The sequence below is a fragment of the Sus scrofa genome, chromosome 3 (genome assembly GCF_000003025.6).
Source record: "Sus scrofa isolate TJ Tabasco breed Duroc chromosome 3, Sscrofa11.1, whole genome shotgun sequence".
Classification (NCBI taxonomy): domain Eukaryota; kingdom Metazoa; phylum Chordata; class Mammalia; order Artiodactyla; family Suidae; genus Sus; species Sus scrofa.
In genome coordinates, this window is record NC_010445.4 from 96,199,090 (window position 1) to 96,343,268 (window position 144,179).

The following is a 144,179-nucleotide window of genomic DNA, read 5'->3' on the forward strand; positions in this document are numbered from 1 at the left end:
GACAAAAATTTATAGATAACAAGGCTTATTAACTACAGTGTTATTTATAATTAAAAATATCAGAGGGAGTTCTCTCGTGGCTCACTCAGCAGGTAAAGGACCTGGTGTTGTCACTGCTTGTGTCTCTGGTTATTGCTATGGCATGGGTACGATCCCTGGCCAGGGGAACTTCCACATGCCCGGGTGCAGGAAAAAAAAAAAAAATGGAAAACAACCAAAATGTTCAATGACACAAGACTAGCTAAATAAATTATCATACATCCATGTTAGAGAATATTAGTCATTGAGCATATTTTTAAAGATTTTTGATGACATGAAAGAAGTCCCACATTATTGTGTTGAGTGGGAAAAATGCAGGATAAAATAAATTTCATTATTTATGAGGTCCTAATAGAAAATATATTTAGAGTTTAATCTCTGAGTTCTAAGATATGGGTGATACTCATTATGTTCTTTAAACTTTTTAGGATTTTTCTATAATAAATATGTAGTAATCTTCCATTGGAAAAAAATAAAGAACCTCGCATTTGGAGCCTACCAGTCAGGTGGTAGAGATCAGTTAAGGTGCCTCCTCCCAGCATCAGCCACGCAAAATTCATAAATATCCCATACTCAGATCTGAACTAAAGAGAAACAAAGCAAACTTCAATAAGCAGAAAGAAAACAAGGATTCAATGAACAAGTATAGAAACACTGGAAGAGGAAGTTGGTAATCTGGAGAAGAGAGTCAAAAAGTTAAGAATTCTAAGCAAGTAACGGTGTCAGTATTACTTACTTTCCAGGAGACTTAGAAGGAAATATTGACCGTAGGAAGCAGACACATTGCCTGGTAACACTTCTAACCGTGAATAAGGAAAAAGAACACGAAGGAAGCTGTAAGAACTAACTCAGATAATCAGAACAAAGAATCAGAGATAGTGAAGATAAACTCCCTCAGTAAATTCAAATCCCAAGTGAGTTACATAATCAGTCATTAAGCAAAGAAGAAGAAAATACCTAGAAAACAGATAACAGAACAATGGAGGATATCACAGGACCCAGAAACATCCTGCAACTTAACAAAGAAACAAAAATACTGAAAGCAGTAAGCAATGAAAAAAGTATTTTTTTATTATTTTTATCTATCTTTTAAATCTCTATACATTAAAATTCATTAAGTGAATTTTATTCTTTTCATTTTTTTTTTTCCAGCTGCACCTGCCACGGCTGAGTCAACACTGGATCCTTAACCCACTATGGATCAAATCGACACCACCCTAGAGAGAAGATGAGTCATTAACCCACTAATGGTCCTGGGCCCACAGCAGAAACTTCCATTAAATGAATTTTAAAGCTATCTACTCATAAAGACTTCCACTCAGCAGCAAACCCACCAAGGTAACTTGAAGCATATAACATGTCAGTTTAGTAAACATTTTAAATAGAAGGATTTCCCATATTTGCATTTACCTGTTTAAAGCCTCTGTGAACTAAGGGTAGGATCTGCTTCACAGTCATCTTTAAGTTCCTAGCATCTAGTTCGTACCTGGTACATTATTAAATGAATAAAAGAATATTTACTTAAAGATGTATAGATGTAATCCCATGATGAAGAAAAAGGGTGAGGAGAAGAGGGAGGAGGAGGGAAAAGAGGAAGAGGGGAAGGGGAGGACAAAGAAAAAAGAAAGTACATTCTGCACAAAAATGTAGATTTTTATCACTGAGCCAAACATTATCTTCTTTTTTTTTCCTGACCGCACCTGTGGCATTTGAAAGTTCCCCAGCCAGGTATTCAACTGTGCCACGGCAATGACAATGCCAGATCCTTAACCTGCTGAGCCACCAGGAACTCCCAAACGTCCTTACCTTGATACAATTTCATGGGTGAAATTTTAAGTCAAAGGAAGTGAGATGCAAGCCTGCCTCCACCACTTGCTCTCTGCTTGATCTTAGACAAAATATTCTCTAAGCCTCTGTTACCTCAGCTGTAAAGTTTAATTTGGTGCTGGGGTCAACATTATAAATGTAGTCCAGAGTGCAATGTTTTTACAAACAGGCTTTTTGTTGGTTGGTTGGTTGGTTGTTTTTGGTCACACCCAGTGTGGCATGTTGAAATTCCTGGGCCAGGAATCAAACCTGCACCATGGCAGCAACCCAAGCCACTGCAGTGACAAACACTGGGTCCTTAACCTACTGTGCCACAGGGGAACTCTTTTCAAAACAATTTTAATTGGAAGGAAATACCAACATAGATTTATCCCAGCTAGAGAGTAAAATTCAACTTATATCACCATTGAAATCAAAGGAAAAGAACTAAACATGTTTCTGCTGAAAGTTAAACTATTTTAAAATGTATTTATAGCTAACTATAACAAATAGCAAAAGAAATCTTAATGGAACATGAAAATGTGACAGACATCACAATAAAACCTTATTATATCTATATCTAAAGAATTAATGCAAACATATGAAATAACTATCTAAATTACATTCAATAAGAAATTAAAAGGGGAGTTCCGGTTGTGGGTCAGTGGTAACATACCCAACTAGTAACCATGAAGATGCGGTTTCCATCCCCGGCCTTGTTCAGTGGGTTAAGGATCCATTGCTGCCATGAGCTGTGGCGTGGGTCACAGACACAGCTTGGATCTGGCCTTGCTATAGATATGGCAAAGGCCAGCAGATGCACTTCGGATTCGACCCCTAGCCTGGGAACTTCCATATGCTGTGGGTGTTGCCATAAAAAGAAAAAAAAAAAAAAAAAAAAAACCAGGAGCGAGAGATTAAAAGGGATTGCAAATTATACGTAAGAAATTAAGATCACATGAAATAACCTTCATTGAATAAAGTAACCTTCCTGATAGAATTAAGAAATATAAATTAAAACATTGTTAAGATGGGGCATCCTTGTATTCCTGTATCCCATCATGATAATGGCCCATCATTCCTTAGTCCCCTAACACACTGTGTCTGGACTTGGACATATGGTTTGCTATGGCCAAATGGGCAGTAAGAAATTTGACACAAAAAGAAACTTAGGAGTTCTCGTCCTGGTGCAGTGGTTAACGAATCCGACTAGGAACCATGAGGAGGTTGTGGGTTCAGTCCCTGCCCTTGCTCAGTGGGTTAATGATCAGGCATTGCCGTGAGCTGTGGTGTAGGTTGCAGATGCGGCTCGGACCCCGAGTTGCTGTGGCTCTGGCGTAGGCCAGGGGCTACAGTTCCGATTCGACCCCTAGCCTGGGAACCTCCATATGCCGTGGGAGCAGCCCAAAGAAATAGCAAAAAGACAAAAAAAAAAAAAAAAAACTGAAAAACTCCTACTCTTCTAGAAAAGGGAACCTCCTACACTGTTGATGGGAATATACATTGGTACATCCACTATAGAGAACAGTATGGAGGTTCCTCAAAAAACTAAAAATAGAATTGCTGAATGATCCAGCAATCCTACTCCTGGGCATATATCTGGACAAAACTGTAATTTGAGAAAATGCACCCCTGTGTTCATAGCAGCACTATTTACAATAGTTGGAAATAGTTCCAAAACTTGCAAACAACCTGAATGTATATCGACAGATGGATAAAGATGGGATACGTATATGCAGTGGAATATTATTCACCCATAAACAGAATGAAATAATGTCATTTGCAGCACCATGGATGGACCTAGAGATTATCATACTTATTATCATATGTGAAGTAATCAGAAAGACAAAGGAGTTCCCTTTGTGGCTCAGCGGTAATGAACCCAACTAGTATCCATAAGGACGTGGGTTTGATTCCTGGCCTCACTCAGTGGGTTAAGGATCTGGCGTTGCAGTAAGCTGTGGTGCAGGCGCTGCAGCTACAGCTCTGATTCTACCCCTAGCCTGGGAACTTTCATATGCCATGGGTGCGGTCATAAAAAGACAAAAAAAAAAAAAAAAAAAAAGAGAGAGAGAAAGGCAAATACCATATGATATCATTTACATGTGGAATCTAAAATATGACCCAAATGAATCTATCTATGAAGTAGAAACCAACTCACATAGAGAACAGATGTGACTGCCAAGGATAAGGAGAGGTGGGAGACGGATGGAGATGGACTGGGAGTTTGGGATTAGCAAATACAAACTACTATATTTAGGATGAATAAACAAGGTCATATTGAATAGCACAGGAAGTACACTCACTATCCCATAACAAACCATAATAATTTTTGGAAAAGGAAAAAATAATCATAATAATTTTTGGAAAAGGAAAAAATACTCATAATAAATTAAAAAAAAAAAGTTCCTCCTCTAGGCCACTGCCATCACCATGATCTTATACCCAGGCTGGTCTGCTGCAGGATGTGGGTGATGAGAGAGGGTGTATGGACTTGTCCCATCCTGCGTTCTCTACCTGGTCCCAGGGAGCCAGCCAACTGACTACAAGTGCTTGAGCAAGCCCAGCCAGGACCGGTGGAGTCTAGCCCAGGTCAGCCAAACTGTCATTGGCTTTGATCTTTAAAGAACAAAGTTACTGAGCAATAACTGATATACAATAGACTGCACTCTGATTTATACAATTTGCAGAGTTCCCTGGTGGCTCAGCAGGTTAAGGACCCAGCGTTGTCACTACTGTGGCTCTGTTTACGACAGGCCCTGGCACGTCGTTGTTGTGGCCTAAATAAATAAACAGGAGTTCCCGTTGTGGCTCAGTGATAATGAATCCGACTATTATCCATGAGGATATGGGTTCGATCCCTGGCCCTGTTCAGTGGGTTAAGGATCTGGCACTGGCCAGAGCTGTGGCGTAGGTCACAGACGCAGCTCGGATCTGGCATTGCTGGGCTGTGGCTGTGGCACAGGCTGGCAGCTGCAGCTCTGATTCAACCCCTAGCCTGAGAACTTCCATTGCTGCCAGTGCGGCCCTAAAAGCAAAACAAACAAACAAAACCAAACTAAATAAAGTATACAATTTGATAACTTTTAACATGTGTATACACCCTTGAAATCATCACAATTCAAAATAATGCACAAGTCCATCACCTACAAGTGTCCTCCTGCCCCTCCACACTCTCTTTCCCACCCCTCCCCACACCTCCTCAACCCCCACTGCCTACCCGCATCCCCAGGCAACCAGTGATCTACTTTCTATCACTATAGATTAGTTTGCGGAGTTCCCATCGTGGCGCAGTGGTTAATGAATCCAACTAGGAACCATGAGGTTGCTGGTTCGATCCCTGGCCTTGCTCAGTGTGTTAAGGATCTGGAGTTGTCGTGAGCTGTGGTGCAGTTTGCAAACGTAGCTTGGATCCCACGTTGCTATGGCTGTGGTATAGGCCGGTGGCTATAGCTCCGATTAGACCCCTAGCCTGGGAACCTCCACATGCTGCGGGAGTGGCCCTAGAAAAGGCAAAAAGACAAAAAAAACAAAACAAACAAAAAAAAACTATAGATAAATTTGCATTTTCTGGAACTTTATATAAATGGAATCACACCTACAGTATGTACTTTTTGTCTGGTTCCTTTTACTCAGCATAATTATTTTGACATTTATCCATCTTGTGTGTATCAATACTTCCTTCTTTTTTATTAGCTAATATTTTTTTATAGAAAGCTGTATTTTACAGGGAAAAAAAATGAGCAGAAACTGCAGAGTTCCCACATACCCCCTCTTCTACTCCTGCACTTTCCCTTATTATGAACATCTTGCATTTGTGCGATACTTTGACGTGCAATTGATGAACCAATATGCTACATCAACAATTTAAGTCCACAGTTTACATTAAAGTTCCCTCTTTGCACAGTTCTAAGGGTTTTGACAAATGCATAAGGTCACGTATTGGACCATCAGAGTATTTTATAGAATAGTTTCACTCTCTCGAAAATACTCTGTGCTGCACAAATTCATCCCTCCCTCTCCCCGAACCCTCGGCAACCACGATCTTTCTACTTTCTCTACAATATTGCCTTTTCCAGAATGTCATATACTTGGAATAATGCAGAATAAGTCTTTTCAGACTGAATTCTTTAATTCAGTAATATGTTTTAAGTTTCCTTTATGTCTTTTGGTGGCTTGTTTCTTTTTAGTGCTGAATAATTGTCGAGGTGTACCACAGTTTATTTATCCATTTACCTATGGAAGGATATCTTAGTTGCTCCCAAGTTTTGGCAATTATGAGTAAGGCTACTATAAACTATTATGCACAGGTTTTTGTGTGGACAGAAGTAGTCAACACTTTTTGGTAAAACACCAAGGAATGTGATCGCTGGATTTTGTGGTGAGACTCTATTTTGCTTTGCGACAAATCACCAGACTGTACCATTTTGCATTCCTACCAGCAAGGACTTAAAAACTTCCCGTTGTTCCATGTCCTTGCTAATATTTGAAGTTGTCAGTGTTTTGGATAGAAGACACTCTTATAGGAGTATAGTAGCATCTTGTTTAGTTTATTTCTATCATGTAGCTGTATTCCATTGTATGAACATACCGCTGTTGATAACTGAACATTTGGATATTTTTTTCTAGTTTGTTGCTGTTATAATAAATAAAGCTGCTATGAACAATCATGTAATAGTCTTTGTAAAGATATAGTTTTCTCTTGGATAAACACCAAGGCTGGATCATATGGAAGGTGTACATTGTGTAGGTTTAACCTGTAAGAAACTGCCAAACCCTTTGAGGAGATGGCTGTACATGTGCATTATGTTCAGCAGTATCTGAGGTTCTAGTTCTTTCACATCCTTGCCAGCACTTGCTAAATTTTCATGATTCTGACACATAGGTAATGGTATTTCACTGTGATTTTAATTTGCACATCTCTCTTCACTAATGATGCTGAGTATCTTTTCAGGCCTCTTGCCACCCATGAATCTTTCTGATGAAACTGACGCCGATGACGGTGAAGGAGTCAGCTGGGGGTCTCTCCCCACTGGCTACTTTGGGCTTCTTCATAGCATTCTGGTTTGGTCCCAAATGTGACAGTCCCAAATGAAAAGAGAACATAAGGTAAGAAACTGTATCCTTTTTGTGACCTAGACTTGGAAATCACATACCATCTTTTTGACGATACTTTATATACCTAGGCCAGAGTCCATATGAGAAGTGACGGGACAAAGGACATGCAAGGAAGCCATTAGTTGGGCTTTTAGTGAAATTAATCTTTCATGTGCCTTCACAATGCTTTTCTATTTTTTTATTTTTTGTTTTTTGTCTTTTGTCTTTTTAGGGCCACACGTACTGCATGTGGAAGCTCCCAGGCTAGTGGTCCAATTGGAGCTACAGCTGCCAGCCTACACCACAGCCACAGCAACATGAGATGTGAGCCGTGTCTGCAACCTACACCACAGCTCACAGCATCCAGGTCCTTAACCCACTGAGTGAGGCCAGGGATCAAACCCACAACCTCATGATTACTAGTGGGATCTGTATCCACCACGCCACGATAGGAATTCTCACAATGTTTTTTTAAAATTGTGGTTAAAAAAAAAAAAAACAGAAGGTATTCCTATTGTGTTTCATTGGGTTAAGAACCCGATATAGTGTCTGTGAGGATGCAGGTTCGATCTCTGGCCTCCCCCAGTAGGTTAAGGATCCAGCGTTGCCGCAAGCCATTGGCATAGGTTGCAGATGTAGCTCGGATGTGTTGTTACGGAGGCTGTGGTGTAGGCCTCAGGCACAGCTCTGACTAGACCCCTAGCCCAGGAACTTCCATATGCCCCAGGTATGGCCGTAAAAAAAAAGAAAGAAAGAAAGAAGAAAACACATAAGAGGAGCTCCCTGGTGTTGCAGCAGGTTAAGGATCCAGTCACTGCTATGACTCAGGTCTCTGCTGTGGCATGGTTCGATCCCTGGCCTGGGAACTTCCACACACTGCATAGCCAAAAACAAATAAATAAATAAGACACAACATCGTAAGCATTTTCAAATGTATAATTCTCTAGTGTTAAGTATATTCACATTGTTGTAAAACCAATCTCTAGAACTTTTCATTTTACAAGTGTGAAAATCTATACCTCTTAAACAACAGATTTTCTTTTTACTACCAGTCCTTGATAACCACCATTCTGCTTTGAGTTTCCATGAATTTGACTACTTTAGATACCTCCATACAGTCTTTGCCTTTTTGTGACCTCATTTAGTATAATGTCCTCAGGGTTGATCCATGCTGCACCATGTCAAAGGATTTCCTTCCTTCTTAAGACTAAATATATCCCACTATATTTATATATCACATTTGTTCATCCGTTTATCTGTCAGACATTTGGGTTGCTTCCATTTTTTGCCTATTATGACTATGATGCTATGAACATAGTTGTGCAAATACATCCTCAAGACTCCCTTCTAATTCTTGTGGATATATACCCAGAAGCTGGCTTGTCAGATTATAGGGCAGTCCTATTTTTAATTTTTTGAGGACACACCTTACTGTTTGCCATTGTGATTGCACCAGTTTACAGTCCCACCAACAGTGCACAAGGGTTCCAATGTTTCCACATACTCACCAACACTCATTAATTTCTGGTTTTTTGGTTTTTTGTTTGTTTGTTTTAAAGCAGCCATCTTAATGGGTGTGAGGTCACATCTTGTTTCAATTTTCACTTCCCTGATGTTGAGCATCTTTTATGTGCTTATTGACCGTTTGTATGTCATCTTTGGAGAAATAATCTATTCAAGTCTTTTACCCATTTTAAAAACCAGGTTATTTAATTTTTTTTTTTTTTTTTTTTTTTTTTTGTCTTTTTGTCATTTCTTGGGCCGCTCCTGCGGCATATGGAGGTTCCCAGGCTACACCAGAGCCACAGCAATGCGGGATCCAAGCCACGTCTGCGACCTACACCACAGCTCACGGCAATGCCAGATCCTTAACCCACTGAGCAAGGCCAGGGATCGAACCTACAACCTCATGGTTCCCAGTCGGATCTGTTAATCACTGCTCCAAGACGGGAACTCCAGGTTATTTAATTTTTGTTGTCGAGTTGTAACAATGTTTTGATTTGTTCTTCCAATAGGCACTTAAAGCCCAAGTGCAGCCCTGAGCTAGGTGCCTCAGCCAGATGAGGGGCAAGCGTTCCTGTGTATCTCAGATTCAAGTTTGTGATAGTCACGGCTTGGAGGTTTCTGTGGCCATTGTCAACCCAGAACCACTGTTATTAAGAGTAACACTGGATCACTGTGCCTTCCTGGTGGCCAGTCCTCCATACGTTACAAAATAGAACAACACACACACAAACAAAAATGCATAATTGGGTCCTTATGTGACATCACTGGCCAACAATGTAATTGAATCCACAGTGTAATGGGCTGATTTACAAAGGGTTTCAACCTTGGAACGTCTCAGTTCTTTACTGCTTAAAGACTTCGTTTTCCAAAACAGTTCAGAATCACAAAAGAAATGGTGACACATAATATCTGGTCTTTAACAAAGTTTAATCGAAAAAGATCACGCAACAGCTAAGGGCCAAGTTACCTACCCTGTGACAAACATGTCAAATTCAGATATATTGAACTTTTCTGGAAACCTTGTAATTATTAGCATTGATAGACATTATGTTGTCATGAATAGCCTTCAAAGAGCATGACTCACATGCTACTTTTAAAACACTACAGACACCTGAGGACACCGCGTGTTAGAACTTCATTGGGACACAAACATCATTCTCTGTAATCTACAGCTGCGGAAGTGGGGTTCCTGGATGTTGAGTGATTTCTTCAATTCCCAGGTCAGACCCAGTACTCCTGGGGGAGGCGTCATGACCCCTGACATTTAATGGACACCCTCTCAGCAATGCCTGGCTCAAAACCAGGAAGTGTTCAGCAAGGTTTGAGCACTAGGTCAGGGTCTCTGAAATATATGTATATACATATCTCAGAGGAACAAATGCCAATATAGGTAGAAAAAAAACCACAACACATGTCATACTTTTGGGAGACTGCTTTACCCACATCGAGACATGTACATAAAACCACTGTGAATTTACCTCTTTAAAATGAAGCCCACTTACACTGCACACTCTGTCAGACCATGAATCTTCTCAAAACACTCATATTGCAGAGTTCCCTGGTGGCTCACTGGGTTAAGGATCCAGTGTTGTCACTGCCGTGGCTCAGGTTTCAATCCCTGGCCCTGGAATTTCTGCATGCTGTGGGCACAGCCGAAAAAAAAAAAAAAAAAGCAAAACAAAACAAAACACCATTCGTATTACAACTTGAAAGATGTCAATGTTTTCTCGTTACAAAGAGAACAAACTCCAAATATCTTAGCCTAGAAGTCTAAGCTGCAATCTGTGTGCATACTATATTTCTAATCTTATTTCTCTCTTCATATCTCCAAATCTGGCCCTCTGCTCCAGTCAATCGGCAATGCTCACCATCCCCTCATCCGATACTAGGAAGACCTCATTTGGAACATTTGTTCCGGCCTCTCTTACAGGCCCCGCTCCCTGTGCCTTCCCCCCATCACCCATATCCCTCGAATGGACACTGATCTAGCCCTCCCTGATACCTGTGTCATTTATTTGTACATCTGTCCTTAGAATGGCAGTTATTTGAATATATTACTCTATTTGGTTTCCCCACCCTCAATGACTGAGTTGTACCTGTTACCAAAGTGAATAGCCCAGGGTTTAGCCCACGGTCAACATTCAGAATCTTGTTGGGGAAGGACCTTGGAGATCATCTCCAGCATTTCTGACCACTTCCCAGGTGATGCCAGTGCTGTGAGGCCTGGGCCACACTTGCGTGAGGTTGCGGAGCTATACAAGAGGGAGTCAAGCAGGCAGGGTGAGACACAACCCAAAGTGGTGGGACGGCGGGTGGTGGCAAACTAGGAGGACTGTGCCCTGCCTCGAAGGGCAGCAGCCACTCAGCTCCCGCAATAGTGAAGAACCAAGACCGACAGATCTACTTTTTTCAGAGAAGCCAGAAATCTGTATCAATGTTAAAATTTCCCAAATGTTATATGGGAGAAATTAATTCAAATCCATGTGTGATTGCGAGGATCTGTATCACACATCCCTAATCTCTTTAAAGGGCCCCTGTGTAACTAAATAATACTCTGTCTTTTGCTCTTTCTCAAGTTTTAGCTTTCTCTCTAAACCAGGCTTTACCTATAGACCAGAATTGTTTTCACTGAAATTTTTTAAATAAAATAATCTGTGGAATTCCTTGGTGGCCTAGCAGTTAAAAACCTGGAGTTGTCACTTCTGTGGCTTAGGCCACTGCTGTGGTGCAGGTTCAAAAAAAAAAAAAAAAAAAAAACCGTCCCCCAAAATCTGTGGCCTAAACAGTAAATGTTACACACCTGCCTGTTTGTGAGTAATTAGAACAATGATCCTCAAACTTTGGAAACCAAAATACGGTACCAACATTTTATTTTGCTCAATATGGATATTTAAAAAAAAAAAATCTAGGATTCAAGCCAAGCTGGTGGAGTAGGAAGACGGCAAGCTCACCTCTCCCACATAAATTTGGCACACCCAAATCACAGTTATTTAAAGAGCAACTATGGATGAGAACCACCTGAAGTACAGCAGAAAAGATCTACAACTAAAGATACAGAGAAAGAACCACAATGAGACAGGTAGGAGAGGCGGAGGCACGGTATAGTCAAAACCCCAGGAGAGGCAGCTCACAAACAAGAGGATAATTACAACAGCAGAGGCTGTCCCTAAGGTGCAAAGGGTCCGAGCTCCACATTGGGCTTCCCCGCCTGGGGTTCCTGCACCAGGTGGATGAGCCCTCAGAATGTTTGGTTTTGAAGGCCAGCAGGGATTACTTTGGGGAGAGCCAGAGAGTTATGGGAAATAGAGACTCTACTCTTAAAGGGCACACACGAAATCTCACATGTGCAAGGACTCAGGGCAGAAGCAGTCCTTTGAAAGGAGTGTGGGTCAGACCCACTTGTGGATCTTGGGGAGCCTCCTAGAGAGGCAGGAGAAAACTGGGGACAAGGATGCTGGTGGCAGCCATTTCTGGGATCTTATTCCACATGAGGACACTGGTACTGACAAGCAGCAGTTTAGAACACTCTCTCTGATTAGTGCTGGGACCTGATCTCACCCACAAGCCACTTAGCACCAGTACTGGGACACCTCAATAGCTTGGGGGGACATGGCTACTCCCACCAGCAGGTTGGCCGCTGAAAGCCCCTTGAACCCACAGTTTCCCTGAGACTTGGCCTTGCCCATCAGAGGCCCAGGACCTGGCCCTACTCACCAGTAGGCCAACACCAGTTCTGGGACAAGTCTTAGCCACCAGTGAGCCAAAACCAGCCCATCACAGCTTCCCCACAGTCAGTCATGTCAAGACCTGGCCCAACCACAAGCAGGCCAGCATCGCCCTAGGATTCCCTGGTCCCCAGTCTTGTCTAACAGCAGGCCAACACCAGCTCTAGGACCCCCAGTCCTGAAGTTAGCCAACCTAGGACCTGGTTTGCCCACCAGTGGGCCATCACGAGCTATATTGTACACCCATCCATTAATGACCAAAAAAAAAAAAAAACCTCTTAACAAAGTGCGTATAGAGGGATTACGCTTCAACATAATAAAGACTATATATAACAAGCCCCATTTAACATAATCAACAGTGAAAAGCTGAAATATTTCCTCTGTCAGGAATAAGATAAGGATGCCCACTCTCGCCACTTTTACTAATGTACTTATTGGAAGTCCTCGTTATAGAAATCAGATAAGAAAAAGAAAGAAAAGGAATCCAAATTGAAAAGGAAGAAATAAAACTGTTACTGTTTGCACATGACAGAGAAAATCCTAATGATGCCACCAAAAAACTACTAGAACTCATTAATGAATTCAGTAAGGTTGAGGATATAAAATTAACATACAGAAATCTGTTGCATTTCTATATACTAACAACTAACTACTAGAAGGAGAAATTAAGGATATAATCCCATTTATTAAAGCATCAAATAGAATACTACATATAAAATATATGTAAGTGCCTATTGTTAGATGAATGGATAAAGAAGATGCATTATGTGTATATACACACACACAGGAGAATATTAGCCATAAAAAATGAAATCTTGTTATTTGTGACAACATGGATGTAACTACAGGATATTATGCTAAGTGAAATACGTCAGACAAAGACAGATAACTGTATGACTTCACTTACACATAGAATCTAAAAAACAGAACAAATGAGCAAATATAACTAAACAGAGTTATAGCTACAGAGAATAAACAGGTGGCTTCCAGAGGGGAGGGGATGGGGAGAAATTAAGAGATATAAACTTTCATAAATGATGGGAGTTCCCTTAACAAACCTGACTAGGATCCATGAGGATGCGGGTTTGATCCCTGGCCTCGCTCAGTGGGTGAAGGGTCCAGCATTGCCGTGAGCTGTGGTGTAGGATGCAGATGCAGCTCAGATCCCGAGTTGCTGTGGCTGTGGCACAGGCCAGCAGCTACAGTTCGGATTTGTCCCCTAGCCTGGGAACCTCCATAGGCCAAAGACCTGGCCCTAAAAAGCAAAAAATAAATACTTTCATAAATGAGTCACAGATATAAAATGTATGGTGTGGGGAATGTAGTCAACAATTATATATAATATTTTTGTATGGTGACAGATTACAACTAGACTTATCATGACACTCATTTTGTGATGTATAGAATATTGAATCACTGTGTTGAGTACCAGGAACTAACGTGGTGTCGTAGGTGATTATACTTGAAAAACAAACAAATTCATAGAAAAAGAGATCAGATTTGCAGCTACCAGAGGCAAGAGATCAGAAGAGGGGAACGGGAGGAAGCTAAGTCCAAAGATCCCAACTTCCAGTTATAGATATACATAAGTCCTAGGGATGTAATGCACAACATGAAAAGCATCATTACTACTGCCATATGTTACATATAAAAGAAATTAAGAGAATACAGCCTAAGGGTTCTCAACATAAGAGTTTTTTGGAACAGTTTGAGCAGGACAGGTGTTGTCGTCTCTAAATGTTTGGTAGAATATTCCTCTGTTGCCTCATTTTGCCTCCCAAAAATTTAAAAAAAAAAAAGTTTCTATTTCTTTAATGTTGTGTCTATAAGAGACATCAGTAAATGTATTGTGGTAATCATTTCATGATGTACATAAGTCAAAGCATTATGCTATACACCTAAAACTTATACAGTTTTGTATGTCAGTTATATCTCAATAAAACTGAAAGAAAAAATCTGTTCCCACTGTCTTATGATGAAGGATGTTGCCACACCAAAGCATGTAGGAAGGACATAATCTTAGATCAAAGGATAATTCTTTTTTTTTTTTTTCTCCTGAGGGCCATACCTGTGCCACATGGAACCTCCTGGACTAGGGGTCGAATCAGCTGCAGCTGCCAGCCTATGCCACAGCCACAGCAATACGGGATCCTTAACCCACTGAGTGAGACCAGGGATTGGATCTGTATCCTCACAGATACTAGTCGGGTTCATTTCTGCTGAGCCACAACAGGAACTCCTTTGTTGTTTTTTTGTTTGTTGTTGTTTGGTTGGTTGGTTGTTTTGGTCGCCCCTTGGCACATGGAGCTCCCGGGCCAGGGATCAGATTGGAGCTGCAGCCTCAAACGAAGCCGCAGCCGCAGCAATGCCAGATCCTTAACCCACTGTGCCAGGCCAGGGATCGAAACTGGTTCCCAGTGCTCTCAAGACACTGCTGATCTCATTGAGCCCTGGCAGGAGCTCCCAAAGGATAATTCTTTAAGTAGAATATATTGCAGTTTTATGGGAAACTAAATGGACCTTATTTTTATAATTTTGTGATGGACAAGTGTAGACTTTGATTCAAGTTCTGGTTTGGGGGAATCATTGATGATCTAATCCCCTCCTACTTAGGGGATTAGAGGAAACTAAGATGCAGATAAACTGTGCAACTTGCTCTTTGCCTCCTGCTTTAGCGGCATAGCCCAGCATTCTCCACTCTTCTTTCAGGTGGAGTTACAATTTCATGGTCGCTTATGGTGAAATGAGATTGTCTGGGGCCAAAGAGACCTGGGTTGGAATCCCAGATGAGCAGGTTCTAAGCTTTGCGGTCTTGGGTAACTCATTCAACCTCTTTGGTTGAATCTCAGCTTTTTCATCTATTACACTTACATCATATGGTGATTATGAAGATGAAATAAAATACATTAAAATTTTAAAATTTATTTTAAAGTGACATGCCATTAAATGAAAAATCTGAAATGTAATTATATAGCATATACAAACTACCTACCAGCAGTAACAGGTTCCTCTTCTAAAGGTTGGTCAGGCGTTCCTGCTAGGGCACAATGGTTTCAGTGGCGTTTCTGGAATGCTGGGACACAGGTTGATCCCGGCCCAGTGAAGTGGGTTAAGGATCCAGCTCAGATCTGATCCCTGGCTGGAGAATTCCATATGCCTCAGGGTGGCCAAAAAAAAAAAGAAAAAGAAAAAGAAAAAAAAGGGGCTTTGAAGAGGAAGGACCAAGTTGTTGGCAAAAGTTGCTGTTGTTAACATTATCATTATAATAATAACAATTTCTGTAAAGTGTTAAGCATAAGGAAAAGGGAGTCTACTCACTACCTTTATAGAACTAAAGGAAACTTCTCAAATTATTCTTCATGAAACAAGAATGATCCAAATATAGGGAAAACTACAAATTGTATAAGTTCTAGTCATCGATATTAGTTATGTCCTTGTCCACTCCTTACAACCACGAATGAAAAATTGTGGAATTTATCTTCAACAGGAATGTGCCTTTCTGGCTGTGCCTGTGGCATCAGAAGATCCTGGGTCAGGGATCAAACCTGAGCCACAGCAGTGACAACACCAGGTCCTTAACCACTAGGCCACCAGAGAACGCCCAACAAGAGTGAATTTGATTTGTTGAAATGTTGTAACAAGAGGAATGGTCATCTTTGGTCACTTGCTAAATGTAAAAAAGTACAATTTATAGAAGGGGAAACAAAAGTAAAGCCTACTCTCTGAATTTTACATTTGTAACGAAACCACACTTTACCAAGCAACGTCAAAATCAAATTATATAAGATATTTTGTGAGCTATCTTGAACAAATATCTTCCTATTTTCTAGAAATTAGAAATGCTGGTACACAGTTAAATCAGAGTCATAGACGATGCATACTCTGATTTTCTGACATGGAGACTTTCTAATGAACTCTGTTTATAGAAGAAAAAAAATTATCTTTTTTTTTTCATGGTCCGTAATAAAAGATTCAGAGGAAAAGAGCATACAGATTCATTCCATGCTTTCTGTGTGTCGTGGGAGCCTTCGAAAGGAAATGAAAACCCGAGGAAACGGATAAGCCTGAGCATGTGGGGGGTAAATGCGAAGAGTGGAAAGACATGATAGGACTTACCTCACATACGAGGTTCGTGGAGGAAACTGGGAACACGTAGCAACGCGGCCATTCCCTCCGAGTCCCTGCTGTCGTCAGAGGTTAAGACGCGGCTGGTTTCCTCCTCTCGCGAGAGGTTTACGACCCGCTTCAGGGTCACGTCAGAAAGCCCTTCCTGCACCTGCTAGTTCTCAAATACCTTCAGCTCATGCCAAGCTTCCATAGTTGAGGGTATCATGTCCTGAGCCCTGCCGTGATCACGATCTTCTCGTCCTAGAAGTACGTATGGTTTTCGAGCATATGAACACTTTGTCACAAGAAGCAGGGAATTTGCTTTGGGGGAATGTTTCTAATCTCCAGCCATGATCAGCAAACTTTATCTCAGGTCAAATCCAGCCCGATACCTGTTTTTGTAAATTAAGCTTTAGTGGAATACATCCACTTTCATGTGTTTATATCTGTGGCTGCTTGCCACAATAGAAGAGTTGAGAGACAGAGACTCAAAGCCTAAAATATTTATTCTCTGGCCCTCTACAAAGTTTGTCAACCCCCGACCTATAGAATAAAGAGCAATAACTACGTATGTTAAGGGATTATTATAAAAATAAGTTATCAATACAGAAGCCTCAAAGGATGTCACCCTAAGCCTATGTACCTTTGTACCAGAAAGGCAATAGTCTTTGCTTAAAAAGGTAGGATCCACTTTCCTCAGTTTGCAGAGACATCAAAATGAAAGTCAGGATTCAAACGGAGGCACTCTAACCCTTATTAGAAGTAAGTGAAATTGTTTCCGCTTTGGGGAATGCTGCATTAGTGAGGATGCCGTGCAAAAGAGATGGTTCTAAAAGGTTACCAGGAGTTCCCATGGTGGCTCAGTGGTAACAAATCTGACTGCTGTCCATGAGGACACAGGTTCAATCCCTGGCCTCGCTCAGCAGGTTAAAGGATCCAGCAATGCCATGAGCTATGGTATAGGTCGCAGACATGGCTCAGAAGCTGTGTTGCTGTGGCTGAGGTGTAAGCCAGCAGCTGTAGCTTCAATTTGACCCCTAGCCTGGGAACCTCCATGTGCCCCAGAAGCGGCCCTAAAATAAATAAGTAAATAAGTTACCAAACTGTGGCTCTTGAGAAAATCAACTAGGAGCATCATCTATAGCTGGATTTCAACAAGATTTTATTTACTCTTACATAATTTTAAAGCTATGTTTTATTAGTAAATCTTCCTGATTGTTGAGAGAGGGTAGCAGATGGGAATATATAATAAAGTAGCCTCGATGAATTTATATCTATCAACATCATATATAATTCAGTCTATCTAAATAGATTACTTAGCAAAGCTTCCTCCTCATCCAACCCATCATACCAGCAGTTGCTCAAGAAAACCATTACTAATAACTACATTCATATATCTATCTAACTACTAAATACATACATAAATAGTAAATTCCTAGTGCTACTTACCCTAAGCAGGTCACGTAGAGGCGCCCATGTGAAAAGCAACATGGAGCCTAAAATTTGGAGAATTCTTCCCTTGCGAATTTGACCTCAAGATCATATCTTTTGAAATATATTAAAATGAAAATTAAATATAAAACAGATTTGAAAGAATGTTACAGCAAATACCAATATGCCCAAATTTATATTAACATTTTTTCTTTAAAAAATTTTTTTCTTTTAGTCGGATTAATGGGACAATAAAAAATACATACTTACCACTTTGAGGTGTATGATGGATGAGCTACAACAAGTGTAAACAGCTATCTAACCACCAGCACAACCACGATACAGGACTGCTCCATCACTTCCCAAAGTTCCCTCCCGTCCCTGAGTTGTCCAACCCCTCGCCCAGCCCCTGGGGCCACAACCAAGCTACTGTCACTAAATTTTGCCTTTTCTTGAATTTCAGATAAATGAAATCATAGAGTATGTAGTTTTTGTGTCTTTCTTCTTTCATTTAGCAGAACGCTTTTGACATTCACCCGTGTTGTTGTATGACTTAATAGCTCTTTTGTTTTCCTGGGAGTTCCTGTCATGGCTCAGTTGTAATAAACCCGACCAGTATCCATGAGGATGCAGGTTCGGGCCCTGGCCTCGCTCAGTGGTTTAAAGGATCCATCCTTGCCATGAGCTGTGGTGTTTGTCATAGACACAGCTTGGATCCGGCGTTGCTGTGGCTGTGGTATAGGTTGGCAGCTGCAGCTCTGATTCGACCCTTAGCCTGGGAACTTCCGTATGCTGTGGGCGTGGCCCTAAAAAGACAAAAAATAATAAGAAAAGAATAAATATCTCCTTTTATTGCTAATTAGGATTCATTGTATGGATGTGGTTTATCCTTTCAACAGTGTTTCCAATTTTGGACTATAATAAAGCTTTTCTGAACACTCATGTAGCTGTTTGTGCAGAGATGTTTTCATTTCTATTGGGTAAATACTGAGGAGTAGAATTACTGGGTCATAAGCTTAGCATAATATTTAAGTCTATAAGAAATTGCCAAACTGTTTTCCAAAGTGGTTGGACTTTTACTGTCCCCTGAGCAATGTGCCAGGGTTCCATTTGCTCCACATTCTCCCTACTGGCAATGCCAGCCTTTGTAATTATAGTCATTCTGGTGGTATGACAATTTGTACTTTCTTCATGACTAATAACTTGGAGCACTGGTGCTTATTTGCCATTTATATGTCTTCCTTGGTAAATGCTGTTTTTCAATATTTTACCTATTTTTAAAAAATCAAACTTTAAAAAATATATCTTTGGGAGTTCCTGTTGTGGAGCAGCAGAAATGAATCCGACTAGTATCCATGAGGATGCGGGTCTGATCTCTGGCCTCGCTTGGTGGGTTAAGGATCTTGGTTTTGCCATGAGCTGTGGTGTAGGTTGCAGATGTGGCTTGGATCCAGCGTTGCTGTGGCTGTGGTGTAAGCCGGCAGCTGTATCTGATTGGACCTCTAGCCTGGGAACTTCCAAATGCCACAGGTGCAGCACACACAAAAAAAGCAAAAAAGACCCCATATACATAAAATATATACATACATATATATAAAATACCTATTTTTAAAATTTATCTACTATAAAATACTAGAACTTAATCAGAGGTTTAGCCTAGGGCCATGTTCTTAACAACGTCTCTCTCCAGTAGAATAGACATTATTCTTACCTGAGCTTTGCCTAACCCAAGTTCCTCCAGTGTTTTCATCTAGAAGTTTGAGTTTTAGTTCTGAGTTAAGTCTGTTATTCATTTTTTTTTCCTTTTCTTTTTGGATGTCCTAAGACATATGGAGTTCCCAGGCAAGGGATCAGATCTGAGCTGCAGTTGCGATCTAGGTGGAAGCCGCCGTGACACCAGATCCTTAACCCATGGTGCTAGGCCAGGGGTGGAAACTGCGTTCTAGCACTCCAGAGACACCACTGATTCCATTGTGCCACAGTGGGAACTCAAGTGAATTTTTGTGTGACATGAGATATGGGAATAGATGCAGCCCACAAATGTTGATATGGTGTGATACTCATTTTCATTCTGGTCAAGATATTTCCTAATTATAACTGCTTCTTTAGAACATGGATTACTTAAGAGTATATGTGTGTTTTCCAATTTACGGCCACAACCATGGCTCATGGAAGTTCCTGGGCCAGGGATCAAACCTACAGCTCACCAGCAACCCAACCCACCGTAGTCAGATTTTTTTTTTTTTTTTTTTTTTTTTTACTTTTTAGGGCTGTACCTGTGGCATGGAAGTTCCCAGGCTAGGGGTCCAATCAGAGCTGCAGCTGCCAGATCTGAGCTGAGTCTACAACCTAAGCCACAGCTCACAGCAACACTGGATCCTTAACACACTGAATGAAGCCTGCATCCTCATGGATACTGGTCGGATTCTTAATCAGCTGAGCCACAACAGGAATTCCATAGTCAGATTCCTAACCCACCGCACCACAGCGGGAACTCCATGTGTGCTGTTCTTATCTTTCTGTTATTGATGTTTAGGTTAATTCCACTGTGGTTAGAAAACATGCCTTGTATGACTTTGACATCCCTTAAGTTTAGTGAGAATTTTAAGAAGCAGGGGTACCTTCTTCCTGCTCAATTCCCCCTTTTGCTGGTTGGATAAAGATAACACCAAGACTCCAGATGATGATGTAGCCACAAGATGGATAAAGTCTCAGACTTGAATCATTATATAGAAGAAAGAACCACACTTACCTGGAACACTAACCATAGTCTATACATGAGCAAGAAATAAAGTTCTATTTTTCCAACCATTATATATCTTGTTCTGTGTTAGAGCAGTTTAGCTCATCCTGACTAAAATGCTGCCTATTTTTTTAAGGTTCCTTCCACTTCTCTAAAAGTGAATTTTTCACAAAACACATAATCTATATTTCAGTTCACAGTATCTAAAGTACACCCACCGTATCTATTCAACTATTTTCAAGGGTTCTGTTAACAAAAAGACCCCCCTTCCTATTAATAAAAGTAAACATAGAGGAAGTTTACTGCATCAGTCAAGGTTCTTTTTTAAAAACACATGTTTATTGAAGTACTGCATGTATACAGAAGTGTGTGCTGAGAAATATACTGTCTACACATACATTATATATAGTTCACATATCTGCAGAAATGTATAGAGCTGTCTGTATCTGGGGCATTTTTTTCCTTTCCATTCTTTCACACTTGCCATTAGGGAGCCCTGGGACCAAGAAAGGCAAGAAAACAAGCGATAAAAGGGCACCCAGAGTGAATCACGGAGAGACTCTTCCACGAAGCCTGAACTCAAGGCTAGAAAGCATCTATATGCTACTCAGTTCATCTGCCACACTCCTACAGGGCTACCTCGTCGCATTTTTTAAGGGAAAGAGGATGTGACACAGGCAGGGAAGAATGTAAAAGAGAGAAGCAACATCCTTTCCTAGAACAAATGTGAGACTCCAGGGCTGCTGTTGGCCTGAGGGGCATCTTTGGTAAATTAAAAACTCTCTGGGAGTTCCCATCATGGCTCAGCGGTTAGCGAACGCAACTAGCATCCATGAGGATGCAGGTTAGATCCTGGCCTTGCTCAGTGGGTTAAGGATCCGACATTGCTGTGAGCTGTGGTGTAGGTCACAGACGTGGCTCGGATCTGGCGTAGTTGTGGCCAGGCTGTAGGCTGGTGGCTACAGCTCCGACTGGACCCCTAGCCTGGAAACCTCCATATGCTGGGGGTGTGGCCCTAAAAAGACAAAAAGACCAAAAAAAAAAAAAAAGTAAATAAAAATAAACCTCCAAAAAGGACTCATTTCTTGAGTCACCCTCCTTTCACTGGACAGATATTTGTGCTATGTAACTATACTAATGTCACTGGCAAGAACGCCTTCCTGCCACTTGCTGGGAAGTGCCCAAAGTCTGTGACGTGGGTAACATCCTTTGGATGTACCACTATTCTGTTCTGTCCAGTCCACACGCGGCTGCACTTGGCCTCAGGCTGTAGACCAGGTTGTAGTTTTGATTTTTAAAAAACGTGTCAGGGTTATTTTTGTCGTTGTTGTTGTTTGTCTTCTTTTGCCATTTCTTGGGCCGCTCCTGCGGCATGTGGAGGTTCCCAGGCTAGGGGTCGAATTGGAGCTGTAGCCACCAGCCTATGCCAGAGCCACAGCAACGCGGGATCTGAGCCGCGTCTGCAACTTACACCACAGCTCACAGCAACGCTGGATCCTTAACCCACTGAGCAAGGGTAGGGATCGAACCCACAACCTCATGGTTCTTAGTCAGATTCGTTAACCACTGCGCCACGATGGGAACACCAGGGTTATTCTTTAAAATACTTTTAAAATTGAAGAATCACACACATCCTGAATAAAAAGGGAGATGTACCTTAAAAGAATAACACAACAACAACAAATCAAAAACAAGAAACCACCAGTCTACATTTGTCACAAGTTCAGCATTCCAAAACACACAAAAATGATGCAAGAAACACCATAAACAAAAATAAACACCTAAAGTTGCAAGAACCTATAGGAAGACGGTCAAAATGAAAACGTCAATGAAGTTGAATTATACACAAGCGATAAAGTATTTCCTACTTTATGCTAATGGAAAACAAGAAAATGATACTGAAAACTAAGAATATTTCTGGGTGGCCCACTGCAGTTATACCAAAGTGTACAGCGGGTACTGGCCACAACACCAAAAAGAGCAAACACTGTTCTAATGTTTGGAAGAGGTAAAAGATGGCGACAACTTGATATTGATCCCAGGAAAGGCCCTGGCATCAATCCTTATTATAATGGTAATGGTTTTTAAGCCTTCTGGAAAGAGAACATTGTTTACTATGTATCAGCAGGTTTGACTTCATGGACTTCTAGGGGCAGTTACCTGACTAACATTTGGGAGATGCAAGACTTCAGCAAGGAATATAAAATGCTATGATGAGCTTAGACACACTTGGAGAGAAACGGGCTGACAGATCAATCAGGAAATTGCTGAAATTCTTACCTATAGGATATTGATTAACAGAATGGCCTTTTTTTTTTTTTTTTTTGGTCTTTTTGCCTTTTCTAGGGCTGCTTCCTGCAGCATATGGAGGTTCCCAGGCTAGGGATCCAATCGGAGCTGTAGCCACTGGCCTATGCCACAGCCACAGCAACTTGGGATCCGAGCCACATCTGCGACCTACACCACAGCTCACAGCAATGCCAGATCCTTAACCCACTGAGCAAGGCCAGGGATTGAACCCACAACCTCATGGTTCCTAGTCGGATTCGTTAACCACTGAGCCATGATGGGAACTCCAGAATGGCCAATTTATATCACACGGAAGAGAAGTTTCTCAGGCCACTGTCCTCAGACTTGTTTCATTCAACATTGCTTTCGTTCAATATTTTTGGAATGACCAAAAAGAATAAACATATATATCTTAGCTCAAACCAAAAAACACTTCAAGAGGTTAATAAATCTAACACACGAAAACTAGGAGTTCCTGTTGCGGCTCAGCAGAAACGAATCTGACTAGCATCCATGACGACACAGGTTCAATTCCCGGCCTTGATCAGTGGGTTAAGGATCTGGCATTGCCGTGAGCTGTGGTGTAGATTATAGACGCGGCTCAGATCCGGCGTTGCGGTGGCTCTGGCGTAGGCCGGCAACTACAGCTCCCATTCAACCCCTAGCCTGGGTACCTCCATATACTGCAGGTGCGGCCCTAAAGATTGAAAAAAAAAAAAAAAAAAAAAAGCCAAACAAACCCAAATACAAAGAAAAAACCTTAGAATAGATGATTAAATGTAAAACATCAACTGCCCAAGTGCAGGACTGGGAAAGATTACTCGACAACAGTAAAAAGACCCTGTTTCATGTGGGTGTCAGAAAAGCGAGTTCAATATTTAGGTATTAAAAAGAAGAACAGAAGAGGATTCAACAGAACAAAGGACAACAGATCTGCCGTCTATTAATGTTCACTTGTGGGTTGTAAGGAAGATACAGAAAACTAGAGCCTTTGGAGAATAGAGATGTGGATGGTAAAGATTTGATATATGAGTGACATAATTGAGGAGAGAAAACAGAAGATACTGCGAGTCAGCTTAACAGCTTCGTTAAATGCTTGGCCCCGAGGGACAAGTGACAGGAAGAAACAAAGAACCAACCAGGACAGGCAGAGCTGCCCCCCAAATGGAAGTAGATTTTGGTCTCTGGAGAATCAGATCAGAGTTGCTAAAGGATCATCTGGTATTCATGGGTTTCCCAACTTTGACATTTCATAAATATATATTTAAAAATCTGTCCAGGAGTTCCTGTCGTGGCGCAGTGGTTAATGAATCCGACTAGGAACCATGAGGTTGTGGGTTCGATCCCTGGTCTTGCTCAGTGGGTTAAGGATCCGGCGTTGCCTTGAGCTGTGGTGTAGGTTGCAGACACAGCTCGGATTCCACGCTGCTGTGGCTCTGGTGTAGGCCAGCGGCTATGGCTCAGATTAGACCCCTAGCCTGGGAACCTCCATATGCCGCGGGAACAGCCCAAGAAATGGCAAAAAGACAAAAATAAATAAATAAATAAATAAAAATCTGTCCAGCTATAAAATTACTCTTTCAAGAACACACAAATGGCAATCCTTCAGAACTATTACGTTAAAACTTTTGCAGATGTAAAACCACAAATCATTCAGAGTTTGCTTTATTGGCCACAGTTTCTCTCTCAAACCAACAAACATTTGTGTATGTTGCTTTCTGATGTGAAATTTCCGCAAGTGTTAAAGCAGCCAGCATTGACATGTAAATTTTTGATGGTGAAAGACATCTGACTAGTGCAGCAAATACAGTTATAATAGAGAATATTGTCTTAACTGCCAGATATGTGTGGTCCACCCAGAAAAGCCACAAACCCTAAAAAACATATAAGTATATACAAACATAGATTATTAGAAAGGAATTGCTTTCTTTTCAAAGACGATTTCGTACAGCCAATCTTCCAGGTATATTTAACGTATTAAGTTAGCCATAACTACTTGGAAATGTGTGGCATGAACCTAATTCTAACCAGTTTGAATTTCTTAGAGGTATGTCTTAGTACACTACATGAAAGCTCTAGGCTTAATTACTGCAGGGCTGAGATTCCCTAAGCCCATGTCAACATTCTTAGAGATCACACGAAACATGAAGAAATCTATGTCACCCGCTGAAGAAATTTGCTATTCCCATATAACTACATCATAGAATAATCAGGCATTGAAAAAGGAAACTTTTCCATAACTTTGCCTAAAAGAAATTACTTACTGTCTGTCGACATTTTTTTCTATATTACCTCCTAGAATACTTCTATCAATTTTCTTTGGGGAAGCAAGAATTAACCTTGGTATACATTGTGCTTAAGGACCAAATGTGCTTTTTGTTATCATACGTTTTCACACCTTTCAATGTGAGTAGAAATAACATCCCTCAGAAAGGGAATGGACATAGTTACTGTACAGGCACAGTCACTTACTACTCCGATTATATAAAAGTAAATTAACAAATGGGATTGCAATAAAAGGTACAAAAGGGGAGCTTACCTAGGTGATGTATTGTTGCCCAAAAGTATGCCCTTTTGGCCCCCAGAAAAAGTACCTATGAGAAAATACTTAAGCTGATTCCTTGCCTGACAAGGGATTCACAACATTTTATATTCCTAAATATATGTCTTTGAAGTCATCAAAATTAAGCTAAAAAGTGTCCAACTGAAGGGGTTATTAAGATTTGTATTCATGTAGAACAAGGCGCTTACAGACCCATTTCCCTTTATGTGAACTATAGATACTGTACCTCATATTTCAGATGAGATCTGGTATCATAAAACCAGTCACAAGATGCTTTTATACAAACATCCAGAAATCCAGTAACTCCGGATCGAAATGGTGCTTTTAGAAGGGAAACAATAATGACATTTATTAAAGCCTTCCTTTAACCGTGAAAGTCCCTGGAATAAAAGCAAAAGTGCTGCCAAGAAGCCACAGGTGCTTATCACATGGACAGAGAAAAATATGTTTTTGAAGGGTGCCGTGACAGTTCTTCTCTGCCTCCACTAATGGGCTATAAGATTGAAGGTTAATAGCAGTATAAATACTATAATTACATAATGCTGGGTTCGTTTTTCTTTCAGGTTTACAAAAAAACCTTTTTGTTCTTGTACTTTTAGGGCCTTGTAAGGTCTGCCAGCCACTGTCTTTCTTGTCACCAGAGTTCTCAGCGGGTTTACAAGTGGACGTGCCCAAGACTGCCATCTGGTGGAAATGATAGAAATTGAAATGGTTTTTGTAAATGATTAAGTTGTCTACTTTAAAAGGTATGAATTAAAAATGTATTAGAAGAAAAAGAATTCATTCATAATACCATAAGAATTATAAAATAAGAAACTAACTTAACCATGTAGAATATATGAAGAAAATGATAAAACTTCACTGGGGCATTAAAAAAAAATGAATAGAAAGATGTATTTTTCCGGAATGGGACATATCTCTGCTACAGATATCAATGACCACCAAATTAATCTATGCATATAACAATTCAAAACTAACAGAATTTTTGGCAGGAAAATCAAATTATTTAAAAGTTTGTCTATTAGAATAAACATTCAATTTTTGTTTAGGTAGATTAATAAGGGAGCACTCTCCCTATCAGATAATAAAATGTAAAATAAAACTATGATAATTAAGAGATAATAATACAAAATATAAAGTAATGCAATAGAATGCTCATAAAAATACAAGCATATACAAGAATATATAGTAAAAGGATACTTTCAAGTAATTTAAAAAAGACCGGCTTACTCATTTGCTATTGTGAGGGAATAACAGAAAATATTACATTAGATTTTTGCCCTGTAGTTATACCCCAAATAAGTTCCACTTGTATTATATATTTATAATAAAAAAGGCCAAAATTGTAAAGGAAAATATATATACTTACTCAGAATGTGAAAAGACTGTCTAAGTATACAACTGAAGGTGCAAACTGTTAAAGAAAATGATAAAATTCTAAAACCCTGAATGTAAAAAATAACCAAGATACTTCTCAAAACTCATCAAATTGAACACCAAAGACCTTTACAGTTTACGTCATGTAAATGTTACTGCCATTAAAAAACAAAAACAAGCCCCCATTATATTTGACTTAAAAAAATATATGGAGAATGAGAATATATTTTTGACCAAGGAAATTTATCCAATACTCTTCCGATCAGAGCATCTTAGCTCTCTGTAGTACCACTCCAATTACAGTGATTAGAAAGCCTTTATTCTGCCTATAGGAAAAACTGGCATAGAAACAAAAAGCACAGAAAAAGAGTAGCATGATATAAGACGGGGGTGGGTGGTGGAATTCTATGTTATTGAGCTTGCAGCCTCTCAAGAATTAGGACATACTAGTATCAGATGTGTTTTTTCAGTCCCATCCATTCCTTGACATCCACATATAAACAAACAAGCAGGGAGTTCCTGCTGTGACACAACGGGATCAGCAGTGTCTCTGTGTGCCAGGACACAGGTTCCATCCCTGGCACAGCTGTGGCACAGGGTTACAACTACAGCTCGGATCTGATTCCTGGCCAGGGAACTCCATAAGCCACAGGGTGGCCAAAAAAAAAGAAAAAAATAAACAATCAGTATTGAAAGGCAACTGGTGAACTCAGGAAAATAACTTGTGATAGGGTAACAAAATATTGGCTAATTTCCTAAATACATAAAGAGCTATCACAAATCAATACAAAAAATGGTCACTGTGTTAACAGAAAATAAACAACATGTGAACAGGTTTTAATAAAAGACAATTAGCAAAAAAATGAGAAAAACATTCAAGCTCACTAGTAATCAAATAACCGAGAATTAAATTTTAAAAAATCACAAATTACAATATTTTATCCACCAGATTGGCAATGCGCAATACTGACAAGAAAGCAGAAAACATGAGCACTGTTGTATACTGTTGGGATTATAAATTGGTGCCCACTTCCAGAAGGCAATCCAGGACTACTGAATTCATTGTTTCTGCATTTTATTTTTTAATTCAAAATGTTATTAAACATTCAAATATATAGAAAACTACAGAAGAGAATATAAGACAGACTTACCTACTACTCATATTTAACAGACGTTAATATTTTTATAACTTTATTTTTGAGGGAGGGGAAAATAAAAATCTCACACTTCCCAAAGCTTCTGAAGTAACTAGTGTCCTAAAGTCTATTTTTCCCAGGTCAGTTTTAGTCATATTATGTGCCTATAAATTATGTATCACACGCCATCAACTTTAAGATTTCATATTTTATGTATCATTCCTTTATATATAATTAAGAAATAATGCTGTCAATTAAACAATGAAATAATGCCTTAATAACAAGATTATTTTATTATTGTAATACAACTTTTTAAGATTATGACTTTAATAAAACCCAATTATGGAATTAAAATATGAATAGCTAAGACCAAGTTGATGCAACTATGCCATGGAAGCTGCCTAGCTAATGGCAACTTTAATATTCAAAGATATTAAAATATGAAAAAAAATTTCACCTTGAAATACATTTTGGAGATTCACACTTTTACATAAGTAACATCCTTTTGGAAGTTACTGTTTTCCTTACCATGATGTTTTCAAAGTATTAAAAGATGGCTCACTGCTTAAGGAAGCAAAGCCAGTAGCAACTAGCTGCTGCTAGGGTTACAGGCTCTCTTCCTAGCCCAGCCTTTCCTCCACTTCTCTAAGTGTCCCCAGAAGAAAGCTGATTTATGCTAAAGGGAATTAGTGTGTAGAGTTATTCCTCCATGGTAATGTCTGCCTTAAATCAGGAAAAGTCTAGAGAAGAAACTTCAAAGGCCCAGGAATTAACGTATTTATCGACTGGGACTAAGGCGATGCAAATGAGGTACTTGCCTTGGAGACACAATGAATATAAGAGGTGCCAAAAAATTCAGTAAATTAAATACTTTAATGCAACTTTTTTTTTGGGGGGGGGGTCTTTTTAGGACCACACCCATGGCATATGGAGGTTTCCAGGCTAGGGGTCAAATTGGAGCTACAGCCACTGGCCTTTGCCACAGCCATAGCAATGCAGGATCTGGGCCGCATCTGCGACCTACACCACAGCTCATGGCAACAACGGATCCTTAACCCAGTGAGCGAGGCCAGGGATCAGACCCGTGTCCTCATGGATGCTAGTAGGGTTCATTAACTGCTGAGCCATGACGGGAACACCTAATGCAACATTTAGAAGAATCAAAATGAAGAGCAAAATGAATGTTGCACAAAATATCAAAAAATTAAAAAATACAATTATTACTTAATTTTCCTCTTGCCTTAAGCTCCAACATAGCATGGCAGGGCACTCTTACTGGTCTAGCCTTATAGGGGAAACAGGAAGGGGGTCAGACTGATGGCTGTAATACCATATTACAGTTTAAAATGTAAATGTGCAGGAGTTCTTGTCGTGACTCAGTGGTTAACGAATCCGACTAGGAACCAAGAGGTTGTGGATTCGATCCCTGGCCTTGCTCAGTGGGTTAAGGATCTGGTGTTGCCCTGAGCTGTGGTGCAGTTTGCAGACGCGGCTCGGATCCCATGTTGCTGTGGCTCTGGTGTAGGCCGGCAGCTGCAGCTCCATTTGGACCCCTAGCCTGGGAACCTCTGTATGCCACAGGAGCAGCCCAAGAAATGGCAAAAAGACAAAAAATAAAAAATAAAAAAAATGTAAATGTGCAATAGGAACACACAAAGTTAATTTTCATAAGCTGGGTGAACAATTTTCAATATTAGATCCCCAAATAGTGCAGGCTATTAAGAACTAAAGAACGTAATTATTCAATTGTAATTTTATTAGAAGGAACTAGACTTATACAAGATGAAGACAATGTATGCCTGCTAGCTAACAGCATTTATGAGGCTACAGTAATTAAAACAGTGTCATATTTGCATAGGGCTAGACAAAAAGATAATTGAACTTAGAAAATAGAAATGGATCATATACATATGATAAATTGGTAATAGGGCTGGCACAATTAACCTAGCTGTCTGCCAAAAAAAAAAAAGATGGTTTCTTTGTTTCATGCTATATACAGCAATAAATTCAGAATGAATTAAAAACCTAAATACATGTGCAGAAGAGGTGGAAAGATTTAAAACTCCTGAAGGAAAACAATATAGAACTTGAGATGGCAATGACTTCTTAAATAAGTCAGTTACACAAATTAAAAAGAAAAAGACGGATAAATAACGAAAGACTCCATACACAAGGTAGAAGAATGAAGACTGGGTTTTGAAAAACATGTTACAGAGGATTAGTATCCACACTACATTAAAAAAAAAAAAAAAACAACAAAAATGACTATGAATAAATGAGAAAAAGACAACCCAAAACAAAAATGGGTAAAGGGCATGTGCATTCAATTCAGAGAAAACTCAAATGGCCAGCACATACAGGAAAAGATGTTTTCCTCGCAGGCAATTAGAAATGAAAATTTGACACTATTTCACATTTACCTGACTAGCAAATTTAAAGTCTGACATTATTTAGAAGTGTTACAAAGGATGAGGAGGGACAGAGGAACAGAACTTTCCTGTATTTCTACCGGAAGCATAAATCAGTACTCCCTGAGTGTAACGCACTTGCAATATTAACTTGAAGACATGCATATCCTATAACCCGATAATTTTATTTCTAGGTGAATACTAGAGAAACATCAGGACACATGCTCAAGGGACACATGCCAGGATGTCCACTGTATTAGTTTAGTTTTTTATAATAATAAAAAGTTAAAACAGTAAAAAGTTAAATAGTAAAAAGTAAAACAATCTCTCTCAGTGGGAAAATGGATAAATACAAGGTGGCATAATTGCACAAAGGAATATCACATGAGTTTATTTAACCATTAGCTTGTTTTATGGATGGGGGGGGTGTGGAGGTTAATAATTTGAGCAGATAAATTCAAACCTGAGGTTGGGAATAACCCCCCCCATAATACCCCTCTGCAAAATCAAAACTAAACAAACATGGTGGGTGGATGTGTGGTTAAGAGTTCATGAGGTGACTCACCTCGTAGGGTAGGTGATATCTGATTCTTGTTCCAACCCAATGTCCCCTTCCCAACCTCCCAAATACTACTAAATCACAATACTTGGGTAGATCACCAAATCAAAACCTGTAAACATTGTTCACAGCTCAGCCCAACAGTTCTTATTGAGTTTCCTTTCTTGTAAAAGAGTAATGTTTGGAGTTCCTGTCTTGGTGCAGCAGAAACGAATTCTACTAGGAACCATGAGGTTGTGGGTTGCATCCCTGGCCTCACTCAGTGGGTTAAGGATCCGGTGTTGCCATGAGCTGTGGTGTAGGTCGCAGACATGGCTCGGATCTGGTGTTGCTGTGGCTCTGGTGTAGGCCGGCAGCAACAGCTCAGATTAGATCCCTAGCCTGGGAACCTCCAAATGCAGCAGGTGTGGCCCTAAAGAGACAAAAGACAAATGAACAAACAAAAAGAGTAATGTCTTGTTTCATTTGTCTAGTCACATACATACTGAGACTTTATGATTTTCAAACTTTTCAAAGTCAAGGAATCTTTATCCAATTGAAATCTAAGATGGAAGGCCAACAAATAAGAGAAAAAAAGCAGAACCCCTGTGGAGGTTTAGAACTGGTACCCTAGAACTTTCTCTGGTAATTATAACATCTTAGCGAGGGTTTAAACTACATGAAAATCCTTAAGACTGTTAATTTATTTTTTGACTATATGTAATTTAAAAAGATGAACTCTCCTTGAAAAGCCTTCTAAGTTCCTAACAACTAAAGCCACTTTCAGTTCAGGAGCCTACTTCTACAGCATCAAAGTGCTATAATAATTATAAGAGCAAACATTAAATATCAATAATAAAAATAAGCCTTATATCAATTTTCTTGTCAGAAGCTTATTCAAAGGCAAAACCTAATGAAAATAAACACGGTTGTTTAAACCATGTTACTGTGGAATTTTGTCAAAAGAAAGTGTACTTCATGTCTTTAAGACTTAGAAATGAAGCAAAATTGCCTCCTTCAGGAGTTCCTGCTGTGGCACAACAGGATTGGTGGTGTCTCTGCTGTGCCAGGACACAGGTTCCAGACCAGGTTGGCATAGTGGGTTAAAGGATCTGGCATTGCCATAGCTGCCGCAAAGGTCCCAACTGTGGTGGAGGTCCCAACTGTAGCTCAGACTACATCCCTGGCCCAGGACCTCTATATGCTGCAGGGAGGCCAAAAAATAAAACTACTTCATAGTGAGTACACAAGGGAAAATAAGCATGAAGGACCCATGAATGGGAAAGGAGCTGTCAGACCCATGTATTAATTATTGGATTGTGCTGGTGCTCTTCACCTCAAATACATGCCAGGTGCATATAATATGGGAAGAATAAGGATGAATATTGAATCACTAAAAATATTAATACTGCCAATACTATACAGTAGGGTTTTTAGTCAAGGGCAAGAAAAAAACCCCACAAACCTCTATATATTCTATCAATATATAAAAATCATGGCTCTTTTGTGCCCACTAAAGTTTCAGACACTGAGACAGAAGAAGCAATAACTAATCTCAACACCAAGATCATGCACCCCTCACTCTGGAATTAGAAGAGCATAGCTACCAACGATGTCTGAGGGGGAAATGATGGACGTGGTTCATAGAAATGTTTGCCAGGTAGAATAAAACTGAAAACAGAAAATAAGGGGGAGACGGTCCCATAGCCAGGAAAACTCAGTAATGAGTGAGACTCAGGGGTGATGCTGCATGAAAAGCAACTTATTTGGTACCAGGAGCTGCATTATCTTACTTCTGCGTCACAATGTAATATATATAAGTCACCAGAACAATAGGCAAAAATAAACACTTTTGCTTAGCATCTTCATTGAAGCTTACAAAAGAATCCCTAAAAGTTGAACAGAAATAAATCTTACAGCAATTAAGCATAAAAGATGACAATGCAAATCATTATAATGTGCACTTAAGAATTTATTTTCAAAAGCAAGTAACCCCAGAATTGTTTTCAAATAACTTAAATTCTAGTCTTAACGATTACATTAGCATTTGATTATCTTCCAGCTTTTCTGCACATTGTGCAGTTTTAATGTGAAAAACCACAATATGCTATTTTCTAATAATACTCTTTAGCTACCCCAAACAGAATGTGTTCTAAAATCTTTATCAAACGCTTTCTTACTCTTATCAAACCAGATTAATCTCAAAATACAAATAAAGGCAAATTGGAAGAGGACATTTGAGTTTGAGTTTGAGTTTGAGATGTCATTTGAAAATGCAACCTAAATTTAAGACAAGCAAGGTTAGGCCAGCAAAGGAATTTAATGGCCATCTTTAATTTCAATGACTGAAGCGGAATAAAAACTCAGTTTAACTCAAGCAAGGTAAAGCACCTGACAGCACCATGAAAAGACAAGACCCGACTGAATCTCACCATCTGAAATAACCTCGACCTGAAAAATGAGAGATGCAGTCATTTTTTGGCTATCCAAACACATTTAAACCCACAAACTCAAGGAATAAGTGAAGCATTTTTAAGTAAATATCATTAGTTATCAAGCCTCATAACTGGGTTGAGAAACAGAAATTGAGTGCTTTTTAAAAAAAACACTTGGGAGTTTCCGTTGTGGCTCAGTGGTTAACGAATCTGACTAGGAACCATGAGGTTGTGGGTTCGATCCCTGCCCTTGCTCAGTAGGTTAAGGATCTGGTGTTGTGGTGAGCTGTGGTGTAGGTCACAGACGAGGCTCGGATTCCACGTTGCTGTGGCTCTGGCGTAGGCCAGCGGCTACAGCTCTGATTGGACCCCTAGCCTGGGAACCTCCATATGCCGAGGGAGTGGACCAAGAAATGGCAAAAAGACAAAAAAATAAAAATAATAATAAAAAACCCACTTGGATGGTTGTAACTTTTCCCAACCTTTTCGAATGTTTTAGAAAACTGAAAAATCTAAGAAACAATCATAAAGCATGAATCCATTTAATCATAATTAAAACAAAGAAGCCCGATTTTTTTCTGGCCATCCTTAAGTGACATCTCAGTCATGGTAAAATGATTTTATTTAAAACATAATTTAAAATTCACTATAGAAGTGAGAACTTCTCAAAGAAATAACATAAATCTACAATAATTGAAAACTTAAGATTAAAATGATCCAAATAGGTGCCATACAAAAATCAAACTCTGTTAAACCTTGAATCATGAGTTTTCCAAGTTGAAACCCATCATAGGAATTTTGTGGGAGGAAAAAAAAAGCACAATATTAGATCCCACCTTGTTTATCTTGCTAAGTATCAGTGTAATGGTAACCACTTCCCTCCCAAGTAAATTTTATGTCAAATCTGTACGTCTCAAGATTCATTTACAATTTACACTATAGTATTCGGAATAAATGAACACTGTGAAGCTGACCAAAAGGATGAGGGCAGCAACTCTGAGAGTCTGGGGGTCCCAGAGAACCTTTCAAGAAAGTCCATGAAATCAAAACTATATTCTTATTAACACTGACACGTCTTCTTTTTCAAAGTACTGATATTTGCACTGACTGTGCAATGGAAATGGTGGGCAGAACCACAGGCACCTTAGCATGAATCAAACAGTAGCACCAAACTAGTCACTGCTGTATCTTTGCTGTACTCACAGAGCAAAAAGGCGGGGGCGGGGGAGCCCCAATTTCAGTTAACAAAGTCCTTAAGCATTAAGCAGTAGAAATTTCATTACGCCTCCACTCTTGAGTACACATCTTTTTAATATCCTACATGAAGAAATGAGAAGTACGGGCTCTTACAGGATGCTGCAGGGCGATAGCTGCTTCTTAGGCTATGATTGAACACCATTTTTACTTGAAAGAATGACCGGCAGACTATAGTTATTCAGCAGACATTTTATCTGAGATGAAGTAAGCTTGTCACTTAAGGAAACAACTGATATTTGTTGCCAATGATAAAATTTCACCTTTCAAATGAAAATCAGGATTTTGAAAAAATCTGTATCCATCACTGTGAGCTTGACAGCTTCCTGAAACTTAAAAGATTTTTCTGATGACATCAGTTATATTAATAAAAAATTAAACACAACATAATAAAAATGCCAATATTCCAAAGAAATGCATAATTCAATGAACCAGTATTTTCCAAATGACCAAAGCATGACGGCATAAAATCATGCAAAAGTAGAAGATCTACTGTTCAAACTGCAGGACAGAGCAAACAGATTTTAATGTAACAAAAAATTTCAGATTTCACATTGCAACGATCATTCAAGAAACTACCAGTTCTGAAGTTTTGATAATGTATCGAACAGGAATATCCACAATTATCTGAAGCTATTAAATAGTCTTTTCCGAATACATATTTGTGTAAGGCCAGATTTCTTCGTATACTTTGAACACAGAGCCACACTGTAATAGACTGAATGCAGAAACAGACAGGAGATCCAGCCCAACATTAAAGGATTTACAATAATGAAAACACCAGTGCTACGTTTCAAAATTATTTAGGCTTGGCGAGTAATTATTTTCATAAAACAATGTTATTTATGTTAACAGGTAATGGTTTTCTTTTTGCTTTTTAGGGCTGGACCTGGAAGTTCCCAGGCTAAGGGTCAAATCGGAGCTACAGCTTTGGCCTACACCACAGCTCACAGCAACACCGGATCCCTGACCTGCTGAGCGAGGCCAGGGATTGAACCGCATCCTCATGCATACTAAATGGATTCATTTCCACTGCGCCACGACGGGAACACCAATGGTTTTCTTTTTTTAATTTCTTGGTTTTAACTTCTAATACATTAAACAGCAAAAGTTCTTTGGGATCTGGAATTTTTAGGAAAAAATGGGTCCCGAGACCTAAAGAGTTTTTGAAAACAGCTGGACTATGGAATCTGGATTACTAAATATTGAATATGGATTTTTCTTTTGCTAACTCACACACTATTTGTATTTTCCAGAGCCAGCAAACCCCCTGAAAAAAAATTTTTAAGTGGTATAAAAAATGTTTTGGGCGTGGGTAAGGGGTTATTAGAATTGTCCAATAGAGTTTGGTTAATTCCACTTTGGAATTGTAATTCACCTATATGGTTTTGTATGACATTTTTCCTAATAATTATTTTAACTGTATAAAATGTTCAAAATAACATTCAACACTGGATTTTATAAATATCATACGAAATAGTAATATGTCACACTGTTTTTATCAATTCTTTATTTAGGTAACAAGTTGGTTATGTTCACTGCATTGTATGAAACATCACAATATCATACTGGAAAGGTACTACTATCAGTACAGGGTTGGATCAGAGTGGACAGTTTGAACAATAAACCATTTTGCATTCTTCATTCCCTATCTTTTAACAACCCCCCAAACCCAGTCAAGGGACAAATAGCTTTTAACATCATCATGTAAAGCACTTTTAACTTACGAGGCTAAAATCTAAAGAATAAATAAAATATGTTGTGGCAATAATTTCTTTTAGACCAAAAATCAGGTGCACAGTAAATCAAATGATCAAGAAAGCTGTATTCGAATGTGTGGCTCTCCAGAAACAGCTTCAGGAAAATGTTACAGAAAATACCATGAATTCCATTTCACACAGGACCAGATGATGACTCATTTTAACTACACACAAGGGCAATTACATCCTGCTGAAACACAATTTAAACAGATAGGAAAATGTTTACAAAGCATCCACAACATGTAAACCATGTACAAATGGATACATTCATTGCTTCTCCTACCCCAATAGCTTCTTTTAGATAAATATTTCACTCTCCATGTTCAGCATTAATTGGATACATGCAAAACTCAAAAGAATTCAAGGATTCAAGGTTATTGTAAAAATAGAATTAAACTAATAATCTTCAAGTACCTTATGTGACAGCCACTCCGTACCGTGCCCAATGTTATAAAATGAAAGGTTACTGAACCCATGAAAATATCTCTGTAATATTTCCTTAGATCTAAAATAGATAATTTTAAATGTACTTATAGTCATTTCAATGTGATATTCTGAGCTTTTAAAATAACGTAACAATTAAAAATTATACCAAATTACACAAAACTTGTTGTATCTTAAAAGCTGAAAAATTAAAACTATAGAAACCCATATGTGTAAAACAAAAATCACAATTTACATTATAAAGGCAAATCTCATCATTTAAAAAAATTTGCAGCAGTGAGATGTCAAAGCAAATCATAAATAGCCATAAATTAATCCATTTGGTTTCAAGAGATTTTCTAGTGAGTGTTGAAGGATGTAGTAGGTACATGCATAAAATTTGTAAGGGTTTATAATATTATTGCCAAATACACTTTATCTTGAAGCAGGCAACATTAACAATTTGGACATTATTGGAGAACCCAGTTTGGTAATACAGGTAAAATTGGAAAAAAAATTAAATAACAATTAATAATAAATATAAATCTTATAGTAAATTGCTCAAGTGAAATTTTAAGCCACAGAGCTGCAAAAGGCTTCCAACTTGGTGAACTGAAAAAAGGAACATCTCATACAATTCTTAACTCTTACATGCTTATATGTTGTGTGTCTTGTTTAAAAAAAAAAACAAAAACAAAAACATAATGTATCTTCAGAGTACAGCTAACTATATTCCCATGCACCCCAGGCATATTCGTTCGTTATTTGTGGTGAAATAACTCCATTGGTTTTTAGGGCCAAAAGTTCAATACAGATGTAACCAGTATGCCTGAGGTTGGCAAAAAATACTGTAGTACAGGCAATGCTACAAGTGGCAATTACCAGAAAACACAAATATGAACAAATGATGGGAAATGCTAATGATTTTCTGCTCATATCACAAAACGTTGGGAATCCACAAGAATATTTTTCCCCATGTATTGAAGAAAATTGTGATTAAAAGTTTTTTTTCCCCCAATTTTCAGAATCAAAAGCATTTAGAAGGTTTATAAGGCTACCATGGGTCTTCTAGATCTCCAGCACCCTACAGGAAGAGAAAAGGAAGAATGTTATTATTATTTACCTACACCACTTCCAGGTTGGACTGAATTTCAAGAGAAAACAAAATTAGATGAACAAATTACCTTCCTTTCTTTGTTTGAAAAGGTACTTTTACAGAGAGGTGTGGGTATGGCATATTGTGTGTATACACACATGGATCTATCTAATATAGATAGACAACTGGTTGGGCTTTTTCTCCCCTTTCCACCAAATAGCCTTCCTCTTTCTCAAACCACTTAAAAATACGCTGGCATTGGAAAGACAGATCAAAACATCAGCTACAGGAGAAGATTCCAAAGTTTCAACTTATGGTATCTTAAGCAACTTTAGATACACGGTAAATATAAAACAGGACAAAGAAAAGTTAATGTTCTACATTCACAAAATAATCGCTTTAAGAAGGACTTTCCCATGCGACTAAGTGTCATTTGTATTAAGAAAAAAATCATTTTAACAAAAACTCAACTCTTATCTGCGACTATGTGAAATCTCCCAATTTTTGCATTTGTCAATATCTGATGAATACTTATAGCAAAGCTGACAGTCTTGCAATATCAAAAGCTCATCATGACAATCTTCTGACGTGCCTTTGTGTGTCTATACTGTCCAAAGACTAACATCTTGCAGCACAAAAAGGGGATGAGAAACTGAATACATTTGAGTAAGGAAGACTTCTCACATTTTTTTCCTTTTGGTTAATAAAAAACGCACCAAAAGCCAAAAGGTTTCTAAATTTTATATAAATGCAACAAAATTCTAATGAGTATTTTTTTCCAATATACCAAACTTGGTTGTTTTTAAAAAATGAATTTAAAAATAAGTACAACATGCATAGGTTATTCCACATCACATGCTTTATTTGGACTTCAACACTTATAATTTCATTCTAAACACTTGGTTGACATACATTTTGATGTATGTAGTTAGGCTATACAGAATATACACACCAAAGCTGTATGAATAATACATAAATTTTTCAAAGGTTATGTTTCATAAAGAATACAGAGAAAGGAAAAATAACCACACATCCAGTATCTCAGATCTGCTAAAAATAAAACTACAGATGTAAAATATAAACAAGTCAAAGAACACACAAATTATCATCCTTGAAAAAAGAAATTACAGCCCAGCATCTGCCATTCTTTGAAGAACTAAAATTACTAAAGAAAACACAAATTTATTACAAAGCTAACTATGAGTGTACTAAAATGTAATATAAAGCAGCATAATTCTACATTAACAAGTCTTTTCCACAATATAAGGTCATCTTGCTAATTGGCAATCTCTAATCCTACTATCTAGGATGAATTTAACTACTCACTTTAATAACCGGTAGCCTCATTTCTGGCATACAATATGAAGTGAGATATAATTTTATCAAATTCAAAGTACTATAAATAGCCAATTTCAAACTATGTGATAAAGATGTATGCAAAGGCCTTCTTAAAAAACAAGGCTATATGAAGATAATAAAACTAGTTTACCGAGATTCAAATAACAAAATGGTTATATAAATGCATACATTATACTTCCTAAGTAAAAACCATCAAATCAAAGATCACAAAAATATTACCACAAAGTCAAGTCATATTTTTCCACCACCCATCTTTGTCCCTGCATCTTCAGTACAGCTGTCTAATTCAGCAAGATCATTTTTTGATTCAGTATGGCTTTCCTGCATTGTCACTGGGTTTCCAGCATCACTGTTCGAAGAAGTAGCTGTAGCAGCTGGGTCAGCAGGGCTTTCTTCTCCCTCTACTTTAGCTAGCCTGTAACTAGTCAGCATCTCCTCCAGAAGTTGTCGGTAGTTTCCCCTATGATTAATTCTCATTTGCCTGAGAGCTTCCACCAATTTTCCCTGTGATCCACCTTCCTCTGCTTCATCGGAGGCCTTTTTTTAAGATTCAAGACCCCAGTGTCAGTAGACAAACTAGGATATCACATGTATTTCATAACATATCACAACAAAACACTCATTTCTCTACCGTTAGGTAATATAGTCTAAGCACGAGAACATTTCATTAAAGTCTTATTTGTGTCAATTAATAAAAAAATTCCAATTGAATTATTCCAAGTTATTTTTAGCAAATTATCACGAGCTAGCTTATGTCTTGTTTCACATTGATATAGGAAGTTTAATCTGAAATTAACTCAGCTATTAAAATTCGACAGCAACACAAGCATCTCCTAAAACTGACTTACTGAAAAGAAAAAAAAAAAAAAAAAAAAAAAACCCACAATAATTGGCTATAGTTTTTTAGTATAAAAGGAAATTAGTATTTAAAGCAATAGGAAAGGACAGAAAAGCAGGCCATTAGAACATTAGTTTCTTCTTCATTTCCACTAAATGACAGGAAGGAGAGGAGATATGTATGTAAAATTATATAAACTTAAACTAGATTTGGGGGCATTTATAAAGCTTCTGTGGATAAAAACTTTATTTACTTTTTATCTTTAAATATTTTAATATAAACATCTCTAGATAAAAACAAATTATCTTAAACATTATAGTAAGATTTGTGAGTAGTAAACTGCTCAACTCTTTTATATTTTACTGAATTTTGTAAAACCTACAGGTTTCTGCAATAGCAGCTACTTAATTTTGCTAACAGAACAAACTCTAATTTCCAGGCTGATCATACTGACACACTAGAGACTAAAAGCAAGTCAACCTTACATTATATGCCTCCTGACTTTCATGATGTGTTAAGGAAGTGCAAAACTCTATCCTGTGTTCTCACCAAAAATGTTTGATATAAGCCTAATAAAGCTCATTCCCAATTTACATGAAAACAGGGAAGAGAGAATCTTGCGAAAGGACACAAAAAACCAAAAATATGATCCAGAATGTGGGAGCCTATGGAAAGCTGGCTCAGACTCTTCATATTTAGTGTCAAGGGGGAAAAAAAATGGGGGGCTTAGTTGGAGACTTGTTTAGGACGTCTGATTGGTTAAAAACTGGACTAGACTATGGCTTCTTAAAAAAACAACAGTTATAACAGTCCTTCGAAGGACAACTGGGAAAATTTGGACTTGATTATAGATAATATTAAATTTATTACCAATTTTCTTAAGTATAATAATACTATTATGGTTAGAAAAATGTCATCGTTCTTAAGAGCTGCATGCCAAAATATTTAGAGGTAAAATATTTTATCTGCAATTCGCTGTCAAAGGTCCAGTAAAAAAAAAAGTCATGTATACACACAGATATAAAAAGAGATAAAGCAAAAATTGGTAAAACATTAAAAACTACTGAACCTAAGTAAAAGGTATACATGTGCTCACTATGATCATTTCAATTTTTCAATATGTTTGGAAGTTTTCATCATAAAATGTTGGGAAAATAAAATACACAAAGGTCACTGATGTAGCTGATGTGACACAAACTCCTTTAACCATCTTTGGAGCCTTACTCTATAATTCTACAAGAAAGATAATACAACTATAAACAAATAATAAATGGCAATGTTTATTAGAAAATGAAAGCACTTGAATTTTTTTTTAAATGCCTTTATGGCAAAAAGCAAGAGATGATACTACATACAGCATATGTTTTATGCTGTCTGTGTGTCTGTTCATGTTAGAATATTATATGTAAAATATCTGGGAGGGAAGTAAATTCAGCAATATAAGACTGATAATAATGGATAGTCAAGTTTCAGATGCTTTATTTTCCTTAAATTCTCCAATTTTCTACATCAAGCATATTCACTGTCAAAATAACTCTTTTTTTTTTTTTTTGCGCCTTTTTGCCTTTTCTAGGGCCACTTCCTGCGGCATATGGAGGTTCCCAGGCTAGGGGTCTAATTGGAGCTGTAGCTGCCGCCCTACGCCACAGCCACAGCAATGCGGGATCCAAGCCGAGTCTGCAACCTACACCACAGCTCATGGCAATCCGGGATCCTCAACCCACTGAGTGAGGCCAGGGATGGAACCTGCAACCCCATGGTTCCTAGTCGGATTCGTTAACCACTGCGCCACCATGACGGGAACTCCCCAAAATAACTTGATTTTTTTCCCTCTTGCCTTTCCCTTTCTACTAAATAAATGTATTTCCCTAAATAAAGTTTCTCATTTGAATCTATTCAGGAAAGGATAAGACAGAACAATGAGATAAGTGCTTGCTAACCAAGTTTTCCAAAAGGAAATTTTCTACTTGATGGTATACCATAAAGAACTTTTAATAGAGCTCATAAGACTACTCTCTACCCTCCAAATAAAAAACCTTCAAACCATGAGCTTCCTTTTTATTTAAAACAAAAACAAAAACAAAACCTAGGACACTGAAACAAAACCTGCTTCAAGTGGGTAGTGACTTACACATAGAGAACTCAACACTGCTTTCACATCATGTAGAGTTTTTAAACATTATGTAGATGCCGAAATTCCATTCCCTGATACTTAGATTCCGTGGGTTGTGGTGATTTTTTTTAAAGCCCAGCAGGAAATTCTAATATATGGCCAAGGTGGAGATCCACTGATAAACTGTCTACTTCTACTTATTTGAACTTATTGATAAGGTTGGATCAAAGGCTGTTAAACTGGATGTATTTCAATCAGTTTTGGTGGGTTCAAAGATAAAGCACCTCTCTTTCTCCACCCGACACATGTGTTAATACAGTTATCAGCTATGGTTCTGTGAATTGCTATAGTAGTGGTAGTTGGGGATAAAGAAGTGGTTTTTTAATATTATAATTATTATTATTGCTTTTTTGGGAGGCATCTGTGACATATGGAGGTTCCCAGGCTAAGGTCAAATCAGAGCTGCAGTTGCTTGCCTAGACCACAGCCACAGCAATGTGGGATCTGAGCCTTGTCTGAGACCTACACCATAGCTCATGGGAACACCAGAACCTTAACCCACCCAGTGAGGCCAGGGAGGGATTGAACCCACTTCCTCATGGATCATAGTTGGGTTCATTTCCGCTGAGCCACACAGGAATTCTGAAGCTGTGTTTTGTTTTTTTTTAAACACATTAAAACCAAAACAATAAATTAAATAGGATGGATTTATGAAGGCCAGTAATGACCACACAAGTCATTTTATATTACAGCAAAATACACCTTCCTATTGTGCTAGACAGACAATGGATAGGTGAAACCTCTTTCCCAGCCATTTCATTTGATTCTTCAAATAGTGTTACACAACTCTCACAAATTTTCGTTAATATCAGAAAAGGAACCTACTGTTTAACTGCACCTTCTTTATCGGAACTCATCCACAAACCCCACCATGTTTACACATCTACCACAGCAATTCCACCTTGCAACTGTTCACAAGACTCTCCAGTTAGACTGTAAACTCTTAGAAATAAAGATAATATCTATTCCTTTCTATATCTTCCCTACCACCTACAGAAAGAAAGTTAATGCTTGTGCTAAGAACTTTAGATACATAATCTCACTTAATCCTTGCACGTACCTTGTGTAATAGGTACTGCAACTCTAGTTTTTGTAAGTGAGCAAACTAAGCCTCAGAGAGATTTATTTATTTGTCAGGGTGACCATGCTACTAAGTGACAGAGCTTAGATTTGTGTTCAGGTGTAATTAACATCAATGTCCCTCTGAATGTTCTTTTGAATACATTATGATAACAGATTTTGCATACTATGTACCTCTTATAAATAGGCACTTACTAAATAAATATTGGTTAAAATTGTTGTAGAATTAGACCAGAAATTTTTTATACTGAAATCCATAATGTGTTTCCTTAATAAAGAAAAATTAAACTAATTATACGGAAAAATCATTTTAGATGGGATGGTTGAAATTATTCTGTAAAAGAAACCTTAAGGCAATTACAGAGAATTTAGGACTTTTCCCTAAGATTGTATTTTTAAGGTTTTACTGTCATCTAGACTAATGCAGTTTGAGAATCAAATTTCCTAATATAAGAACACTGCCTTATACCAAATAAGACATAGGAATATAGCTAAATCAAGCAGACAGCAAAGGGGAAAAAAACCCTAAGCACATTTAAAAAATAAAATTTAGTTCCTGTTGTGGCACAGTGGAAACAAATCTGACTAGAAAGCATGAGGTTGTGGGTTCAATCCCTGGCCTTGCTCAGTGGATTAAGGATCTGGTGTTGCTGTGAGCTGTGGTATTGGTTGAACATGTGGCTCAAATGTGGGGATCTGGCATTGTTGTGGCTGTGGTATAGTCCAACAGCTACAGCTCCAATTTGACCCCTAGCCTGGGAACCTCCATATGCTGTGGGTGTGGGCCCTAAAAAAAAAAAAAAAAAAAAATACATATATATATATATATATAAAGTAAAATAAAAAATAAATAAAAATACAGTTTAACTAGCTAATATTATTTGCAGCAATATTTTAAAGACTCAGTTGCCCTAAGTGAAATTCTTCAAATGATTAGCTAAGACAGTGAAGAAACAGCAAAAGAATGCTAGTATAAATATTTACTGTGTTTCTTTTGTCCTGCTTGTCAGGTAAAAATAATTCTTAGAAGATTCTCAAATATGACATATGACTTCATAAGATACAAATAACAATGACTAATAAAGAACCTAATAAATGTGCTATCTTGCAAGGATTTGTGTAAAATTTCATCAATTTGAAAAGAATTAAGGAGTCTTTTTTTTTTTTTTTTTTTTTTTTTTGGCTTTTTAGGGCTGCACCTGCAGCATATGGAAGTTCCCGGACTAGGGGTCTGATCGGCACTGCAGCTACTGGCCTACACCACAGCCATGTGGGATACACACACAGCAATGTGGGATCCAAGCCTCGTCTGCAACCTATACCACAGCTCACAGCAATGCTGGATCCTTAACCCACTGAGCAGAGTGGGATCCAAGCCTTGTCTGCAACCTACACCACAGCTCACAGCAATGCTGGATCCTTAACCCACTGAGCAGAGCCAGGGATCGAACCCACATCCTCATGGATACTAGTCAGGTTCGTTAACCACTGAGCCACAACAGGAACTCCCCTAAAGAGTCATTTAAATGGTCAAGATCATAACAGCTAACGAGAAACGGTATGGTCAAATGACACCTTAAAAAATAATGACCAAAGTTAGTGCATTTTCAAACAGTGAGGTAGGTCTTCTCCATAAAAATGTTTTGACAAATGAAAAAGTAAACAAGAAATAATTTATTGAAAAACTGGTATTCACAAAGTTCTAAAATTGCGATATAGAATATAATCTATTTCAAATAAAATAAAAATGGAGATTGGATATGAAACTAAATAACATGAAAAAAGGATAGGGAGATTCTTTGGGACTTTTGTCGTGTCTTTTCTTAGCAAAATCCCAAATTAAAAAGTTTTTGAATTTGGATAAATAAAAAAAAATAATAGGACATGGACTGGACTGCTTAGTCTCAACAACTTTATATAAAATATTCCTCATCAAAAACAGTATCTTAAGACTATTAAAACATGAGATTCACAAAAGAAGGGGAAATGATTTTTCTGTCATGGTAGACAAAGGTGTGGTACAGACAACTATGTAATTCTATATAACTTAGCCACATACAAAGGTGTAACGGGGTAATTTTGAGGATCATTCAAATTCTGGCTACTCGATTTAGCTTTACAACCTGGGCAGCTATTTCATGTCAACAATTCTTAGTCTTCTCTGTAAGAGAAGGGTGTTGAGAAGATTACTTATGATAACATTTAGATACAGATATGGCTTGACACAAGTAGGAGTTGTGCAAATTCAAGTTCCCCCTTTATCCTTGGAAAATCATCACTTATAATACTTCATTAGCGGTATACTAATTCAAAAGCATTTTAAGGAGTTCCCATCGTGGCGCATTGGAAAAAATCCAACTAGGAACCAGGAGGTTGAGGGTTTGATTCCTGGCCTTGTTCAGTGGGTTAAGGATCCAGCGTTGCCGTGAGCTGTGGTGTAGGTCGCAGATGAGGCTTGGATCTGATGTTGCTGTGCCTGTGGTGTAGACCAGCAGCTACAGCTCCAATTCGACCCCTGGTCTGGGAACCTCCATATGCCACGGGTGCGGCCCAAAATAAGTAAGTAAATAAAAATTAAAAAATGTTAAGTCTCCTTTAAGGGAAGAACTCTTAAAATTTTAAAAAAATTATTACTTAAGGATAGCCTTAGCAAACTACTAGAAAGAAAGAAATAGGAATACTTCTTATTTAACTAGTATTTATTGAGGTCTCATCATGTGCCAGGTATTCCTGTAGGTGCTGGGATATAGGCATAAACAATCAGATGAAGTCCCAGATCTCACAGAATCTACATTCTAGATATAAAACCAAACTAGCATTTTAGAAGAATGGGGGGCCACCTCAGAGCCCTAATAATAACAAATTATAGAAAAAAGTTTTACTTTTTCTGGTCATCTAGGCATTACTTTCGGGGAGTCACTGATGAAAATGGCACATACTCTAAATCATTAAAGAATGGGTATACACACATGCAAATATATGTCCAAAACTTTTGGGGGGGATTCACAAATCCCTTTATTAAGAATCTATGCTAGACTATTTTTCATAGACTTTGATTTTTAAAGCTGCAAAAATACCAATATGGCTTATGCGAAGAAGACTGAATATTAATACAAAGACAACATATTTCACAGAAAGTTGAACTAAAAAACATTTAGTAAAACAACTTAAGATTCTCCTAAAAGAGTGAACTTTTTGAATATGTTTTGAATGATTTAATTTCTGACTTATATCAGCTTTTCAGAATACCGCAAGATTTTTTTTTTCTTTTTAAGGCCACACCCACAGCATATGGAAGTTCCCAGGCTTGGGGTACAATCTGAGCTACAGTTGCCAGCCTACACCACAGCCCATCCACAGCAACGGGGGATCCATGCTGCGTCTGCAACCTACACACAGCTCATGGCAATGCTGGACCTCCAGCTCACTGAGGGGGTCAGTGCTTGAACCCACATCCTCACGGAGACTAGTTGGATTTGTTTCTGCTGCACCACAATGGGATTTTTACAATATAAGAAAAACGAATTAATCCCTATTTCTTTCTTTATTCTTTTTCTGTTTTGTTTTGTTTTTGCTTTTTAAGGCTGCACCCGTGGCATATGGAGGTTCACAGGCTAGAGATCGAATCAGAGCTATAGCTGCCAGCCTATACCACAGCCACAGCAAGACAGGATCTGAGCCGAGTCTGAGACCTACACCACAGTTCATGGCAACATTGGATCCCCAATCCACTGAGCAAGCCAGGGATTGAACCCGCATCCTCATGGATACTAGTCATAAATCCCTATTTTTAAAAGTACTGATTATAGGCAATTATAACAGAGAGATTCTATCTGACTTAGGGTAGACATTTTAGGCATCTAAATAATCTCTGATAAACTGACTAGCTTCATTTAAAAAAACACGAATAAAAATTATTTTTGTTATTTAAGGAAATATTTTTATTTTTATTTATTTATTTATTTATTTTGTCTTTTTGTCATTTCTTGGGCCACTTCCACGGCATATGGAAGTTCCCAGGTAGGGGTCGAATTGGAGCTGTAGCCACCGGCCTACGCCAGAGCCACAGCAACTCGGGATCCAAGCTGCGTCTGTGACCTACACCACAGCTCACGGCAACTCTGGATCCTTAACCCACTGAGCAAGGCCAGGGATCGAACCTGTAACCTCATGGTTCTTAGTTGGATTCGTTAACCACTGAGCCACAACGGGAACTCCTAAACATTTTTTCATAACACCTCCCAACTGTCTCCTCCTTTGTATTTCTACCACACTTTTGTCTTTCTCATTCTGCAAGTTAACTATCTCAGCTCCTGCCACTGTGTACCTGCTGGCAGCATCTTGCACATGGCACAGTTCTAACCAAGTTGAGAACCATTTATGGAGCACTTCTGTGCCTAACTCACTGCAGGTCAAGCTAAGAATTTACTTAAATATTTATAATTTCTTTTTTTGTTTCTTTTGTATTTTTAAATATATGTCTACTACTTGTGATTGTGGGCCAACATTTTTCTAAGGTTGTGATTGTTCTGAAAGGGTAATGTTTCTCAAAACAGGATTCTAGGCTTCAAAAGTGAGTTTTTACAATAAAGAGGAAAGTTTCTCTAATCCACACATCTGCTAATGATGAATTTAGACTTATCGTATTTCAGCGTCTCTTTAATCATGTGTTTCTAACAGATTAAACTACTACAGATACTCCCTTGAATCTATCATTCCATTCGTCTTTTTTTTGGGGTGGGGGGCACCCTGGTAGTATGGGGAAGTTCCTGGGCCAGGGACTAAACCTACGCCACAGCAGTGACAATGCTGAATCCTTAACTGCTAGGCCACAGGAACTCCAAAGTCTATCATTCTAATGTTGCAAATAGATGTTGGCTTCTCACTCTAAAATACAAAGTTCAAAAGGCATCCCCAGTCTCTTGAAAAATACTTCTGGTATCCTAAATTGTAATTTTTTATCCTAGCAGTCCTCTACGCTGGCCAAAATGATGCCCTCTCTTTCAGCTTTGTTCCTGCCTCTCCCATCCACTTGAATTCTCCTCCTCTTTTCATTTCTGCCATTCAAACCATTCTTCAAATCCAATCTTTTCTCTGAAAATCTGACTTTCCAAGCAATCACTGTTCACGTGGCAATTAATCACATTCTGTATATTGTCGTTTCTTTTTGTTCTTTAGTGAATGACGTGAAACCTTTTTATTATCTAACTTGTGTGATTTTATCTACATTGCAAGCTGTATTGAGAGCAGGGGTAGGTGCCCATGCCTTATGCTTTGCGGTCTCCTCCCACACCAATTCACTACACAGTAGACTGTCAGTGTTTGGTCTTAGAAAGCTTTTGTGTGTGTGTGTGTGTGTGTGTGTGTGTGTGTGTGAGATTGATGATACATCTCTTTATACAGCCATATAATAATCATATTTAAGGCCAGCTTTATATCCTGAGCATTTCTTCTGAGTATCATAGTCCTGTTGCCTATTTATTCTCTGCTTATATAGCTACTACATGTAAGTATTTTTCTATTTAAAATTCATCCTTGGTATATGTTAAACAGAAATTTGGGGTTATAACACCCCCCTTTTTTGGGAATAAAAGGTGTCAACTCTCTGGGAAAACCAGGAAATCCAGCAAGTATATTACGAAATAAATTTTTCCTATTACACACTTTGCATTTTCAAGCATATGAGGAAACAGGAGTACTTACATGGCTAATAATGAATCAGTAATTATTTGAGGGTTTATTTCCCCTAACCTTGGTGGTGGATGCTGTAGGGAACCTATAATCTAGCTAAGGAGGTAAACTTTTCTTTATTCTACCTCCCAATCACCACCATCTTTTTAGTTCTATCACTATCCTGTCCTTGTTATCAATATCCTATCCTCATTTGTTTGGTTTAGGCTGCTTTAAATGCATCGTATATCTTAATTTTTAAATGAACTTCCACAGATTTGGATACAACTCTTAATATTCTGAAGTACTGGCCCCAAAAGAAAGACTCAGAGTCACTGCTCTAGACCAAGGTATAAATTCTGTTACAAACAATACATAGTATCACTTTTATTCAACTAACAAAAACTAATTAACTAATATTAATTGTAAAATTTCCTTCTTTGTCAGTATAATTTTGATTGCTAAGTAAAAAGAAATTATGACATTGCTATGCAATAATGAACCGCAGAAAACAATGCAGTTGAGATGATACAGAATTTCTAGCAGTGGCTGATTTCTCCCTCAAAACCTGCCAAGAGAAGCCAGAAACTTGGAGGATGAGTCTGTTTCTTTTCAACAAGTTTCATTACTTAGCTTGGCTCCCTTTAATCTTTGAAGCACGCATGTTAAAAGTCACTCATTTTTAGATGTCCCAAAACTTGAAAACTCTATGAGAAGACACTTACTTGAGTTACTGACTGTGAAATGTAGGGCAATTTTTTTTTTTTTTTTTTTTTTGAAAAGGACACTGTTTTGTCTCCTGGTACCAGTACTGAAATAAATCCAAAACCCTACAGAGTAATAGGTGACAGCTCAGTATTTCTAAGGAAAAGTAAAGGGACAAAGAGTTTGGCTCTGATGCAGCGCAGCAGGGTACAGCAAAAACAGTTATCCCAGTGCAACACATACACCCACAGCACAACAAGAATATTATACACAAATCATGCTCAAGTGTTCAACTGGCACAGAGGGGCACTGCGAGGTCTGGTCTTTAAAACCATAACTAAGTCACTATCACTAACTTCCAGAGATGGGAGCAGCCTGCTGGAGGAGAAAGTGAGGCAGTGAAAAGCACATTCTTTGCCTCAAAATTAAGATTTAAGGGAAAAGAAGAAGGAAAGGCAGACACACAGGGAGGAAATAAGTGAAGCCCACACAGAAAGGTATCTGATGTCCATGAAGTGACAATAAACCTACCTACACAACAGAACTTCACCTCTACTCTAATACACTTCCTGAAACTTTAACTTACTCCTTGAAATGAAAAGCAGTCATAATGTGTTACAGATTTCATTGTGCGAATGCATTCGTATCTAGTATTTATATTATAAAACTATTTATATTATAAAATTATCCAAAATACTTAAGAAATAAAATAAAACTTACCCCATCACTTTCTCTATGTGGATTCAGCCTACTATAAACAGCTTCAATAACATTGCGCCTAAAAAAAATTATGCTTTAGTTTTAAGTTACATACAATTGTTAAGCTTCTGTGTATTTAACATAACACTTCATATCTTGACTACACTCAGAAATTAATTACTGCACTAAATACTGGCCAAGAATAGTTTTCTGCACTTCACTCATAATCTGATCCTGCATAATCTAACTTGTTTTAATTTAAAGAAGGACCTTCATCCTCAAAGAGTGTAACAAACAATTCCTTTTACAAAATCTCTTTTAAATGAAATTTTAGAGTTATTCTCTAATATAAGAACTATCAACTCATTTCATCTTTAGATAATTGATGTACTTCTTAAATTAAAATTATTTAATTACTAATTATAAGTGAAGTCAAAATTAGTTCTCTTTGTTCTACTTACTTGCCAGCAAGACCTCCCCCAGGAGGCAAATTTGGGATATTTTCGGCAGACAAGATGCGCATGACATGGGCAAGATCAGGCATTCCTTCCTCACCAGACTTCTCCATAATTTCTGTAGGTTTTTAAAAAGAGTTCCCAAATTAATGTGGTAACTCGGTATTCACAAAGTGAAATAAGAGGTACTATTTGTTAGTACCCTATTTTAAAATATAAAAAAGTATTACCTTATGATCACACAAGGAACAGAAAAAGATAAAAAGTTAATTGCATACACTCCTTCTAGCATTATTCATGAAAGCAAAATTGGAACAAATTAAATGTCCATAAAGGGATATAGCTACATGGAAAAACAATTCTCATCTATTTTATGTGAAAACAGAAAAGATATTACTTGTTGCAATTACAGGAAAACAAAAGCAATGTATGGGTAAAGATTATAAGGAGAAAAGGGAAAATTAAAATTTGTTTTACAAGAGTTTCTGCTGTGGCACAACGGAATCAGCAGTGTCTCTGCAGCGCCAGGACACAGGTTCTATCCCTGGCCTGGCACAGAGGGTTAAAGGATCTGGCACTGCTGCAGCTGCAGCAAAGGTTACAACTGTGGGTCAGATATGATGGGTTAAAGGATCTGGCATTGCTGCAACTGCAGCATAAGTCACAGCTGTGGCTTGGATCTGATCCCTAGCTCCGGAACTTCATATGCTGAGGGGTGGCCAAAAAAGAAAAGAAAAAAAAATTTGGTTTATAGGTTTTTGGTACTTAAATAGTTATATTCCACAATTTACAGAAAACAAAAAAAGGAAATAAATCTGAGAACTTGCTAATACTTGGGAGCAAAAGAAAACACTTACATGTTCCACTTATGTTTATAATGTGTGGAAAAGATTTTTAAAACAATTATTTGGCTAGTATCAAGATACAACCTTGAAAATCAGACAATGGCAATTTACGTCTAAGACAACAACAACAAACAACTGTCCTGGTTCTAGGCAGCCCTCAAGATTCAAAATCCAAACTGTTTACCATGCCTCCCTCGACAAGGCCTTCACTGTGACCTTGACTTTCACCACTCTCATCCAGCTCCTCCCCGCTCCTCCCTGGATCTCCAAAGGTGCTATTCAAAGTCTTCTCCACCTCTAGATTTTCACATGTACTTCCTCTCTTGGTTTGGAACACTCTTTATATCAATCCAACCAACCCCTCTGTGGTTAAGCTGTATTCATCCTCTAGGTTTCAACTTTATATGTCACTTTCTCAAAGTCTTCTGGATCCAAGCCTGGAGTAGGTGTACTGCTACATACTTGCACTGGACACAATGTCTCCCAGATCACAGACTGCACGTTTCCTGAGGGAAGGACTGATTTTTCCACCTTACACTTATATCTCTACAGCATAGGGTTTCTCAACCTCAGCACTATGGACATTACAGACAAAGTTTTACTGTGAATGCCCTGTGCACTGCAGAATGTTAAGCAACATCCTGGCCTCACTCACTAGATGCCAGTGACACCCTCTCAGTTATGAGACCACTACTGTCTCCAGACATTGCCATGTGTCTCAAGGTGGACAAAATCTCCCCCATTTGAGAACCACTGCAGTCTGCTAGTGCTTTACCAAATTCACATCCCTCCACTACTGCTACTGGAGTCCAATCCTCCACCATTATCTGCCACCTGAATTACTATATGATTCCTAATTGGTCTCCCGGCTTCCTCTCTTGTCCCCTCTTTACTATCTCTTCACACAGTAACTGAGAGATTCTTTTTAAAAAAGTCAGGTTAAGTCACTCTTGCACTCAAAATCTCTGGATGACTTCCCATCACCATTTGAATAAAGTCTCAAGTCCTCATTTGTGGTCTGCAGAGCTTTACATGATCTGCTTCTTAGCAACCTTAGTCTTACTTTTCTACCAGCTCATTCGAATTCAGCCACACACTCTAAGCACATTTGCTCCTCAGTCTTTGCTGTGCCCTTTGCTGGAATGCTCCCTCCCTGGAAAGTTCTCTCATATAGATATCTGCTCAAATGTTTTTCCTCACAGATAACTTCCTAACCAATTTTACCTGCTTACTGTTCTGTTTTTCTTCTGTTAATACACACACACACACACACACACACACACACACACACACACACACACACACGGCTCAACTAAAATATACACTCCTTTGCTTTGTTTTCTGCTACATCCTCAGGGACAGCTGAAGAAATGAATACACGTGAAAGGCATTCACCAAATAGCTAATTAACCAATTTAAATTAAAGGCTATTTCCTATTTAGCATTACACCTCCCTTGTACACTCCAACTAAAAATACATACACAGATTTGCCAATACACCAGAACGCTTTCGCCTCAAAATTTTAATGATTTAAAGCCCGAACAGGAATACAGCACTCTTGAAGGACACTACCTTATAAAAAAGAAGTACCAAGCATATTGATTTGTAGTGGCTGCTTTTCCAAGGATTTTAAAGTCTTCTTTGATTGAACGATTATCATCAAGTATCTGCAACAGGCCCCTGAGATCAATATTTTGTTAAGTTAAAAACTACAATCAGCATAATGAAGGACAGTGAGAGAAAGAATGTGTATATATGTATGACTGGATCACTTTGTTGTATAGCAGAAATTGACAGAACAATGTAAATCAACTATAAAACCTCAAAAACAAAAAACAAAAAAAAACACCCTCTATAATCAAGGACATTAAAGAGGATTCAAAGAAATAGAAAGAGGAGTTCCCGTCGTGGCGCAGTGGTTAACGAATCCGACTAGGAACCATGAGGTTGCGGGTTCGGTCCCTGCCCTTGCTCAGTGGGTTAACGATCTGGAGTTGCCGTGAGCTGTGGTGTAGGTTGCAGACACGGCTCGGATCCCGCCTTGCTGTGGCTCCGGCGTAGGCTGGCAGCTACAGCTCCTATTCGACCCCTAGCCTGGGAACCTCCATATGCCGCAGGAGCGGCCCAAAGAAATAGCAAAAAGACAAAAAAAAAAAAAAAAAAAAAAAAAAGAAAAAAGAAATAGAAAGATATTCCATGCTCTTAAGCTGGAAGAACTGATATTGTTAAAAGGGCCATACTACCCAAAGCAATCTACAGATTCAATGAAATCCCTATCAAATTACCCATGACATTTTCCACAGAACTAGAACAAACAATCCAAAAATTTATATAGATCCATAAAAGACCCAGAATTGCCACAGCAATCCTGACCCGCAAAAACCAAGCAGGAGGTATAACTCTCCCAATTCAGACATTACAAAGCTACAGTAATCAAGACAGTATGGTACTGGTACAAAAACAGACATACAGAACAATGGTACAGAATAGAGAACCCAGAAATAAATCCAGACACCTACGGCCAATTAATCTTCACTAAGGAGGCAAGAATATAAAATGGGGAAGATGGTGGAATAGAAGGACTGGAGCTCAATTTCTCTCCTAAAAATAACAAAATTTACAACCAAATGCTGAGCAATCTTCAACCAAATAGACCAGAAACTTTCAAAAAGATATCTCACTCCAGAAGAAAAAGAGGAGGCCACATCAAGAGGTAGGAGGGGCAATTACACGATGTAAGCAACCCCATACCTCCTGGGTGGGAAGCCCCACAGACTGGAAAGTAACTGGTTCACAGAGACTCACCCATAGGAGTGAGAGTTCTGAGCCCCACATCAAACTCTCACGTGTGGGGATCTGGCACTGGGAGAAAGAGCCCCTAGAGCATCTGGCATTGAAGGCCAGTGGGGCTTGTGTGCAGGAGCTCCATGGGACTGGGGGAAACGGAGACTCCATTCTTAAAAGGCACACACGGACTTTCACGTGCACTGGGTTCCAGGGCAAAGCAAAGTCTCCATAGGAATCTGTGTCAGACCTGACTGCAGTTCTTGGAGGACCTCCTAGGAAAACAGGTGAACATGGCTTGTGGGGAAGGACATTGGAAGCAAAGCTCTTGGGAATAGTCATCAGCATGCCTTTCTCTGGAGATAGCCATTTGGGGAAAATCTGGCCCCACCCATCAGCGCTGAGAAGCCCCAGGCCAAACAACAATCCAGGCAGGATCACAGTCCTGCCCATCAGTAAACAGGCTGCCTAAAGACCCCCCAGGCACACAGCCTCCTCTAATCTCAACCAGAGACAAAGCCCCACCCACCAGAGAGCTAGGAATCAATTCCACCTACCAGTGGGCAGGCATCAGTCCCTCCCATCAGAAAGCCTACAGCAAGTTCCTATACCAACTTCAGCCACAAGGGGGGCAGACACCAGAAGTAAGAGAGGCTACAACTCTATTATCTCTAAAAAGGACACCACACCAAAAAAACCTATAAAAATGAAAAGACAGAGAACTATAACTCAGATGAGGGAGAAAGAAAAACCCCAGAAAAACAGCTAAGTGATCAGGAGATTCTCAGCCTCAAGGAAAAAGACTTTAGACTATTGATGCTAAAGATGATGCAACACATTGGAAATAAACTGGAGGCAAAGATGGATAACTTACAGGAAACACTGAGGAAAGAGATACAAGATATAAAACTGAAACAAGAAGAGATGCAAAATACCATAACTGAAATAAAAAATTCACTAGAAGCAGCTAACAGAAGAATACAGGAGGCAGAAGAACGAATAAGCGAGGTGGAGGACAGATTGGTCGAAATCATGGATGTGGAACAGAAAAGAGAAAAAAGATTGAAAACAAATGAAGAGCATCTCAGAGAACTCTAGGACAATGTTAAATGCACCAACATCTGCATCACAGCAGGGCCAGAAGAAGAAGAGAGAGAGAAAGGCACGGAAAAAATATTTGAAGAGATAATAGCCGAAAACTTCCCTAACATGGACTCAAATCAATAAAATTAGGAATGAAAAAGGAGAAGTAACAACAGACATCACAGAAATACAAAGGGTCATAAGAGACTACTATATGCAACTATACACCAATTAAATGGAAAACCTAGAAGAAACAGACAAATTCTTAGAAAAGTACACTCTTCCAAGCCTAAACCAAGATGAAATAGAAAAGATGCATGGACCCATCACAAGCACTGAAATTGAAACTGTGATTAAAAAATTTCCATCAAACAAAAGTCTAGAACCAGATGGCTGCACAGGCGAATTCCATCAAACATTTAGAGAAGAGCTAACCCTATCCTTCTGAAACTATCCCAGAAAACTGCAGAGGAAGGGATACTCCCAAACTCATTCTATGAGGCCACCATCACCCTGATACCAAAACCAGACAAAGATACCACAAAAAAAGAAAATTACAGGCCAATTTCACTGATGAACATAGTTGCAAAAATCCTCAACAAACTACTAGCAGACCAAATCCAACAACACATTAAAAGAATTCCACATCATGACCAAGTGGGATTTATTCCAGGGATGCAAGGATTCTTCCGTACCTGCAAATCAATCAGTGTGATATACCACATCAACACACTGAAGAATAAAAACCATATGATCCTCTCAAGAGACACAGAAAAAGCCTTGGACAAAATCCAACATTCATTTCTGATAAAAAAAAAAAAACCCTTCAGAAAGTGGGCATAGAGGAAACCTACCTCAACATAATAAAGGCCACATATGACAAACTCAGAGCTAACCTCATTCTCAACGGTGAAAAGCTGAAAGAATTCCCACTGAGATCAGGAACAAGACAAGGATGTCCACTCTCACCACTACTCTTCAACATAGTTTTGGAAGTCCTAGCCACAACAATCAGAGAAGTAAAAGAAAGAAAAGGAATCCAAATTGGAAAGGAAGAAGTCAAACTATTGCTATTTGCTGATGACATGATACTATACCTAGAGAATCCTAAAGACTCTACCAGAAAACTGTTAGAGCTCATCCATGAATTTGACAAAGTCACAGGATACAAAATTCATACACAGAAATCAATGGCATTTCTATATACTAACAATGAAAGATCAGAAAGAGGAATTAGGGAAGCAATCCCGTTTACCATCACATCCAAAAGACTAAAATACTTAGGAATAAACCTACCTAAAGAGACAAAAGACCTGTACTCTGAAAACTATAAGATGCTGATGAAAGAAAACAAAGATCTTTGAAAGAAATCAAAGATGACACAAACAGATGGAAAGACATACCATGCTCTTGGACTGGAAGAGTCACTATTATCAAAATGACTATACTACCCAAGGCAATCTACAGATTCAATGCAATCCCTATCAAATTACCAAAGACATTTTTCACAGAACTTGAGCAAAATATTTTAAAGTTTGTTTGGAAGCACAAAAGACCCAGAATAGCCAAAGACATCCTGAAAAAGAAAAATGGAGCTGGACAAATCAGGCTCCCGGACTTCAGACTATACTACAAAGCAACAGTCATCAAAACTGCATGGTACTGGTACAAAGACAGAAATATAGATCAGTGGAACAGGACAGAAATCCCAGAATTAAACCCACACACCTAGAGTCAACTAATCTGTGACAAAGGAGACAAGAATATACACTGGAGAAAAGACAGCTTGTTCAATAATTGGTGCTGGGAAAACTGGATGGCCACATGGAAAAGAATGAAATTAGAACACTCCCCAACATCATACACAAAAATAAACCCCAAATGCATTAAAGACCTAGATATAAGACCAGACACTATAAAACTCTTAGAGGAAAACATAGGCCAAACACTCTCTGACATAAACAACAGCAGCATCTTCTCAGATCCACCTCCTAGAGTGATGACAGTAAAAACAAAAATAAACAAATGGGACCTAATCAAACTTAAAAGTTTCTGCACAGCAAAGGAAACCCTAAACAACACAAAAAGACAACCCACAGAATGCGAGAAAATCTTTGCAAATGAATCAACTGACAAGAGATTCATCTCCAAAATTTATAAACACCTCCTACAGCTCAATACCATAAAAACAAACAACCCCATCAAAAAATGGGCAGAAGATCTAAACAGACAGTTCTCCAAAGAAGACATACAGATGGCCAGCAAACACATAAAAAGACATGCAACATAACTCATTATTTGAGAAATGCAAATCAAAACCACTATGAGGTACCACCTTACACCAGCCAGAATGGCCATCATCAAAATGTCTATAAACAATAAGTACTGGAGAGGGTGTGGGGAAAAAGGAACCCTAGTACACTATTGGTGGGATTGTTACTTGGTGCAACCACTGTGGAAAACAGTAAGGAGATGCCTCAGAAAACTAAAAATAGAACTACCATTTGATCCAGCAATCCCACTCCTGGGCATCTATCCAGGGAAAATGATGACGCGAAAAGACACATGTACTCCGATGTTCACTGCAGCACTATTTTCAACAGCCAAGACATGGAAACAACCTAAATGTCCATCAACAGAAGAGTGGACCAAGAAGATGTGATACATACACACAATGGAATATTACTCAGCCATTAAAAGGAATGAAATACCAGAATTTTTAGCAACATGGATGGACATAGAAATTATCGTGCTAAGTGAAGTCAGTCAGGCAATGAGACACCAACATCAAATGCTATGACTGACATGTGGAATCTGAAAAAAGGACAGAATGAACTTCTTTGCAGAACAGATACTGACTCACAGGCTCTGAAAGACTTAAGGTTTCCAAAGGAGATAGGTTGGGGGATGGGGGGGATGCACTGGGGGTGTGGGATGGAAATCCTATAAAATTGGATTTTGATGATCATTGTATAACTATAAATGTAATAAATTCATTGAGTAATTTAAAAAAAAGAGTATAAAATGGGGAAAAGACAGTCTCTTCAGAAAGTGGTTCTGGGGGAGTTTCTATCATGGCTCAGCATTTAACGAACCCAAGTAGTATCCATGAGGATGCACGTTCAATCCCAAGCCTCGCTCAGTGGGTTAAAGATCCAGTGTTGCTGTGAGCTGTGGTGTAGGTCACAGATGTGGCTCGATCCAGTGTTGCTGTGGCTGTAGCATAAGCCAGCAGCTGTAGTTCGGATTCGAGCCCTAGCCTGGGAACTTCCATATGCCACAGGTGCAGCCCTCAAAGGACAAAAAACAGCAAGAACAAAAAAACAGCAAGTGGTTCTGGGAAAGCTGGACAGCTGAATGGAAACTGAATGAAACTAGAACACACCTTCACACCATGCGCAAAAATAAACTCAAAATGGCTTAAAGACTTAAATATAAGACATCATAAAACTTCTAGAAGAAAACATAGGCAAAACATTCTCTGACATCAACCGTACAAATGTTTTCTTAAGTCTCCCAAAGCAATAGAAATAAAAATCAAAAACAAACCAATGGGACCTAATCAAACTTACCAGCTTTTGCACAGCAAAGGAAACCATGAAAAAAAAACCAAAAACAAAGAGAGAACCTACAGAATGGGAGAAAATAGTTTCAAACAATGCAATTGACAAGGGCTTAATCTCTAAAATATACAATTTATACAACTCAAAAATAAAAAACCCAAAAACCCAATTTGCCACGGCAGGTAGAAGGTCCCAGGGCCGGGACTGAAAAATGGGCAGAAGACCTGAATAGACTTTTCTCCAAAGAATACATACAAATGGGCAACAGGCACATGAAAAAATGCTCGACATCACTAATCATTAGAGAAATGCAAATCAAAACTCCTATGAGGTACCACCTCACACCAGTCAGAATGGCCATCATTAATAAGTCAACAAATAACAAATGTTGGAGAGGGTGTGGAGAAAAAGGCACCCTCCTTCATTGTTGGCAGGAATGTAAATTGGTATAACCACTATGGAAAACAGTACGGAGGTACCTCAGAAAACTAAACAGAACTACCATATGACCCAGCAATCCCACTCCTGGGCATATATCCAGACAAAAATTTAATTGAAAACGATACACGCACCTGTATGTTCATAATAGCACTATACACAATAGCCAAGACATGGAAATGACCTAATCTCCACTGACAAATGAATGGATTAAGAAGATGTGGTGTATATACACAATGGAATACTACTCAGCCATAAAAAGAACAGAATAATGCCACTTGCAGCAATATGGATGGAACTAGAGACTCTACTAAGTGAAAAAGTCAGAAAGAGAAAGACAAATACCACATGATATCACTTATATCTGGAATCTAATAAACAGCCCAAATGAACCTGTTTACAGACAAGAAACAAACTCATGGACTTGGAGAACTGACTTGTGATTGTTAAGGGGCAGGGGGAGCGAGTGGGATGGACCAGGAGTTTGGCGTTAGTAGATGCAAACTATTGAATCTGAGTGGATAAGCAGTGTTATACTGCTGTATAGCATGGGGAAATACACCTAGCCACTTGTGATGGAACATGATGGAGGATAACGTGAGAAAAAGAATATATATATATATATATATGTGTATATGTATATATGTATATATGTATGGTTGGGCCACTTTGTTGTACAGCATAAACTGACAGAGCCTAGTAAATCAACTATAATAAAATGTTTTTAAAATAAACTGAAACCTAGTGGGGAAAAAAAAGCTATACAGAAGAAAGTTAATATTAAATGTGAACAACCCATATTGAGCTGAACTGATCACACATTTAAGAAATTAAAATTTAGCTGTTACAGAAGTGTTAATGAAAGTTACAGTTTCTGTGAATTCACATGCCAGGCACCATACCAGGTATCTAACAAATTTATCTCCATTTCTTTATTTTTTTTTCTTTTTTTTTTTTTTTGGCTGCAGCATATAGAAGTTCCCAGGGCTGGGATCGAACCTATGCCATAGCAGTGGCCCAAGATGCTGCAGTCACAATGCTGGATCCTTAACCCACTGCACCACAAGAGAACTCTTCATTTATTTATTTAAACAACTGTATGGCTGGTGGTTTTAGTTCACAATAAAGAAACTGGAACCTTAAGAGGTTTGGCAAGTTGGTTGAAATCACATAACAGATTGACTAGATTGTAGAGTTCTTCCCCAAATGAAAATTATCTAGTTTCTTTTTTGTGAATGAAGAAACAATAGGAAAATTCTTATTGCCCTCTGATAAATTTGAGCCAGCAGTCCTCTACCCAGATACACTAGAGCTTATCAGAAAATGTTAGTAAAAACTCCTATAAACAGCGCCTCTTAATTATGATATTATCAACAGGAATGAGTGCCTCTGATAAAGTCTTCAAAGTGTTCTCACATGTTTCTTATTTTTCTAATATCCTGAAAACAGAACGCACTGACAATTCAGAGCTGAAGAAATTGCAGACCAACAAAAACAAAACCTTTATGCACTTTGTTTAGGGTGTATAATAGATAAGATTTAAAACTAGCAAAACTAAATCTGGCCCCCTCTGCGAATCCACAAAAGAATGTAGTTTTCCTTTGGAAATTACAAATCTTCATATTTCAAAATTCTTACCAATTACTATAGCTACCATACAACTAAAACATGACTCATAATGGGCCAAATTCAACAAGCTGAATACACCATCCATTAATTAAATAATTATATCATCCAAATTAACTATTAAAAATGATAATAATCAAGCAATAAAAGCATTAGGAAAACATAGGTCAATATGTAACCCTGAACTGAGGAAAGAACTTTGTAAGAATGACATCAAGGCAAAATAAATAAAAAGACCAACATAACGAAAATTCATAAAAAGTAATTTTATTACCTAAAAAATAAGACATATAAAATTAAAATGAAGTATTAGGTTGGGGATCCTGTCACAGTCTCTAACATATATACTCTACTAGGGTACCCATTAAAAGAATTTTTAAAAGAATGTATAATAAGCAAATGCAGGAATGAAATGCAATAGAAAATACTGACTAATCAAAAGAAAAATAGATGGAACATATGTACATGACTAGGACGATAGATTTAAACCTAAACGAATTAGCAATTATGTCGAAACTAAAGAGACTAGCTTCTCCTCTCCCTCATTCCTGAATAATAATGGATCTTTAGCTCAAAAACGTTAGGAAAATGTTAAAGAACTATTTGATAAACAAGGAATAACATTTTTATTTTCCTTCTTAAAATAAATTAGAAAGCGTCTTTCTTACCTTCCACCCGTGATTCCAAGTACTTATCCAATTCTGAGTCTTTTCTCATTGCTTCATCTGAGACCTTGGGGGCATTTGAAAAGCAAACTAGTACAATACTCATGTTATCTCGACTTCCCTGTATATTAGAAAAAGAAAAAGAAATTGTATTTCTGTAGTCTACTAACTTTCCATTATTTATTTCAAAACAGTTAATTACATTAAGCAATTATTTATTTAATCATCCAGAATGTACACCTTCAACACATGCATTTTCATTCCAAAGAACTATCTGAAGCACACCCTAAAGAAACAAGGATGGGTAGATCTGTTATTACTTTATATGACTTTTGATTCTGTGTACCTCTTCTTATTCACCACCGTTCTACAACCTGAGAAATGAAGATATATTTATGCATATTAAAATTTCTAAACTGTTTCCCACTCAGGATCGCATATTCACAAAGTGACTTAAGCCCAAAATGCACCCTCCCAAAGAAATACGCCATTTTTTCCTAGCTAATCAAACTTCATCAGAGCAATGCCACTGAAATTCTAATGAACTGACACTGCTGAAAACTACTGATCATTACGATACAAAGACATTAAACTGAACAACAGAGAAGTTAAACTGAAAACTGTTCTGAAGGTACAGCATCAAACAATGGAATGAAACTGGTCGACTGAGATACACTACTGTCAGATTAATAACTTTTAAAGAAATGACATCAGACTGTTTATATAGAATGACAAATAGTGTCAGGATTTGTACAAGCAGCTAAAACTGCTAATTTATGGACAAATTTTATTGCTGCCTTTCTAAACACACCATCACAAAAGACCTATATTACTAAGGAAACAAAGAATACATACTACTCTATTACTGTGAGACTCTAAGCAATAAATTTAAAACACTGTCTCATTACTTTTACTACGGGTGTATTACTTTAACTGAGTCTCTAGGAACAGAATGGAACTGTTCATGCAATAGTGATTTCTCTTAACTCCTTTTATCCCCACCTCCCATTCACCACTCTAAAAACTTAAGTCAATGGAAGTGGTATTTGCCAACCCAAGTGAAAACAGCCAAGGCCACACCTGTACTACTCTTTTTAGCCATTCTGGCCAGAATCTAGGCAGGCGCTGTTTCGTGAAGGCTTGCCACCTTTTTGGGACCCACAGGACACAGCCAAAGATAGGCAGTCCTTGAAGAACTTCTGCCACCACATCCTAACACTCAATGGAGCAAAGTCTGAAGGCAGTAAAAGTTGGGTCTTAAGAAGGTTACAAAAGGAGAAACTCTCTCCAGAGATTCTTATGCTTTAGTAGAAAGAATCATTATGAGTATATAATGAGATTCTCAAAAAAATCAGAATTTACAAATTGGCCCAAGTGAATTCTACTCCTTAATGATACCCACCAAAACTTTCATAATGACTTAATAATCTATATATTCATATGCGTGTGTGTGTGTGTATCAATGAACACACGCACATACCTTCCACATATATACCCTATGGTTCAATCAGGATTTACTCTATAAATTCAGGTTAGGCAAAAACTTTATACCACAGATATTCAAGAATAATCAAGCACCACTTGAATACCAATAGTTTTTTAGAGCAATTTTATGAATAAACAAAATTAACATTTTATACTTTTAGAAATCTAGTTTCCACTAACCATTCTGTAGTTTGATAACAAATAGAATCTTTGGCCACAAATATGGAATGGTTAAACAAATGCCTTAGATTTTTATAAAACACAGAATGTTATAAATCATACACCCCAATGTTTGGAAAATTAACTAAAAGATAGTTTCAAGAAGTTTAAGTACCCAAAGGTATTTAAAGGAAATAATTTACATTGACACTTCAGCATGTGTGACTTCAAAGATAGTGTTTCTACTTCTACATAAAGATGATTTTCCCCTTAAACACAAGGTATGAGTGTATTTCAATAGTTTTTATATAGGAATTGAAAAAAATGCTTCCCTTTATGCCTCTTCAGTTTTCTAGAGAGATATTACCCCTGCATAATCAGTATAAATTTTTTGGTAAGTCTAGAAATGAAATGTGATTTAAAAAAATCAGCTTGGAGTTCCCACTGTGGCACAGCAGTAATGAACCTGACTAGTAACCATGAAGATGCAGGTTCAATCCCTGACCTCGCCTCAGTGGCTTAGGGATCCAGTGTTGCCATGAGCTGTGGTGTGGGTTGCAGACGAGGCTCAGACCCTGCATTGCTATGTCTGTGGCTTAGGCCGGCAGCTGTAGCTCTGATTCGACCCCAACTTCCATGTGCTGTGGGTGTGGCCCTAAAAAAAAAGGGGGGGGGGCAAAAAAATCAGCTTGAATTACAGTGATTGGCCAGATGTTTAAAATTATTTTGAAACCTTTTTTTCTTTTTTAATGTTGACAATACCACAGCAATGGTACTCTAAGAAATCAGAGCTTTAATAGGCAGTTATAAGTCAAAGTAGCCAATGCCCCTGCCATAAGTAAGGGTATCCAAGATTAATCAAAAATAATTTGATGCGGTTAGTTTTAACGTTGAATGCTGCAAGGTTACAAAGAAGTGTCCTGGACCAAGTTTTACAGAATATGAAATAGAATGTCCATCACTACCCAAAGTAAATGAGAATCTGATACATGAATCATAAGTATTCTTCATTTTTTAAACCTGACACTCATTGTAGTTATCTCCTTTACATATAGTTCAAAAAACAGCCAAGCTTAAGGCAAAGACCAAATTCTCACCTAACTGTGAAAAATGAATCCTATCCTTACTTTCAAGAATACTCAATTCAGGAATTCCCATCGTGGCTCAGTGGTTAGCGAATCTGACTAGGAACCATGAGGTTGCGGGTTCGATTCCTGGCCTTGCTCAGTGGGTTAAGGATCCGGTGTTGCCATGAGCTGTGGTGTAGGTTGCAGACACGGCTCGGATCCCGCGTTGCTGTGGCTCTGGCGTAGGCCGGCGGCTACAGCTCCGATTTGACCCCTAGCCTGGGAACTTCCACATGCTGCGGGAGCAGCCCAAGAAAATGGCAAAAAAAAAAAAAAAAAAAAGAATTGAGAATTCTTCCACCATTACCTTACTGTTTGAACCTATATTTCCTCCATACAAATCTACCTCTTCCATCATCAAAAGGACTAAAATTTATTGTGGACTGTAAACCAGATACCATTCAGGCACTTGTTAAAAGCTTTATTCTCAATAACTCCAGGAAGAAGATATTACTATGCCTATTTTATAAGATGAAGAAACCAGGGCTTTGCCCAAATTCATACCAAGGGGCATAGCATAACTTAAAGCCCAATGATGTGGTTCCAAAGTCTGTGTTCTAATACTAAATCCATGGTTCTAAAGAGTGTGCCAAGAAGCCCCAGAGTGCCAGAGTGTGCTTGTGGAGATATTTTAACTGGGGAGCAAACATGGCAATACTCAACATCTCATTAGGATGTAACATCTCATTAGTATGTACCTGTATGTAAAAGAAGAATGAAATAAATACACAATATATGTGTATTATTTGTTAAGACATGTATACTGAAGTTTGGATCTAACAACTTATTACTCATAACTGTTACACATTAATATGGCTAAGGAGCACTGCAGAAAAAAAAAAATTACTGAGATACCCAGGGACCATGAACAAAGAATTTCTACACCACATTTACTGTACTTTTCCATCCTTCTCTTCCCTACTTCAAAACATCCAGCCATACCCCACTCTAATATTATCTATGTCTATTTTTACATTGTCTATGATTATATTTTCTGAAAACCATAATGGAAAAACACCTGACTTTGAGCTGTACAATTATTTTGAGGGGTATTCCAGTACATTTTCCACGTTTTAATCAATAATTTGGATTAATACTGCCTTTGGAAAACATTATTAATTTCCCCTCAATGTAATCCAACTATGAGGTATTATCTCGTGTTTAAAGTAAATAAGCTTCTAATAGGTGATATATAAACTGAATCAAGGGAAATCTAACTATACTTCAATTTAATATAATTGAATATTGACTTTTATGATTTAAAAAAAAAAAAGCAAGTGCCAAAGTAACATGAATAGCATGATGTTTCTATAAGAAGCAAAAAACAGAAAAGGGAAAGAAAATCTTGTTATACTTTTACATTATTTGTATGAATAAACACAGAGAACTACTTGGAAGGATATATAGCAAACACAGTGGTAGTGAATAGACTTCCCTGCGCTATACAGTAGGTCCTTGTTACCTACCTATTTTATACATAAACTTTTCCTTACTCCAAATTACAGAAGTAACAGATTTCTGGCTATTCTTTCAAAACTACATGTCATTTTGCTATGCAACTACGAAAAATGATGTCAATCAATACACATAGACATGAGCTCTCTCTACAATATATTGTTAAATGATAAAGCAGATTATAGAATAACAAGTATAATGATGTCATTTTTATAAAAACATACCCATTCAGAGGCAGAAAAAAGGACTGGAAAGGTAAACCACAACAATGAAAATAACCCATTTAGGTGGGTGGTAAAATTTTTGAGTGTTTCTTCTTATCTTCTGTATTACCTGGATTTTTACATATATGCTGGAGTATCTGGGTTTTTCCCCCCCAATAACAAAAACTTAATTTCTTTTCTTGGTATTCAGGGGAAATGGTGTTTTCACGTCCTAGTTATGCAAAAAACATGCTTGCTTTTTGCCTCAAAAAGCTCCAGGTCAGAAATTCTCCATTTAGAATCCAAGGAGAAAGACATTTTGAGAACCACTTACTATTCAATCACTGACAACCATCAACATTTCTGTACTTAATTCATCCGGAGAAGAAAAAAAGGTACAATGTGCTTTAAAACAAACAAAACCCAGAAGTTCTAGAGGCACTATCATTAAAATCCTTTCAGAAAAAAAGCTCCCAACTGCCCTTAAATTTTCTCTTTTTGAAGCTGGCTTTTCCCATTCTATAGAAAGTAAGTGGATACTTCAATAAAGCCTGGGCATTTCCACAGACTCAGAGATTCTTTGAAAAACTTTTTGGCTATGCCTGTATCTTCCACAGCAACTTACATGGTGAGGAAACAGAATGGCTCTAATCTAGACAGATAAGTCAGTCAAAACCTTTGTATCACATAACCAAAGGTTAGTTTTACCTTGTTATCTTTTCAATTAGTCACAGAATACTTACACATTTTAGACACTGGCCAGATAATTTTAATTGACTGCTAAAGAGACACTGTCAAAAATCCACTTAAAACTACTGAATATTTTAAAGATATCAAGGAAATTTTTATCTATTAGTTTGGATCCCCCTCCATTATTGCATCAAGTTAAGATTCATAAAATATTACAAATAAAAATTAAACTTTAGTGTTCCTTAGGAATTCTTAACAAGATTGAATTTGATGACTTGTTTTTAACCAGTGATGATAAAACTATCTATATGAAAAAAAGATATTACCTACCATGCCATACATTATGTATATAGTCACATGTAAATTCTTTTCAGATTTTATTGCTAGGAAAAAGCTTCTTTTATTACACAATAAGAAATACATAACTTTTACTTTTTTTTGTCTTAGCTTCTAGTAGGATCAGAACTAAACTACAAAACAGTTTCTGGTATACTTAATACCTTATGTGGCTCTTGATCTTTGTATTTCTAATATAGAATCATATTCTCTATATTTCATCAAACTGCTTCATAATCAAAAATAAGATAGCTATTACCAATGTTGAGAATTTGAATTAAAAGTCACAATTCTGTATAGATAGCTCTGCCACAATAAGCCATAAAGTAATTAAATGACAACAAATGCCACAAATTTATTAAACTTAATTTTCAAATTAGAAGGTTGAGACAAAAGAGGATGGCCAAAAATCAAAAATTTTTTAAAAAAAGTGTTATTTCTGGTGAAGAAAATAATTTTAATAATTTTAAAATATATGGTCTCCCTTAATGAAAACATTAAAATCTTTAAAACTTTAAGTTTGCTTAATTTTACTTACCATGCCTTTTCGAAATTAAGAGGGTATTTTAATTATAGCAAAAAGACTTACATACCTTATGTAAACAAGTGTCCACTACCCAATTGCACACATTTTCCAGGTCATCAGATACCTCAAGCCTAGATTTAACAAATTCACAGAGCTCCTCATTACTCATAACATCCCAGATCCCATCACAAGCCAAGATGATAAATTCATCTTCTTCTGCTCTTAAAATTTCATAAACCTCAGGCTCTGGAGAAACAAGTTGTTCTGTTGGGCCCTTGCCATCAACACACTTGTAATCATAGTCCCCAGAGCACGAGACACCGCTAATGAACCATTAACACGCTGTATCATTACACTGCCTCCTGCATTTTGGATTCGCTCCTTCTCCCTTGGGTTGCAAGGTTTGTGATCCTGGGTAGAAAAGCAGACTTGTCCATTCCTATAGAGAACAGCTCGTGAGTCGCCACAGTTGATGAAGTAGATATGCTTAGGGGAAATCATAACTCCCACTGCAGTCGAACCGCTCCTGTCCATGCCATTTCTGAGGTCTGAAAAGTTACGCATGTATTCATCGATTTTCAAAAAGCCAGTTCTGATGCCATTCTTGACGTTTTCCACGGAAGGCTCAAGAGCAGATCCTGATTTTCCAGCTGCCCTGAAGTCTTCGTTATTAGTGATGTGTTCTAGTAAGTGTGTGGAGCAATAATTTGCTACTCGGGATCCAGCATGACCATCATAAACTGCAAAAAATGACCAGTCTTCCAAGCCGTGAGGAATACCTACAACAGCTGTATGTGCATCTTCCATTTCCACTCTCCAGCCTTGCATGCTGCTCAGGCCATAACGTAAACCATTCCCAGCACCATGAGCATTATGTTTCTCAGTTTTGGGTTTATCCAAAAATGCACCCATGTTTAGTAATGAATCTGAAAGGAAAAAAACATTGTGTTACACGTTAAACTTGATAGAGCAGGTAGCTATAACAGTCCAACTATTTTCTAGCAACCCTAATCTCAAGTATATTTTTCAGGATGATCCAAATTTATTGGAACAACAACAAAAAAGAAACCAAGAAAATTTCCCTGTACATCTAGAACAGTGGTCTCTCAATCCTAGCATGTTAGAAGCTCTGGGGGGTGGGACCCAGATATCAGCATCTTCTTTAAAAAGCCTCTCTGTTGGTCTGTATGTACAGCAAGGTGAAAACTCCAGTTCTAGGAGAAAGGAAAACCGAGAAACAAAACCTAGTTAAGCCGTGACTTGAACTGGGGTAGTGGGAATGAGTACCCTGGAATGTCTTCACACACAATCCTGGCCCTGACACTTGCTAGCGGTGTGACCTTGAGTAAGTTCCTTAGTCACCTGTACTTCGAATTCTTCCCCTGACAAATGGGCATAACAACAGTAGTACCTACTACTTGACAGGGCTGCAGTGAAGTTGTTTGTTTGTTTGGGGTTTTTTTTTTTTTTTGCTTTTTAGGGCCACATTTGCGACACATGCACGTTCCCAGGCTAGGGGTCAAATCAGAGCTGCAGCTGCCAGCCTACACCACAGCCACACGGGATCCCAGCTGCGCTTTCGACCTACACCACAGTTCACAGCAATGCCAGGTCCCTGACCCACTGAGCGAAGCCAGGGATCGATTCCGAATCCTCAAGGATGATAGTCGGATTCGTTTACACTGCACCGCAAATGAGAACTCCTAAGAGTAAGTTAATATAATATATAGTACTTAGAACAGTGCTTGAGACATAGTAAATACCATGTTTGCTGTTATTATTTTCTCAAAATGCAGATTCCATGGCCCTATCCCCATACCCGAAGACTTTTTTTTTTTTTTTTCAGTAGATCTTGGAAGGAATCATTAAAAAAGCATGCTGGTGACTAAAGAGATACTACATTTTCATATACATTTTAACGAAAACGCTATCTAGATCAATTAATTTTCATTTGGATTCAGGTATCTTTGTGAGATATCCTCTTCAGCTCTGTTACCCAACTTTATAACAAACTTTGTATTTCTACTGTAAAAACCCAATGAACAACAATATATATTTATAAATGACAGCAATTTTATAATTTTCATGAGTTATATGTAATATTGTACTAATAAGTTATATACAAAATATATAAAGAATTTTTGAAAGGCTAAGACTTTACATATTAATCAAAATTACTTTCAAGTAAAATGCAAAATTTTTTTTTGTATTGAGAACATTGTAATAGAATGTGCTTTTTTGGGGGGGTCTTTTTAGGGCCACACCCATAACATACGGAAGTTCCCAGGCTAGAGGTTGAATTGGAGCTGTAGCTGCCAGCCTACACCATAGCCACAGCGATGCCAGATCTAAGCCGCATGTTCGACCTACACTGCAGCTCATTGCAACACCAGATCCTTAACCCACTGAGCAAGGTGAGGCTCAAACCCGCACCCTCATAGATACTAGTCAGGTTTGCTGCCACTGAGCCACAACAGGAACTCCAGAATATATTTTTTTTAGCACATTGGTTTAATACTTTGATATAATGATTTGTTTTAATGCCTATTTCATCTGAAAAATCTTACACATTACTAAGATACCTAAAGGCAAATAAACTATTTATCTACCACTTTTCAATCCCAACTACCAACAATAAAAAAAAAAAATCTACTGTCACTTCCATTATCTTAATGTTTTTTTCAATTAAGGTGCTGCTGTCTCATATTTCAACAAATAGGTTCAAAATTCACAAGCGCTCCTCCATTGAGAAAATTTTAAAAAAGAGTTTAGAAATGTCTACTTTCAAATTTGTTTTTAATTTAGGAATAAAGAAAGGATAAAAGGAAGGAGGGGTCTTCAATGGAAAGCTATAGGAGACCCTAAGAATGAAAGGGAGCCTGGAAGGCCAGAATGGAAAACCATCAGGAAATAAAGAACCCCTGAGGCTGGGCAGCCAACCACTGAAAATTATACAGCTTTGTGGCAGTTCCCACTGAGGCTCAGTGGGTTAAGAACCCAACTAGTATCCATGACAACAGGGTTCCATCCCTGACTCCACTTAGTGGGTTAAGGATCCGGCATAGCTGCAAGCTCTGCTGTATGTCACTGACACAGCTCGGATCCTGTGTTGCTGTGGCTGTGGTGTAGGCCAGCAGCTGTAGCTCCAGTTCAACCCCTAGCCTGGGAACCTCCATACTTGCAGGTGCGGCCCTAAAAAAGAAATCTGCAAAGGAATTAGCAATTCCTATTTTTAAGTTCTCTCACTCTTCGAAAGCAAAGAACACTGCTATGAGATAATCACCAAAACTCTATGTGGAGGACTGTACCTTCTTGATTATTTCTCTTCTCATTTACAGTAAGCCCTCAGTATCAGCTGGTTCTGCATTCTATGATTCAACCAACCACAAGTCGAAAATACTCCGGGGGAAAAAAATTCCAGAAAGGTCCAAAAAGCAAAGCTTGAATTTGCCACATGCCAGCAACTTCACATCATATTTACATTGTATTAGGTATTATAAGTAGTCTAGAGATGATTTAAAGTCTTCAGGAAGGGAGTTCTCACTATGGCTCAACAGGATCAGTGGTGACTCTGCAACACCAGGATGCAAGTTCAATCCCTGGCCAGCACAGTGGGTTAAAGCATCTGGTGTTGCTGCAGCTGCGGTGTAGGCTGAAACTGTGGCTCAGATCTGATCCCTGGCCCAGAACTCCATATGCTGTGGGGTGGCTAAAAAAATGATCAAGTATTCGGGAAGGTTGTGCATTTTCTATAAGGTATTTTGAGCATCTGCATATTTTGGTATCACCACTGTAAAGAACTCACTAGATTTTAAAAGTTAAAGGTCTTATTTTTACGAAATTAACTACATTGATGATACCCTACCATCTTTGAACTCCTAGTTCAATTTCTTTGCTGCATTAAGTTTCCTGTGAATGATGCAGTGAACTATTTTCACCTTAAGTGACTGTGATTTTTCTTCCATAAAAGGTTATCTTTACTACAAATGCATTTACTATTGAGAACATACACTTGTCTAGCATCTCTTTGCTTTTGCCCTTCATTCCCCCTCAAAACAGACTTTATTACTGACACAAAACTTAGCAAATATTAATAGGAAGTATGTTACACCTATATTATAATCTTAAAGTATCTCCCAGGACATGTGGTTGTTCTGATACTGGTTTCCAAAACTCTGCAATGTTTACTATGTGTTCCAAAGGCATTTGATGACAAAGGAATGGACTTTAATTTTTGGCCATATGTTCTCTGTACTATTTCAGTCATTCTGACCAAGGCAGCAAAAACTAGTGTTCCCCCAATGGTATGCATTCTGTCTTTTATTATTCCACTAGAAACTTCAAAGGGCCTTGCAAATATTTATAAAATTTTACTAAATTTAATTACAAAGTACTATATTGAATGTTGTATGGCTTCATCAAACACCTCTGGCGAAAAAACTCATAACTCATAAAGGTTAGTTTTTAATCCTCAGAATGCATATTTTTAAAATGCCCTCTAACTTGCTATGATTCCATGTATCATTTAGATACATGTCAAGCTACACTGTACACTTGGGTGAAGTATGGTTTCAACAATAATAAATATCCATACTTAAAATTATACTTCATAAGCTTAAATTTTTTTGAGAGGTTGGTATTTCAGATTTGATTATATCACAGTTTTTACACCCTAATAAAAGCCCGTACTGGGGTTATTATGTTAGAAGTTCTAACGTTTTTTTATGCTGTATGCTTATATGTGTTTTCTTATAATTATCATCAATCTAATTTTTGATAGAAATCTTTTACAGTCACTTGCTCATTTTTTTGGGGGGGGTATGTGGAGGTTCCTGGGCCAGGGATCAAACCTGCGCTACAATGGCAACCACAGCCACAGCAGTGACAACACTGGCTGCTTAACCCACTGAGTCACCAGGAAAGTCCGACTTGCTCATTTTTTGAAGACACTTTAGTTAAAACTAGATCACATGGAAATCAATGTAATCGCATGTAAACTTCAATGTGATACAAGGATGAATACAAAAGACTCTACCCTTTGTTAGGATCTCTCACCAGCCCATCTGACATACTAACAGCAGGGGGAAGTCAGTATGAATCACTGCACTGAATGTAATGTGCTTTTTTCAAAATGAAAGGCAATACACTGAGGTTCTAATTTTTAGAAAATTAATACTAAAATGGATGGATGTTCCTGCACAGTCACAACTCTGTGGGCCTAAGAGTTTTACAAGACTGAGAATATGTGCATAGCAAGTATCAACTAAAAACTGAATAAACAACGTTCTCTGCACATCTGTCTTCTTCCATCGCCTTCTTGAGAAAAATACATTATTGAACCCATAGTAGCATGATGTTATTATTTACTTTCTTAGTCAATGGTACATAGTAATTGCACTGCAAAGTAATCTGAGAAACAATATTTTAAAAGGAGTTCTCATGCACAAAAGACCAGGGGATTACTGGCTTTTTTATTTAAGTAATTTGCTTAAATCACTTTAAGCAACCACATTTTAAAAATCACTTAAAAGTTTCCATATTTGCTCACATATTATATAGCATTTCATTCTGGGCTGATTCTAAAACTTGTCATTTAGGAGTTCACTGGTGGCTTAGCAGTTAAGGTTTTGGTGTTGTCACTGCTGTGGCTTCAAACCCTGGCCTGGGAACCTCTGCATGTCACAGGCTCAGCAAAAAATTTTTTAGAAGGAGAGTTCCTGTTGTAGCTCAGTGGAAACGAATCCGACTAGGAACCATGAGGTTTCGAGTTCAACCCCTGGCCTTGCTCAGTGGGTTAAGGATCCAGTGTTGCCATGAGCTGTGGTGCAGGTCACAGACACGGCTCAGATCTGGTATTGCTGTGGCTGTGGTGTAGGCTGGCAGCTATAGCTCCAATTCGACCCCTAGCTTGGGAACCTTCATATGCTGCGAATGTGGACCTAAAAAGAAAAAAAAAAGAAAAAAGAGAAAGAAAGAAAAATTTTAAAAAAGAATTGCCAAAATTAAAAAATAACATTAAAATGTTCATTTGTAATCAATGCATAAAATATAGCAATAAATTATACATACTTGTATCTGACACAGTAATACTTTCAAAGTACTTTAACAACAGTACAATAGTCACTCATTCAAGCATTTTCTGAGTGCCCACTACATGCCAGGCTCTATAGTATTAGGTACTAGGAATAAGATGCCCCTTTCCTAAAGGAATGTATAGTCTGGTGGCAGATAAAGACCAGTGCTTAGGTTATGAAGGCACACTGGAATACAGGGGACATAACGGATTAAGCATAAGTAATGCCAAGAAGAGATGTCAAGAAAAAGGTCTTACGTAGTTAAAATTTTTCCAAAGGAAGAAATTTAAACTGAGACCAAAAACATGGAAATGGGAGAAGGAATTTTTAGTCAGCACATATAAAGACCAAAAGAAGAGTAAGAGCACAATTAATTTGGTATGGTTAAAGAGAAGAGGTAAAACTGTCACTGTATGCAGATGACATGATACTATAAAACCCTAAGGACTCCATACAAAAACTACTCAAACTGATCAATGAATTCAGCAGAGTAGCAAGGTACAAGGTATTTGTGTGTGTGCATGTGTGTGCACAAGAGCATTTCAAGGAGTAAAGCAGAAGCACTAAAATTCTAAGAATAACATTATTTCCTACTGAGTGAGATGTTCCTTGTCTACTTATCTTAGAATCACGGAGAACTCAAAAACGTGCCATCCCCTTTCTGTCTGAGCAAGAAGCAAACCCAACCAAGAATAACTGCTTTTCACCTAGAAGAACAAATCTGACTTTCCAAAAGGTTGAATGAGAAGGAATATTCCCAAAGACATTCTATGAAGCCTCCATCACCCTAATACCAAAACCAGACAAAGATACTACCAAAAAAGAAATTATAGGCCAATATCATTGATGAATATACACAAAAATTCTCAATAAAATTTTAGCCAACTGAATCCAACTGAATTTAATCCAACTTAACAAAAAAGATCATACACCACAACCAAGTGGGATTCATCCCAGGTTCACAAAGATGGTTCAACATATGCAAATCAATCAACATCATACACTACATTAACAAAAGAAAAGTCAAAAACCACATGATCATCTCAATAGATGCAGAAAAAGCATCTGACAAAGTCCAATCCATTCATGATAAAAACTCTTACCAAAGTGAGTACAGAAGGAACATACCTTAACATAATCAAAGCCATTAATGACAAACCCACAGCAAATATAATACTCAATGGAGAAAAGCTGAAAAGCCTTCCCACTCAAATCTGGATGCCCACTCTTACCGTTCTTAATCAACATAGTATTGGAAGTCCTAGCCACAGCAATCATACAAACAAAAGAAATAAAAGGTACCCAAGTTAGAAGAGAAGAGGTAAAACTGTCACTGTATGCAGATGACATGATACTATAAAACCCTAAGGACTCCATACAAAAACTACTCAAACTGATCAATGAATTCAGCAGAGTAGCAAGGTACAAGATCAACATTCAGAAATTGGTTGCATTTCTGTATACTAACAATGAAGTATTAGAAAAGGACTATAAAAACACAATACCTTTTAAAATCACACCCCCCAAAATTAAATACCTAGGAATAAACCTGACCAAGAAGGAGAAAGATTTACATGCTGAGAACTATAAAGCATTAATCAAGGAAATTAAAGAGGATTCAAAGAAACGGAAAGATAGTCCATGCTTCTGGACTGGAAGAATTAGTAAAGTTAAAATGGTCAAACTAATCAAAGCAATCTACAAATTCAATGCAATCACTATCAAATTACCCATGACATTTTTCACAGACCTAGAACAAACAATTCAAAAATTTATACGGAACCATAAAAAACCAAGAACTGCCAAAGCAATCCTGAGGAACAAAAACCAAGCAGAAGGCCTAACCCTCCCATACTTCAGACAATTATAAATGCTACAGTAATCAAGACAGTATGGTACTGGTACAAGAAGAGACATACAGACCAATGGAACAGAATAGAGAAGCCAGGAATAAACCCAAACACCCATGGTCAATTAATCTTTGACAAAAGAGGCAAGAATATAAAATGGGAAAGACAAGTCTCTTCAGCAAGTGGTGCTGGGAAAACTGGACACCTGCATGGAAATCAATGAAACTAGAACATACCCTCACACCATGCGCAAAAATAAACTCAAAATGGCTTAAAAGACTTAAACATAAGACAAGACACCATAAAACTCCTAGAAGAAAACCTAGGCAAAACATTCTCTGACATCAACCATACAAATATTTTCTCAGGCCCGTTTCCCAAAGCAATAGAAATAAAACCCCAAAATAAACCAATGGGACCTAATCAAAATTACAAGCTTTTGCACAGCGAAAGAAACAATTAAAAAAAAAAAAAAAAGGGGGGGGAGTTCCTGTCGTGGCTCAGTGGTTAACAAATCTGACTAGGAACCATGAGGTTGCGGGTTCGATCCCTGGCCTTTCTCAGTGGGTTAAGGATCCAGTGTTGCTGTGAGCTATGGTGTAGGTCGCAGACATGGCTCGGATCTGGTGTTGCTGTGGCCATGGCATAGGCTGGCGTCTACAGCTCTGATTAGACCCCTAGCCTGGGACCCTCCAAATGCTGCATGAGCAGCCCTAGAAAAGGCAAAAAGACAACCTACGGAATGGGAGAAAATAGTTTCAAACAATGCAACCGACAAGGGCTTAATCTCTAAAATGTACGAACAACGCAAACAACTCAACAGCAACAAAAAACGAACAACCCAATTGAAAAATGGGCATAAGACCTGAATAGACGAAGAAAGATACAGATGGCCAACAGGCACATGAAAAAACACTCAACATCAACATTCAGAGAAATGCAAATCAAAACTACAATGAGGTGCCACCTCACACAGGTCAGAATGGCCATCATTAGTAAGTCTACAAATAACAAATGCTGGAGAGGGTGTAGAGAAAAGGGAACCCTCCTACAAGGTTGGTGGAAATGTAAACTGGTAAAACCTCTATGGAAAACAATATGGAGGTACCCCCGAAAACTAAATCCAGAACTAACATATGATCCAGCAATCTCACTCCTGGGCATCTAACTGGACAAAAATTTCATCGGAAAATAGATATGCACCCCTACATTCACTGCAGCACTATTCACAATAGCCAAGACACAGAAACCATCTAAATGTCCATTGACAGACGATTGGATTAAGCAGATGTGGTACATATACACAATGGAATACTACTCAGCCATAAAAAAGAACAAAATAATGCCTTTTGCAGCAACAGGGATGGAAATGGAGACTCTCATACTAAGTGAAGTAAGTCAGAAAGAGAAAGACAAAGACCATACGATACCACTTATATCTGGAATCTAATATATGAACTTGTCTACAGAAAAGAAACAAACTCATGGACATGAAGAACAGGCTTGTGGTTGCCAAGCAGGAGAGGAAGAGGCAGGAGGGTGATGGATTGGGAGTTTGGGGTTAGCAGATGCAAACTATTGCATTTGGAGTGGATAAGTGATGTGATCCTTCTGTATAGCACAGGGAACTATATCTAGTCACTTGTGATAGAACAGGATGGAGGATGATATGAGAAAAAGAACGTGGAGTTCCCGTCATGGAACAGTGAAAACGAACTTAACTAGGAACCCTGAGGTTTCAGGTTCGATCCCTGGCCTTGCTCAGTGGATTAAGGATCCATTGTTGCCGTGAGCTGTGGTGTAGGTCGCAGACGCGGCTGGGATCTGGCATTGCTGTGGCTGTGATGTAGGCTGGTGGCTACAGCTCTGATTAGACCCCTAGCCTGGGAACTTCCACATGCCGCAGGTGCGGCCCTAAAAAGACAAAATAAGACAAAGAAAAGAAAAAAAAAAAGAATGTATAAACTTTGCTGTACAGCAGACATTGTAAATCAACTATAATCAACTAAATCAACCATAATTAAAATTTTTAAAAATAATAAAAAAGAACAAATATGTAAAAAAGTTCTATAGTTGACATTCTTTTCCATAATAAGCCTCCACATAGTAACAAAAAAACACCCTCTCTGATACCTCTGAGTTTGCTTACAAATCAACTCTGAAAGGGGTTGAGGATTGAGAGAGGGCAGTCTTCACATTAAAAAAAAAGCCCAAATGGGAGTTCCCATCGTGGTGCAGTGGTTAACGAATCCGACTAGGAACCATGAGGTTGCGGGTTCGGTCCCTGCCCTTGCTCAGTGGGTTAACGATCCGGCGTTGCCGTGAGCTGTGGTGTAGGTTGCAGACACGGCTCGGATCCTGCGTTGCTGTGGCTCTGGCATAGGCCGGTGGCTGCAGCTCCAATTCAACCCCTAGCCTGGGAACCTCCATATAACGCGGGAGCGGCCCAAGAAATAGCAAAAAAAAAAAAAAAAAAAAAAAAAAAAAGCCCAAATGAAGTTAAAAGAAAATGTAAGGGTTGTTTAATTGAAACATATAGTAAATTGAAAAATTACTACAATGTTCAAAATAATGTCTAATACATGCAAATGTGCATACAGAGAAGATGCTAACACTTCTTCCAGATAAAGAACCCAATAAAAACACTTTCAAAACTGAGTATTAGGTTCCTGCTTTCTAAAATTCCCTTTAGCTCACTTGAAATTATCTCTGGTCCTTAAGTCAAATGATCCATGTGACAGAGGGTTTATTCTCCCTTTTGCCTAAACATATCTAGGGAACAGAATTTCATCTAAGGAATTGGATTCATAGTTGCTGAAGATGAAAAAAGGATAATCTCAACTTGCAAAACACCCAAGATTCAATGGATAAAACTCTGTACTATCCCTAAAAAAAATATAGTGCACTTGTCTAACAACTTACTTTGATAATAAACTCAAAGAGTAAAAATTATCTGAAGCATTGTGTTTTAAAATTTCCTCCTGCCGCACCACCCCCCATGCCCTGCCACCCCTTGCCACCCTACAGCATATGGGGTTCCTGGACCAGGGATCAGACCTGTGTCCTGGTACTGCTGAGATGCTGCTGATCCTGTTGGGCCACAGCAGAAACTCCTAAAAATTCCTTTAAAGTTCTAGGAGCTCCTGTTATGGCTCATGGGTTAAGAACTTGACATTGTGCCGTGAGGATGCAGGTGTGTTCCCTGGCCTTGCTCAGTGGGTTAAGGATCCAGTCTTGCCACCAGTTGTGGCATAGGTTGCAGATGTGGCTCGGATACAGTGTTGCTGTGGCGCAGGCCCTAGCTGTAGCTCCAATTTGACCCCTAGCATGGGAACTTCCAAATGCCACAGGCAGAGCCATAAAAATAATAAAGTTCTAGTTCTTTTGCCTCTGCTGGCAGACTGTGGCTGATTTATTCTCATCAATCAAGTAGGACATACTTCAAAGCTACCCTCAGTTTACAATCACATTTATAAACAAAACTGACAGCACAATAGGAAATAATAGGTCATTAAAGAATACAGCTTAAGTTTTTCAAATAATAAGCAACTTAGACATATAAAAGTGATGGAAAAAACACTTACTGTACTGAACATTTGTAGTAATTGAGTCTAACACAGCCTTTAAAAAAAGCCAGACTATTCTGCCTACCATAATTGACATGAATTATTTTAAAAAATTGTGTCCTCCCTCCTTAATTATTCTTCATCCTTGCAAAGTTGCATCCTTCCCGAAAAGTCAGATTTGGGTCCTATCTTTTCCAGAAATCCTTTTCCCAGGTGCTCTAATAAACTTCATTAACACTTAGCTCCTTACCTCTACTTAGCACTTAGCACATGCTACTCTGTATAATTAATGGCCCTTCTGTGTACATTTACTTCCCCAAATAGTAATTTGTTCCTTTATCTTCCTGCCCAAGTGCTAAATAAATGTTAGATTATTTTTTAAATTAGTTTAAGACAAGTGGTTTAACAAAGCAACACTTCCATCCCCAATAAATGCGATAAATGTATTAGATGGCCTTTACTCTGGCCATACACCCCCTGGAACTGAAGTAGATTGCAGGAAGAAAATAGACGTTTCTTATATTATACTTAAAAGATAAAGTCCTCATGAAAAAAGAAAAAACACCACCACAACAACCCTAAATTCTTCACTCCTGTGCTAGAGAAGAGCCTTATTCTCTCAAAGACTTCAGGGAAGACGGCACCCAGGAATGGAATCTGGGGTGACAGAGGCTAAAACGGTGTCCACCACATGAAGGCAATCCAGGAATTATACTATACCAATGAAGTGGTGCAGAGACTAGGCACCAACCAGATTATGTATTTGGCTATCGTGCTCTATATATTTCCCTTTGGAGTTCCTCTACCTTTATTAAAGTTTAAAAGTTCCCATCTCAATCTTCTCATGTCAAATTAAGAGAAGTCTCATGCCCATGTTCTCGAGAGGGCATTGAAGGCAATCTGATGCTCTTTGCCTCCCTTAGATCAATATTGAGGAGCAATAGTAAAAAGGGACAGAGTCTCCCAAAGGGGAGAGAAATTGTGGCCTAAGAAAAAGAGCTGGGAATGAGATGACTGGCCACTGCCTGCATGGACATGGGTTTGTTTTTTTTTTTTTTTTTAAGTAAGAGTTTTACTCATAAAGTCATTTTAACTACTAAGAGTTTCATTTCATAAGATCATCTGTAAGGCTTGGCCATGAAAATTTTCTCATACAAATTACAAAAATATCTATTAGAGGAAATGATTAGGATCGAGTGACATATTTTATGGAAATGATCTGGAAAACCTTCACACAACAGAAGTCTAGAAAACTATGTGTAAGTATACATGTCCATTCAGACTTGAAAAAAACCCCGAGAAACCTATAGCAACTAAAAAAACCTTTCTGCTATATGATAAGCCTTATATAAATATTAACATTCACAACACTTTAAATGTTCTCATGTCATGTGGAACCAAGCTTTAATTTCAACATTTTATTCAAACCAAAAGCAGTCTTCTTGCTGAAATTTAACCTTCACGCAGAATTAAACTTACTTTTTATTATATTTTTATTATTTGCCCAACTTGGATTTCACTTTTTTTCTTAAAGAAAGGCGTCATTATTTCGGCACGGCTGTCTTTTGGGGAAGTTTAGTTTAACATTCTACCTGAAGTCAATGCTTCTCCATGTTCCTGGACACTGTTCTGACCAAAGAAGGGAATAACATTTCAGTAGAGAACACCTGTGACTGACAGAATGTAAATTCTAAAAATATAAAATGTAAACAAAATACTTTATGTATAAAATATACATATTTTTCTCAGAGGGAGTTCAAAACTTTCACCAGATCCTCAAGGAACTCTCTGATAGCAGATAAGAAACAATCATAAAGGCTAAGAGTTATTTAGCTTTACCTAAATACTTTAATTTACCTAATAAATTAATTTACATAAATAATTTAATTATTAAATCAATTTACCTACATAATTTAATGATTCATGTAAAGGACTTCCAGGTAAAGTTGGACTGAACATAAACCTTTCTCTTCTGTTCTAAAATTCCACTAAACTTGATAAGGGACATTTTATATCCAAAAAAGATAATAAAGTTAATGGGAGTGGAGAGACAACACTAAACTGTGAAGGCTGAGAAGCAGAAGAACAAAGACTCTTAGTGGAACGCCAAGTTAAAAACTAAGCCAGCTGCGAGGAAAGAAAGAAGCAAACTTGCTCAAACTCCTCTGGAAGTGGAGGTGAAACTGGAGCTATAAACAAAAGGACTGGTTGAAAGTGCACTGAAGAAGTAGTTGGGCTCCCCAGAATTCTCTCCTTCAGTGGAGCTGAATGGACGAATGAATATAACCCTTGCTCCCCAAAGAGAAGGTTTATTTCTGCAGAAGGTAAAACAGGACATTTGGAACTGAAGAATACCAGAGATGAGGGCTGGAAATTAGACTTAAAATGTAAAATTAAGTGAAAGTTTATACTTATTATTGGACAGAGTAACCTTTTTCAGACACTTGATTCCCTAAATGCTAGGAAGCAAATTTATGTCCTCCGAACAAAAGATAAGAGTTTTTCTGCCCTTTAGAATCTCCCTAGCCCTAGATGAAGAAAGATCACAAGGTGCTAACATTGGAGGTTACTCAAACAGGTCAGTCAGGTGAGCCTGCAGTGAACCCCACAGCCAACAAACCCCCTGGACAAGCAGAGAGCTTGCAATCAGCTATTCCATGCCCACTTTACAATATAAGTGGATGGTCCATGGCGGAACAGAGAATTTCCCTAGTAGAAGAGAAGGGGGCCAAAACAAGCAGAAAAGCGCAACTTGGAAGAGAAAGGGATTCAGTTGGGAAAAGAAAGTTTAAGGGAAGAAGGAAAAATGGGGGGAAGGAAGTAAGTGAGCAAACTCCTTTCAGAAAGATAAGATTTTGAATCCATGAAATAACAGGATGTTATTAAAAGGAAAAACAGAACATTCAGAGGAACAAAAGAGCTCCTATAAAGTAAAAACATAATCACAGAAGAGAAAAGGCTGGGAAGATAAAAGCTAGAGGAAACCCCCAGAAATCAGAGCTCAAGGCAGACATGGTAAAACAGTAGAGGATCAGTCCAGGAGATTTAAAAGCCAAAAATAGGAGTAAGAGAACACAGAAGATAATTTTTAAAAAATAATCTAAGATAATTTTTAAAAATAATCTAAGAAAAATTCCAAACTGAAGGGCAGGAATTTCAAGATTGAGAGCATCCACTCTGTGCCAAACACAATGAATGAAAGCAGACACTTACAAAGGCACACTACCAACATTTCAAAACACTGGAGGTAGACAGAGCCTATATAAGCTTTCAAAGAGAAAGGTTTCATGCAAAAGCTCAAAAATGAGAATGGCACTGGTTTCAGCTGGGGTAACGATTAGTACACTAAACAAAATACGTTAACTCCAAGGAAAACAAGAAACCGTGCAGGAAACAAAAAGTAATCCTATCTTGAAAAGAGGAGGAGGAACGGTGGGGTGAGGTGGGGGTGGAATATTTATGTGTTTGGGTAGTGGAGTGATTAAATCTCACCTTCTGCAATGGGATAGGTAATTCCTAGAGCTTAAAAAAAATCAAGAAGCATAGTTGTTCAGAAGTTTGAAGATTAATTCCAAATGAATTAACTGTAAGAATTCAAAATGGTTGGTTCTAGGGAAGCTTCTCCCATAAGAGGAGCTTATAGACCCATCTGGTTCTTTAAACTGTGTAACTTTAATTAAAAAAAAAAAAAAAAAAAAAAACTAAAGAAGAATAAAGTAAACCAAAAGCACACTACATGGATAAGAAATAAGAAACTGGATTGAATATCATGAGCTAATTTCCCTTATCTAAAAAATCGCCTATAAATCAGTAAGAAAATGACCAACATGATTAGAAAAAAACCCCTGCCACAAATGGATCTTAAACTATGCCCAACTTCATCCTCATAAAAGAAATGAAAATAAAGACTGCATGAGGGTATCATTTTTCATGTGTCAGACTGGCAAAGATCAAAGGTTTGGTAATCATTCTCTTCATGAGATGATGCAGAAACATACACTGCTGGTACCAACAGACTGGTACAATCTCAGGGAAAGGCAATTTAATAAAATCTACCAAAATTACATTTGCACAAACTCTTCAACCAAACTCTAAAAATTTACCTACAGGTTTTTTCTCCTACACTTATCTAAAGCATAATACCCTACAATTAAAAAAAATTAAGAGGACGGAGGACAAGAATGAAAGATACTCTCCGTTAAATACTATGTTATACCTTTTCCATTTTAAACCAGGTAAATGTAATAAAAATTAAATTGCTTCGACCTAATACCATTTAATGAATGTTATTTCAACTAGGAGAATTCTTTTATAGTGAAACCTTTAGCAATCAAAAGCTATATCCTATAAAAATGTAAACCATTATAAATATCAATATATTGATAACCAAAGGTTTATTCCTCTGCCAACAAATCAAAGCAACACTCACTCATACTGACACAGTGAGTGAGCCATTAAGAGCCAGAAGTTACATCCTGTTCATTTTAATATACTGTCATGTCCTTAAAGCAGTAAACCTACTGGTGAATCCTGTCAGTAAAAATAAATACACAGCATGAATTCTACACTCGATGCAAGATAAAAAACTGAGATGTAATTAAGTCTCTAAAAGACAGCATCGAACTATGGCAAATCACATCATAAATTCATAAAGAAGTGTATATACCACTAACGGAAGGAAAAATTTAGAACAAGACTATATTTAGTATGGCTATGTTTATAAAAGTATCAAATTCTACACAAGTGAGCTGCGCTTCTGTAAGAGGTGAAAAAAATTCTCCAGCTGCATTTTATAATTTTATGGAAATAGGATTAATAGATATTTCCCTGGACACAAATATAAAAGCTGTATTATGAGGCACGTTAACAAAATCCAGTATTTCTGATACCTCTTGCAAGACATTTCTTCAGTGTAAGGTACTGCAGTGTTAAGTATACTCGAAAGACTTGATATAAATGCAATATTAAGCAGATTTTAGCTAGCAACATATAGCTATAGGAAAACACAAAACAATTTTTTCAGATCTTCACAATGGCAATAAAAAAAAATTACAGATGTCCCTGAGGAAAAACAAAAAATCCAAAGTTGCTACTAAAGAGTAAAATTACATCTTACATAGGAATTGGTGTACAAAGTCAGTGCATGACTAACATTATGTAGACTCGAAATTATCCTTGCAGAAACATTTTAAATAATAAAAGCTGGAGTTCACTTAGTGGCTCAGTGGTTAACAAAAACCCAACTAGGATCCATGAGGACATGGGTTCAATTTCTGGCATTGCTCAGTGGGTTAAGGATCTGGCATTGTCATGAACTGTGGTGTAGGTCACAGATCAGCTCTGATCCCATGTGGCTGTGGCTGAGGTGTAGGCCGGCAGCTGTAGCTCCAATTCGATCCCTAGTCTGGGAACTTCCATATGCCATGGGTGTGACCCTAAAAAGATAAAAGACCATAAATAAATAAATAAAGCCAACTTTTACATAGGCTCTTTAATGTGACAAGGTATCAGATCCTTGATCAATCAGTTCATTTAATCTTTGCGACAACATTGTAAGGTAGATATTATTATAGTCCTCATTTTATAGATGAGGGCACTAAGTCACATAATGGCCAAGTAACTTGTCCACGGTAGGAAGCAGAACTATTGTAACCAAGCTGTCTGGCTCCATTCTCTCAACCAACAACACACGCCATAGTAAACATTTAAAATATGCCAGATTTTTGTCCCCGGAATTGAAACAAATCTGTTTCTTCACATGAACAAAAATATCTGTATGTCAGAGCCTTGACTCTACTTTCTAACACATCATTTATTTCATTAACAAACCCTATCAATTCTATCTCCAAATATAACCCAAATCAGCCCACATCTCTCCATCTGTAGTTGCACCATCCCAGTCAAAGTGATCCATCATCTCTTGCCTAAACTCCTACAATAACCTCCTCACTAGTGGCTCTGCTTCCACTTTTGCCTCTATAATTCATTCTCCAGAGTGATCTTTCTCTAACATAATGAAATCACGTCACTCTTAACTTCCCAAAGAATTTGGAAGAAAATCCAAACTTACTACAGCCCTCTAAGCTTTGATACTCTCCTCCATCCCCATTTATTTCTTCAACCTTACTTCCCAGAACTCTTCCACCATCACTTACGCTCTCTAGCCACTGTGGACTTTTTCTGTTCCCTCAACATGTTAAGCTTGTTCCCCATCGCTGGACTTTTGTTTTTACTGTCTTCTCTCCTTGGAATCCCCCTTACCTCTTCACTCCCATACTTGCAGGGCTGGCTCCTTCCTGACATTTAGATCTTGGTCCAGCTGTCAACTCAAAGAGACCTTTCCTGACTACCCAATCTAAAGTATTCTCCAGGGAGTTCCCATTGTGGCTCAGCAGAAACCAAACTGACTGGCATCCATGATGACACAGGTTCGGTCCCTGGCCTTGCTCAGTGGGTTAAGGATTCGTCATTGCCATGAACTGACGTGGCTCGGATCCGCATTGCTGTGGCCGTGGTGCAGGCCAGAAGTTACAGCTCTGATTCAACCCCTAGCCTGGGAACCTCCATATGCCGTGGGTGTAGCCCTAAAAAGACCCAAAAAAAAAAAAAAAAAAAAAAAAAAAGATATTCTCCAAACACCATCACAATTCATTTTCCAGCTTTATTTTACTCACAGCTTGCTGGAACTGTTTGTCATTAAATTCTTTACTTTTTTGACACCAACCAGAATGTAGTTTCCAAGAGAAGAGAAACTACATCTGCCTTGTTTGTTGCCAATATGACTAAATCTACGCATGGCACGTAGTAATAAGCACTCCATAAATATTTATGGAATGAATGAATGAGCAAGTGAGCACCAAAAGAAGTAGCTGGCTTACTATAAATAATCTGCATTTGACAACGCTCACATTACCAAAGGCCTATCGCAAATGAAAATGGCTGAACCCTGGTTCCCAGCACAAGCTCACTATAAAATAAATAAAGCAAAAAAATAAAACCTAACAGTCTAGATTAGTATAAGGTTCAAGTATTCTGACTTGCCAAGTATATAAAGCATTGTTCTAAGGATCACATTTTAAGAGGGATATTGACAAAACGAAAATATATCCCTTAAGCAGAAGAATGAGAATAGCAGGCAGCTCAAAAAACACATCATATAACAAACACTGAAGTTGAAACTGCTTAGACTAGAGAGGAGGTATTAAGTCCTAACAGGGCTGGAGTGAATACTGAGTCTTTGTAAAAGAAGAAATGGTTTATTCATTTATTCCGGAGGGCAGATCTAGCAGGTATCTGGTTAACATTAAGACATGTTTTAAAAGATTATTTACTAGGGATGCTGAAAGAATGCAATTAAGTTAAAAACTGGAGTTCAGTTGTCCTTCAATCATTCAACATTTCAAAATTTACAGTCATTCCCCCAGAAAAGATTTAGGATAAAAAAAAAGTCATCTCTATATTAGAAGAGGTTTATTGTTTATAAATACACAGAAACCAAGATGCATCATTATCTTGGTGTCCACTGCAACATAAAAACATCAGTGCCCTTTCCAAGCTAAGGTCAAAACAGAATATGGAAAGAGAAGCAACTAAACAAAGAAGGGGGAGTTAAGGTGCATAAAATAAAAACGGTAATTTCCACTAAGTTGATTACTGCTAATAGAAACATAAATAACACAAAAATATTTGTACTCATGTAATAATGTAAAACTTGTACATATAAAGGAAAATATACCAAATGAATACAGTTGCTGTTAGACTGATGATACACACCACTATATATAAAACAGGTAGGTAACCAGGACCTACTGTACAGCACAAGGAGGTCTACTCAATACTGCGCAATAAGCTATATGGGAAAAGAATCTGAAAAGGAATGGATATATGTCTATGTATGACTGACTGACTTTGCTGTACACCTGAACCTAACACAACTTTGTAAGTCAACTATATTTCAATAAAAGTAAAATAAAAATGCTATCTTTAATTGGCTCTATGTCAATAATTACTGAAGTAGAGTGACATATATATGGAGGATCAACTTATAGTTATTTTCACCTTTAAATATGTCATCACCAGAATTTTTAAACTAATTTAATGCTATCTCTCTAGGTTCTACCAAAATTAAGACCACTTCTTCCTGAGCAACCACAGGTAGATTCTTTTAATTGTAATGACATTTAAATTGCAGCATATGTTAGGAAAAAAATTCTTGAACCATTTCATTTTATCTTTATACCCTCATAATTATAAATGCCATACACTACTCATGCTTTCATCAGCCCCGTGGCCAAAGGTTAAGAATCTTTTGCTGTCTCAACAGTGTGACAGGGCAAACTTCAGAGAGCTTTGGTCAGAAACCAAGCTCTTTCTGGGACAACCAGGTGACTAACCTGAGAGGATCAATTGTCCTCTCATCTCTTACTATTTCAATTAATTTTTCCTCCAGAGGTTCACTGTAAAAAAATAATCATAATTTTATCCTATTTGAGGCACTGAAGATTAAACAAATACTTCCACAATGCTCCTTCTGTGGCACTGTTTTATTTTTTTTTATTTTTTAATTTTTTTTGTCTTTTTGCCTTTTTCTTGAGCCGCTCCTGCGGCATATGGAGGTTCCCAGGCTAGGGGTCAAATTGGAGCTGTAGCCGCCAGCCTACGCCAGAGCCACAGCAATGCGGGATCCAAGCCATGTCTGTGACCTACACCACAGACAGCAACGCTGGATCCTTAACCCACTGAGCAAGGCCAGGGACTGATGTGGCACCGTTTTAAATGCCTCACAAACATCAGCTTGTTTAAATTCTACCCTTTAAAAAACATATCAAAAAAGCAAAAATTCTCAGAGATGTTTAACCAAAAATCTTTACACAAGGCAAATCACAAAATTTCAACAAAGGACATTCAGATACTGCAAAATTCCCCCTCTCCTTTCTACATTTTGGCACACTAGTTCTTAGAGGGAGCACGTGGACCTTGGCAAGCCTTGATTAAGAAAAGCACACTCTTGATTATCAATCCCACTGGCTTCCTATCACAAAGAAGAGATGGTGTCAGGGATGCCTCAGGCCCCTGGACAAGATTTTTCTCAAGAGCTTCTGAAGACTACCATGTGTTGTTCTTTTGACTAAAAAACAAACAAACAAACAACCCCCCCAAAAAAAACTAGTGGAAACTACTAGTTTAGGGTTTTCTTTTTGCAAGCTCCACATGCAAGGCTTTATTTAAGCAACTGATGTGCACTATATCCTTTAGCACTATTAATGTGCTTACTTTACAACTGAGAAAAGTGAGACACCCCGATGATACAACTTTAAGTGGCAAGTCAGGATTCAAACCAAAGCAGACTAGCCTAGAGCTTGCCTTCCTCAACTCAAGGCTTAAGTGATTAATGCATTAAAAACTTTTTCCTTCTTTTTTAAAAATCTAAGATAGTTATATAAATGTATGAGGACTCAAAAGGCAAGGGTACTAGATGTAAAAGGGAATTACTAGAAAACTGGTGCAATCCAAATAACATCTGGAGTCTAGTTAATAGAACAGTATCAACGTTGGTTTCTTAGTTCAGACAAATACACCATAGTAATGTAAGAACTGACATAGAAGAAACTGGTTAAGGGGTATGCAGTAACCCTCTGTACTACCTTTATAATTTTTCTGAAAATCTAAAATTTTTTCTTTTTATTTTCCCTTTTTGGTTTTTAGGGCCTCACTTGCAGCACATGGAAGCTCCCAAGCTAGGGGTCAAATCGGAGCTACAGCTGCCAGCCTACACCACAGCCACAGCAACTCAGGATCTGAGCCACTTCTGTGACCTAAACCGCAGCTCATGGCAACACTGTATCTCCGACCCACTGAGCAAGACCAGGGAGTGGACTCGAATCCTCATGGATACTAGCCAGATTCGTTTCTGCTATACCACAATGGAAACTCCCCCAAATTTAAAGTTTATTTTTAAAACATTTAAAGTAATAGGTAGGTCTCAGGTTAGCAGAACATCCCATACCAACCAAAGTATTGGATAAAGCAATGCTTATAAAATGGCTATGGAAAAATCTCTCTCTGTGTGATTTTTTGCCAATCATGCTAGAGTGACTTAGAAATGTATCCTAACAACAGCAAAATTATATAGTAATTGGAAACTGTGACCCAGTGGTTCTGTTCTGAGATGTTATCTTAACGAAATAACCCCAACTGTACATAAATATTGTTATTATTTTAATAATTAAAAATACTAACAAATAGAATCTATCAGCATTTTTAAAATAATCCTCTATAATAGGAATAGAAAAACAATTATGTATTTGGAAATCATTAATGTAATTCACAACAACAGATCAAAAAAGAAAAATCTCTGTATAACATGTTCATTTTGGTGTTATTTTACTGAGTATTAAAATAACTTGCGTTTCTAACGACAAAAGAATGGAATAAATCTATAGCAGTGGTTCTCAACCAGGACAGATTCTGGCCCCAAAAGACTTCTGGCAATGTCACAACTGATACGGGAAGGCAATTCTACAGACATCTAGTTAAAGAGTATAGAATAGGTCAGGAAGACTGTAAAACATCCTATGATGCACAGGACAGCCCTGCAGCAAAGGATTAACAGTTCAAATGTTCACAGTGCTGGGGTTGACAACCCTCATCTCCAGGATTGAAACAGCCCTGTCTACAAAGGATCTGGGGAAAACACATTTACAATTTAAGTTAGGGGAAAAAACAGCACACTATGTTTAAGCTATTCAATTTTAAAAGCAAATAAAGAATCCCATGAGGGAGTTCCCGTCGTGGCTCAGTGGTTAACGAACCTCACGAGTATGATCCATGAGGACACGGATTTGATCCCTCACTGGGTTAAGGATCCGCTGCCATGAGCTGTGGTGTAGGTTTCAGATGCGGCTCGGATGGCTGTGGTGTAGGCCGGCGGCAGCTACAGCTCTGATTTGATCCTTAGCCTAGGAACCTCCATATACCACAGGTGCGGCCCTAAAATACAAAAAGAAAAAAAAAGAACCCCATGAGAATTCAATCCCTCACTCTCTCTCAAGCCTCTTTAAACAAAGCCACTTAAGCAGGAGAAGAGTAGATAAATCAGGCTAGTTTCAGTCTTCCAGAGTGCAATGCACAGGGAATGGCGCAGTGTCAGATTTCAAGGAAGCAGAGCATGACAGCAGTGTTTTATCTCTAAACTATCGTTCTTTCAAACATGTAAAGGGATGCAAATTATATCCCAGCGGCATAAAAATTATTTAGAGACACGTGAAAATCAACAGATGCAGAAAGAGGCTTTGTCTGAACCCCACTCCCCTCATCTGTCTAAAAAGCAGAGCCTTCCAAAAGAACAAAAACGCCCCTTCAAGGGAGGCTTCCAATAACAGGGGATTATTGACTACTATCACCTGAGACGAGAAATTAGCGCTAGGATGAGAAATCAAATACTGTCACAAGACTATCATAACTCCCATCTACTCTCCTAATGACCTATTTGTCTTTCCTAAAAGTCTTATTTTTCAATAAGTGGAATATCATAACCCCAAAATAGGAGTTCCCGTCATGGCGCAGCAGAAACGAATCCACTAGGAACCACGAGGTTGCGGGTTCGATCCCTGGCCTCGCTCAGTGGGTTAAAGATCTGACATTGCTGTGACACAGGCCGGCAGCTGTAGCTCCAGTTCGACCCCTAGCCTGGGAACCTCCACATGCTGCAAGTGCAGCCCTAAAAAGCAAAAAAAAAAGGCACCTCAAAATATATACATAAAAACGACCAATAACACAAGGGTAAAGAACCAGAAATAATTAAGAACAGAATTACTTCACCACTCTTGGCCTACAGCAGATCAAACAATTTGGGGGGGGGGACGGACAGACAAAGCTGGAATAATCTGAGCAACAAAATTAAATAGTTCTGGATTATAACCCAAAGTATAAATATTCATGATATTTATAAATAATAATAGAAATGAATGCCTGAATAAATGAGACGAGACAAATCTCCAGAACTGACAAATTCCAAGTAACTTATGTAGATACTCCACACTAGAATAGGCCAACTCTAACTTCCCACCCTTCTAGTGTGGACTGGGCCTGGGAATCTCCTTCTCAAAAAGCACAAGCGTGGGGCAAAAAGAGTCACTTCGCAGTGGAGAAACTTGACACGCACTATCTCAGTCCAGTGAAAAGGTCAACATCCACAGTCATCATCTTGTTCACGGTACCTTCTCTTGATACACGTGATGAAAATAGCACTTTGTCTCTGGGGTCTTCTTCCCCAAACTCCATTACTTCAGTCTAATCATGAGAAAGCATTAGACAAATCCCAACAGAAACATTCTCCAAAATACCTGACCAGTATTCTTCAAAATTGTCAAGGTCTTTAAAAAAAAGAAAAAGTCTGAGCAACTCACACAGCCAAGAGGAGCCTACAATGTTTAAATGTAATATATCCTAAATGGGACCCTGGAATAGAAAAAAAGACCTTAGGTAAAAACTAAGGCAACTTGAATTAAGTGTGAGCTTTAGTTAATAATAACCAATATTGGCTCATTATTGTAAGGGCTCAACTGGCAGTTCCCACTTGGGGTTTCTCATATTATTGCACACAGATAACGGCTGGGGAGATACAGTCAGTCCTCCATGTCCACAGGTTCTGGATCTGCAGATCCAACCTTACCTAACTGCAGACTGAAAATATTTGGGGGAAAAAAATTCCAGAAAGTTCCAAAAAGTAAAACTTGAATTTGCCATGCTCTGGCAACTATTTACATAGCATTTACATTGTGGTGGGTATATCATAAGTAATCTACAGGTGATTTAAAATATACCGGAGGATGTGCATAGGTTTTAAGCTACTACTTCACCATTTTGCATAAGGGACTTGAGCATCCATGGGGGTCTAGAACCAACACTCTCCTACCCTCTCCATTCCATCCCTTGATATACCAAGGAGGATCACCTGAAAACTCATTTAATGACTGGCAGCTGATGGTAGCTGTTTGGCTAGGAATTCAGCTGGAACATGTCCCCAGGAATGCTGTAGGTGGTCTCTCCAGTCTGACCATCTCAGGGAGTCAGACTTCTTACATGGCACCTGGCTTTTCCCAGAGAGAATGTCCCAAGAGAATCAAGCAGAAGGCTTTTCTGAGTATCACCAGTGCTACATGCTGTAGATTATAAGCAAGTTACTAGGGCCAGTTCTGATTCAAGGAGAAGGGACATATATATCACCTCTCACACAGGAGGATTAAAAAACAATTTGCAAACATGGATTAAAACTACTACAGGAGTTCCTGTTGTGGCGCAGTGGTTAACGAATCCGACTAGGAACCATGAGGTTGCAGGTTCGGTCGCTGCCCTTGCTTGGTGGGTTAACGATCTGGCGTTGCCGTGAGCTGTGGTGTAGGTTGCAGACGTGGCTCAGGTGCAGGCCAGCAGCTGTAGCTCTGATTCGACCCCTAGCCTGAGAACCTCCATGTGCCACGGAGCGGCCCAAGAAATGGCAAAAAGACAAAACAAAAAAACAAAAAAAAAACTACCACACAAGGGAGAAGACTGGAGGTTTACTTTGAAAAGGCTGAATGACAAAGGATCTGGATTTAGAGACAGCAGATTTAGTTGACAGCCAGAATAATAAAAAGCCTTACTGAAAACCAAAGATTCAAGTGATAAATTTGCATAATAAATAGAATGCTGAAACCCTCAGCCTTCTTTCCCAACTCAACTTCCAGAAATCTTAAAAACCTCAGGCAGGCAACAGTTCTTCTGTCCTCTGAGGAAACTGAGCAGTCTCTTACAGATTACTGCTTAGAGGAACTCTCAACAAAATTGTCAGGTCATCCTACAGGGAGGCCTACCCATCCCTGTCCTTTCACACAGGCTTCCAAACTTAAACAGGATTACCAGACATTGAAGGAAAACATACAACAAGACAAACAGAACCAAAAACAAAGAGGAACGAGAGAGAGAATAGGAAAAAAAAAAATCTGAAAATAAGAGTATTGTATTCATGAAACAAGAATGAGATGCTATAACAAAAAAATTTTTTAGAGAAAAATAATGTACTCTTAGGAACTAAAATGGGGGAAGGGGAGCCTCAATAAAAGGCTACAAAATCAAGTTGGAAAAACAACCCAAAACGATTTTCTGCACCTCACCTCACCCTGGCCAAAAACAAGACTGAAAAACTGGACAGACTAAAACTAAGAAAGTTTTTGGACAGTCCAACAAATATTCTAGAAAAATAACAAGAAAAACAAAGAGAAAAAATTTATCAACTAAATGATTCAGAAAAGTTTCCCAGCACTAAAAAACGTAAGTGTCAAGATTAAAAGTGCCTAGCAAAACTGATGAAAATACAACCACAATGACAACAAAAAAAGGTAACTGAGATTTCAAAACACTAGTAATATAAAAACCCTGAAAATTCCCAGAGGGAAAAAACAGGTCACACACAGAGAATCAGGAACCAGACAGCAACAGAAATCTCAGAGTAGTATCTGGTAAAGATGTACATAACTTCTTCCGGAATTGCTGGGTTATAGCGTATTTGCCCTGGAGGAATTCTCATCTATACACAAGGAGAAGCACGTGCTGATGCCTTTGCAATGTTAACATTCTACAGAAGTTAACAGTATGGGTTACACCTAAATGTATCACCGTGCGTAAATCTCAAAAAGAAAGCTAACTGGGAAAGAATACAGACAGTGGGACACTATCGACGTAAAATTATAAAACTTATAAAACAACAGACGGGTTGAGATGTGTGAATATACAGCAAAGGCATAAAAACTAAAACTACTATCAAGACTAACCTGATAACAGTTACTTCTAAGGAAGAGGAGATGGAATGAGATAATATTCAGATAAAAGTGGATAATATTTTCTTTTTTTTTAAAGTGGATTGAAGCAAACAGCAAAATTTAATGTCCATTATCCTATCGTCAAGAATCAACATAATTTTCATGCTGTTCAAAGAGTGGCATACATGTCTCATTAAATTTTCAATATAATAATTCTGCAAGTTTCTTTCATTATTAAATGGTATTAATACCCATTTCCTTGACAAATGTTAAGAGCAAAATTTAGGCAATCCAAAAATATGAGTACTTGCTCTGTTCGACTTATGGAGTGTGAAAATGCTATGTAAACACACATGTAGAACAGAAACTGTTTAGCCAAAATAAACGTCACTTCTGTTTTAACAGAAGCCTAGTCTAACACTTGTAAATAGAAGATCAACTCATTTAACTTTATCAGACTATTACATTTTTGAGAGTTCTTTAAAACTATTTTCAAAAGAAAAGAAAAAATCTTTTAAAAATGGGGACAGATGGGAGAAAAACAGAAGTGCTCTAGGAAAGAAGACATTAAAGTTTCAGTACTTTCTCAAAATCCAGTATTTTTCAATTTCTCCATACTATTACCAAGTAATGACCTGTGCACAAACAATGCCCTACAGTAGCTTAATCTTTGGTGAAATATTTTTATAAAGAAAATAATCTTTCACAGTGATAACCCACGTGATAAACGATTTTCTAGTTCAAGACATGGAACACAGCTATTACCTCCAATCCCTCCCAATACACCATCAAAATGTTAGTAACGGAATTTTGTTTGTTTTTTTGTTTTTTTAGGGCCGCACTTGTGGCATATGGAGGTTCTCAGGCTAGGGGTTGAATCAGAGCTGTAGCCACTGGCCTACACCACAGCCACAGCAACACAGGATCCGAGCTGTGTCTGCGACCTACACCACAGTTCAAGGCAACGCCGATCCTTAACCCACTGAGCAAGGCCAGGGATCGAACCTGCATCCTCATGGATGCCAGTCAGATTTGTTAACCACTGAGCATGATGGGAACTCCAGAAAGGGAATTTTTTTTTTTATTACTCAAATGAATTTATCACATCTGTAGTTATATAATGATCATAATCCAATTTCACAGGATTTCCATCCCATAACCCAAACACATCCCCCCACCCCCCAAACTGTCTCCTCTGGAGACCATAAGTTTTTCAATGTCTGTGAGTCAGCATCTGTTCTGCAAAGAAGTTCAGTCTGTCCTTTTTTCAGATTCCACATGTCAGTGAAAGCATTTGATGTTGGTGTCTCATTGTATGGCTGACTTTGGGAATTTTTTTAAGTACAAAATAAACAGTGACAACTTAGGAAGGAGAAGAGGGAAGTAAGAGGTGCACATCCATGGAAGGTGTTAAGCAGATGGAAACACAGTGATTAACAAAATGGAAACAGAACAAGGGAATTAACTATCAAAGAAATAACACAAAAAAACAATTTCTCAGAGCTGAGGGAAGACACAAATACTCAAAGCTTATTGCTTAAGAGAAAGTGGAGTCAGAGAAGAGACTCATGTTTAGACAGGTTACTGTGAACTTTCAGATGGCTAAAAATTAAAAGAATCTCTTTAAAGCTCTGGGGGACAATATGGTGATTTTTAGAAAATTAAAAATAGAACCACCATATGATCATATGATCCAGCAACCCCACTTCTAGGTACATATACGAAAGAACTGAAAACAGAGTCTCAGAGATATTTGCCCACCGTGTTCCTGGCAGCATTATTCAGGCTAGCCAGAAGAAGCAACCCAAGTGTCCAAAGACAGATGAGTGGATAAAAAAATGTGGTTATCGACATACAATGAATAATTATTCTGCCTTAAAAAGGAAATCCTGTCACATGCCACAACATGGATGAACCTTGAGAACAATTATGGTAAGTGAAACAAGCCAGTCACAAAGAGACAAATATAAAATTATGGTTCCACTTAATATGAGGTATCTAAAGTAGTCAAATTCAGAAAAACAAATTAGAATGGTGGTTACAAGGTCTGAGGGAAGGGGATAAAGGAGAGTTGTTTAAGGGGAATAGAGTTTCAGTTTTGCAAGATGAAAAGGTTCTGGAGATCTGTTGCAAAATGATGTGAATATACCTCACACCACTGTATATCTTAAAATGGTTAAGATGGTAACTTTTATGTTAACCATAATTTTTAAAAATTAAAAAAAATCTTTTGGAGTTTAAGAATGGGGCTGGAGGGAGTTCCCATCGTGGCTCAGTGGAAACGAATCTGACTAGTATCCATGAGGACGCAGTTTGATCCCTGGCCCCCCTCAGTGGGTTATGGATCCGCACTGCTGTGAGCTGTGGTGAAGGTCGAAGAAGGGCTCGAATCCTGCATGCTCTGGCGTAGGCTGGCAACTTCAACCCCTAGCCTGGGAACCTCTGTATGCCATGGGTGCAGCCGTAAAACAACAACAACAACAAAGGAGAGACTCTAGAGCCAAGCTGCCTGGACTTGCATTTATCTCCTACAAAATACTTAACCCTTCCTGTGCCTCAGTTTCAATAAGATGCAGGGACTAATAGCTACCCTCAGAGAGTTGTGAGAATTTAAATGCTAATACACCTGAAAGGCATTGGACAGTGCCTCTTTCTATATTCTAGTTTTAACTGAAGCCATATATTCTGCTAAGTGTTAACAAGAAAATGTTTCTATGATGTAGTCAAATACTCTTCACCACCAGCCTAAGGTTGAAACAAAGCCTAATTAGCAGCTTTTACTACTATAACATCACTAAAATTAATGATAGTAGTAATAAAATCCCTCATGCTTGAAATGATGCTGGAAGAGTCACTAGCACTAATACCAATCCAGAGCCTCAAAGAGCACCTTCTTTTGCAAATATCTGCATCAAATCCAACACTAGCCTGCTTGAATGAGAAGCAAAGAATACTTTTCCCCTTTAGTAAACAACATTTGGCTCTCCATCTTCCTTCCAATGCTCAATGCTTTCAGAATTAAATCAAGAGTTCTTTCTGCCTCCAAATCAATTCTGGTGAATTGCATAAGAGTGGCATTTGCTTAAGATTTTTGAAATAATAACTGATGGGAATATGCTGGGCAGTTTTAAGAATCCCCCCCCCCCAAATTTGGAAACCACAACTCTGGATTAGATCATGAAAACAATTCAGTTAAGTCAGATTTTATGAAATTAATTTATAAGTGAAGTTCATCATGTTTAATTTATATTTTCTTGTTCTAACTCAAAAGCATAGCTAGAAATTTCAAATTTGGGGCAATCGTACCACTTCTTAATCCCCCCCTTAGTCTTTCGATAAATTAAAAGTAGGTCATAAAGTGGAAACAGCTTTGTTGACAGTAGCATTTCACTTCAGTTGCAAATTTAATGGGAAAACAAAAACCTATCACTGTTTGGATATGTACAATGTGTTCTAAAAATTAGATTACATGCATATCTGAACTGTGAAGAATATGCATTCAGGCTATATCAGATTGTCATCAAATTTTGACAGCATTGCTCTATGCCAGAAAACAATGATATTTTAAGATATGCAAAGAAAGAAAATGTTTCTCATAGACTTTACATACAGCAAAAATAATTTTCAAGTACAAAAGAGTATAAACAAACTCTTAAGAATATGTGAGAATTCCTCTGAGGCCTTCTTAAGGAGCCTGACTTGAAACAATGACATAAAGATGTGAGGACTGATGAAGAGAAAGGAGAAAAGGGCTCCTGAAGGCAAAGAGCCAGACTGCTGGACGAAAGACTTTAGGAATGACAGAAACCTCATTGTCAAAGGCCATCATGACCATTAGTCAGATCCTGCCATCATGCGCTGTCAAAAGCTGGAAATACCAGATTCCTTGGTATCAAAGATACATTCATTATGGGCCACAGAATCTGCAGAAACCCCAAGTCATGCTCTTTCTTTTAAACCATCCCTCTCCCTCTCAAGACTTTTTACATTAAAGGGGGAGGGGGATGGGCATTAACACAAAATAAACTTGAATTCAAATGTCTGCTCAAACCACTTAATTGTGTCACCCTGACCCTAATTATTTAATTTCCTCAAGCCATGATGTATATATCTAAGAGAGAGGAGAAATAAAAGCACCTGCATCACAGAGCTGTTGCAGTAACTGAACAAGACAGTGCAGGTTAACTGCATAGGTCAGTGCCCGGCATAAAGGAAGTGCTTTAAATACCATTATAATCCACAACTAAAAACTTAGTGTATTATAACCAACCTAACACGTAAATAAAATCAGATACATTCAAAGAGCAAAAAAAGAGAAAAGCACAGTTTATGTTTCAGATCAATTATTCATACATAAATTGACAGATGAGGAGTTCCCATCCTGACTCAGTGGTTAACAAACCTGACTAGCAACCATGAGGATGCAGGTTCGATCCCTAGCCTCGCTCATGGGTTAAGAATCTGGTGTTGGGGTGAGCTGTGGTGTAGGTCACAGACTTGGCTAGGATCTGGTGTTGCTGTGGCTGTGGGGTAGGCCAGCAGCTACAGCTCTGATTTGACCCCTAGCTTGGGAACCTCCATAGGTACGGCCCTGAAAAGACAGAAAGACTGATAAATAAACAAAAGAGACAGACAGATGAGAAAAGACCTAATGTTTAAGGGAATGATTATTCTATGGATAATATATTGAACTCCCAAGTCTTTCCAACTAGGCTAAATTACTATTTAAATATTCTTTAAAAGCCTTTTTCATTTCTAAAATCCTTTAAATTTCTCAAATGACTTCTGAAACCAGCAAACAAGACATTAAAAAAAAAAAACCCACTAAATATTAGAACGTTTTTAGTTGATTTTATACACACATACACATTTACTTGTTTCCTTTTTTTTTTTTTTTTCCCGTTTTTGGCCACACCTGTGGCATATGGAAGTTTCCAGGTCAGGGATCAAATCCGAGCCACATCTGCGACCCATACTACAGTGTTGGGCTGGGGGTTGGACCGGCAATGCTGCAGAGACAGCTGGATCATTAACCCACTGCGCCACAGTGGATACCCTTTACTTCTATTTCAAATGTAGTAAAATCACTGCATTAATTGAATCACCTTCTCATATGGATAACTCCCTGTCAAGACACATGAAAAGCTATCACCATTGTTATATAGCTTTTCTGTTGGGAAAAAAAAAAACAAAAAAAGGTCAATTCACCACGAAAACCTTCAACAGAATCCAATCCATCAGGTCCCATTCTGCTGTCCAACTTGTCCTTGTTACTGAAGAACCTTGGGGGCTGGTCTTCATTTTGCTGGGGTTTTTTTGCCAGCATCCAAGGCAAAAGTGGAAGTTCCCAGGCCAGGGATGAGTCCACGTCACAGCTGCAGCCTCTACTATAGCTGCGGCAATGGCAGATCCTTAACCCACTGTGCCACACAGGAATTTCTGGCTGCTGTTTTACAGATAATAAAACGTACCCATTTCTGTATACAGTTTAATGACCTGTGACAAAAGTACACACTTGTGTAACCACCACCACAATAAACATACAAAACACTTCTATAACTTCAAAAAGTTCTCCCGTGCCCCTTTGAGGATAATCTCTCCATCACCTTGGAAATTTCCACTGGGGCTCTGCAATCACAAGCCCGACTAGTATCCATGAGGATGTGGGTTTGATCTTGGCCTCACTCAGTGGTTAAGGATCTGGCATTGTGGTGAGCTGTGGGGTCGGTTGCAGGCACAGATCCCACGTTGCTGTGGCTGTGGCCGGCAGCTGTAGCTCTGATTCGATCCCTAGATGGGGAACCTCCATATGCCACAAGCGTGGCCCTAAAAACAAACCAAACAAAACAAAAAAAAAAATCCATCACCTCTAGACTTAACACTCATGGGCCATCAGCAGTTTTGCCTTTTCTTGAACTTCATGTGCATAGAATCATTTAGTATGTACTCCTTTGCATCTGGCTTTTTAGCATCAATGTTTTAGAGATCCAACCATATTGTATTTATCATCAATTTGTTCCTGTTTATTGCTTCCATGGCTTTTAAAAATATCAAGCCCTAACAGATCTGGAAGAATGCGGAGGCAATGCCCAAAAAAAGTTTAGGCTTATGTAAAGCACACATCACGAGCTTACCCATACATGTCCATTAAAAGCGTAATAAAGTCAGGGAAAAGTATTTTCCCACAAGACTGACTTCAAACATACTGACAGAAATCACCCTTTTTACTTCAGCAAAGAAGCCCAGGAATAAAATAACTGCTCTTTCTAATCTCAATAGTTTTTCAACTAACAATGACAATAAAATAAGTTCAGGGCTACATGATTTTACTTCTAGTTCTTTATCCTCTCCTCCATCGTAAATAAATGGCTCCAGATTATAAAAAGTGAAGAAAAAAAAATCACGACAGCAAGTTTCATGAAGCTTTCGGAGAATATTTATTTTGTACGTTTGATTATCTGATTATTTATAGTGCTATATTGATGGGAGGTAGGTGAAGCGGAACAGAACATGACTTTAAAGTATAGTCATGGTGCTAATGCTATGAAAAGCATTTCATAGTATTGAAAGTGAATTTACTTTTACCCTGGAGCATGGGTGTGTAGTATAAACAACTTATCTAGAATGCTTCATACAGAAGATGTTTTTCAAGATATATAATAACCATATCAGTACAAATATTACCAATATTCCTGGAAAAAAATTCAGACACTGATGATGTGCTTGGTAGATTCAACTCCTGCTTAAAAGAATTACCCCATACACCAGTCTGTCCTTAAAAAGGAGGCTTCCCGAGACAAGATCCTTTGTGGCACTTTACACTAAGGCCTCCTTCCCTGAAATTCTCAATGTTTCTGCTGACTTTCTAAACACTGGAAATCAAAACACTCACAATCATTCACATTCATTCTTTTTTCCTTCAGCCTCCTAAATTCAAGAGGGAAGTGGGCCTCCCAAAACCATAATTAAGCTTCAACCCAAAACACAGCATCTGCCCTCTGATCCAATCTCATCGCTGCAGCTGACTTTTAGTCTAGATTTTAATCATTAAGCTTGGCTGTTGCACATATCTCTTCAAACATAACTAAAATTTTCACTTATGCCCCCACACCACCTTCATATTCCAATCTAACTATTATATTAACTCCCCTATTCATAACTTCTCTTTTAGTAACCTGGGCTAGAAACCGTTACTCTTTTACATAAATCCAACCATGACACACCAAGTCACCACGTCTCATCAAAACCTTCCTTTTAGTGTTTCACTTATCCATCATAATCTGGAGTAACATCACCTATCATCTGGATTCTCTAACTACCTCCTAACTGGTCTCCTTGAATTCAATCTCCCCTTCCTTCAATCCACCCTGCAGATTACCACCAACCCGATTTCCAAAAACTTACCTTAACTGTCCCAGAAGACACAGTTGCTTCTCACTCCCCAGATGAAATTAAGTACAGTCTGGAACCTTCTTCACTAACCTGCCGTAGCGAGGCCAAATATATCAGACTCATTCCCACCTAAGAGCCAATTTGTCCTACCTTAATTGGGCCAAACAAATCATTCGAGGTGCCTATGAAATAATACCTCCTCCTTGATGCCTTCCCCAACCCTTCACCCCATCTTCTCACCACTCCTCTGCAACTATCCATTCCTTTTGACATTTTTGCCTTCATTATCCCCTCATCCCCTAACTTGGGACGGTGGCACCTAGGAAGTACTGAGTAAAATACACATTAAGAGACACTTCTATGCAGATCAATCAGTGTGAAACATCACATTAACAAAGTGAAGACTCAAAACTATATGATTATCTCCATAGATGCAGAAAAAACTTTTGATAAAATTCAACATCCATTTATGATAAACACTCCTCAGAAAGTGGGCATAGTTCAACATAATAAAGGCCACATATGACATACCTCAACATAATAAAGGCCATATATGGCAAAAATCAGCTAACATCATACTCAACGGTAAAAAGCTGAAAGCATTTCCTCTAAGATTAGGACAAGACAAGGATGCCCACTCTCACCACTTTTATTCAACATAGTTTTGGAAGCCCTAGTCACAGCAGTCCGAGAAAAAAAAAGACATAAAAGGAATTCAAATTGGAAAGGACAAAGTAAAACTGTCACTGTTTGCAGATGACGTGATACTATACAACAAAAATCCTAAAGGTGCTAGCAGAAAACTACTAGAACTCATCAGTGAATTTGTTAGTTAAGATTCAAAATTAATATTCAGAAACCTACTGCATTTCTATACACTAACAATGAAACGTCAGAAAGAGAAATTAAGGAAATGATCCCCTTTATTATGGCATCAAAAAAGAATAAAATATCCAGGAAAAACCTATCTAAGAAGGTAAACAACCTATACTTCAAAAACTTTAAGACAATGATGAAAGAAAGTGAAGATGACAAAAACAGATGGAAAGATATACTGTGTTCTTGAACTGGAAGAATCAATATTGTTAAAATGACCATACTGCCCAAGGCAATCTACAGAGTCAATGGAATCCCTATCAAACTACCAATGGCACTTTTCACAGAACTAGAACAAAAAATTTTACAATTTGTATAGAAACACAAAAGACCCCAAATAGCCAAAACAATCTTGAGAAAGAAGAATGGAACTGCGGGAATCACATTCCCTGACTTTATACTACAGTCATCAAAACAGTATGGTACTGGCACAAAAAGACATACGTATCAATGGAACAAGACCAGCCCAGAAATAAACCCATGTACTTACGGTCAACTAATCTATGACAAAGGAGACAAGGATACACAATGGAGAAAAGACAGTCTCTTCAACAAGAAGTGCTGGGAAGATGGGGCAACAATATGTGAAAGAATGAAATTAGAACATTCTCTAACACCATATACAAAAATAAACTCAGAATGGATTAAAGACCTAAATGTAAGGCTGAATACTATAAAACTCCTAGAGGAACACATAGGCAGAACACTCTGACATAAATCACTGCAACATACTTTTTTGGATCTGTCTCATAGAGTAATGAAAATAAAAACAAAAATACAGGTTACCTAATTATTTTTGCACAGCAAAGGAAACCATCAACAAAACAAAAAAAGATGGACTGCAAGAAAATATTTGCAAATGATGCTACCAACAAGGGATTTATTTCCAAAATATACAAACAGCTTATACAGCTTAATATAAAAAAACAAAAACAAAATCAAAACGATGCCATCAAAAATGATCAGAACCCAGAGTTCCCGTTGTGGTGCAGCAGAAATGAATCCAACTAGGAACCATGAGGCTGCAGGTTCGATCCCTGGCCTCACTCAGCGGGTTAAGGATTCAGCATTGCTGTGAGCTGTGGTGTAGGTCGTGGACGTGGCTTGGATTCCGCGTTGCTGTGGCTCTGGTGCAGGCCGGCAGCTACAGCTCTGGTTACCCCTAGCCTGGGAACCTCCATATGCTGCAAGTGCGGCCAAAAAATAAGACAAAAGGAAAAAAAAAAAAATCAGAACCTAAATAGACTTTCTCCGAAAAAGACACAGATGGCCAACAAGCACATGAAAAGATGCTCAATATCTCTAATTAATAGAGAAATGCAAATAAAAATTACAAGGTACGGCCTCACACTAGTTAGAATGGTCATCATTTTAAAACTTACAAATAACAGATGCTAGAGAACCTGTGGAGAAAAAGGAACCCTCCTACATTGCTGGTGGGAATGTAAACTGGTGCAGTCACTAAGAAGAACAATATAGAGGTTCCTTAAAAAACTAAAAATCAGGAGTTCCCATCATGGCACAGTGGTTAACGAATCCGACTAGGAACCATGAGGTTGTGGGTTCGATCCCTGCCCTTGCTCAGTGGGTTAACGATCCAGCGTTGCCATGAGCTGTGGTATAGGTCGCAGACGAGGATCGATCCTGCGTTGCTGTGGCTCTGGCTCTGGCGTATGCTGGCAGCTACAGCTCTGAATCAACCCCTAGCCTGGGAACCTCCCATATGCCGCGGGGGAGTGGCCCAAGAAATGGCAAAAAGACAAAAAATAAAATTAAATTAAATTAAAAAAAAAACCAAAACTAAAAATCGAATTACCATATGATTCTGCAGTCCCACTCCTGAGCATATATTTGAAGAAAACTCTAATTAGAAAAGATATATGGAACCCAGTATTCATAGCAGCACTATATACAACAGCCAAGACATTGAAGCAACTGAAAGGTCCATCAACCAAGGAACAGATAAAGATGTGGTTTGGAATGGAATATGGAATGTTACTCAGTCATAAGAGAAGAATGAAATAATGCCATCTGCAACAACACGGATGGACCTAGAGATTATCATATTAAGTGAAGTCAGAAGAGAAAGACAAATATATGGTATCACTTACACGCGGAATCTTAAAAAAAGACACAAGTGAATTTACAAAACAGAATGACACAGACATAGAAAACAAAAGGTTACCAAACGGGATGGGGGAGGGCAGGCAACATAAATTAGGAGTTTGGGATTAACATATAGACACCACTATATGTAAAACAGATAACAAGGACTGACTCTATAGCACAGGGAACTACAGTCAGTACCTTGTGGAAAAGAATCTGAACTAGAATATATATAAATATAAAGTATATATATGTGTGTGTGTTTTATATATATATATAAAACAATCACTGCTAAAACTAACACATTGTAAATTTAGTATGCTTCAATTTTTTTAAAAAAGACGCTTGTTCAAGAAAATATATCCTAGTCAGCCATCCCAATATCATCTACTGTAACTTTTATTAAATACAAGTAGTTCTTGATTTCCAGCATTTTACTTTTGGTGTTTCACTAGCCAATTACACCCACTTTCCTGCAGAGAGAGGCACACTAACGAATTTACCACTTGGTTTGTTTCCAGGTGCTCAGCATAAAGTGTCCCCAACACGCCACCTCAGTCTAGGCTTTCAGCTCTTTTGGAGAACATCTTTGGCTCTAGGCTAGAATCCACTGAGCCTAGCTTTTCCTAGGAGTCCTTGAGGTTACAGTTAAGGAAAGTAGCAAGGGTAAACTGAGCAAAGGGAGGAATCTAAGGAGGAAAGGAAATATATACAAAAGATTGTTAATAAATCATCCTGTCCCCCCACATAACTAAGTATTCAGGCACTACCCTTCCAAGCATGCACTTCAATCCAAATATTTTGGGTTTGCCTTTTTTTTTTTTTTTTTTCAGTCTTTTTGGGCCACCCACAGAATATGGAAGTTCCCAGCTAGGGGTCAAATCGGAGCTGCAGCTGCCGGCCTACACCAGCCACAACGCAGGATCTGAGCTGGATCCAAGCTGCATCTGTGACCTACACCACAGCTCAGGGCAATGCCAGATCCTTAACCCACTGAGTCAGGACAGGGATCGAGCCCACATCTTCATGGATGCTAGTCAGATTCGATAACCGCTGAGCCATGATGGAACTCCTGTTTTGGGTTTTTTTTTTTTTTTTTTTGCTTTTTATAGGGCCACACCTGTAGCATACAGAGGTTCCCAGGCTAGGAGTTGAATTGGAGCTGTAGCTGCTGGTCGACACCACAGCTCACAGCAACACCTGATCTTCAACCCATTGAGCAAGGCCAGGCATCGAACCTGCATCCTCATGGATAGTCAGATTTGTTTCTGCTGAGCCACGAAGGGAACTTCCAGAGTTATTTTAAAACAGTCTTTAGGTTAAATATTTAATATGCCTTTTTATAGATACAGCATCTAATCCACAAACCTCCTAAACATAATTAATAAAAACACTACCATTCTAATGGCAAAGTAAATCCAAATTTATGCTTATAAGGTTTTGTCATTAAAAAAAAAAAGGAAAATTGAAAATCGGGCAAATGGTAACAGCGAATACACAAAAGGAGACATTCAAATGGCCAATGAACATGAGAATGTTCACCCTCATTAGTAAGAGGAAAAAGCAAAATTAAAATCACAATGAAACATCATTTCTCTCTTTAGATTCAAGGGGAAAAAAGATTCTCAATATCAAATGTAGAGAAGGATATAGAGCTGCGCTATCTGACAAAGCAGCTATTAGCCCCTTGTGACTAAGAATTTGAAATGTGGCTACTCCAAATTGAGATTTGTTGCTAAGTGTAAAACACATACTATATTTTGAGGATCTAGTAGAAAAAAGACAATGAAAAAAGTCTCATTTTTATTTTTTACAAACTGAAATACTTGTGATATACTACATTAAATCAAATATATCACTAAAATTAATTTCATCTTTTCTGTTAATGTAACTACTAGAAATTTTTATGTTGCATGTATAAGCAACATTATACTCACAGAGGACAGCACTAAGACTTATAGGGAGCAACAGAAACTCAAACATACCACTGGTGTGAGTATAAATTGGTATAGCCACCCTGGAGACAATTTTGGATACATGTAAGGAAGTTGTAAGATGAGACTAACCTACAACTCAGCACTCACACTCCTAACTTTGTGCTCTAGAGAAATTCTCACACATATATACAAAAGAAGATGTAAATTATGTCATGGCATGATTGTTTATAAACACAAAAATAATTCAAATGTCCGTCCAAAGACTCTAGACAGAATGTGTTAAAATCACACAATGGGATACGATGCAACACTATTTTTCTAAAAAAGGAACAGAGCAAGAAGGAAGCACTCTGCAGAAATGTTAAGTGAAAAAAGCTAATTGTATAAAAAGATATTCCATATTTAATAATGTATGAAAATTATAAAATCTCTTTAAACAGTCCTATATGCTATTTACACATAGATAAAACACAGATACATACACAAAATACATAGATGTGAGGGTATGCACAAAATTCAAGATAGTGGGAAGAAAGGCTGGCATCCAGGAAGATTACAGAAGGGCTTCAACTATACAGCAGTGCTCTATACCCTAAACTAGGCTAGGTGGTGGGTACTCTGGTGTTCATTATGCTAACTTTTTATGTCTGAAATATTTGTTTTTAACATGATTTTGTATACCACGTATAGCACTAAAACTGGGTATACTTTATGGTTTGGGGGACATAAGCAAAAACTTGACAATTTCACAACTGTGAAAAGCAGTTATACTTTGAATAATATCAGGATGCAGGAGAGGCAACACATACACACCAAATGTATAAACACCAATTTTACACCACTATCGATATAATGAGAAAAGGGGACTAATATAAATCAGAGGTCAGTAAACTTATTCTTTAAAGAACCAAACAGTAAATGCTCATGCCTTTGCAGGGCCAGATGGTTTCTGTCAGAACTGCTCAAATCTGCCATAGTAGTGGGAAAGCGGCCATAGACAGTATGTGAACAAATGAGCATGTTTACAAAAACAGGTAGCAGACCAAATTCGGACAATGAGCTATGGTTGAGAACACCTGTCTAGATCCATCTTTAAAAGAGAAATTGGTAAATCCATTAAGTGAAAGACTGAAGGAGAAATGGATTTCTACGGTAACAAAATATGCCATGAATTATCCAGTAATCACAAAAGAGAAAATGTTTCTTATCCATAGAGACATGTAGCAATGACCACCTTAACCCAGTGACCAATCTTAGTACCACTAATAGTGTGACAACAAGCAATCATTGTGTACTTCCTGCTGTGATGTACACAAAGCGGCACCACCTATGAAGAATCCTGGCCAAATGTTAACCTGAATGTAATAGTCTTTAGCTTGAACTCAAGAGCTTACAGGAGACAAAGAATTAAGTTTTAAACAAGACCTCAAAGAAACAATCAAATTCTGAATACAGGAGGTTTTACAAGATAATTGGTATTGACTTCAGAAATAATCATTTTTTTAAAAAATGGTGTTTAAATTTAAAAGAGAATGGAGGAGTTCCCGTCATGGCTCAGTGGTTAACGAATCCGACTAGGAACCATGAGGTTGCGGGTTCGGTCCCTGCCCTTGCTCAGCAGGTTAAGGATCAGGCATTGCCGTGAGCTGTGGTGTAGGTTGCAGACGCGGCTCGGATTCTGAGTTGCTGTGGCTCTGGCATAGGCTACAGCTGCGATTAGACCCCTAGCCTGGGAACCTCCCTATGCCGTGGGGAGCGGCCCAAGAAATAGCTAAAAGACAAAAAAAAAAAAAAGAGAGAGAGAGAGAATGGAGACATAACAGTAAATGCAAGGTAATGCAAGATCCTTCACTGGACCTTTGCGTGGAGGGAGGAAAACCACATAAGATGTTTGGGCTGGGGATTACATGACTTCTGCAAACTAGATAATTGTGTTATATATGATGATAATAATGTAAGTAGAAAGGAAAATGTCATTTTTGAAGATTCATACTTAAGTATTTAAAGATGAAGAGGCATGAGGTCCGTAATTTATTTTTAAATGGTTTGGCTAGATTATGAAGTAAATAAGGCGAAAATATAAAATACTGTTGAACTTAGGTGGTGGTATGTAGGAAACTCAGTGTACTGTTACAATGTTCCATAGGATTAAAATTTTTGATAACAAAGGGAGTTCCCCTTGTGGCTCAGCGGTTAACAAACCCGACTAGGATCCATGAGGATGCGGGCTTGATCCTGGCCTGTCTCGTAGGTTGAGAATCCAGCATTGCCACGAGCTGTGGTGTAGGGTGGAGACACAGCTTGGATCCAGCTCAGATCCCACGCTGCTGTGGCTGTGGTGTAGGCAGGCAGCTCTAGCTTCGATTTGACCCCTAGCCTGGGAACTTCCAGATGCCACAGGTGCGGCCCTAAAAAGCAAAAAAAAAAAAAAAAAAAAAAAATCAAAACAAAAAGGCCAGAATGCAGAATGCAGTAAGATTATTAAATTTTATTCCTTACTCTCCTTCACATATATTAAATTAATCCTAAATTTCCACATAAGTTCTCAAGGTCACACATCAAAACTGACCTAAAAGAAACTTTCCTAACCTTCGCAACCCAGCTGTTTTTTCTTTCAAGCATCTGATTTCTAAAAGTGACAAAACCCGACTTTTTTTTCTTTTAAGCATCTCATTTCTAAAAGTGAGACCAAGGCAAATTACAAGCTAAGGACAATCTAATTATATTGTTATTTGATTTTTATACATCCTAGAAAGATTCTAAGATTACCTATAATTAAATATATTCGAAATATACCTATAATTCCTTTACAGCATTTTTACTTTTTACCTTGTATAACTCATACCACGTTTACTCAGATAATCTTCATCCCCAAAGTGTCTACACTAGCAGACAATATTTATTAAATAAAAATTGAACAGTAAGAAATTTGTGTTCACATCTTTAACAACTTAAGCATCAAGTCCTTGAGAAGGAATATAAAACTTCCTCCCCTCTTCCTACTCCCTATTCTCGTCCCCCAAAAGATACTGTTTTTAACGGAAATTCATTCAGCAAATATTTCTAGATTATAACATAGACAGATGGATAAAACTGCATACAAAACTAACCCAGTTGTCTTTATGTAGCTTACACTTCAGTAGAAAAATGACAATCTTAAAGAGTAAAAAGGACCTCAAGACATCATATGGTCCAGCCCTCTGCCTTAACTCAAAAATACTACATTACAGATTAAGGCCACTAAATCCAAGAAAGAATAAGTAACTGCCAAAGTCACAGAGATCATTAAGAGGTTCAGTGGGAACCTCAAACTGGGTCCTCTGCCTCTGGATTTACTTTATCTCACTTAGGAGTAGCAGCAACAGCAGTTACAGCACAGGAGAGAGCACTCAAATGCTAATGATTATAACGTTCCAGGGCTCTGTCGTAATGACTTTATGCAGAATGTCCCAATCCAAAGGTTTTATGAAATATCCTGACTTTACAAACAAGTAAACTGAGACTAGGAAACATTAAGTACTTGCTTTAAGTTATCCACCTAGAGTGGTGGAACAGGGATGCAAATCCAAATATTCCAACTTCAGAGTCAATGCTTCCAATCACCTTCCTCCTTTTGGAACTTTTCCCAGAAACAACCTACTCCAAGTACAAAGGCTTCTTACACTTAATATACTTGTGCAAACATGTGCAAGTAAACAGTGCTTAGCATCCCACAACATTACCTGAAAGCAGAGTGTAACAAAAATTCGGAAGTATGTATCTAAATCTTCTGAAAAGATGCCTGCCTCATGCACATTTGTGAAACAGTTATTCTCACCTAGGTCTGTGGATATAGAACAGCTTCCATTTATAGGAACTAAGAAGAATTTTATCATTATCAAAGGCACTACTCTCAAATAACAGAGGTTAAGGTCTAAAAACATACTCTTTTACTGTCATCATGGTTTGGCCCACACATCTGACCACCTTTCAAATATAATCCTGAAGCTACTGCTATCTAGCATCCATCCCCCAAACTTTGTTAGCCAAAATATCAGATAGCCAATTAACCATCACACTTGTTTTTACCTGTTAGATCATTTTCAGTACTCTTAAAAAACCGCAGGGTTGGAGTTCCCGTCATGGCTCAGTGGTTAGCGAATCCAACTAGGAACCATGAGGTTGCAGGTTCGATCCCTGGCCTTGCTCAGTGAGTTAAAAGATCGGGCGTTGCCGTAATCTGTGGTGCAGGTTGCAGAGGTGGCTCGGATCCCAAGTTGCTGTGGCTCTGGTGTAAGCCCGCAGCTACAGCTCTGATTCAACCCCTAGCCTGGGAACCTCCATGTGCCTCGGGAGCAGCCCAAGAAATGGCCAAAAACAAACAAACAAACCGCAGGGTTGGGGTTATTCAAGCCAGTTCTATAATTAACTATGCATCCCTACTCCTTTATTTTTTTTTTTTTAATTTTTTAGGGCCACACCTGAGGCGTATGGAAGTTCCCAGGTTAGGGGTTCAATCAGAACTGCAGCTGAGCGAGACCAGGGATCAGACCTGCATCCTCATGGATGCTAGCTGGGTTCGTTAACCACTGAGCCACGATAGAACTCCAAAGTTTTTTTATTATGTTTTTCGGGCCCTACTCCTTTATATTCAAAATATACTTTATACTTCACTCTGCAACTTGGCCATATAATATTATATATACAAACAAACAAATGACCCACCTACATGAATTTGACATAGGACGATCATAAAGTTGGAAAACACATATTATTTTAACATATTCTATAATATCAATAAACCATTTATTGCGTATGTATCTGTGTGGCAGAAAAAGCAGCATGCATCAAAAGCACAACAGCAAATAACCTCAACTAAAATATAAATCTATTGCTGAGAAAAAAACTCAAGATGTAGAATAACAGCAATACATTCTAAACCAACAGCGATCCTCACAAACCTCTACTTCCCTTACAAACTAGAGTTAGATTTTATAAAACAAAATGAAAGTACAACTGAAAACTATTGTGTATTAAACTAAAAGTTATCATTTCACTTTCACATTTTGATTCAAAACACTCCAGAACAGCTAAATAGAAATTAAACTCAATTTCCTTAAATTTAGAGCCTATAACCACCCAAGCTTTAATGAATCTGAATTATATAAACAAATCCAGTTATAAGAGATAATTTAAGAAATCAAGTTAAGGTTGCTCTTGTTTTGTTTAATCTAAAAATACAGGCACTCAAAGATGTCCAAAACTTGAATAGCTTAATGAACCTGGTCTGAATTACAGTACTGAATTTAATATATTCAAAAGTTCAAGTTCTTTTGCACATCAGCGTTTTGATAAAAGTGATAAATACAGTTACACAAATACATTAAAAGTGAAACCAGTAATTTGAAGGCTCATTCGAGTGCTACAAAGGAGGTCTCTTAGGTCATGAATGGAACTAGTGTTCATTTTTATATTGGGGCACTGGAATAAACACAAGTTGATTTGCTTTAAAATAAAAAAAATCAATCTCAATTCACTGCAGCAAACATGATCACATGAGACACTGACTCGATGACTCACGAATGAAAGCAAAGGACCATTATGCATTAAAATAAAAACAAACATCAAAGGTCTCTCCTGCTTATCTTAAAAGCATTCGATGTTTGTGTAAACTCAAGAGACATCTTTACTAAACTGGATCATCACCAGCAAAGCTACCAGATTAAGCACCTAAGCACCTAGTTCATCTCTAAATTCAACAGGATAACCTTATGGAGAAAATTATGATGCAGGAAAACAAAGGCACAACTTCAAGTGAAAACGCCACATTTATGGAATTAAAGGAAGCAGTGACAATATACAGACAATTTGAGCACAATAAACTAGAGATGGACTGGCTCCATCAGCTATCTTCAGCAGAACTGTCAAATAACCAGAGACAGATCAGCAGTCACAAATCAGTGACAATATGTCCAGACACGAGTGGCCAGTCACTTACCTTTCAGTTATATTCACAAAAGAAGAGAAACAATAGGGTCTTTTCCAAACATAATAACAACATATATTTTACAGGTACATCCCAAATTATTTAAACCAGACTTGCTCAAAGTCTTGTTTACCCTTTTCCCACTAGCCCATCTTCTCTCCCATTCAACAACTCCTCTGTTCAAGGTTGGACAGTAAACGGTGTTTCCCCACCTTCCCTAATGCTTAATGTAGGGATTTCTTTTTTATCGATGGCTCACTTTTTAATCTTAGGTATGACAGTATTTCCCCTTTCTACTTCCTCTTTTCATATTCCAGTTTTTGTCCAGTTACAGAAAAACTCTTTCCTCTCCCATTAAAAATAGTCAAGCTCTAATCATAGCTTCTATGCAAAGTGTAAACAACCATACACCCCAAATTTCCCACTCATAATTTAAGCCATCCACAAAGGGAGCGTAGTTGTAATGTAAACTGCGGAAAAGTGTTTGTTATCAGATCTTAAGATCCGAGGGCAGGGATTCTGCTTTGTTGGGCCTCCAGTCTAGAATGGACCCCTTCATATCAGAAGGCACCCAATCAACACAAGGGTAACGGGGGGGGGGGGGGGGTAGCCTACAGACTAAATACTATTTAGCTATACTGAATTTTTAACTTCTCAGTGTGTTGGTAGCTTAAAGTAAAAGTAATAGGAAGCCTCTCATCTAAACTTGATCTCTCATATATTCTATCAGAGTTGCTGTAAGTTTACTTCCACTTTCTAAGAGACTAAAAAAAGAAAAGGGCCACCTGTGTTCGATAATGCCTGTTTGTTAACTTAGAGGTGATTGCTTTAACCAGAAAAGGGGGGGGGGGGAGGGACTCTTTGCCAAGACAGCTTAAGCACCCATGAGTAATATGGACACTCCTAGATTTTCCTACTCATTAGAACACCTATTAACCACCCCTTTTCAATGTCAGGAGTGCACTTATACACACCTACATCAAGAAAATGCAATTACACTTGAGAATCAGTGCCATTGCTCTCAAGCTTTTACAAGTGCTTTGAAATCCTTCAGAACTTCACAAATTTATCAAACCTACTTCTCAGGTGTGTACATACCTAGCAAACAAAATCTGCTCACTTGGCTTTTTTCTTATATTACAAATTTGGTTATACCTAAAAACATAAGCACCTTTTACAACAGTTTTCCATGAAGGAAAGGATTTTTCGTGTTTCTTTCACAGCCTGTTTTGAAATGGAGGTCACTCTAGAGAGACAAAAAGCACAGCAGTACCGCAGATAAGTCTGGTCCTCCCTATGTCACAGCCAGTAATTGCTCCCACCTCTAAGAATAAGACAAGTTCCTTCACATTAAATAGATGTCTTCCACCTGTAAACATCAGACTATGTCCTAGTAGATCTTGTTTTGTTCAAAAGGATGCAAAACAAGTTTTCCAACTAATGTTATGTTTTGAAACTTTAAGACCTTTAATTTTCAAGAAATAAATTAATTTAAAGCTGGTAAATACAATCTTGATATTCCAACATAGTCCAAAAGACAACTTCGAGTCCATTTTTAGCAAGTTAATATTAACCTATTTATTAGGTCATAAAAGCTTTATATTGGCAAACTGTGCTTTAAATGTTACACACCATGTTAAATATCTAAATATGTGAACCAGTTAAAATACAATTGATTGCTAAACCCCTGGGTTCTTATATAAGTTAATACAAATATCAACATCTGATATTGTAGATGTGGTCACAAGTTAGTTGTAGCACAAGAAAGAAAAAAATTCCCTAGAGAAATCCTGTCATGACTTCCCATAATTCACAGAAAAATGTTTATGTCTGTTACTGACATTGAGCTTAAGGGGAAAAATAAAACACCCTGAAAACTTAAAAAAAAAGATGAGCTACCAGATGGTAGCTGTTTCTTAGCTTGATACTAAAAAATAAAAGCCAAATCTCAAAATCTTCATAAAGTCTAAGAAATCAAACAACAGTAGGTAGAAAGCTTTATAACATTAACACGAATTCAGTGAAGACTAATTTTTATAACACAGATTCAACTACCTGATCAAATCACTCAAGTTAGTCAAAATAGTGGTGATCCGGTTTGGAGACAAACCAGAGAGAAAGAATGTTGAAAAATGTAACTCAAATCAAATCTACACCAGGAGGTTACATCACCTGAGAAATGTTTCATTTGAAAAGAGATTCCAACATGGCTAATCAGAGATATTAGCATACTTAAATTAGTTTAAAAGACCGAAAGTTATTTTACTGTCAATCAATGTTTTGGATATAAAGAAGTATTGCCAACAACCAAAAAAGGATGAAAACATTATGAAACACATGTATCTTTTCTTCAACTATACTTGCTAAATCAGCTGCTAGAGGGGATGAAGAGCTGTCAGTTTACAAGCTTTATGACAGTCAAGCAAAAACTATAAAAATCAGCATTCCCCAATTCTACATTATTTTACCTTCACTGTTCGGTCTGAGTACAGAGAGTGAGATGGGAAGCAGTCCAGATTACACTTCTGAGTTTTACCCAATTCTAGGACTCTTATCTCATATTCCCCATTAATCAGTCCTCCTAGTTCATAATTCTGCTGATGGGACATATAAGATACATTCTACAATAAAATTTTAAAGTTGCTAATATACACAGCAATATTTGGTTTTAAAGTCCTAAAATTAATTCCTTGAGGAAAAAATTAAAAGAATCAAGTACAATGTGAAAAAATCTCTGAAAAATCCACATTCCCCCAAATTCTCTTACCACTGATTTTAATTTTATTAAGCTAAGTATTACCTGAATAAATTTTGCTATTCGAATTTTAAAATTTAAGACATCTTAACTCAGAACTCTGATACCATCCGTTGTTTCCCAACTATTTTTGCTTAAAATCAGTCAACTGTGAAAGGCATATTTCACCAAAAAAAGGAAATACTATGTCATATTTTACTAAGTTAATTTTACCCACTTTATTAATATCTTATGAAGGACTACTACAGTGTCAGAATTATACTATTTTACTATTTTCTATACTAGATAATGTCAAAATGTACTTTAAATGAATTGTATATAATACACAAATGTTCATATAATGTAGACAACATGTATAACTAACACCAATGAGTGTGGGGGAAAAAAACATTCACTCCCAGAAGCATGTGCAATCAAAGAAATGTTTACCAATCCCTCTACAAGGGCATGTTTGCAATCCTTCCAATATTGGCTCAGCCAGTCTTTAATGAAACTCCACCATTGCTAAATACCACTATGGCAAATTCTACTCTTCCAAGAATACCAAGAGATAGTCCATCAGCATCACATTTTCAATTAAAAGACCCCATTAAAAAATGTCTAAGAAAGTAAACATTCAATGAGAGCTACTTTTTCTGACCTCAACTTGTGAATCAGGTGTTCTTAGAAGCACAGCTGTTCAGACACTACAGCATTCCTTCAAATGATGTAATCCTAAGGGATTTGGTAATTATATGTGAATTACTAACAGAAAAGAGTATTTACTAATCTATCAGACAAACTGAAAAAGTTTTCAACTATTCCTGGAGCCTTCATAGAAATCAGACACCCAGCATAAGAAAATAGATGTTGAAAACTCTACTAGTCACTTTTAAGAGAATAATCACAACATGAACAAATTCAAAGGATAATGTACAAGAAACTGGGGAAATGTTAACTAACGGGTAGGAAAGATCAAATAAAAATACTATTCCCATGTTGACAATGCAATATAAAGAATCACTGCAGAAACTGTATTAAGACTTTATAAAGAGCAAAAATAAACGAAGAGGAGAAAACACAACTGCCATAAAAAAAAAAAAAAAAAAGACACTGAAAGTAAGAAGTACAGTAAAAACCAGGATCATCCCTGAAAGAAAATCTGTTGACTAATAAAATCTGTTCTAAATACTAAATAAAAGTTCTATTGAAAGAATCCATTGCTCATTCAAGAAGCCTACTTAATTATTCTTTTTAAAAATTACCATTTTAACAGCATAACTTCAACTACATTTGTTTCTAGCCTGCACACTTGGAGAAGACTATAATAATTAAAATAACTTGTCTCATTATTTAGAAATGCTCTATTTAAAAGTAGGCCAACAATAGGAACTTTGCTATTGCACAATAGAGAGAGTAAATGAAATAATGTCTGTTAACACTATTGATGGCATGTTTCTCCATCTCCTAGAACATACTGACTTATTACACTGACTACCCTCAACAATTCACCACTTCTACGTCCATGCAGTAGCACAAATAAAATGAGTTCCTGTGTTAATCCCATAATAAACCTCGGTAATTCTCACATCACAGGAGTTGTAAACGTTTGTTAACAGAAAAAGAATGTTTTTCCCAAAATAGCTACATAACACTAAGACTACTCACATTCCTAAATAATCCTTTTACAAGACTCCCGCCAACTTTATTTTGATACATTAAACATGTGGAGCCTATTTTAAAAGGTCTTTAACACTGACTTCATCAAAACAGCTTCCTAGTTGTTCTTCTGATGTCTTCTTTCTCAAGTTTTCAAATTGTTTTTAAGCCAACTTGGATACTGATGAATGTGAGCCTCTATGAAACGCGAAAGAAGCCTTTTGCCAAACAAGATGGGCAAATGTTCTAGATCTGCTCAATCTGACATTAGAGGTCATGCGACTTGAAATATGAAATAACCATTTCCAACACTCCTTGAGCCCTTCATTTTAAAAATAACTTTAGGGCTATTTTCACACTCTCTGTTTAATAATATTTTTTAAAAGGATGTTAGGCTCGGTTAAATTATAAAAAAAAAAATCGATCTGGCACTTAAAGCTGGTGAGTCTATTCTTCATGAGCTTCTGGTAGATCGGGGATACTGACGATAGCAGTTTCATTTAAGAGCTTCACTGGTAAAAAAGAATGACATTCAAAAAGGATAGCTGGGGAAGGCAAGGAAGAGAAGCCCGGAGTGGGCTAAGAGAAAGAGAAACGTTTTAAAGTCACTAAGGAGGAAAGAGGTAGTAAGACGCATAAACAGAAGAGCGAGAAAGATTTAACAAGGAAGTGAAGTAGAGCACAGAGGGCAGAAGCTAATGAGGAAAAGGTAGTGTTTTCAAATAGGCATGCACCAGGAAGGGACGAGTTAAGGCCTGGAGTAGCCCCAGCGCTTTCAGGTGGAAGAGATGCTCGCAAAGAACAGGGACAAGCAGTTTACTCCTAGGCGTTGAAGCAAACTAAAATTCCCTGCCCCAAGCCTCTCCCAACCTCGGCCCAGCGCGGAGGCGGTGGCTGGGGAAGGGGCCTAGCCAGGAGCCAGGCCCGGCGTTCGCTCCTCCGGGCTCCGCGGCCAAGGAAAAGAGGCGAGGATTAGGCGGGCAGAGGTTCGAGTCGTGGCTCAAAGGTACCCCGAATACGGTCCAGGGCCTTCGCGGTGCCTGGGAGCCGTTTCCCCTGCGGCGGGGCGCCCAGCGGCCTTACCTGGGGCGAGGGAGGGAGGGAGGTCTAGGGCGTCCGCTCGCGCCCGCCGCAGAGTCCCCCTGCTGCACTGAGCCCAGGCTTCCAACGGAGGCGCGACCCTGCCTCAGCCGACGGTTCCCCCTCGGGGTCTCGGCCACCGCCTCCGCCGCCTCCGGGGCTGTTTACACCGTCGGGCCCCGCACGCCGCCGCCGCCGCCGCTGCCGCCTTCTCTCCACCCTAGTGCCGTTGCCGATTCGGCCGCCGCCACCTCCTCCGCCGCAGCCTCGTCTCTCTGGAGCATCTTCCAGCCACCGAACCCTGAGAAACAGAGACTCCAGCCGCGCCGGCAGGAAACTCCCCCGCAACTGCTAGGGGGACGAGGCGGTCAAAGCACCGGCGGCTTTTCCGCCATTGAGCAGCAGCCGCTCCGCTCCTTCTGCAACCCCCTCCCCGCTCCCCGTTCCTTCCCCGCCCCTGGGCGAACCACGCCCCCAGCTCCCACCCACTGCGATGCCGCGCGGCCTCTCGCTGTACCCAGTTTGCTGGCAGGCCCGTCAATCAGCGCCCTCCCTCCCAGTTCCACAGCCCCGGTTCCTCGCTACTTAGTTTTCCCCGCCTACAATGCCCCGCCTCTGGGTTCCTAATTTCCCATTGGGCACCAGTGACCACCTTCAATTGGCAAGGTCAACTATCCATCAAACACCGCCCACTGAGTGGGACCCAACCTTTCTTTACCATTTACTTTATTCAGCCCCGCCTCTGCTATACCTCCCAGACGCCAGGGACCAACCCACCCTAACAGCCATAAGTAGAGACCGTTGTCAATCAAATAACGCCCACCTGCGCCCCGCCTCTCAAAGCCTGAGCCCTAACGATTTACTTTTCTTATTGGTCCAAAGGGTGGCCCAAAATCTCAGTCATTGGCTTTCTCTACATGTCTGTCACGGACCAATTTCCAAGTCCGTCACACCGGCTTTTTTTAAATGAACGCGCAAAAGGCGGGGAAGTATTCGAAAAGCGATTGGCTGGTCTTCGAAAACGGTCAAACCCATAGAGTCTGTGCGGACCCTTCTCGTTCAGTGAGGACCGTGCCCCTTTATTTTTGACCTGTAAGCCTTGCGTAAAGCAAACGCCATAAAGGAGCCAACGGGCTGTCCAATTATAGGTGTGGAGGCCTAGTCCCGCCTGGAATTGCAGGGGGTTGGCAGCTGATTGGCTAACAAAGTCCTACTAGGCCCTCATTGGAGGATATAAACGCCTCTCTTAGGCGTAAAGACTGGAAGGGATGGTGCAGGCGAGGACAAGAAGCGATCTAGGGAGAGGCGGTTGTTTTGCTTCAGCCGGCGGGTGGGGCGCACGCGGGAGAGGGAAACTCAGAAGGCAGGGCTCTGGAGGAGGGTGGGTGTTGCGGGGAGGGGAAAGGCCCGGATGTTCTCTAACAATGAAATCATCGCTGACCAATCAAAGCAGCTAAACTGGTATACCTGCCTGACCTGTCCCCAGAAGGGAAGAGAATGAGTTAGAGAGCGGGAAATTTTGGAGAGGCCAAAAAGCAACGTGAGAAAATGGGACAGGTGATTCCCTTGAAGATTCTGTGCTATTAGGGGTTATTTTATTCCTTCTAGGCCTGCACTGCCTGGCCTTCAGCCCTTGACATTTACGTGTTTTGTTTCACAGTCAACGTTGGTTTTAGAAACTCTCGGCCTAGTCTTTGATCTTCATTCGCTCTCACAGTTATTGAACGCCTGCTATTTGCCAGGCTCTGTACGTCGAGATGAAGTACACCAATAAATTAGCTATAAGATGATGGGTGCTATAACTGAAACGTGGAAGAGACGGCGGTTACCTAAAGGAGCTTTCCTACGAAGGAAGGCTTCACAGAGATACAGGATGAGTCTAGGATGAATGATTCAATAGGCAGATGAGGGAAGTGGACATGATCCCTCCAGCAATTGCATTAGACTAAAAGGCACTGCCAGGTTAATCTGCACTTCCACCAACCCCAACAAGAGAAAGAAAACTAAAGTGTACTGAAGGCATTCTAATACCTTGATCCATTTTTTAAAGCTGTTAAATTTTTCTTTAATATAACTGATGAAGTTAAATATATTTTAATGCAACAAAAAATTATAATGGGGAGTTCTCTGGTCGCTCAGAGGGTTAAGGATCCTGCATTGTCACTGGGGTGGCTCAGGTTCCAACCCCGGCCAGGAACTTCCATGTACCCTGGTATGGTCATTTAAAAAAAAAAAAAAATAAGTGTGAGTTCTCTTATGCCTACAAGAGATAAAATGTGTTACTAATAAAGTGCCGCTGGATTAGACAATGCCATTTCAACTATTTCCTTTCTGGAAAAGAGGACAATAGTAGTGTAAAAAACACAAGAGTGCCTATTTATAGTAGGCAAAAAAAAAAAAAGTCTTCTCAAGAAAGATCACAATTATGACATAGGTTAAGCTGTATAGTCATCACTGAAAAATGTTCACATCCAGAGTTTTTAAAAAGTGCAGTCTTGAACTAAGATAAACTTAAGTCTACCAATACCAAGACATAGTTTTAGGGACTTTTTATAGGTAAAGGAACCTCTCTTTCAATTGTAAATTGGTTTCAACCTGTTCTAAGGAGAGAGGAATAGTGATAAATGGTTAAGTTTGGCAACAAGTATGTTTTAGGCAGATGAAAGCATAATATGCATTACCGTATGATGCATCTTTCACGTAAGGAAAACGTGCTAATGAGATGTATACAGCACTTTTCAGGCACTTGACCTCAACTGGTAGTTAGGTTTGATGTTCAGATGTTTGTTTAATGAAAAAACATTAAATTATGTAGGACTTCAAGCCATGTTCCCACAGAACATCTGTGTTCCATAAGCTAAATCCACATGTTTCCTGCTAACATCAAATAATGCCATATACTCAATTCAGAGAAAAAAAATTAATAGATTAAAATTAACAGATTGAATTTTCTCAATTTTAAGCTTTTCCACAATAAATTACTCGTGTGAATACTAGGAGTAAAAAAACCTTGAAAGTGTGAAATTTTATGCCTAGACAATATTTGAAAATCTTAAACTGTTAATTAACTCAATATAATATACTGTTTATGGAAATATAGTTTGCACATATACTGCTTAGGAGTCATTTTTTATATTAAATTGATCCTAGCTCATATTACGGAATTTAATATATAGACATTTTAATTTTCATTCTGTTGTCCCTAAATGTGTTTGAAAACTACCACATCAATATCTGGCTCTAAAACTATCTTTGGATGGTAAAGAAATGCTTTCAGATATATTATTAAGGATTTTTTTCTTTCTTTTAGGACCACACCTGCTACCTATAGATGTTCCCAGGCCAGGAGTCCAGTCTGAGCTGCAGCTGCTGGCCTACATCACAGCCACAACAATGCAGGATCCAAGCCACATCTCTGACCTACACCACAGCTTGTGGCAATGCCCGATCCTTAACGCATTGAGTGAAGCTAGGGATTGAACCCACATCTTCATGGATACTAGTTGAGTTCTTAACCTGCTTAACCTTGAATTTCCTGCTGAGCCACAACAGGAAATTCAAGGAGAAGGTTCTATTCTAAAATTTTAAAAATACGGCAATATTCCAGTAGGGATGTTATTGATGTTCCCATTTTATTCTTGAATATTTAGCATATAGTTTAAGTATGCTGATATTAAGGATTCTTTATTTGTATGTATCACTATATTGCAATTTGGGAAAATTTTGCAATATACTTTCAGGCAGTTAGCTTTAAAATGAAACTGCAGTTCAGAGTTCCTGTCATAGCTCAGCAGAAATGAATCTGACTAGCATTCATGAGGATGCTGGCCTCGCTCAGTTTCTGTGAGCTGTGGTGTAGGCTGCAGATGTGGCTTGGATCTGGCATTGCTGTGGCTCTGGTGTAGGCCGGCAGCAACAGCTCTGATTAGACCCCTAGCCTGGGAACCTCCATATGCCTTGGGTGTGGCCCTAAAAAAAAAAAAAGGCAAAAATAAGTAAGTAAAAAGAACAAACATACAAAGCTATGTATGCACATGTACAAGCTGACATTATGCTATAGCGAAAAATTGTGTCCCCAATTTTATAGCCTAAACATTTTATTACATCTATTAAAGATATCATGCTCTGGCTGTAGGAGAGTTTTGGTAATTGTTATAAAGCATTGGTACAGAATTTTGTAGCCTAAATTGAAACAGATGCAAGAGCTTGGTTAGCAGCAGTTTTGAGTGATGGGCAGCCCTTGGACTGGAGCATGAAAGAAACATCATCATAATTATGTTTAGGATGCAAAGGCTAAGTCAAAGGAGCTGATCTGTTTCAGAGGGTATAAAACTTTGTAGCATGGAGTTCCCGTCGTAGCGCAGTGGTTAACGAATCCGACTAGGAACCATGAAGTTGCGGGTTCGGTCCCTGCCCTTTCTCAGTGGGTTGACGATCCGGCGTTGCCGTGAGCTGTGGTGTAGGTTGCAGACGAGGTCCGGATCCCGCGTTGCTGTGGCTCTGGCATAGGCCGGTGGCTGCAGCTCCGATTCAACCCCTAGCCTGGGAACCTCCATATGCGGGGGAGTGGCCCAAGAAATAGCAACAACAACAACAACAAAAAGAAAAGACAAAAAAAAAAAAAAAAAAACTTTGTAGCAAATAAGGTATAACAAAGTCTTCACAGTAGAAATAAAACATGTTCTAGAAAGAAACAGATATTCCTCTTGTTACTATATTGCATATAAATTGGTGAAATGGCTGCAGGCATAAAGGTGATACTTTTTTTTTTTTAATGAAAATGCCCTGAAAGAGAATTTAAACCTTATTCATACTTTTGCGTAAATTGATTTGAGCAGATAGTTTAAACTAAGACCTAACAGAATGTTTAGTTTAAGGGCTGTCATTGTTTGGGGGAGAAGGGCAAATTCAGGAAGAGGGCAATTGTCCTGACCATGTGAAGATGGCAGAAATAAAAACTAGATTGCAATCCAGCAGCATCAGAATCACCTAGGTTGACTGTTTCTGGGTCCATTCATATCTATAACATCAGAGACTCTGGGGACAAGACAATGTAAATTTGTAAACAATTCTTCCAGGTGGTTTTGTGCACATCAGTGACTGAGACCCTCTAGCATAAGTAATGGAGACACCACAAACTAAAATTCAGTTTTGCTAATTTTGCATATTGGAAAGGAAAATAATAATAATAAAAAAGTAGGCCCATTTAGATTTTGCCTTTCCCTACCCCCTTTATTATTAGTAGGTGAGATGATACCATTCTCAGGAAATATTTCTTAAATGGCTTATAGATTCTATTTGCCTGACACACCTTAAGGCAAGGGAATCTAGGATCCCAGCTTCCAAAATGGGGATCACACTAAAGATCATAAAAGTGGAGATATTTTGGGAGTTCCCATCGTGGTGCAGCAGAAATGAATCCAACTAGGAACCACAAGGTTGCAGGTTCAATCCCTGGCCTTGCTCAGTGGGTAAGGATTCAGCATTGCCATGAGCTATGGTGTAGGTTACAGACAACAGCTCAGATCTGGCCTGGTTGTGGCTGTGGTGTAGGCCGGCAGCTGTAGCTCTGATTAGACCCCTAGCCTGGGAAACTCCATATGCTCAGAGGCGCTAGAAAAGAAAAAAAAAAAGATATTAGGTTAACTTTGTTGAATTCTTTATTTAATTAAAACACTAAACCAATAGAAAAAGTCCAAGAAGACTCACAAAAATTAGTGTGTACCATCATAAACACATAATGTGTCATAAACATTGAGTACCATCACAGTGGTACTACTAACTACTCCTACTAACTAGCTGTGTTACTTCAGCCATTACTAAGTTCTCCCCACACCAAGACATATTATAATAAAAATGGCAAAAGTTAAAGAGAGGATTCCAAAGGCAGCAAGAGAAACATAAAGCGTTAATTATAAGGGAATCCCCATAAGGCTATCAGCTGATTTCTCTGCAGAAACACTACAGGCCAGAAGAGAGTGGCAAGATATATTCAAAGTTCTAAAAGAGAAAAACTTGCAACCTAGAATACCCTACCCAGCAAGGATATCATTTAAAATAGAAGGAGAAATAAAGAATTTCTCCAACAAACAAGAGCTACAAGAGTATAGCAATGCTAAACCCTTTCTAAACGACATACTGAAAGGGCTTCTCTAAAAAAGTAAGAAGAAATAGGATGGAGGAAATCACAATTGGAAAGCAATCACTTTAAATAAGCCAGTATACAGATCTACAAGGGGAAAAAACCTATTGTAAAAGTGATGACAAACACAAGGAATGGCAGAAGGACAAACAAGAAGATGTTAAAAAAGGACTTCAAAATCATAGAATGTAGGCAAGGGAAGGAAGAAAATCTAGATTTTTTCTTTTTAATAATGTGTTTGAGCCTAAATGACTATTAGGCGAAAGCATGCAGATATAGGAAGGGTTTAACTTACTTAAAAAAACAGGAAAACCACAAATTCAAACCAAACATTACATTCACCAAAACTAAAAAAAGGACACCAGCACAAAATAAGTGGAAATCATCCAACCAAAAAAAAGAAAGGAACAAAGGAGAAAAACTTTCCTTGAAAAAGACACATGCACCCATATGTTCATTACAGCACTATTCACAATAGCCAAGACATGGAAACAACCTAAATGTCCATCGACAGGCGAATGGATTAAGAAGATGTGGTGTGTATATATATATATATGTGTGTGTATATACATATATATACACACTGGAATATTACTGAGCCATAAAGGAACAAAATAACACCATTTGTAGCAACATGGATAGAACTAGAGATTCTCATACTAAGTGAAGTAATAAGTCAGAAAGAGAAAGACAAATACCATATCATCACTTATATCTGGATCCTTAACCCACTAGCTAGGCTGGGGATCAAACCTGAGTCCTCATGGATACTAGTCGGCTTCATTACCTCTTTCCTCACTAATGTTTTTTGTTGTTGTTATAGAAAATAGCGATATGTCACTAAAAAAATGCTATGTGAACATATAGGAATTAATGTTTTTATATTTCTCAGATTTTAATTTCTAGTACAATGAATGTTTATAGATATAACCCACACAGACAAAAGCTCTTTGGGCACTCAATAATTTATGAGAGCACAAAGGGATCCTGAGACCAAACTGAGAACTGCTCTAAATAATACTCCACCTAGGGCCAGCTCTGAAAGTAAGCCAGATTTAGTCAGTTTAATGAGCTAAGGAGGAGGGGATGGGAAGAAAAGGGTGACCCAGAAGGTAAAATAACTTCCTCCCTTATCCCCACTCCCTTTTACCTATTTTTAAGCTTTTTCAGATTTCTTCTTATTGAATCCCTACAGTGCTTTGCCACTCCAGTCCTAGAGCACTTATATTTCTAGGTATATTTTAATTATTTAGGCAATTTATTACCCTCTCTGAAGGACATGCTATCCTTTTTGAAGGACATGTGTATGAGCGTGTGTGTGTGTGTGTGTGTGTGTGTGTGTGTGTGTGTGTGCGCGTGCGTGCAGTGAGAAGTTCTTAACCACAGAGCCCAAGAGGATTGAGTTTACAAATTTATGAACTTAAGGGGGAAAAAAATACACATTTATTTGTATTAACCTTTAACTGAGATGTAGCATTTCTTTCTTCTGAGTGTAGACAACAAACTAAGTAGCCCTAACAGTATCAGTGACATTATCATAAACAGAGATTGCTGGTATTTTTATATCACATTAGAGTTGTTACAGATCTCTCAAAATATCATTTACACTCAACACCATTTTGAAATTACAGGAATTATTAGACTCATCACTAGATCTTATTATTTAGAGCATTCATAAAGAAGCATATATATTACTGTATCACGATAGATGACATTTCAATTTAATTGGTTTCCTTTGAAATTTTATGACCTTTATGTATTTTAAAACATTATTCTGGGAAGAGAGCTATAGGTTTCACAAAAGGAACCCTTTGCAAAAAAAAAAAAAAAAAAAAAAATGTACGGAGAATAATAATCCCTGCTGAGACAGTAATCTCCAGTTCAGCAGGGAAATTATTTCTTTGGTTGTACATTGTACACAGCAGATGCTCAATAATTATTTATTGAATTGAACTTGGGGGATCTTAAGTAGGTCACTGGATATTTTCCCTTTCCTCAGTAGCACTCTGCCAAGGCTGGGCCAGTCCCCCACCCCACTTCCTCCTAAGAGAGGAAGTTGATCAAGCTATCACCATCCTGCATGCAATCCCACAGCCTTGGAGGCCAAAGCTGGCTGCCTCAGAGCCAGATGTGCCTTTGTGTTTTAAAGTGAGTGTCATGCACAAGAGATGATTGAGATTATGGTTACGACACAGTGGGTGGTATCAGAAACACTTTCCACTTGGAGTCCAATGATATAAATTCTGCAAAACTACATATGTTTAAAAATACTTGGCTATGGAAAACTCTAAAATCAGCCATTTATGTAAGCAGTTGAGCGTTTATACCCAAATTTATTTACATTATTCATTCACTTTGTTTTGTTTTGTTTTTACAATAAGCTATGCATTTCTACCAACTCTTCATCTTTTGCTTCTCAGCAGCATTGCTGTTTGCCTAGACAATGTGGTAGTTTGCTCATGTTTCCACAAAGGGAGACATTGTGCTACTCTTCCCTTATTTTTCTTCCACATCTACAAGGACTCTTTTCCTGTTTATACCTTGTCTGAAAGCTCTTTATTGCCTGCTCTTAAAGCTGGGTATAGGGCTGATCTTGAGAATCTAAGCAGACTTTCAGGATGGAGATGAGCACAAACAGGAGTAGAGTCACAGGTTGGTTATTTTATCAAGAAGCATGCACAAATAATTGTTAGAAAATTCTCAAATGAAAATTTCATGGTGAAAGGGACATGTGAGACTTGCATGCTATTAGTTTAAAAGATTTCCCAAGAAGGCCCACATTTAATGTCCTTTAGATAAAGGCCTTAAGTTTCTGGTAAATAACAGAGACTCTGGCAGATAGATAACTGGTCTAGAGGCAGGTATCTTATCAGGACCTGGCCACAGAAAGATTGGAGATTAGGGTTGAGAAATTCAGGCTCTGAGACCAAGTAGAAATGGTGACAGGAGAGGAAGCCAGAGAATCCGAGAACAACCAGAGGAGATCAGCAGCAGAAGTGACTGGAAACTGAACGAGTGAGAAACCAAACTTGTCTTATATTCTCCCTGCCTGGATCCAGAACTTGTTTCAGAATATGAGAGTAGGTTCAAACCTACGACAAGGGTCAAGGTACAAGGCTAGGGAAGGGTTGGGGAAGCAGGAAAAGAAGTTCCTTCACAGTAAGAGAGAGTTTCCATGGTTTTTCAAAAATGTTTATTAGGGGAGTTCCTGTCGTGGCGCAGTGGTTAACAAATCCGACTAGGAACCATGAGGTTGCGGGTTCGGTCCCTGCCCTTGCTCAGTGGGTTAACGATCCGGCGTTGCCGTGAGCTGTGGTGTAGGTTACAGACGAGGCTCGGATCCCGCGTTGCTGTGGCTCTGGAGTAGGCCGGTGGCTACAGCTCCGATTAGACCCCTAGCTTTGGAACTCCATATGCGGCGGGAGCGGCCCAATAAATGGCAAAAAGACCAAAAAAAAAAAAAAAAAAAAAAAAGTTCAAAATTAAAAAAAAAATTTTATTAGGGAAATTTTCAGACACACACAAAAATAGACAGTGATATTATATAATAAATCCCATGTACCTACCACATAGCTTAAACAGGTCTCAACATTTTGACTATATTGCTTCAACCATCCTTGCCTTCAACTTTCTTAATTTTGGTTTTTAGCCCTCTGATTTCCATACCATCTTCAACATAAATTTGTCCTATTCTCATGACTCCCACTTCTGCATCAATGAATCTGAGTCCCAAGTGTGGAACACCAGCCCCATCCTTTCATGAACCTCATTTGGTTGAAGTATAGGGTGGGGGGTGGAGGTTAGTTGCTCTCTAGCTCCAGAGATTAATGTTGGTTTGTCTAAACTATCCTTGATAATTTCATTCCCCTTTGGGTAATTGGTTTAGGAATGTAGATGTAATGCAAATCAGGCTAGTGACACTTTAGGGGAAATATACAGGAAGTAGGGGGTCCTAAAGTGTTTTCCTTACTCTTATAAGAAAACATAAAAAAGTACTCTTCTTTTGTTGGAGCCAGTCTTAGTGATGGCACTTACTAGCTAGATAATTCTGAATGAGCTACATAATCTCCCTGTACCTGAATTTTCTTTCTCTTTCTTTCTTCTTCTTATTTTTTGCTTTTTAGGGCTGAACCTGAGGCATATGGAGGTTCCCAGGCTAGGGGTTGAATCAGAGCTGTAGCTGCTGCCAGCCTATGCCACAGCCACAGCAAGGCAGGATGCGAGCCGCATCTGTGAACTACACCACAGCTCACAGCAACATTGGATCCTTAACCCACTGATCAAGGCCAAGGATCAAACATGCATCCTCATGGATGCTAGTCAGATTTGTTAACCGTTGAGTCACAATGGGAACTCCTCTTCTTTCTTTATCTTTTCTTTTTTTTTTTTTCTTTTTGCTTTTTAGGGCTGCACTGATGGCATATGGAAATTCCCAAGCAAGGGGTCCAATCGGAGATGCAGCTGCCAGCCTACACCACAGCCATAGCAAGGCAGGATCTGAGTCGCATCTGTGACCGACACCAGAGCTCATGGCAATGCTGGATCTCCAACCCACTGAGCAGGGCCAGGGATAGAACCTGCATTCTTTTTTTTTTTTTTTTTGTCTTTGCCATTTCTTGGGCTGCTCCCGTGGCATATGGAGGTTCCCAGGCTAGGGGTCCAGTTGGAGCTGTAGCCGCTGGCCTACACCACAGCCACGGCAACGCGGGATCCGAGCCGCGTCTGCAACCTACACCACAGCTCACGGCAATGCCGGATCGTTAACCCACTGAGCAAGGGCATGGATCAAACCCACATCCTCATGGTTCCTAGTCGGATTCGTTAACCACTGCGCCATGATGGGAACTCCAGAACCCGCATTCTTATGCATACTAGTCAGATTTGTTTTCCACTGTGTCACATTGGGAGTTCCTTGTACCTGAATTTTCTTATCTGTAAAATAATATGATAGAACCAACTCATGGATTTGTTGTAAGGAACAAAGGAATTAATATATGTAAAGTGCTTAAAACAGTATTTGGCCTATCAAAGGTGCAGAATAAATTTTAGCTATTACTATTGTTTTGTAAATATGTGATGCTTGGAGCTGTGGCAGCCATCTTGTGACCAAGGAGGGGCAAACTTGAGGACAAAGACCAGTTCACTGTGCATGAAAAAGAGGAAATAGGGCAAGGATCTTAATCATTGATGATGTCAAGCTACTAAATTAAACAGCCTTGGAATCATTCTATCCCTGAATTTCTTAATAAGGGAGATTATAATTTTCTGTATTATATGTGTCTCTTTGGTTGAATTTTTCTATTATTCATAGCCAAAATCATCCTAATTGATACATATGCACCAAATCAGATTTCTTTTCCCCAATGTTTGCTCAAGTTTATTGCCTCTGTCAAGGCATTAAAAATTTTCCATTCAGTCTCATTTATAATTCCCCATACCTAGCCAGTTTTGTCAATGCTTCTTTCTGACTTTATCTTTCTCTTCATTAACAAAGTTATTGTTAGTGGCAAAACAAAAAATAGTGTAACTAACACCTGAAACAGCCATCATAAGAAGTGAGGGGCTCGTATAAAGTGAAAATATTGATCATAGCCATCTCTATCTTGTTCACAGAGTTTAGCACTTGGTGGGTATTCAATATCTATTTGTTAAATAAATGAATGGATGGAGGGACAGATGAGGCATTTTCCAAATGATTTTTCAGGGAATAATTTTTCACAGAAAGAAATCTTCCTCTGCCAAATAAGTTTATTCAGTTAACCATTAAAGTTGCTTCAGAGCCTTAAATATGCTTCAATGCCTTAAGAATAAGAGGGGATGCAATTGTTCAAACTTCTCTAGCTTAACCGACCTGAGAGTCATTTATTCTCGTGACCATTTTTTGGAGTTTCACTGAACATACCTGGAAAAAAATAATAAGGCAGTGTATTTTTGTTGTTGTTGTTATATGTTCAGTTTATTAAAAATCATGGATTTCTACACAAATTAATGCTTTTTTTTTTTATGGTAGGGCTGTAACATGCAGAAGTTCCTGGGCCAGAGATCAAAACCACACCACAGAAGTGATAACACTGGATCCTTAACCTACTAGGCCACCAGGGAACTCCCTGGAATTCCTTTTTTTTTTCATGGCAAATTTTCCCATCTTTAATACAATGTTTCTCCTTGTACATGATTTTAAAGTTTTACATTATTGTGACTATTAGAACATTTTAAACTACATTAGAAAATACTTGCTGACTTGTTCATTACTTTGTGTACTGTATCATTATAGAAGAATTTATATATATATATTTTTTTTACTACAATGATTTTATTTTTTCCATCATAGCTGGTTTACAGTGTTCTGTCAATTTTCTACTGTACAACCCAGTTACACATACATGTATAGATTCTTTTTTCTCACATTATCATGCTCCATCATAAGTGACTAGACATAGCTCCCAGTGCTACACAACAGGATCTCATTGCCTATCCATTCCAAAGGCAACAGTCTGCATCTATTAACCCCAAGCACCCCATTCGTCCTACTTCCTCCCCCTCCCCCTTGGCAACCACAAGTCTATTCTCCAAGTCCATGATTTTCTTTTCTGTGGAAAGGTTCATTTGTGCCATATATTAGATTCCAGATATAAGTGCTATCATATGCTATTTGTCTTTCTCTTTCTAAGGAAGTGTATTTTAAAATGAACATTGTATCATTAACTAACAAATGATATTATATTTGAATAGCAATAAAATGTAGTTGGATTTTTCTTTAAAGTATAGGGTCAGGACTTCACTTCTAAGGACACATTACAAATTGAAAGTGAGAGGATGGAAGAAAATATTCCCATACAAACAGCAATCAAAAGAAAAGTGGAGTAGCAATATTCATATCAGACAAAATCGACTTTAAAATGAAGTTATTTTAAGGGACAAGGAAGGTCACTACCTAATGAGCAAAGGATCAATTCAAGAAGAAGATATAACAATTTTAAATATCTACGCACCCTACATAGGTTCGCCACAGTAGATAAGCCAACTGCTAACAACCTTAAAAGGACAAATCAACAATAACACAATCACAGGGGAGGGACTTCAACACCCCATTTACAGCAATGGACAGATCATCCAGACAGAAAATCAATAAGCAAACAATAAGCCCTGAATGAAGCATGAGACCAGATGGACTTCATACATATGTGTAGGACATTCCATCCAAAAGCAACAGAATACACATTCTTCTCAAGGGCACACAGAACATTCTCTAAGATTGATCACATTCCGGGCTACAAATCCAGCCTTGCTAACTTTAAGAAATTTGAAATCATGTCAAACATCTTTTCCGACCACAATACTACAGGACTGGAAATCAACAACAAGAAAAAAACTGCAAAAAACACAAACACGTGGAGACTCAACAACATGCTACTAAACAACCAATGGATCACGGAAGAAATCAAAGAGGAAATGAGAAAACACCTAGAAGCAAATGACAACAAAGATACGACACTCCAAAACCTATGGGATGCAGCAAAAGCCGTTCTAAGAGCAAAGTTTACAGCAAGACAAGCCTACCTCAGGAAATAAGACAAAGCTCAAATAAACAAGCTAACTTTATATCTAAAGCAGCTAGAGAGAGAACAGACAAGACTTAAAGTTACTAGAAGGAAAGAAATCATAAAGATCAGAGCAGAAATCAATGAAATAGAAACAAAGAAAACCATAGAAAAGGTCAATGAAATGAAAAGCTGGGTCTTTGAAAAGATCAACAACATTGATACACCCTTAGCCAGACTGATCAACAAAAAATGAGAGAGGGCTCAAATCAATAAAATTAGGAATGAAAAAGGAGAAGTAACAACAGACATCACAGAAATACAAAGGGTCATAAGAGACTACTATATGCAACTCTACGCCATTTAAATGGAAAACCTAGAAGAAACGGACAAATTCTTAGAAAAGTACACTCTTCCAAGCCTAAACCAACATGAAATAGAAAAGATGCATGGACCCATCACAAGCACTGAAATTGAAACTGTGATTAAAAAATTTCCATCAAACAAAAGTCTAGAACCAGATGGCTTCACAGGCGAATTCCATCAAACATTTAGAGAAGAGCTAGTACTTATCCTTCTGAAACTATTCCAGAAAATTGCAGAGGAAGGGACACTCCCAAACTCATTCTATGAGGCCGCCATCACCCTGATACCAAAACCAGACAAAGATTCCACAAAAAAAAGAAAATTACAGGCCAATTTCGCTGATGAACATAGTCTGCAAAAATCCTCAACAAACTACTAGCAGACCAAATCCAACAACACATTAAAAGCATTGCACATCATGACCAAGTGGGATTTATTCCAGGGATGCAAGGATTCTTCCGTACCTGCAAATCAATCAGTGTGATATACCACATCAACACACTGAAGAATAAAAACCATATGATCCTCTCAAGAGACACAGAAAAAGCCTTGGACAAAATCCAACACCCATTTCTCATAAAAACCCTTCAGGAAGTGGGCATAGAGGGAACCTACTGCACATAGTAAAGGCCACATATGACAAACCCAGAGCTAACATCATTCTCAGTGGTGAAAAGCTGAAAGGATTCCCACTGAGATCAGGAACAAGACAAGGATGTCCACTCTCACCACTACTCTTCAACATAGTTTTGGAAGTCCTAGCCACAACAATCAGAGAAGTAAAAGAAAGAAAAGGAATCCAAATTGGAAAGGAAGAAGTCAAACTATTACTATTTGCTGATGACATGATACTATACCTAGAGAATCCTAAAGACTCTACCAGAAAACTGTTAGAGCTCATCCATGAATTTGGCAAAGTCACAGGATACAAAATTCATACACAGAAATCAATGGCATTTCTATATACTAACAATGAAAGATCAGGAAGAGGAATTAGGGAAGCAATCCCGTTTACCATCACATCCAAAAGACTAAAATACTTAGGAATAAACCTACCTAAAGAGACAAAAGACCTGTACTCTGAAAACTGTAAGAAGCTGATGAAATCAAAGATGACACAAACAGATGGAAAGATATACCATGCTCTTGGACTGGAAGGGTCACTATTATCAAAATGATTATACTGCCAAGGCAATCTACACATTCAGTGCAATCCCTACCAAATTGTTGATGATTGTTATACACCTATAAATGTAATAAAATTCATTAAGTAATAAAAAATAAAAAAATATATAGGGTCAGCATTCTGAAATTAGAACCTCTCCCACTTTCATATGGAACTCAACCTACATGACAATACATTAAGTGAGAGTCCATAAATACCCAAGGCCTCTATAAGTTAACTCAGATGTCTTATACTCAAATGCCTACAGAGGTCAGGAAGTAAATGAGTGAAGGAAGTGAGGATAAAAAAAACATAGAGCACTAGCATGACATTAAATGACAATTGGTCTTCAGTATCAGTGTCAGGGCATAACAGATACCTAGCTAAAGGGCCAGCTAATTCACTACTCTGGCTGAGTAGTGAATACAGGCCTGATAGCAAAAGCATTCCTTTTTTTTTTCCCCAAGAGAAATCTCACATCTGGATTTTTATGTAAATTTACCACTTTTAAATAAGAATAAGAATTCATTCAATTAACTTTTTAAGAATTTTTGCATGGGCCAAACATACCTCTGCCAGTTTTAGACCAATCAAGCTATTAAAAGCATTGTTTAAGGTCCATCCTCATAATGGGATAAAACTTGTAAATTCAGATTGCAAAGAACAGTGACCAATCACTCATGTTAATATGCTGTGGCTTAATCTTTTCCAGAGCAAAGAATTTCCTGGCATTTAGGTATCTTAAAATGCATGGTAAAGAAAAAGACATTTTACCATTTTATCCATTATAAGTTTATAGAAAATGGTTAATATTCACATGCATTTTATAGATCCATGTAACATGTGTCCAAATATAAAAATGCAATTTAACACTTTGAAACAGTTGTTACTGGGAAAAATTAAGCTATCTTTTGTATCCTAAGTAGATCATATTGTCATTTCTAACTATTACCACAGCAAATAATTCTTACATTACTTCATTGGGTTGATTTTTTAAAAAATGGTTGACCATTAAAACAATTCTATTAGAAATATTCTGTTGTCTGGATGCCATCGGTTATCTTGCCTCCCCAATAAAAAATTTTATACTCTACTGAAGACATGTAAGCAGATGGATATTTTAATAGATCATAGTATTATCGAATTTATCCTGTATAGCTCAGACTGCCGTTTTATTTTAAAAAAGAAAAAGGATTTCCCGTCATGGCTCAGTGGTTAACAAATCTGACTAGGAACCACAAGGTTGCGGGTTCAATCCCATCATGGCTCAGTGGTTAACAAATCTGACTAGGAACCACAAGGTTGCGGGTTCAATCCCTGGCCTCGCTCAGTGGGTTAAGGATCTCACGCTGCCCTGAGCTGTGGTGTAAGTCACAGACGCGGCTCAGATCTGACGTTGCTGTGGCTGTGGTGTAGGCTGGCAGCTACAGCTCTGATTTGACCCCTAGCCTGGGAACCTCCATGTGCTATGGGTGCGGCCCTGGAAAAAGACAAAAAAAAAAAGAAAGAAAAAGTTTCGACATATTAATAGCAGGTAATAGGAACAGAGCTATTGCTCTCAAACTACTTTTGCCAATGATGGCTTTAGGTAGTAAAGAAAACTCTAGAACAATCCACACCCTATACCTGCTTTCCTATCATTTCCCAATGGAAAAAGAGTTGGGGATAACAAAGAAGTGCCACTCTATGGGAAAGTTGGTGGAGAATATATATGCATTGATTTTTGCAATTCTGGTATGGCTTATTATTATTTGAACAATGTATACATATCCTAAACACTATAAAATTCCATGCTAAAACACTATTGATGAAATATATACTACTGCATGCTGTTAAGTTAAAACCTCCAAGAAGGAGTTCCCATCCTGGCTTAGTGGTTAACAAACCCGACTAGTAGCCATGAGGATGTGGGTTCAATCCCTGGCCTCTCTCAGTGGTGTAAGGATCTGGTGTTACCATGAGCTCTGGTGTAGGCTGCAGATGCAGCTGGGATCCCGCATTCCTGTGGCTGTGGTATAGGCCAGTAGCTGCAGCTATTATTCGATACCTAGCCTGGGAACTTCCATATGCAGCACGTGCAGACCTAAAAAGACACACACACACACACACACACACACACACACAAACCTCAAAGTAAACTAATAATGAAGAAGCTTAACTGACCATGGTATGGAAGAATACCAACTTTTTAAGACCATAACCAACCTTAAACAAAGTGTCCTTCCTGAAAATTGTGGGAATTTCTGCCAACCACATGTGCGTATATGCTGTAGCAGCTTTGCATGCATCCTATCTTAGAAGAACACTGCATTAGTCCTGCTGAAACTCTGACAAATAACTCATTTTAGTTTATGAATATCAGAACTTCATAGCCCTCAAAAATTCAGGTTTCAAGTAGGCTTTGGTTTTATGTGAAAATGAATGTCATTGGAATTGGCTGAGATAACACACCATACATTTGAGAATGACTTCATGGCCTGCCTAAATCTGTACAATGTGCAGAGAGATCATATGTACTTCTCCCTCATACGTTGGAACCCCTTCTGGAGGGACCTAGATTAGCTTTTACATGGGGTCTATTTTATTAGCTGCCACTAGTTACCATATTAGACTAGACTGTCATCTCCTCGCACCTGAAGAACCTAATAGCTGCTGGCAATGAAAGTTACCTGCCCCTAAATAATTAATAGCTAGCATCTCCAATGGTGCTCAAATGTTAATCAAAGGAACCTAAGAGCTCACAGATCAGGCATACAAAAATGAGTCACGTGGCCATGAGGTTCTGGTCTTAGACACATCTCTGCGCCACTCAGAACTTGAATTTTCTTTGAACTGTACCAGCCATACTCAGAACAACACCTGCCAGCTGCAACTTCATGAGTCTCAAAGTCTCCGTTTGTAACTCCATAACTTTTTCAGATCCCAACCAACCCTTACTTAACCAGCATCTTTACTTCTTGCCAGCTCCAATTATAATTCTTAATAAATAACTTATGTAACTAACTGTGGTTTTTGCCTTTATATTTCGCCTCCCCCACTTTGTAGGTGGTGAAACACAGTTCAAATTCTTTTTGAATCTGTCTCCTGGGCTGTAGTCCTAACAAACCCCAATTAAACACCTTTTTATTTCAATTAAGTCTCCATTTCTGAAATTTTGGTTAGATAGATAGCTATTATCAATATTAAAAAAAAAAGGAAAATCATGTATTTACTTGTAATACAGGTGCATTGGGCATATTTCTTATTTTTATTCTGGAATCATACAAACTCAGTGAGGAAATCCAGTTATCTCTAGTGATCTGAAGTTTAGAATGACAGTTTTATATCTTTGATTTATAAAACATGTAAACTCATCCTCACTTCCATGTCTTTGCTCATTTTTATTCATTCAACTGTAATCTTTTAATTCTTCCTGTTCAAATCCTCCCCAGTTTTAAAGAATAGGCTCAAAACCCCACTAATACAGTCCTCCAAAATCTCTCATTACTCTTATTAAACTCTCCAGCATTTGTTTATTATTTTTATCTTAACATGTGCTAATCCTAATCTCATATGTCGGATTCTTCTCCATCACTTTTGAATCAGAATAGCACAAATGGAATGTTCTCAACTGGGTAGATACTTAACAAATGAATGAAACGCACTTTTTGAATGAAACTGATTTAAATTTGTCAGACAGTTGGTTTAAGTTCATCTATTTAATTTACATAATCTGAAATGCTTTTTTAAAAAACTGAGGTTAAGCAGAAGCTTACAGACTAGATTTTTATCTTCCTGACCTTTTTAGTATAGACATATTTATGCATAGAGAGAACTTGAAAGAAAATTACAATGAACATCCGTATACTCTCTACCTATATCCAAAAATTTTTTATCTTTACCATATTTATTTCATCACTCTCCAGTGTGTCCAATGATGATCATTTAAAAATAAGTTACAGGTACCATAACACTTAACTCTTAAATACTATATTATGCATCTCTAAGAAAAGGAAGCTTCTCCTACATGACTATAATACCATTATCATACACAACAAAATTAACAATTAATTCAATAATGTCATTCAATAGCCAGTTCTTATTCAGTTTTCCCCCAGTCATCCCAAGTATGTTTCTTATATCTGTTTTTTCCCTAACCAGGATCCAATAAAGTTTTAGATATTGCATCGATTGTTATATCCTTGTAGAGGAGCAAAATGTTTTCCATATCTTGGGTAGCATGTTCTGGACCCCATCAATCTTTTTATATGCTTTTAATCTAAGAGTCCCCTCCTCTTTTTTTATTACATCAATTTTAAAGAGAAAGGCTGTTGTAGAGACAGTTTTAATAATGTTAAATAATTCTATAAGAAAGACATTTTTCAGTGTCACCTGTTTACAAAAACAAAAGCAAAAAAACAACAACAACAAAAAACTGTTTAGAGATTATGAGGTTGACATTTAACCTGATTATGGTTCCAAATAAAACAGCCACTGAAGGGAGACAAGAAAATTGTGAATTTACAAATAATAAGTGGGTTCCACCGATCACTAGCCAGGACTCCTTGAGGAAATTATTTAGCTGCTTTGAGGTTCATTTTCTGCTACCTAAGAGGGAGATCCTATCTACTTTGTAGAGTAAGGATTAGTCTGAGATAATTATGTGAATGCCAAGCATAGCAGAGAAGCTTAATAAATGCCGGTTTCTTTCCCCTAAGTCCCTATTTTTTTTTTTTTTTTTTTGCCTGAGAATGGAGTATTTCCAGATTGGTAAACTTCTCGAGTATGATTCTTTCTTTGAACATTTTGTTGCCAAGTCAATTGCAAAACAAAATCCAAACTGAAGTTTTACACTACATTCCACCTTGCTTTGCTTTGGGGTTGTGTTTTGATGGTAATATCTGTACACCTTAATTTTGAGTTTATTATGTAAAATGATTTCTAAAAAGTACTTCTAAAAACAATGTAAGACAAAATCATTACTATATGAAGTTAACACTTTAAATGTTTTTCATTTTCTTTAGATATTATTTCTGACAGCATTATATCTTTAAAATATGACACTTGAAAAATAATAGAATACAATCACAATTTCATACTTTCATGAAGGTATGGACACAATTCTAATAGAACTACTTTTAAAAATTAAAGAGAATATTTTAGACAAGCTTTAACATCTGATTCTCCTATTAATGAAACAATAAATCTTTGATATGTGTTGATTCTAAAAAAAATTAAGAAGATAAATTGTGCACAAAATTATAATACTCTAAAAAGTAATTAAAATAAAAGTTAATTATCTTTGCAGTAGAAAGATCAAATAAGTCACTAAAGATAAAAAAGAAAAATAACATTTTCAGAACACCACTTTTAAGTGAAGGTATAGAGAAGACAGAATGGATTGTGAAAATTCTCTATTCAGGGAGTTCGCCTCGAGGCTCAGCGGTAGTGAACCCAACTAGTATCCATGAGGATGCGGGTTCAATCCCTGGCCTTGCTCAATAGGTTGAGGACCCATCATTATTGTGAGCTGTGGTGCAGGTCACAGACATGTCTCAGCTCTGTTGGTGTTATGGCTGTAGTGTAGGCCCACAGCTACAGCTTCCATTCAATCCCTAGCCTGGGAACTTCCATATGCCATGGGTGCGGCCCTAGAAAGACAAAAAAAAGAAAAAAGATTCTCCATTCAGAATTCTTTTGTACCGATAACTATATTGTAAGGTTATATTTGACACAGTAAACAGCTATAGAGAGAAAAACGAGCCATCTTTTAAAGCACAGTTTTCATTGTATTATTTTGGAACATGATTGGTGATCAACAATAAATTAAATATAATTTTCACACTATATCACAGTAGTCATCTACCCACATAGAACAACTATTTTGGTGGTTTATTAATGCAGACTTCATGCAATCTATGGCAAGGTTAACACCAAATAAAGGTCATTGTTCATTAATTATATAGGCCAATTCTGGAATTCTAATAATAATTTCATAATAATAAGTCATAAAAGAATGTACATATATTTTTGTTTCATTCTCTAGGCTATATTTTTTGTGTGCCTTAGAAGATTGTATATAATGGCTATAACAATTTTCTATTATTATAACTTCCTAGTGTTACTTCTATATACTTACTGTAGGGTGATTATATTATAAAGTAAAGCACCTCAATTGTGACATGAATATGCACATGTTTGTTCATATTTAGATGACTGTATTCTGGTTTAGTTGCTATTAATCACTATCAGACAGGGCAATATAATAACTAATGTGAGATTTTAGGCCTGATTGTTGACGTTTGCTGCAAAATACTTCATTGAGTCGGACAAACAGCTGATTGGCCCCAGGAAATTTAATCTTCTTATATTAAGCTGAAGTGAGTGAAAGCAGACTGTGTATTGAAAATGCTACAAGATTACAGAGAAGAACAACTTCAATTAAAGCAGTGTGCTTTTATAATTTCCCAACATTGTAAGAAACTCTCCACAGACTAGAAGCTAGTAATCAGAAATAAGAGAACTATTTTTAAGCAAATTTCCCACCAATTAGCCACATGAACCCTCTTCTCCAATCCTGCTGCTTTGCTTACTGTGGAACCCTTCCCCTTTCATCCCTTAGGTCTGCCCATTTCAGCAACAAGGATCTTACTCTCTCTCCTGTATGGTAGTAATGTTTCTGTGCCATGCAATTTAATACTTAATTATATACTGTTTTGTGCTAGTCTCTAATTGTTTTAGGTGTGTTTTGTATTCTCTTCTCAACTAGATTGTAGTCTCTGAGGCTAGGGGCATGTGCCTTATTTCTTTGGTAAAGCCTTTTATGCTAAACATGGTAGGCACAAAGTTAATATCTTGTTGGAAAATCAAAAAATAGCCATTGGGGAGTTCCTGTCATGGCTCAGCAGAAACGAATCCGACTAGGAACCATGAGGTTGCAGGTTCGATCCCTGGCCTTGCTCAGTGGGCTAAGGATCCAGCATTGCCTCGAGCTGTGGTGTAGGTTGCAGATGCGGCTTGGATCCTGAGTTGCTGTGGCTCTGGCATAGGGCGGCGGCAACAACTTCGATTAGACCCCTAGCCTGGGAACCTCCATATGCCATGGGCACAGCACCAAAAAGCAAAAAAGAAAAAAAAATAGCCATTGGTTTTGTACAACGGTGACCAGAGCTCAAAGCAAAAAAACCTTCATGTCTGTGTGGGGTGGGGTAGAAAGACACTCACTGGACCCTGATGTTTTCAGATTCCTCTGGTTACAGTGAACACATATTTACTAAAGTTGAAAGAGCTCGAGAGGTATCTGTAATAAGCAATCAAGATGGTTTCATGGAACCCAAATGCATGTTGGTGATTAAGTCTGCACGAGACTGAAACTGGAAATTGCAAGGTCAGAAACAGCCAGTTTCTTTCTCTAAAAGCCAACATGGTCTTTTTTTTCCACCTCTCCAGCCAGCGACTTCTATCTCACTGTGCATTTGTAGGCCAGTTTCCCTTACATGAATGTGTCTTAGCCTGGATATTCCAACATCACCTTTTTCAAGTCCAGGATCCATGAGTAACTGACCCAGCTCTCACATTGTATTTCCGAATTACAGACAGAAAAACTATGATTGGCCTTTAATGTGTCAGATATCAGTCCCTGGCCCAATCAGCTGCCACTTGGATAGCAAGGGTCATGTGGTTTGATATTCATTCTCAGCAGCATTGTGGGACCATCTCTCAAAGAAAAGGAAAGCTATAAGGCAGGCAACTTGACGGATGCAACAACTACAGTTAAAGTCCATAGGAAACTGCAACAAAAGTTTTACAGTTGCCTTCCCACCTTATAACTCCCTTTTCCTGGAAATTTTATCCCTTCCACTGGCGTAGTCCCCCAACAGACACCTTTGTACTAGATGACTCTGGCCAGTTGACCCAACCAGGGTGATTTTTTTCCCAAGCCAGGTTAGACTGGTTTTCTCCCAGGAAATTTTCTTTGAGACCAAGAAACTGCCCATTGGGCAAAGCTGGGCTTTTGAGGGGAAAAGACTGCCAACTCAGAACTGTTTTTAGGACCATCCTTTCCCATTCTCTGTGCACAGAGAAGGACAGAGATCCCATCTGCTGTGAGAGAAGAATGAAGCAGACATCCTTAAAGAGGCACAAATGAGACAGGAGAGCAAGTCCTGTCACATTCTTCAAGGTTGAATAGTTTCTGATTCTAGAAGCCCAACTACTTTCCTGCCCTTGAGTTCTTTGAGACATCTCCACATTCTTTTTCGCTCCAGTTAGCTTAAGTTGGGTTCCGTTATCTGCAACCAAAATAGTTGAGACATCCAGATTGAAAGTAAGAGTCTTTCCTACACTTGTCCATTGAGACAAGTCAGTTGCGTTAAAAAAAAAAAAAACATGCCTAAGACTAAAGATAGTGTCAGATTAGTAAATGTAAACAAAAAGAAAATAAAAATGATAGGCAAAAAAAAAAAAAAAAAAAGAGATGCCAATATTTTGCTGCCATCATGAAAAGCTTCTCTGTCTTGTAAACTGACGTATCTTTGTGGGCATACAGTACATCTGCTTGTGACTCAGGATTAAATAGTATGTGAGGACTCAGTTACCTCATTCTCCGTAATGATTTCTTGAAAGATAATTTGTGAAGGAAAATCGGCCTTGAAAATTTTTGTCATTTTATATGTGTCTGCTTTTGTAACTGATGCTTGTTACAGTTTTCAAAGCACATGGACACATATCCTGTCATTTGACATTCACAACAATCCTCTGGGGAAGGATTAATTACATCATTCCTATTTCAAAATGAAGAAACTGAGACTCAAAGAGGTCAAAGGATTTGTTAGGTGTCATTAATCTAGGAAGGAAACAACAGAGACTCAAAATCAGTGTTTGTTAAACATTTCTGACCCACGTTTGATCTTTGTCTTATAGCACATTTCCCCCCCTTAAAAACTCTCTTTTCTTTTCTTTTTTTCTTTTTTTTGTCTGTCTTTTTAGGGCTGCACCCGCGGCATATGGTTGTATGTGTAGGTTGTGTAGGTTGCAGACGCGGCTCGGATCCCGCGTTGCTGTGGCTCTGGCATAGGCCGGCGGCTACAGCTCCGATTGGACCCCTAGCCTGGGAACCTCCATATGTCGCAGAAGCGGCCCAAAGAAATAGCAAAAAAAAAAGTCAAATTTATATAAGTAGAATGTGTAGTAATAATACTTTTGTGCTCAACTTCTTTTACATAAATGAGATACATCTATTTTACTGTGTGTGACAGTAGTTCATTCATTTCTATTCCTGTGTGATATTCCATCTTTTGGATATACCACTATTTATATGGTATATAAATTATCTATCTATCTAATTATATCTATTATCTATAGATACTTCAATTGTTTTCAGTTTGGGGCTTTCATGAATGATGCTGCTATGAACATTCATGAGGATATCTTTTAGGGCACCACGTGTATGCTCTACTGGGTAAATACTCAAGGAATGAAATTGCTGGGTCAAAAGTTCATATTTAGTAGCTCCTGTCAGACAATTTTACAATGTGGGTATATTATTTTATACCTCCACCCCACCGGTATGGGAAAAATGAAGCTGCTCCTTATTCTCATCAATACTTGGTATTTTCTGGTTTTTATTTTAAGGGTTCTGGTGAGTCCATAATGGTATATACTACTGCGTTTTTTTTTTTTTTTTTTTTTTTGTCTTTTTGCTATTTCTTGGGCTGCTCCCGCGGCATATGGAGGTTCCCAGGCTCGGGTTGAATCAGAGCTGTAGCCGCCGGCCTACGCCAGAGCCACAGCAACGCAGGATCTGAGCCGCGTCTGCAACCTACACCACAGCTCACAGCAACACCGGATCATTAACCCACCGAGCAAGGGCAGGGACCGAACCCACAACCTCATGGTTCCTAGTCAGATTCGTTAACCACTGCGCCACGACGAGAACTCCCTGGTATATACTATTGCGTTTTTAATTTGCTTTTCCCTGATAATTACTGAGCCTGAGGACGTTTTTATATTCACTGATCATTTATATATCCTCTTTTGTGAAAGGTTTATTAAAAATTTTGCCCATTTTTCTATTGTTTTGCAAGAAGTCTTTATGTAGCCTGAGCAATATGCATTAACCTTTAAAATATACACTGGAAATATCTTATATCTCTGTATGGTTTGTATTTTCAGTCTTGAATTTTTTTTTTTAGGGCCAAACCCACAGCATATGGAAGTTCCCAGGCTAGAGATTGAATTGGAGCTGTAGTTGCTGGCCTATACCACAGCCACAGCAACACCAGATCTGAGCTGCGTCTGCAACCTACACCACAGCTCACGGCAACGCCAGATCCTTAACCCCACTGAGCAAGACCAGGGATCAAACCCGCAACGTCATGGTTCCCAGTTGGATTCGTTTCCACTGTGCCATGATGGGAACTCTGAGGATTTTTTTGGAAAGTGTTTTCTCTTCCCCTACCTTTACACAGGGTCAGGGAGCAGTGTGCTGCCTACTCACTTCAAGCCAAACGAGAAGTCCCTCAAGGAGTCCTCCCAGAGTTTGTCCCCAGGATTTTCAGGAAGAAGGACTTGGGTGTGATCCTTGCCAAGTGTCAATACTGGAGATCTAGCGAAGCTTCACTTGTCTGCAGGGCCACATTGGGTGTAAAATGGACTTTAACTTACAGGAGGCAAACAGTAGTGTGTCCCAGGGAACAAAGTAGAATCCATCAGAAGCGTGGGCTTGTGATCATTTAACAAGGAACCTTGCCTCCTCATTCCCCAATGGGAAAAAGAACCACCAGAAGTCCAGGTCCGAGGGAATTTATCCAAAGCTGACAGAGCCAGAGAAGTGTTGTCTGCAACAAGTAGCTGCAGTCAGGATATGTGGGAGCAGAGGGTGCACCTCTGAGAAAAAAAAAAGGAGAGAAAGAGTCATGTTCGGATAGTCTGCATACCCAGAGGTCACTGACACCAGAGGACATAGTGCCAGGCACGCAAAACTGTTTCCCTTTCGCCCAATCCTCTTTTTCCCCTGGCACAGGGTAGGGAGGTCAGAAACAGCCGTTATATGTGGTGGAAGTCTTTCAGGAGATGAGAATCAGCTGACAGGGCTGCCTCCCCCACGTCAGGCTCTGAGGCCTGGAGCAGAGAAGAATCAGCTTTTGAACAAGTTTGGAATTTTGAAATCACCCACAATAAGATTCAAGTTAAGTGATTAAAAGCTTAAACTGGATTCTTCCACAAATTCGCTCTTTAGCTATTTCTGCTT

At 38.3% G+C, this 144,179-nt stretch overlaps 2 protein-coding genes and 1 long non-coding RNA gene across 4 annotated transcripts in view; 1 reads left to right on the plus strand and 2 right to left on the minus strand.

The window, feature by feature from the left end:
• SLC3A1 (solute carrier family 3 member 1) overlaps positions 1-1,968 on the minus strand; it is a 43,671-nt gene extending 41,703 nt beyond the window's left edge. Inside the window, 1 exon segment of the mRNA NM_001123042.1 lies at positions 1,846-1,968. The gene's annotated coding sequence lies outside the window, so the exon portion shown is untranslated.
• On the plus strand, positions 959-7,053 carry LOC106508573. Of its 2 annotated transcripts, XR_001305520.2 has the most exons (3): positions 959-1,084; positions 1,192-1,377; positions 6,800-7,053. It is a non-coding gene; the product is annotated as an uncharacterized LOC106508573 (long non-coding RNA). The 2 variants fall into 2 exon arrangements; XR_002342962.1 differs by having other exon boundaries at positions 1,077-1,377.
• PPM1B (protein phosphatase, Mg2+/Mn2+ dependent 1B) lies at positions 38,571-118,189 on the minus strand. The gene is given in 7 exon segments (XM_003125179.4): positions 38,571-39,629; positions 50,279-50,336; positions 50,719-50,830; positions 61,721-61,838; positions 67,766-68,007; positions 68,010-68,624; positions 117,739-118,189. Coding segments are annotated over 6 exon segments (1,437 nt in total). The 5' UTR covers positions 68,611-68,624; positions 117,739-118,189; the 3' UTR covers positions 38,571-39,323.